We start from the raw sequence: 130,201 nt of genomic DNA, 5'->3' as shown, positions 1-130,201 counted from the left end.
AATAAAAAATATTTTATATAAATTATTAATTAAAATATATAAAACTAAATAAATTTAGTATTATTTCAAATAATAATAATCAATTTTAAAATGAATTCAAATAGTTTATAATAAATTTAAATTAATTTTTGAATAAATTTAAATATTACAAATATTAATCAGATTTAAATTTAAATGAGGTAATTTTTATTTTTTATTTTTATAATAATTAATTTATTTCTTAATTAATTGTTGTATTGGCAATAGAAATATTGAAATTCATCATTTTATTCCACAACAGCAATTTGTTTCTTGGAAATCCCTAGTTGAAGGTGTGGATAATCAACGGATACAATCTTATTTATATATAAAAAAAATAAAAATAAAAATCATGTGTAATGTTGTCCCACATAGGAAAAATATTTTACTGTATAATTATTCAATCAAACTAATTTTAATTTTATTACTAATTCTGCATGTGTTTTATTTTTAATAAAAAAATAATTATAATTTTAATTTAATTTAAGCTACAATAAAAATTAAGTTGAATTTTTAATTTTTGATTATTTAATATTAAATGGCTCTTTTTTCTACGCAGGCCTAATTATGATTATTTATAATAATTGGTTTTGAAATCATGATGGTGATATACCGGCCTGTTTCTTCGCGTCTTCTTAAGCGATAGAATCCTTTCTTTTTTTTCTTTTTTTTTTGTTTTATATATTTATCTTTTTGGCAAAAGAATCCATTATTTCTCTTTACAGTTATCAGCCACTTTCTTGATGTGATGATCCTAAGAACCAAAATCATAATTATATAAAATCCTTATTGACTCCTATAACCAAATAATAAAATAAAATCCTTATGGAGTCTCTCTATTATTTCTCTCTGCATATTTCTATCAAAAAATTTACTTTCATTTGGGTTTTAATTAAGGGTTCTATGTAACACCCCTACATGCATAGCCTGGTATATTTAACTGTTCCCGTGATTAGTGTCGGTCTAGACAATTAAAAAGATTAGAATCACATCTAAGACACCTAGATAAGCCCTAAATACAAATAATTAGTGATTGTCAGATAGTTAAGTATAAATAAGAAAAAACAGAACATAAAAGGTTAAATGAGCCGGGAGTCATAGCGATTGATGACCTTTCTGGAAAATTACTGCGAGGTCAGTCATAACCCTACTTTTGAGCCAGAAATTGTGACGTCGCGGTTCTAAGAACTATTGCGAACTTAGTGAAAAAGAGAAAACTGCAAAAAAGAATTAATAAGTAGGTCAAGTAATTAGGTCAGGGATCCGGAAGAAATATTGAATTACTTGCAAACCGGGTCAAACCGACGAAGGGCAAATTGGTCAATTCACCCTTAGAGGTGACTCCTGTTTAATAAAATCAGAGAAATGAAAATTTCAGAATAGAGAATTAAATTAGAAAACTATTGAAAAATTTAGAAAAAAGAAAAAGATTGAAAAATGGCTTTATTACATCATACAAATGACATCACATATGATGTGTCACAATTAAAATTAATTTCCCCAAATAATTGACCAAGTCAAAAAGCAATTTAATTACTCAAAATCAAAAAAAAATGTCATCTTCTTCATTTTTCCCAAGCCTTGCCGTCACCTCCTCTTCCTCTCTCTCAAATTTTTTCTTTTACCTCCATTAAAGCTTAAGTCTAAGCTTTTAAACTCCCAAATTTCTATAAATTTTCCCAAATTAGCTACTTAAACCTTACTTTGATGACTTGAGAAGAAGATTGAGCAAGAAAAGTAAAGAAGAAAAGGGAGGAATTGGAGAATTGGAAATCAAAGTTTGAGGTTAGTGATCAAACTTGAATTCTTTTGTTGAATTTCTATATTTTTAGTTCAATTAACTTAGAATTTAACTTAAATACAAACAAAACAATTATGGAGGATCAGTTGGGAATTTCGGCCAGCATTAAGGAGGATTGAAAATTCTTGAATTTGATGGAATTGAAAGATTAATTGAGGTGAATTAAGTAGGTAGATTAAGAATATACAATTTAATTGCATTAAATTACACAAGTTAAAAATTTAGGGTTCTTGAGCTTTAGAAATTAGGAGAAAAATTAGAGGAAATAGTCAATTGATGCAATTGACCTTAATTGAGGTTAAAAATGGTCAATTTGGACCATTTGTGATATGTTTGAATTGGTAGAAACAAATTGAAGGAGGATTGAAAATTCTTGAATTTGATGGAATTGAAGGATTAATTGAGGTGAATTAAGTAGGTAGATTAAGAATATACAATTTAATTGCATTAAATTACACAAGTAAAAAATTAAATTGGGAGAAAAATTAAAGGAAATAGTCAATTGATGCAATTGACCCTAATTGAGGTTAAAAATGGTTAATTGGGACCATTTGTGATGTGTTTGAATTGGTAGAAACAAATTGCAATTCGGATTGGTTAGGGTTCCCATTCTGGCAGCTTGACCTAGGTCCCTTTTAGGGACCAAAAATAAAATTTTACCAATCCAATTGGTATGAGGCTAATTGGGAATGAAAGTAGACTCATAATGACACATTTTTCATTTAGAAATTATGCCCAGAAAATGACATTTAGATAGTGAACAATTAGGTCAAACCTGGATATTGTGCACTGCCACTGTGCCAAAATGACCAAAGGAATAGTGTTTGTTCATTTGGCCATAACTTGGGCTAGACAGGTCCAAATGACCTGATTTTTGTGGCAAGAATACTGAGAAAGGAAATGAAACATCAAGTCAAGGCCTAGAGGCGACTTGCACGAGGTTTGTGCACAACATAGAATTTTTCTGTAAATTTTCTTTGGTAAATTATTTTGAATGAATAAATTATGACTTATTTGTATTGGAAATTGTGATTTAATGGAACAATATGCTTTTGAGCTAAATTGTTGGAAAATTTAGTGCTATGTAATGAATTTCAAATAAATGTTCAGAAAATTATTAAGATAGTTTTGAAACCACAGTATCATAACCATATATCTGAATGCCTCACTAGCATGAATAGTGGGAGGAAATAGTTTTGAATTCCCTCTCTAGTTGAAGTGTTGAGGTGTGTGCCAGTAGAGGAAGAAATTTGAATAGGTATCCATAGTTTGAGCTAGCTAGCCTTGATATGCCTCATAAGCTTCTGGCTATTGAGATGAACACTATATTAATGGCATGATATGACTGTGTGTTTTTATAAAGTTTGTTTTGTGACTTCTGAAATGAAAATACTTTGATTAAAATTTAAAATTGTGTTTTGCATCTATTTACTGACTTCATCATTATAATTGGATATTTGTGATTTAATTATGCATAAAGGAGTATTTTTAATATGTTGTGCACCACTGAGTCATTGTACTCAGCGATGGCTTTTTATTGTTGTCGCGGGTAGAGAGACTATTAAAGTAGTGGAGTGAGCTGCTGAGGATCATAGTACTACCTTTGGATCTTTTGTCAGGTATTACATTATACCCTTATTGTATATCTTTATTTTGATGTAAATGACTGTATGTACATTGTAAATTGATCTTGAGCAGTTTGTATAGAAACTGTAATAATATTATTTTTGGATTTTCTGCTGTAAATTTATACTGATGAATGAAATTATTTAGCATTATTTTTGAAGATATTTGAGTTGAAAATTGACTTGAATTGTGGAGTTTGGGAAAAATTGTGATGAATTGAGCTATGATGGTGGTTGATTTTAGTGAAGTGCATAAACTGGAAGTGTTTTCTACGGGTGAAAATTTTTGGTTTTCTTAAATACAGCTAGCACTCTGCCGAAATTTTTACAAAATTTGCATAAAAATAAAAATGGTCAAAAATTTTACCTAACTCTTAAACTTTGATTAAACGTTTTTAATACCTGCTAGAAATACTCACCACCTTCAAAAAAATAAGAAAATTGTTTTAAAATCTCTTGTAGTGTATTTAATGGGTTATCGGTAGATAAAGTTCGGTAATTTATTAGGTATACTACGGGATCATGTTATGCCTTACAGAGGGGTAAGGCGTAACATGTTTTAGTGGTATCAGAGCAAGTTTTTAAAGTATGTTTTGACTTGTGAATTTGTTTATTTTCTTTGATAAGTACAATTGCTCAATTTCCTTATTTAATACATGCAGTGCATTACATTATAAATATGAACTACCAGAGAGAAATCTCCTTGTGTTATTTGTCCAGGAGATATCCTACCCCCGATTTGAAATGGAAGAAGGGGACCGCTCAGTTGAGCAATCTGTAGAGGCTGAGGCACAGGAGGAAGCCCCCTCTCTTCGAAATGTTAGTGGTTCAGTGGCACCAGCCCCACAAATGCCGCAGTTTCCTGCACAATTTGCCCAGCAAATGGCTATGATGTTCCAACAGATGGCTGGAAGTGTGCCTGCTCAAGCTCCACTTCAGACATCGGTGGTGCAACCTCAGGCTCCAGCCAGACAATATGATAAACTACTGAAGTACAGGGCTACAGAGTTTAAGGGCACAATGGATCCTTTAGAGGCAGAGCAATGGTTGGAGAGAATAGATAGAGTTTTCAAGAAACTACACTGCACGGATGAATTGAAATTTGAGTATTCAGTGTCACTGTTGCAAGGGGATGCGTATGATTGATGGAAAACCATCCCCCATAGCTTGGTAGAACCCCCAGTATTGACATGGGATGACTTCCTCAGAGAGTTTAAACAAAAGTATGTCCCCGATGCCTATGTGGACCAGAAGCTGCAAGAGTTCTTAAGTCTGAAGCAAGGAAACAGAACAATGGCAGAATATGAAAGGGAGTTCTCCCGCTTAAGCCACTATGCAGGGAGTCTCCTATCTACCAGCAGAGAAAGATGTAAGAGATTTGAGACCAGTTTGAAGTCTAGTCTGAGGATGCAAGTGGTTGGATTCAGACATAATAACTTCTCTGAGCTCATCTCTCAAGCACTTAAGTTAGAAAGAATTGAGTCAGAAGGGGCACCAGTGAAAGAGAAAACAGAGAAGACAAAGAAATCAGAAAAAGAGAAAAGTGAAAAGTCAGCGGATCAAAGTTTCAGTGGCAATACTGAAAAAAGAAAGAAATTTTTGGGATCAAGCAGAGGTGGAAGGTCTAGCAGGGGTAGATTTTCTGGGAAAAGACCCCCTTGGTCTGGTCAGCAGATGACTAGGAGTTCTCACCCTCCCCGCCCTTGTGAGACATGTGGCAAAACCCATAGTGGGATATGTTACTGGGCTATAGGAGCCTATTTTAACTTCAGGGATACAGGGCATCTAGCTAAATATTGTACCAGTGCCCGTAGATTTGGGCCACCTCCTACTACTGCGGAAGGATCTATTCAGAGTTTTGCTACCAGAGCTTCACAACCAGTTAGCAGAGGTAGAGGCAGAGGTCGGGGTAGTACTTCAGACAGTCAGGGTATAGTAAACCAGTCAGAATAAGGCAGTGCTCTAGCCAGAGTCTACACGATGAGACAGAGGGAAGAAGCTGAAACTTCTGACATTGTGGCCGGCACATTCTCTATCTCTGATCAAGATATATTTGTGTTGTTTGATCTGGGTTCTACCCATTCATAGGTTAGTGCTAGCATCGTCAGTTCCCTTGCGGTTCCATGTGCTAAAATGGATTTTGAGGTGCTAGTAACAAGTTCATTGGGGCAAGAGGTCAGAGTCAACAAACTGTATAGAGATTGTCCTTTGGTGATCCAAGGACATGTTTTTCTGTCAAATTTGATTGAAATGCCCTTCAGAGATTATGATATCATCTTGGGCATGGATTGGTTAGCTAGGCATCATGCCATGATTGACTGTAGACTGAAGATAGCCACTTTTGGTCTCCCTCTGTACGGTGATGTGGTAATATACAGGGAGAGGTAGTTATTGCCATCAAACATCATTTCGACTGCACTAGCTAGAAAGATGATAAGAAAGGGGTGTGAAGCATACTTGGCACATGTGATAGACACCCAAGTGGGGAGTCCAGCATTGAGAGACATCCCCACAGTATGTGACTTTTCCGGACGTGTTCCCTGATGAGTTGCCAGGATTACCTCCGGAAAGAGAGGTGCAGTTTGAGATTGATGTAATGCCTAGTGTGGACCCAATTTCCATAACACCCTATAGAATGGCACCAGCAGAGCTGAAAGAGTTGAAGGTGCAGTTATAAGAGTTATTGGATAAGGGCTTCATTTGCCCTAGTGTGTCACCTTGGGGAGCGCCAGTACTGTTTGTTAGGAAGAAAGATGACACTCTCCGCTTATGTATTGACTACCAAAAATTAAATAAGGTGACAATAAAGAATAGATATCCATTGCCCCACATTGATGACCTGTTTGATCAGTTGAAGGATGTAGCTGTGTCCTCCAAAATTAACTTGAGATCGGGTTATTATCAGCTGAAAGTGTAAGAACAGAGTATCCCTAAAACTACCTTTAGAACTCGATATGGCCATTATGAGTTCCTGGTTATGCCATTCAGGTTAACTAATGCTCCAGCTGCTTTTATGGATCTGATGAACACTATCTTCAGACCATACCTTGATTAGTTTGTGGTGGTATTCATTAATGATATATTGGTCTACTCGAGGAGTGCAGAGAAGCATGATAGACATCTGCAGATTGTACTGTAGACTTTAAGGGACAAACAACTATACGCCAAACTGTTAAAGTGTGAATTTTGGCTGAAGAAAATATCCTTTTTGGGGCATATAGTATTGGCAGAAAGCATTAAGGTAGATCCTAGCAAGATAGAAGCTATTCTTAATTGGAAGCCACTTAGGAATGTCATAGAAATTCGCAGTTTTTTGGGTTTAGCTGGATACTACCGCCGATTTGTAAAGGGTTTCTCTATGTTGGCTTCTCCACTGACCAAGCTACTTTGGAAAGATGTGAAATTTCAATGGACGGATAAATGCCAGCAGAACTTTGATAAGTTGAAGAGGTGTTTGACAGAAGCTCCAATCCTGACTTTACCTACCCTGGGTAAAAAATACACAGCTTACAGTGATGCTTCTCATAATGGGTTAGGCTGTGTACTAATGCAAGATCAAAATGTGATTGCATATGCATTACGCCAGCTAAAACCGCATGAGAGGAATTATCCGACACATGACTTGGAGCTTGCAGCTATTGTATTTGCTCTTAAGATCTAAAGACACTACTTATATGGGAAGAAGTGTTACATCTACATAGATCATAAGAGTTTGAAGTATCTGGGCACCCAGAAAGAGTTGAATTTGAGACAGAGGAGATGGTTAGAACTGATTAAAGATTATGATTGTCTGATAGACTATCAGCCAGGAAAAGCTAATGTGGTGGTTGACGCCTTAAGTCGCAAGACGATGGCAAGTCTATAAGTTTCTCCTTTATCCATGGTACATGAGTTAAGAGCATTACATGCCAGCTTAGAAATTAATGATGAGGGGCAGACAGTAGTTGCATAGCATGTACAGCCAGTGTTGAGTGATCAGATTAGAATGGTTGCATAGAATGATGAGAAATATCAGAAGCTATTAGAAGAAGTCTGATAGGGAAAGAAACCATAATTCTCAGTGAGAGATGATGGTCTCCTACTACACCAGGGCAGAATGTGCATTCCTAATGACGTTGACTTGAGACAGATCATTATAAAGGAAGCACATGAGTCTCCTTTTGCTATGCACCCTGGTGGCACTAAAATGTACAGAGGTCTAAAGGAGCATTACTGGTGGATGGGTATAAAAAGGGTTTGTCTCTAAATGCCTAACTTGTCAGCAAGTGAAGGCAGAGCATCAAGTACCAGCTGGTTTGTTACATCCATTACCAGTGCTTGAATGGAAATGGGAACGGATAACTATGGATTTTGTGATTGGACTTCGGAGGACACAGAAGAGCCATGATACAGTATAGGTTATAGTTGACAGACTGACCAAGTCTGCTCACTTTCTGCCAGTCCGGATGGACTATAGCTTAGAAAGATTGGCCAGATTGTACATAGATGAGATTGTGAGACTACATGGAGTGCCAGTATCGATTGTATCTGACAGAGATCCTAGGTTCACTTTTAGATTCTGGGGTAGTCTTCAGAAAGCCCTAGGAACTAGATTGAACTTCAGCACGACATTCTATCCACAGACAGATAGCCAGTCTGAGAGGGTAATATAGATATTGGAGGATATGCTAAGTGCTTGTGTAATTGAGTTTGAAGGTCGTTGGGACACACACTTGCCTCTGATTGAGTTCGCTTATAACAACAGCTACCAATCAAGCATTGGGATGCCTCTATATGAAGCTTTGTATGGCAGAAAGTGCAGAACTCCTTTGTGTTGGGATGAAGTGGGCGAAAGATAGATGATTGGGCCTAAAATTGTTCAGCAAACAGAGGAGAAAATCAGATTAATTAGAGATTGACTCAAGGCTGCATCAGATCGTCAGAAGTCATATATTGATTTGAAGAGGCGAGACATTGAGTATGCAGTGGGTGAGAAAGTAATCCTCAAGGTTTCCCCTTGGAAGAAAATTATGAGATTTGGCACAAACAAGAAACTGAGTCCTCGTTTCATTAGGCCATATGAGGTTCTGGAAAGAGTGGGTCCTTTGGCATATCGTTTGGCACTACCTCCTGAGTTAGAGAAGATACATAACGTCTTCCATGTGTCCATATTGAAGAGGTATAGATCAGACCCATCTCATGTGTTACCAGTGGAAGAGATTGAAGTAAATCCAGACCTCACATACAAGGAAGAACCCATAGAGATTTTAGCTTATGAGGTGAAGCAGCTACGGAACAAGCAGGTACCATTGGTTAAAGTGTTGTGAAACCATCATTCAGGCTAAAAAGCTACTTGGAAACGAGAGGAGGACATGAGGAGACAGCACCCACAGTTGTTCAAATATTGATACCAGGTAAAATTTTGAGACGAAATTTATTTTAAGGGGGGAAGAATTGTAACACCCCTATATGCATAGCCTAATATATTTCACTGTTCCAGTGATCGATGTCAGTTCGGACAATTAAGGGGATTAGAACCACATCTAAAACACCTAAATAAGCCCTGAATGCAAATAATTAGTGATTTCCAGGTAGTTAAGTATAAATAAGAAAAAACAGAACATAAAAGGTTAAATGAGCTGAGAGTCACAGCGATTGGTGAACTTCTCGGGAAATGACTACGAGGTCAGTCCTAACCTTACTTTTGAACCAGAAATTGTGACGCCGCAGTGTTAAGGACTATTGCGAACCTAGTAGAAAAGAGAAAACCACAGAAAAGAACTGATAAGTAGGTCAAGTAATTAGGTCAGGGATCCAAAAGATATATGAAATTACTTACAAACCGGGTCAAACTGGGGAAGGGCAAATTGGTCAATTCACCCCTAGAGGTGACTCCTGACCTAACTGTCCAATAAAATTGGAGAAATAAAAATTTTAGAATAGAGAATTAAATTAAAAAACTATTGAAAAATATAGGGAAAAGAAAAAAGATTGAAAAATGGCTTTATTAAATCACACAAATGACATCACATATGATGTCACAATTAAAATTAATTTTCCCAAATAATTGACCAAGTCAAAAAGCAATTTAAATACACAAAATCAACAAAAAAATGTCATCTTCTTCATTTTTCCCAAGCCTTGCTGTCACCTCCTCTTCCTCTCTCACAAATTTTTCTTTTACCTCCATTAAAGCTTAAGTCTAAGTTTTTAAACCCCCAAATTTCTATCAATTTCCCCAAATTAGCTACTTAAACCTTACTTTGGTGACTTGAGAAGTAGATTGAGCAAGAAAAGTAAGGAAGAAAAGGGAGGAATTGGAGAATTGGAAATCAAAGTTTGAGGTTAGTGATCAAACTTGAATTCTTTTGTTGAATTTCTATGTTTTTAGTTCAATTAACTTAGAATTTAACTTAAATGCAAACAAAACAATTATGGAGGACCAATTGGGAATTTTAGCCAGCATTAAGGAGGATTGAAAATTCTTGAATTTGATGGAATTAAAGGATTAATTGAGGTGAATTAAGTAGGTAGATCAAGAATATACAATTTAATTGCATTAAATTACACAAGTAAAAAATTTAGGGTTTTTGAGCTTTAGAAATTGGGAGAAAAATTGGAGGAAATAGTCAATTGATGCAATTGACCCTAATTGAGGTTAAAAATGGTCAATTGGGACCATTTGTGATGTGTTTGAATTGGTAGAAACAAATTGCAATTTAGATTGGTTAGGGTTCCTATTCTGGCAGCTTGACCTAGGTCCCTTCCAAGGACCAAAACTGAACTTTTACCAATCCAATTGGTATGAGGCTACTTTTAAATGAAATTAGACACATAATGACACATTTTTCATTCAGAAACCATGCCTATAATATGACATTTAGATAGTGAACAATTAGGTTAAACCCGGATATTATGCACTGCCACTGTGCCAAAATGACCAAAGGAATAGTGTTTGTTCATTTGGCCATAACTTGAGATAGACAGGTCCAAATGACCTGATTTTTGTGGCATTGAAAAGGTATGACATAGTACTACAACTTTCATGAAGAACACCAACCCAAATTCTGTCCATAACCAAGTCATTTTGCCACCCAAAATTAGTTGTCCAAAACTGCCAGAACCTAAACAAGCCCAGAATTCTGGGTTAAGAACCAATCCGGCCAGCCTTATTCAAATGACCATATCTTGGGCTACAAAACTCAAAATGGAGTGATTCAAAAGGAAATTAAAAATAAGACAATAAGGAATAACTTTGATGAAGGACACTTAGTCAAATTCTCACAGTAACCAGACCAATGGAATAGTGCAAAACAGGGCACAAAAACTAAAAATTTGAAATTATCATTAGGAGACCTAAAAATTGAGGGGGCAACCAAAACCAAAAAATTAAGTACCCAAAATATGGTATGTGGCTGTCATTGGAATTCACATACCTATTAAGCATGAAAAAGTCAATATTTTGACTTGAAGAGTGCCATGAATAGTAACCCCGAAATGCAAATTTTTAAGAACCTAATTTTAAGCGTGTTAATATTAGAATTAAGCAGACATGAATTTATTTATTGGATTTATTATAAGTTGTGATACTGAAATACTGCAAATTGTGTGATTCAGTTGAGAAAAATATGGAGAAAGGAAATGAAATATCGAGTCAAGGCTTAGAGGCGACTTGCACAAGGTTTGTGCACAACATAGAATTTTTCTGTAAATTTTCTTTGGTAAATTGTTTTAAATGAATAAATTATGACTTATTTGTATTGGAAATTTTGATTTAATGGAACAATATGCTTTTGAGCTAAATTGTTAGAAAATTTAGTGCTATGTAATGAATTGCAAATAAATGTTTAGAAAATTGTTAAGATAGTTTTAAAACCACAGTGTCATGACCATATATTTGAATGCCTCACTAGCATGACTAGTAGGAAGAAATAGTTTTGAATTCCCTCTCTGGCTGAAGTGTTGAGGTGTGTGCCAGTAGATGAAGAAATTTGAATGGGTACCCATAGTTTGAGCTAGCTAGCCTTTATATGCCTCATAAGCCTCTGGCTATTGAGATGAACACTATATTAATGGCATGATATGACTGTGTGTTTTTATAAAATTTGTTTTGTGACTTCTGAAACGAAAATGCTTTGATTAAAATTTAAAATTGTGTTTTGCATCTATTTACTAACTTCATCATTATAATTGGATATTTGTGATTTAATTATGCATAAAGGAGTATTTTTAGTATGTTGTGCACCACTGACTCATTGTACTCAGCGATGGCTTTTTATTGCTGTCGCAAGTAGAGAGACTAATAAAGCAGTCGAGTGAGCTGCTGAGGATCATAGTATTACCTTTGGATCTTTTATCGGGTATTACATTATACCCTTATTGTATATCTTTATTTTGATGTAAATGACTGTATGTACATTGTAAATTGGTCTTGAGCAGTTTGTACAGAAACTGTAATAATATTATTTTTGGATTTTCTGCTGTAAATTTATACTGATGAATGAACTTATTTAGCATTATTTTTTAAGATATTTGAGTTGAAAATTGACTTGAATTGTGGAGTTTAGGAAAAATTATGATGAATTGAGCTATGATAGTGGTTGATTTTAATGAAGTGCATAAATTGGAAGTGTTTTCTATAGGTGAAAATTTTTTGTTTTATTAAATACAGCCGGTACTATGCTGAAATTTTTACAAAATTTGCCCAAAAATAAAAATGGTCAAAAACTTTACCTAACTCTTAAACTTCGATTAAACGTTTTTAATACCTACTAGAAATGCTCACCACCTTCAAAAAAGTAAGGAAATTATTTTAAAATCCCTTGTAGTGTATTTAATGGGTTATCGGTCGGTGAAGTTTGATAATTCATTAAGTATACTACGGGATCATGTTATGCCTTACAGAGGGGTAAGATGTGACATTCTAGCCGGTCTTCTTTGATCAGCAATGGTCTTCCTCTTACTTTCTTTTTTTTTTATATAATTTTTTTAATATATTTCTGAATTTTACGTTGTATTTCATTTCAATACTGTAACTTTAATTATTATTAAAAAAATCATTAAACTTTAATTTTATTTTGCAAAATAAAAGGTTTTCAAATTAAAAAAATTTAGGTTAATCATCTTTTTCAGAAAAGTAGATCATTATAATACATTAATATTTTTGTGATAGGCCTAAATGGTAGTTAAAATGGCCAATATTTTTTTAAGTGTCTAAGGTGTCTAAGGAAAAGAGGTAAAAATATATATTTTTTTTTCTTGGAAACTTGTTGTAGCACGTGAAATAGATTTTTGTAAAATAAAATTAAAATTTAGGAATTTTTTATTAACAAATTGATGTTAAATGATGAAAGTAAAATACGACATAAAATTCAGTGATGAACTATAAAAATTACCACTTACTTTTTTTTTATTTTCTTAAATAATGATATATATATATATATATATTAGATTCATGGATGTTTCTATTAATATAATTATCTTTTGCTCTTTTTGATGAAAATTTGGAACTAATATGACTTTTCTCTTAGTAGGATCTCTTTGCTTGGAAAATGAGTTCTCTCTACAGTTTCTTAAAGATCTTTATCTTAATCTACATAATAGACAAGATGATTTACAAGCAACTATAAATATTAAGTTGAGCTTTTGTGATGCCACTCATATGCAAATGATAGAGAACCTTTAGACTAATTGTTATAATAAGCACACAAATTTAAGGCACACATACAAATCTCACAATCACACAGTATAAAAAAGAGAAGAAGAATAACACATAATTTAACTTGGTTCAACCGTAACGTCTACGTCCATGAGCAAGACAAGAGAAAAAGTTTTATTATGATGAAAATAGCAAGATATAATCACTTAGAACTTTCAAACCCTAACCCCAGTATGTTTTTCGAATATCTCACAACTCTATCGTAAATGATAGAATATTATAATATTTATACTGATTCATATCGCGAGGGCATTGCCCCCGCACCCCTAAAGAGATTAGTGGTTGCTTCGGGCCCATGCCTTTTGCAACCATCACAGATCTCACTTTTTATCCTAATTGGATCGCAGCGCGGTACTTTCAGGTCAGGTCACAATTCAGGTCTATGAAGACATATCCAAAATTAAAGCCACATAAAAAAAAAAAAAAAAAAAAAAACAATTCTTCCCCTTTGCTTGAATTCCCTCAATCATCGATAAAATAACCACAAGCACTCTGTCTTGCCGTATGCCCTCGCAAGGGCATTACTGAGCACTACAAACACCAACCAAGTCTAGGCAATGCCTAAACTTGCTAACTGGGACTTCCTTGGTCATCATATCTGCTGGATTATCATGTGTAGAGACTTTCTATACAACTACAGTCTCCTGAGATATAATGTCCTGAATGAAGTGATATTTAATATCGATGTACTTAGTTCGCTCATGGTACACCTGATTCTTTGTGAGATGTATTCCACTCTGACTGTCACAAAATACTACTGGCTTATTCTTTATCAGCCCAAGATCACCCACCAGACCTTGCAAGCATAAAGCTTCTTTTACTACCTCTGCTAAGGCCATATATTCAGCCTCTGTGGTAGACAAAGCAACTATAGCTTATAATATTGCCTTCCAACTGATAGCACTTTCAAAAAGAGTAAACAAATAACTTGTCAAAGATCTCCTCTTGTCTATGTTCCCTGTAAAATCTGAATCCACATAGTCAATAACTGAATCACTCATCTTGGCCTTGTTAAATGTCAAACCAATATCTGTAGTACCCTAAAAATGCCTCAAAAATCCATTTCACTGCCTACTAATGCTCTTTCCTAGGACATGCCATATATCTACTTACAACACTAACTGCAAGTGAAATGTCAAGTCGAGTACATACTATAGCATACATGATGCTACCAACAGCACTCGAATAGGGAACACTGGACATGTGCTCTATCTCCTCATCTGTTTTTGGTGACATATCTACAGATAACTTGAAATGGGCTGCAAACAGAATAGTCACAGGCTTAGCATTATAAATGTTGAAATGCTTAAGCACTTTCTCAATATAGGCCTGTTGAAATAAGAAAAGCTTCTCAACACTTCTATCCCTGGTAATTTCCATTTCCAATATCTTCTTTGCAGCACCCAAATCCTTCATCTCAAACTCATCACTCAATTGCTTTTTCAAAATGTTAATTTGTGACATGCTTTTAGTAGCAATAAGCATGTCATCCACATACAATAATAAATAAACAAAGGAATCATCTGAAAGCTTTTTATGATATACACAACTGTCATATGAACTACAATTAAAGCCATTACGAACCATGAATGTATCAAATCTTTTGTACCACTGCCTAGGAGACTGTTTTAGACCATGTAAATATTTCTTAAGCAAGTAAACATGGTTTTCCATACCTAGAATGACAAATACCTCAAGCTAACTCATATAAATTTGCTCTTCTAACTCACCATGCAAAAATGATGTCTTCACATCTAGTTGCTCAAGCTCTAGATCATGAAGAGCAACTATAGTAAGTAAGACTCTGATAAAACTGTGCTTTACAACTAGAGAAAATACTTCATTAAAGTCAATCCCCTCCTTTTGAGTAAAGCCTTTTGCTACCAACTGTGCCTTATATCGAGGTGCTTCAACCCCTAGAGTGCCTTCCTTTTTCTTGAACACCCATTTACAACCTACCACTTTCTGTCCCTTAGGCAATGTTACAAGCACCCAACTTTGATTCTTGTGAAGAGATTCAATTTCTTCACTCATAGCTTCTGAACAAGAAATAGCTTCTCTATAATTGCTGGATTCATGCACATCAACTGTTTCAGCAACTGACAAGGCAAACGCAACTAAATCTGCATATGCATATCTCTACGGTGGTCTAATTTATCTTCTCTCTCTACCAGTTGCAATACTATATGGTTCCTGTTGCTGTTGCTCAGGTGCATCCTCTTGTTGATCAGGATCTTGCACCTCATCCTTCGAATCACTGGAATGAACTGCTAAAGTATCAATATCAAGCTCCACATGTTCTCTGACACCGTGCTCTGATTCTGCTAGTAACTTCTCTCTTTGATTATCCAATGAAGCAGACTCATTAAATGTCACATCCCTATTGATAATTGATCTTGGAGACTTTGGATCATTGCACCATAACTTGTAGCCTTTCACTTCAGATGCATACCTAGAAATATGCATTTTCTTGCCCTTGGCTCAAGCTTACCATCTCTCACATGAGCATAAGTAGGGCAACCAAACACTCTCAGCTGAGAGTAATCAGCAGGTGAAGCAGACCGGATCTCAAAAGGAGTTTTGCACTCAATAGTTGTAGATTAAGATCTATTGACCAAGAAACAAACTGTATTAATTACTTCAGCCCATAAATTCTTTCCAATCTTGAATGTGAGAGCATGCTTTGTGCTTTTTCACGAAGCATTCTGTTCATGCGTTCTGCAAAATCATTCTATTGTGGTGTCCTTGTTCAAGTGCGGTATCTCACTATACCTTCATTGCTGCAGAATGCATCGAACTAGCAATTGCAAAATTCCAACTCGTTATTAATTCTAAGACGCTTAACCTTCTTTTCTGTCTGCTTCTTAGTCATCGTTTTCCATTTTACAAATGTTGAAAATGCCTTATCTTTTGTTTTTAGAAAATACACCCACACCATCCTATCTGTTAGGACCCTATAGATCTGAGTGGTTATAATCCGTCGTTCCTCTAGTCTTGCACCTTGCCTTTTTATCGAACTTCACCCTGGTCTTTGTCAAACACATAGTTTTCACAAAAGTCCACAGATTTTGATTTCTGCGCGTTTAACAAATCTCGCTTGCTTAATACAGATAATCCTCTTTCACTCATATGACCAAGACGCAGATGCCATAGTTGAGTCTGATTCCAATTATTGCTTTTGGATGCTACTAAAGCTTCCCCTGAAACTGTACTACCCTAAAGAAAATACAATTCTAAAACCAAGCTGCTCTTTATGAGTACCATAGAGCCCTTGCACACTTTGAGAACTCTATTCTCTGCATGGTATCTGAATCCATGAGAGTCAAGTGTCCCAAGAGAAATCAAGTTCCTCTTTATTCCTGGAACATACCAACACTCTATAGTTCTGACAACGTCATCAAACATCCTTAATCTGATGTTACCAATTCCTTCCACAGATAATGCACGATCATTGCCTAGAAACACCTTGCCACTCATTTGTTTATAAGTGACAAACCAGTTTCTGTGTGGACACATTTTAAAAGTAGCACCAGTATTAAGAATCCAGAAATTTTGTCCATAATATGAACTCACGGATAAAATTTCCTCAGCACTGTCATCACTATCAGAATCGATAAAACTATTAACCACATTCGCAGAACTTTCTGGTTGCTTTTCTTTTTTATTTTTCAACTTGGGACAGTCTCTCCTGTAGTGACTCCGCACTCAAAACAGTTAGCCTTTTTCATTCTTGACTTAGATATGGCCTTAGATTTCTTTCTGCTAGAAGAACCCTCCCTTGTATGTATTCTTCCCTTGCTCACTAAATCTTCCCCCTCAAATCTTTCTTTATTATCTGAAAAATTCTTTTGCAACTCCTTTGATTTAGAGAATTACTAACATCATTGAGTGAAATACTATCTTTCTCATACAACAGTGTATCGATAAAAGTCTTATAGGAGGGTGGCAAAGAACATAACACAATAAGGGCCTGATCCTCACTATCAATCTCAATATCAATATTCTTTAGGTTCATAATGATTAAATTAAATTCATCCAGGTGTTTTTTAATGGGCGCACCTTCGCTCATTCTCAGATTATAAAGCCTTTTCTTCAGATACAGGCTATTGGTCAGTGATTTGGAAGAGTATAACTCATCTAATTTCTTTCATGCTGCAAACGTTCAGCTTTCACCAGCAATCTCACATAGGATATTTGTAACACCCTCCCGGTAACCACTCCGTACATTCTACTGTTCCGGTGACCGGTGTCGGTCCGGACAGCTAGAACGTCCGAAAAAATAATTAAACTTAAGTGAGGGACCAAAATTAACTCAAATATTAATAAGAAACACTTAGTAAAAATTTTAGAAATAAAATACAACCAAGTCAAACGAGTCGGTGCCCAAACGATGGGTAACCGGAGGGAAGTTGCGGTTCTCGCAACTAGGAGCCCTAGACCCGGGGGAAAAATTATAAAATAATTTTTGGGACTCCAGAAAAGGGTTATTTAGGTTCCCATGGCATTAGAATGCCAAGAAAATACCTAGAAAAATTTTTCAATCGCTACAGACAATTTTGACCCGTTAAGCCAAACGGAGGGCATTTTGGTCATTTCGCCTTCAGAGGTGATTTTTGGCCGACTTGTCCAGTTGAGTAAATAATTAATATGACATAAAATATGAATAAGTATTACTAGAAATTAAATTGAAATTGAGTAGTGATGAAAAGAAAAAGAAAATACACTAAAATGCCAAATATGACATCATTATGATGTCATGTGAAAGTCTCCACCATTTATAATTTAACAACCATTTAAATAAACAATAAAAGAGGCTAAATGAAGACCAAAATAACTAAAATTTCCAGCAGCCCTCACCTTCACAAAGCTCACTCGTAGCTCTCAAATTCCTTAGCCAAACCTCCATTGATTTTCAACCAAAGCTTACTTTCTCTCTTCTTTTCACCATAAACCCTAAACCCCTTTCATTAAAAGTTGTCCACTCATCTTGGGAGAGTGTTTGGCAGCCTAGAAAGTGAAGGAAAGTGAAGTTTTAAGTGGGGAAAAATCTGCCCTAATCAAGGTTAGTGCATTAGACACTTAAAACTTCTTAGTTTCATGAATTGTAACTTGTATTGAGTGAGAATTGCAACTAAAATAAACAAGAATTATGTGTATACATACTATGAATTTTTGGCAGCCCTTGTGAAGGAATTATTTTGATTGTTTTGATGGACTTAAAGTGGGCTATAGATCAAGTTTAAACCATGTGTGTATGTGATTATTGAAGGAGCTAGTAATTAAGGTGTTGTGAAAACCTATAATGGAACTAGGGTTTTGAAGAGTGAAAAATTGGCTTGGCTTGGGAAATTGTTAGAGCACATTTTAATGGTCAATTAGTGACCATTTTAGGTAAGTTGACCATAATTAGAACTGAAAAATAGTATGGTAAAGTGAAGGTGAAATCTGCCCTAGGGACAGCAGCAATGGACTGAGATTTCAGTCCAATTACACAGCCATAACTTTGGCTGTGTTAGTCCAATCAGTGTTTGGCCAATTGGACATGAAACTAGGCTTATAATGACACATTTTTGCTGAAGAAACCATGCCCAAAAGACCAAAGCAAGAGGACCAAAACTTGGCCCCAATCCGGATACCCTGAAACTGATTCTGCAGAATGACCAAATGAACAGTAAATGTTCATTTGGCCATAACTCACTGTAGATTTGGTCAATTGACCTGAAATTTTTACAGCACCAAGTTAAGACATAGAAAAACAACTTTCATGAAGGAACCTACCCCAAATTATGGCCAGAACCCATCCAACCAAGTGACTCTAGTTACTGTTCCTGTTACTGTAGATATGGTCATTTCTGCAGAATGCACATCCGGCCAGCTTGGGTTTTTAGACCATATCTAGAGCTACAAAACTCCAAATGGAGTGATTCAAAAAAGGAAATTCAACTAGACAAAATAAGGGACAACTTTCATGTTTTACATTTCTTCAAATTCCCACAGTAACAGTGTCCAATGGAACAGTGAATTTGACTCACCAAAACTGAAAATTCTGCTTGGGTTGGTTTACACTTTGAAATGGTATTAACACTTAATGCCAACAAGTTTTAAACACCAAATGTGGTATGTTGGGAGTGCCAAAGTCAATGTACATATTTTCTATCCAAAAGTCAACATTTTTGTTGACCAATAAGGTGAATAGTAACACCAAAACATGAAATTCACAAATTGAAGAATTTAAAAGTTTCAAATGCCCTAGTATACCTAACAAGATTGGTTTGGATAGTTTGGCATGCCAATAGGGTTCAGTTAGCGATCGCACATGGCAATATGCCATTCAGTGATTTCATGGCTTTTAGCCCTTCGACTTTGTATTGAGACTTGGCCTTGTGCACGATATTATTCTGACATTGTTAGCTTACATTTGCCTGGGAGATGCATATGTGACCGATGGTGTGTGGCGAGGTACTAGGTACCCAGTGCCAGTTTACCCGTTATCCAGTCCAGTCATCTAGTGTAGGTTACTTGGGGCAACCAAATGAATAAAAGTGAACAACGTTAATGAAACAATGAATATATCAATACGAAACAAAGAAAGCATACACATTCTATACACATTTATTTTCTTGCTATTTTCTTCAATTATATTATTGCACCACTAAGCATTATTGCTTATAGCGTTGCTTTTGCCACGCGTAGGTACTGGAGATCCCTATCGTGAGCCCAGTAGACCACAGACTGGGTGAGTCCATCCGATAGTTCTGCTCAGTGTCCGTGTCACCTCGTCACCTGCAGTGCATATGTAGGACACTAGATGTCATTTTGTCATTTTGTAATTAACTTTTTATTTTCTCATATGTATTTGGGATTTATGTAATGTATTTTGATGTTCATGTAAATAATAAAGATTTATGGTCATGTATGGTATTAATTTGAGTATTTAATTGTTATTTATATATATGAGAACCCTGAGAAATGGATGCTTGAGACATGAACAGGCTATTGAGAACTGAAATTGAGAAATATTGTTGAATTTTGATATTGAGACTCTGTTGATGAATTGAAGTTGGGTTTGTTTGAAAATTATTTGGAAGTGTTTTCCACGGGTTAGAAGAACGGTTTTCTCCATTTTTAGCCGGTACTCCGCCGGATTTTCTTTAAAATTTTCGGAACCTTAAATGAATAATACTTTTGATAAATGGCTTAAATAAATTGTATTTCATAAATTATATGCAAAATCATGATATAAATTAATTGAGGAATATTAGAGTGTGCCGGTACACCGTGTGGCATTACTTACTCGAGTATACTGTACACGGGTAAGGGGTGTCACATTTAGTGGTATCAGAGCACGGTTTAGGCGTTTCTGGGCCTAGATTGAGTCCATACCATGCATTGCATTTGTAAGAGTCGAGGTGACACTAACGCAGATCTGTTTATCTTTCTTATTTTGAATAGGATATGGACCCTTCATCTCAGAGAGCTGTTGAGGAGGAAGTGGAGAGTCATGCTCCACTGCAGCGGTGAGGCCCGGGGGCATGAGAGAATGCTCGCCCGGCTCAAGCGAGCACCTTTCGGCCTCCACGAGCCATGTTCCACTAACTGGCCGACTTCTTTAGACAGATGGCTGGGGTAATGCCAGCACCACCACCGCCACCACCAGCTCCACAGCAGAAATCACACCTGGAAAGGTTAAGAAAGTTTGGGGCAGTGGATTTCTATGGCAAGAGAGAAGATGACTCTGTTGCGGTAGAATTGGTTGAGCAGGCAGGCGAGTCCTAAAACAACTCCACCGCACTCCAGAGCAAAACTTGGAAGCTGCCATATCTTTCTTTGCAAGACGATGCATATGAGTGGTGGGACAACGTGTCGATGAAGTGCAGCCGAAGTCAGAACTTGGGATTTCTTTCTCTCCGAATTCAAGAAGAAATATGTAGTCTTGTATACGGAAGAGAGAAGAAGAGAGTTTATTAACTTTGGCGAGAGGCAGTTGTCAATGGTGAGTATGAGAAGGAATTTGTAAGATTGAGCGCTATGGAAGGGAGATAGTCCCTAATGAAGCCGAAAGGTGCAAGAGATTCAAGAGGACTAAATGACAACATCAAGATCCAGCTCAACGCCTTGGGAATCACGAAATTTACCAAGTTTGTGGAAGCTGCAATAAAGGTGGAAAAAGTAAGAATCGGTGAGCGGACTGGAAGGGATAGGCAGAGAAGAGGGCCCGGTCGGTCGAGTTTAGCTCTGCATTCGGGAAGAAGTTCAAGGGTCCTCTGCCTGAGTTCAGCTCGACCACGGTCGTGGTCGGTCTCGGGGCCCAGCCACGATTCACCCCTAGGAGAGTCGGTCCACACCATCGGTGGGCGCTCTCCGAGGATGGGGTTCAGGACCAGCCCAGCATCTTCTGCATGTCCACACTGTCAGAAATGGCATAAGGGGGAGTGTTGGAGAGTGACTGGTGCCTGCTTGAGGTGTGGGTCAACAGAGCATCAGTTAAGAAACTGTCCACGCAGAACTACTACAGCTGCTCCAACACAAGCAGACAGACCTGCTCCTGCACCACAGAGAGGTAGAAAATCTGGTAAATCTGAGGCTGTTGGACCATCACAAAGGCCTGCATCTGAGCCAGCAGAGAGGCCTGACAGTAGACCACCAGCAAGGGCTTATGCTATTAGAGCTCAGGAGGAGCAAGATGCCCCGGACGTCATCAGGGGTACGTTCTTCCTCTACACTACACCTGTGCATGCATTGGTGGATCCAGGATCCACTCATTCATACATCTGCATCAATCTACCCGTAGAAAGGGGATCTTGGTAGGGAGAGTGACCAAGACATTCTGGTCACTAATCCATTGGGCCACAGTGTGGTAGTGAACAAAGTGTACAAGGGTTGCCCGTTAAGGATTCAGGGGTATGAATTCTTGGCAGACTTAATTGAGTTGCCTTTTCATGAATTTGACATGATTTTGGGAATGGAATGGTTGTCACGTCATCAGGCAATAGTTGATTGCAAATTGAAGAGAATTTCTTTGAAAACCCCTGAGGGTAATGAGATCACAGTTGTGGGGGAAAGGACAGATTTCTTGTCCAATGTCATCTCAGCCGCTGTTGCAAGAAGAATGATGAGAAAAGGCTGTGAAGCCTACCTAGCACATGTGGTGGATACTAGGCAGGCTAAGCCAAACCTGAGTGACATACCCACAGTAAAGGACTTCCCAGAAGTATTTCCTGAAGAATTGCCTGATTTGCCACCAGAAAGAGAAGTCGAATTTGCTATTGAGACACTGCCGGGTACAGCACCCATTTCCATTGCTCCTTATAGGATGGCACCCACTGAACTGAGGGAGTTGAAAACTCAGTTGCAAGAGTTGCTTGATAAGGGGTTCATACGCCCCAGTGTGTCACCATGGGGAGCTCCAGTGCTGTTTGTGAAAAAGAAGGATGGGACTTTGAGGCTTTGCATTGATTACCGGCAGTTGAATAAAGTGACTGTGAAGAATAAATATCCGTTGCCTAGAATTGATGATCTGTTTGATCAGTTGAAGGGAGCAGGAGTATTTTCCAAGATTGATCTCAGATCAGGGTATCATCAGTTGAGGGTGAAGGATGCAGATGTGCCAAAGACTACATTCAGGACCCGATATGGGCATTATGAGTTTCTAGTGATGCCCTTTGGCCTAACAAATGCACCAGCGACATTCATGGACCTTATGAACCGTATCTTCCATCCACACTTAGATCGGTTCGTAGTGGTCTTTATTGATGATATTTTGGTGTATTCCAAGACCAGGGAAGAACATGATGAGCATTTGAGGATTGTTCTACAAACCCTGAGAGAAAAGAAGCTGTATGCTAAGTTGTCCAAGTGTGACTTTTGGCTGAATGAGATTGCATTCCTTGGACACATAGTGTCAGCTGATGGGATTAGGGTGGATCCCAAGAAAATAGAAGCAGTGATGGAATGGAAGCCTCCCAGGAATACAACTGAGGTCAGAAGTTTCTTGGGGCTAGCTGGGTATTACAGGAGATTTGTGAAGGGATTTTCCCTAATAGCTGCTCCAATGACCAAGTTGTTACACAAGAATGTTAGATTTGACTGGAATGACAAATGTCAGACCAGTTTTGAGAGGTTGAAGGCTATGTTGACAGAGGCACCAGTGTTAACACAGCCGGTGTCAGGAAAGGATTTCGTGGTCTACAGTGATGCCTCACATAATGGGTTAGGGTGTGTATTGATGCAAGAAGGGAAAGTGATCGCCTATGCTTCCAGGCAGCTAAGGCCACATGAGCAGAATTACCCTACCCATGATCTAGAGCTTGCAGCAATTATCTTCGCACTAAAGATATGGAGGCACTACTTGTATGGTGAAAAGTGTTATATTTACACTGACCACAAAAGCCTGAAATATTTGCCAACCCAGAAGGAGCTCAACCTTAGACAGAGGCGATGGATTGAGTTCCTGAAGGATTATAACTGTGTAATTGACTACCATCCTGGGAAGGCAAATGTAGTTGCTGATGCTTTGAGCAGAAAGTCCATCACAGCTTTGAGATCATTGAATGCCCATCTAACCTTGATTCGAGATGGAGCTATTTTGGCTGAGTTGCAAGTGAGGCCAAACACCTCTGTGAGAGATACTAGATGGGCGAAGGTAGATGAGAAGCTAATGGCTATTATGAGCAAAATCCCGAGGAGAAAAGCGGTGACTATGAGGTGAAAGCGACAGTGTCTGCACTACAAAGGAAGGCGTGTGTACCGGATAATGGGAAATTGAAAGCGAGATTCTAAAAGAGGCACACACTAGTGTATATGCTATGCACCAGAAGTACAAAGATGTATCATGATCTCAAGCTCCATTATTGGTGGACTGGTATGAAGTAGGACATAGGCGACTACGTGACTAAATGCTTGACATGTCGGCAAGTCAAGGCGAACATCAAGTTCCATCGGGTTTGCTACACCTATCGCATACCGAATGGAAATGGGATCGGGTCACCATGGATTTTGTAAGTGGGCTACCTCTCACCGGAAGAAACATGATGTAGCATGGGTGATAGTTGATAGATTGTGAAGTCGACACACTTCTGCCGATTAGGGGACTACTCACTGGAGAAGTTAGCAGAATTGTATATCAATGAGATAGTTAGACTGCATGGAATCCCACTTTCCATCATATCTGATCGAGACCCAAGGTTTACATCGAGATTTTGGAAGAAGTTGCATGAATCCTTGGGTACACAACTCCATTTCAGCACAGCTTTCCATCCTCAGACGGATGGGCAATCAGAAAGAGTAATCCAGGTAAACAATTGAAACCAATGAAATTGATACAAATATTGAATTAAAATGATAACAATAACATGAAATATATGTCAGGTCCTTGAGGATATGCTGAGGAGTTGTGTCATTGAGTTTAAGGGAAGTTGGGATAGATACCTCCCACTGGCAGAGTTTGCATACAACAATAGCTACCAAGCTAGTATTCAAATGGCCCCATATGAAGCACTGTATGGGAGAAAATGTAGAACTCCAGTGTGCTGGACTGAATTGGGCGAAGATAAATTGGTAGGGCCAGACCTGGTGAAACAGACTGAGGAGAAAGTGAAACTAATCAAAGCCAACCTGAAAGTTGCCTCAGACAGACAGAAATCTTATGCCGACCTGAAGAGAAAAGAAATAGAATATGTGGTTGGCGACAAAGTGTTCCTCAAGGTGTCACCGTGGAAAAAGGTATTGAGGTTTGGAAGAAAAGGTAAGTTGAGCCCTAGGTTCATTGGCCCATATGAAGTCATTGAACGTGTGGGTCCAGTGGCCTATAGGCTAGCTTTACCACCAGAGCTGGACAAGATACACAATGTGTTCCATGTGTCCATGCTCAGGAGATACCGCTCAGACCCTTCACATGTCATCTCCAGAGAAGAAATTGAAATACAACCGGATTTGACATATGAAGAAGAACCTCTACGAATCCTAGCTCGGGAAGTAAAAGAGTTGAGGAACAAGCAGATTCCATTGGTGAAAGTGCTTTGGAGGCACCACAACACCGAGGAGGCAACTTGGGAAAGTGAAGAAACGATGAGGCAACAGTTCCCTCAACTGTTTGCATCAGGTAAATTTCGAGGACGAAATTTAAATTAGAGGGGAAGAGTTGTAACACCCTCCCGATAACCACTCCGTACATTCTACTGTTCTGGTGACCGGTGTCGGTCCGGACAGCTAGAACGTCCGGAAAAATAATTAAACTTAAGTGAGGGACCAAAATTAACTCAAATATTAATAAGAAACACTTAGTAAAAATTTTAGAAATAAAATACAACCAAGTCAAACGAGCCGGTGCCCAAGCGATGGGTAACCGGAGGGAAGTTGCGGTTCTCGCAACTAGGAGCCCTAGACCCGGGGGAAAAATTATAAAATAATTTTTGGGACTCCAGAAAAGGGTTATTTAGGTTCCCATGGCATTAGAATGCCAAGAAAATACCTAGAAAAATTTTTCAATCGCTACAGACAATTTTGACCCGTTAAGCCAAACGGAGGGCATTTTGGTCATTTCGCCTTCAGAGGTGATTTTTGGCCGACTTGTCCAGTTGAGTAAATAATTAATATGACATAAAATATGAATAAATATTACTAGAAATTAAATTGAAATTGAGTAGTGATGAAAAGAAAAAGAAAATACACTAAAATGCCAAATATGACATCATTATGATGTCATGTGAAAGTCTCCACCAATTATAATTTAACAACCATTTAAATAAACAATAAAAGAGGCTAAATGAAGACCAAAATAACTAAAATTTCCAGCAGCCCTCACCTTCACAAAGCTCACCCGTAGCTCTCAAATTCCTTAGCCAAACCTCCATTGATTTTCAACCAAAGCTTACTTTCTCTCTTCTTTTCACCATAAACCCTAAACCCCTTTCATTAAAAGTTGTCCACTCATCTTGGGAGAGTGTTTGGCAGCCTAGAAAGTGAAGGAAAGTGAAGTTTTAAGTGGGGAAAAATCTGCCCTAATCAAGGTTAGTGCATTAGACACTTAAAACTTCTTAGTTTCATGAATTGTAACTTGTATTGAGTGAGAATTGCAACTAAAATAAACAAGAATTATTTGTATACATACTATGAATTTTTGGCAGCCCTTGTGAAGGAATTATTTTGATTGTTTTGATGGACTTATGAACTGTCATATGAACTACAATTAAAGCCATTACGAACCATGAATGTATCAAATCTTTTGTACCACTGCCTAGGAGACTGTTTTAGACCATGTAAATATTTCTTAAGCAAGTAAACATGGTTTTCCATACCTAGAATGACAAATACCTCAAGCTAACTCATATAAATTTGCTCTTCTAACTCACCATGCAAAAATGATGTCTTCACATCTAGTTGCTCAAGCTCTAGATCATGAAGAGCAACTATAGTAAGTAAGACTCTGATAAAACTGTGCTTTACAACTAGAGAAAATACTTCATTAAAGTCAATCCCCTCCTTTTGAGTAAAGCCTTTTGCTACCAACTGTGCCTTATATCGAGGTGCTTCAACCCCTAGAGTGCCTTCCTTTTTCTTGAACACCCATTTACAACCTACCACTTTCTGTCCCTTAGGCAATGTTACAAGCACCCAACTTTGATTCTTGTGAAGAGATTCAATTTCTTCACTCATAGCTTCTGAACAAGAAATAGCTTCTCTATAATTGCTGGATTCATGCACATCAACTGTTTCAGCAACTGACAAGGCAAACGCAACTAAATCTGCATATGCATATCTCTACGGTGGTCTAATTTATCTTCTCTCTCTACCAGTTGCAATACTATATGGTTCCTGTTGCTGTTGCTCAGGTGCATCCTCTTGTTAATCAGGATCTTGCACCTCATCCTTCGAATCACTGGAATGAACTGCTAAAGTATCAATATCAAGCTCCACATGTTCTCTGACACCGTGCTCTGATTCTGCTAGTAACTTCTCTCTTTGATTATCCAATGAAGCAGACTCATTAAATGTCACATCCCTATTGATAATTGATCTTGGAGACTTTGGATCATTGCACCATAACTTGTAGCCTTTCACTTCAGATGCATACCTGGAAATATGCATTTTCTTGCCCTTGGCTCAAGCTTACCATCTCTCACATGAGCATAAGTAGGGCAACCAAACACTCTCAGCTGAGAGTAATCAGCAGGTGAAGCAGACCGGATCTCAAAAGGAGTTTTGCACTCAATAGTTGTAGATTAAGATCTATTGACCAAGAAACAAAGCGTATTAATTACTTCACCCATAAATTCTTTCCAATCTTGAATGAGAGCATGCTTTGTGCTTTTCACGAAGCATTACATTCATGCGTTCTGCAAAATCATTCTATTGTGGTGTCCTTGTTCAAGTGCGGTATCTCACTATACCTTCATTCTTTGCAGAATGCATCGAACTAGCAATTGCAAAATTCCAACTCGTTATTAATTCTAAGACGCTTAACCTTCTTTTTCATGCGCTTCTTAGTCATCGTTTTCCATTTTACAAATGTTGAAAATGCCTTATCTTTTGTTTTTAGAAAATACACCCACACCATCCTATCTGTTAGGACCCTATAGATCTGAGTGGTTATAATCCGTCGTTCCTCTAGTCTTGCACCTTGCCTTTTTATCGAACTTCACCCTGGTCTTTGTCAAACACATAGTTTTCACAAAAGTCCACAGATTTTGATTTCTGCGCGTTTAACAAATCTCGCTTGCTTAATACAGATAATCCTCTTTCACTCATATGACCAAGACGCAGATGCCATAGTTGAGTCTGATTCCAATTATTGCTTTTGGATGCTACTAAAGCTTCCCCTGAAACTGTACTACCCTAAAGAAAATACAATTCTAAAACCAAGCTGCTCTTTATGAGTACCATAGAGCCCTTGCACACTTTGAGAACTCTATTCTCTGCATGGTATCTGAATCCATGAGAGTCAAGTGTCCCAAGAGAAATCAAGTTCCTCTTTATTCCTGGAACATACCAACACTCTATAGTTCTGACAACGTCATCAAACATCCTTAATCTGATGTTACCAATTCCTTCCACAGATAATGCACGATCATTGCCTAGAAACACCTTGCCACTCATTTGTTTATAAGTGACAAACCAGTTTCTGTGTGGACACATTTTAAAAGTAGCACCAGTATTAAGAATCCAGAAATTTTGTCCATAATATGAACTCACGGATAAAATTTCCTCAGCACTGTCATCACTATCAGAATCGATAAAACTATTAACCACATTCGCAGAACTTTCTGGTTGCTTTTCTTTTTTATTTTTCAACTTGGGACAGTCTCTCCTGTAGTGACTCCGCACTCAAAACAGTTAGCCTTTTTCATTCTTGACTTAGATATGGCCTTAGATTTCTTTCTGCTAGAAGAACCCTCCCTTGTATGTATTCTTCCCTTGCTCACTAAATCTTCCCCCTCAAATCTTTCTTTATTATCTGAAAAATTCTTTTGCAACTCCTTTGATTTAGAGAATTACTAACATCGTTGAGTGAAATACTATCTTTCTCATACAACAGTGTATCGATAAAAGTCTTATAGGAGGGTGGCAAAGAACATAACACAATAAGGGCCTGATCCTAACTATCAATCTCAATATCAATATTCTTTAGGTTCATAATGATTAAATTAAATTCATCCAGGTGTTTTTTAATGGGCGCACCTTCGCTCATTCTCAGATTATAAAGCCTTTTCTTCAGATACAGGCTATTGGTCAGTGATTTGGAAGAGTATAACTCATCTAATTTCTTTCATGCTGCAAACGTTCAGCTTTCACCAGCAATCTCACATAGGATATTTGTAACACCCTCCCGGTAACCACTCCGTACATTCTACTGTTCCGGTGACCGGTGTCGGTCCGGACAGCTAGAACGTCCGAAAAAATAATTAAACTTAAGTGAGGGACCAAAATTAACTCAAATATTAATAAGAAACACTTAGTAAAAATTTTAGAAATAAAATACAACCAAGTCAAACGAGTCGGTGCCCAAACGATGGGTAACCGGAGGGAAGTTGCGGTTCTCGCAACTAGGAGCCCTAGACCCGGGGGAAAAATTATAAAATAATTTTTGGGACTCCAGAAAAGGGTTATTTAGGTTCCCATGGCATTAGAATGCCAAGAAAATACCTAGAAAAAATTTTCAATCGCTACAGACAATTTTGACCCGTTAAGCCAAACGGAGGGCATTTTGGTCATTTCGCCTTCAGAGGTGATTTTTGGCCGACTTGTCCAGTTGAGTAAATAATTAATATGACATAAAATATGAATAAATATTACTAGAAATTAAATTGAAATTGAGTAGTGATGAAAAGAAAAAGAAAATACACTAAAATGCCAAATATGACATCATTATGATGTCATGTGAAAGTCTCCACCAATTATAATTTAACAACCATTTAAATAAACAATAAAAGAGGCTAAATGAAGACCAAAATAACTAAAATTTCCAGCAGCCCTCACCTTCACAAAGCTCACCCGTAGCTCTCAAATTCCTTAGCCAAACCTCCATTGATTTTCAACCAAAGCTTACTTTCTCTCTTCTTTTCACCATAAACCCTAAACCCCTTTCATTAAAAGTTGTCCACTCATCTTGGGAGAGTGTTTGGCAGCCTAGAAAGTGAAGGAAAGTGAAGTTTTAAGTGGGGAAAAATCTGCCCTAATCAAGGTTAGTGCATTAGACACTTAAAACTTCTTAGTTTCATGAATTGTAACTTGTATTGAGTGAGAATTGCAACTAAAATAAACAAGAATTATGTGTATACATACTATGAATTTTTGGCAGCCCTTGTGAAGGAATTATTTTGATTGTTTTGATGGACTTAAAGTGGGCTATAGATCAAGTTTAAACCATGTGTGTATGTGATTATTGAAGGAGCCAGTAATTAAGGTGTTGTGAAAACCTATAATGGAACTAGGGTTTTGAAGAGTGAAAAATTGGCTTGGCTTGGGAAATTGTTAGAGCACATTTTAATGGTCAATTAGTGACCATTTTAGGTAAGTTGACCATAATTAGAACTGAAAAATAGTATGGTAAAGTGAAGGTGAAATCTGCCCTAGGGACAGCAGCAATGGACTGAGATTTCAGTCCAATTACACAGCCATAACTTTGGCTGTGTTAGTCCAATCGGTGTTTGGCCAATTGGACATGAAACTAGGCTTATAATGACACATTTTTGCTGAAGAAACCATGCCCAAAAGACCAAAGCAAGAGGACCAAAACTTGGCCCCAATCCGGATACCCTGAAACTGATTCTGCAGAATGACCAAATGAACAGTAAATGTTCATTTGGCCATAACTCACTGTAGATTTGGTCAATTGACCTGAAAGTTTTACAGCAACAAGTTAAGACATAGACAAACAACTTTCATGAAGGAACCTACCCCAAATTATGGCCAGAACCCATCCAACCAAGTGACTCTAGTTACTGTTCCTGTTACTGTAGATATGGTCATTTCTGCAGAATGCACATCCGGCCAGCTTGGGTTTTTAGACCATATCTAGAGCTACAAAACTCCAAATGGAGTGATTCAAAAAAGGAAATTCAACTAGACAAAATAAGGGACAACTTTCATGTTTTACATTTCTTCAAATTCCCACAGTAACAGTGTCCAATGGAACAGTGAAGTTGACTCACCAAAACTGAAAATTCTGCTTGGGTTGGTTTACACTTTGAAATGGTATTAACACTTAATGCCAACAAGTTTTAAACACCAAATGTGGTATGTTGGGAGTGCCAAAGTCAATGTACATATTTTCTATCCAAAAGTCAACATTTTTGTTGACCAATAAGGTGAATAGTAACACCAAAACATGAAATTCACAAATTGAAGAATTTAAAAGTTTCAAATGCCCTAGTATACCTAACAAGATTGGTTTGGATAGTTTGGCATGCCAATAGGGTTCAGTTAGCAGTACTGCACATGGCAATATGCCATTCCGTGATTTCATGGCTTTTAGCCCTTCTGACTTTGTATTGAGACTTGGCCTTGTGCCTGATATTATTTACAGCTTGTTAGCATTGCCTGCACATCGAGATGCATATGTGACCGATGGTGTGACGGCCCGAGGTACTAGGTACCTAGTGCCAGTTTACCCGTTATCCAGTCCAGTCATCTAGTGTAGGTTACTTGGGGCAACCAAATGAATAAAAGTGAACAACGTTAATGAAACAATGAATATATCAATACGAAACAAAGAAAGCATACACATTCTATACACATTTATTTTCTTGCTATTTTCTTCTATTATATTATTGCACCACTAAGCATTATTGCTTAGCGCGTTGCTTTTGCCACGCGTAGGTACTGGAGATCCCGATCGTGAGCCCAGTAGACTACAGACTGGGTGAGTCCATCCGACAATTCTGCTCAGTGTCCGTGTCACCTCGTCACCTGCAGTGCATTGGTAGGACACTAGATGTCATTTTGTCATTTTGTAATTAACTTTTTATTTTCTCATATGTATTTGGGATTTATGTAATGTATTTTGAGGTTCATGTAAATAATAAAGATTTATGGTCATGTATGGTATTAATTTGAGTATTTAATTGTTATTTATATATATGAGAACCCTGAGAAATGGATGCTTGAGACATGAACAGGCTATTGAGAACTGAAATTGAGAAATATTGTTGAATTTTGATATTGAGACTCTGTTGATGAATTGAAGTTGGGTTTGTTTGAAAATTATTTGGAAGTGTTTTCACAGGTTCCGAAGAACGGTTTTCTCCATTTTTAGCCAGACTCACGGATTTTCTTTAAAATTTTCGGAACCTTAAATGAATAATACTTTTGATAAATGGCTTAAATAAATTGTATTTCATAAATTATATGCAAAAGCATGATATAAATTAATTGAGGAATATTAGAGTGTGCCGGTACACCGTGTGGCATTACTTACTCGGGTATACTGTACACGGGTAAGGGGTGTCACAATATTATCAGTTACGCTCATGAAAATCGCACTCAAAGCTCTCTTCTTCAGATCAGCTCTCTTCGCCTCTTTCATACCTTCTGAAAAGTTATCCTTCATTACCTTCCACAGGCCTTATAGGATCAAGGAAGATTTGATTTTAATCTTCCACAGACTAAAACTCGATCCACCATCAAACTTCTCCATCTCATACTTCGTTGAAGAAGACGCCATCTGTAAACCTTATGTTTTGCACACAAAGCTCTAATACCAGTTTGTTATAACAAGCACGTAAATCTAAGACACACACAAATCGCACAATCACACAGTATAGGAAAAAGAAAAAGAATAACACAAGATTTAATGTAGTTCAACCGTAAGGTCTACATCTATGGACAAGATAAGAGAAAAAGTTTCACTGTGATGAATAGAGCAAAATACAATCACTCAAAACTCTCAAACCCTAACCCCAGTATGTTTCCTAAATATCTCACAGCTCTACCATAAACGGCAGAATATTATAATATTTATACTGGTCCATACAGCGGGGGCATTGCCCATGCCCTTTGCTATCACCACAAATCTCACTTTTTATCCCAATCAGGTCGCAACGATACTTTCGAGTCGGGTCACAAATTGGGTCCATGAAGACATATCCAAAATTTAAGCCACATAAAAAAATAACACTAATCTACTCAGAGATCAACGTAATTCTCATCCATCTACAACATTTGTGTATGCAGAAATGGATGTAAAAAATTTGTATCTTTATTCCCTAAATCCTTATAAGATTTCAAATTTGTTGAGTAGTGTAAATATTTGAGTAAGTTAATGTTCTTTATTTTATGGATTTTATTTTCATTTCTGCTCTAATTATATGAATGATATCTTTTTATCCTATAAAAAAAAATAAAAATCATAGCATAGCGAACAAGTGTGTATATATATTTCTCCTCCCTTCCCTTTTTATCACCAAATGCTTAGCCAATAAAATTCCCAAACCAACAAAAATGGCCATTGTGCACCTTCCTTCTCAGAGGCAAAACTAGAAGTTTACGTTTAATGATTAAAATCCAAAAAAAAAATATACTATAAAGAAACTACATGACATTTTAATAAAAATATAGGGATTAAAATAAAAATAAAAGATATTAAGAGATAAAAAAAAATTAAATAATATAAAAATATGAATGGAATTTAAATAAAAATGCAGGGGTTGAAACAAATATAAAAATATTGGAGGGCCAAATAATAATTTTTGCAAAAAATATTTTAAAATTTATATTGGAGGGCCAAACAATAATTTTCTCAAAAAAATATATTAAAATTTATGGTAAAGTTTTAATTTTAAAAATTTTTAGGGGCAAACAATATTTTTTGAAAAAATATATTAAAATTTAATGGCTAAATTTTTAATTTTAAAAAACCTTGGCCCTGCTCCTTTTATGCAAACTTTTAGAATACAATGTGTATAATTGTTTTCTTTTGACTATTGATCATGTTGCATCTTATATGAATTTCATTATAATCCATATTGGAATATATCTATTGTACATAGTCAGTGAAAGATTTAGAAAAATAAATTTTCTAGGATCAATATATGAAAAATATATAATAAGTTTTCAAATTCATTTTCAAGTATTAAGACTTTAACATCTAAACTTTAGTATGGTAAAATTAAATCAATCTAACTAATATTTTCATGTGAAAAGAAAAGCTACTAGATTTAAGTAAGTCATGCAAATGATCAATCTATTTTAATATTTATGAAAAGAGGGTTTAATAATTAAATTTATAAGGGTTAATTTTATATATGTGTGTATGTAGAATTTTTTAATAAAAAGAGTGGACAATGGACTCTTTTTTTAAGGTGGATATGCCAATCTACATAGTATGGTTGAGCCACCATTGACACCAACAAACATATTGCTCCTCATCCATGTCCATGTGGCATAATTGTCCACATGGCACCAACATAAGCGGCTGCCATGAATGATTTGGATGCCCACATGAACTTACTTTTCAATGCCAAAAAAGTTTGTTTCAAGCCTTTAACTCTCTTTTATATTATATATTTATAATTTTATAGGATGGAACCTATCACACCCTACCCCCTAGTAAGATGTAACATGATCCCGTAGTACATCTAATGAATTATAGTATTTTGCCTACCGGTAACCCATTAAATATACTACAAGGGATTTTAAAACAATTTTCTTACTTTTTCAAAGTGGCGAGCACTTTTGGTAGAAATTAAAAACTTTTACTTGAAGTTTAAAGACTAATTAAAATTTTTATTGTTACACAAATTTTGAAAAATTTTCTGCAGAGTGCCGTCTAATTTTGGGAAAATAGTTCTTTAAAACCTAAAAAGAAACACACTATCAATATTTTCTCAATCACAACTTCAATACAAATCAATTTAATCTCTGTAACACCCTCATTGTAGCAATTCCGTACATTCTACTGTTCCGATGATCAGTGTCGGTCCGGACAGCTAGAACGTCTGGAAAAATAATTAGACTAGAGTGAGGAGTCATAAATAACTCAAATATTAATAAAAAAAATTTAGGAAAAATTTTAGAAACAAAATACAACCAAGTTACATGAGCCGGTGCCCTAACGATAGGTAACCTAGTGAGAAGTTGCGGTTCTCGCAACTAAGAGCCCTAAACCCGGGGGAAAAATTATAAAATAATTTTTGAGACTCCAGAGAAGGGTCATTGAGGTTCTTATGGCATTAGAATGCCAAGGAAATGCTTAGAAAAATTTTTCAATCGGTACAGACAATTTTGGCCCGTTAAGCCAAACGGAGGGCATTTTGGTCATTTCGTCTTCAGAGATGATTTTTGGCCGACTTGTCCAGTTAAGCAAATAATTATTATAATCTAAAATATGAATAAATATTGCTAAAATTTAAATTGGAAATGAGTAGAGAAGAGAAGAAAAGAAAATGAAAGAAAATGCTAATTATGACATCATATGATGTCATTTAAATTTCCTCCACCAATCACAATTTGTTAAACTCATTAAAAGAGATAAAAGAGACCAAACAATTGAAAAACAAATCTTCATCTTCAACCTTTGGGCAGCCAAAAACGTAGAGAGAGAGAGAGAAAGAAGAGATTCCACCATTTTTAAGCTTAAAAGCTTGAATTTCCTCTCCATTTGTTCACCAAAATTGCCAAGTCCCTTCACAAAAATTTGATCTTTCAGCTAGAAAAAGCTATTTGCAGCCAAAGAAGAAGAGATTAGGGAGGTTTAATCAAGGTTAAGTGAAGCTCAAAATGGTTAGTGCACTAAACAATTTCTTTTCTTTCTTTAATCTTATAAGCATGCTAAATCAAGTAGAAATTGTGTGAAATTAAAACAAAAAACATGAGTAAATGAAATCTCTAAATTTGGCAGCCATGAGAAAGTTTAAGGATTATTGGTTTTTGATGAAATTAAGTGGCATAATTATGTTATTGATGAGTATAGATGATGGATAAAGTGATTTGGTATGAGTTTGGTGTGTGTATGCCATGAATTGGAAATTGGAGTTAGGGTTTGAGCATGAAATTGAGACTTTGATCATGTGATGATGAAAATAGGTTTTAATGGTCAATTAGTGACCATTTAGTTCTGTTTAAATAAAAAATGAAGTGTGTTGAGTAGTGAAATTTAGGTTTGGTGTGGCTGCCCATAGTGACCTGCAGAATTGGACATGAGTCCAGCAGGTTTGGGCAGCAATAACATGAATTATAGAGGTCCAATTGGTGCAAGGACAATTGGACATGAAACTAGACACATAATGGCACAACTTTGGTGAAGAAACCATGCCCATAAAACCAAACCAAGTGGATCAAAAGCTTGCCCTAATCCGGGTGACCTGCAGTCTGTTTCTGCAGAATGACCAAATGAATAGTGTTTGGTCATTTTGCTATAACTCAGTGTAAAATGGTCTAATTGACCTGTAATTTTACCGACAACAAGCTGAGATATAGACCAACAAAATGGTCCAATTGACCTGAAATTTTACCCACAACAAGCTGAGATACAGACCAACAACTTTCATGAAGAAATCTAACCCAAATTATGACCAGAACCTATCCAACAAGTGAGTTGAAGTCACTGTTCACTGCACTGTAGATATGGTCAGTCCAGAAAAATTTCAATCCGGCCAGTTGTGGTTTTTAGACCATAACTTGAGCTACAAAACTCCAAATGGAGTGATTCAAAATAAGAAATTCAACTGGACAAAATAAGGAACAACTTTCATGTTGATTATTTTGCCAAATTCCCACTGAAAAATTGACCAATGGAACAGTAAACACAAGGCATGAAAACTGAAAATTCTGCCCAATTAACATTAAGCTTGGAAATGGTATTGGCAACCAATACCAACAAATTTTGAATGCAAAATGTGATATCTTTGAGAACTTAGGTTCAATAAATTTATTATGTAATAAAAAGTCAACAATTTGAGTGAATATTAATATGAATAGTAATACAAAGACACAAAGTATAATAACTAAATTAGTAGAGAAAATTGAGGTATGAAATTTGGAATCCATGAAACATTCATGGATTACTTGAAATAGAAATAGTAATTCACCTAAATGACTCAATGAACATTTAAGTTATGTGAGTATATAGTTAAGATTTATTCCCATCACTAGTAGGTCTAATAAAACATAAATAATACCACTTGAATATGAAATGACATTAACCTAGATGGATTGTTGAGTATAAATGGGATGAGGTTCACATTAGGATTTATGTTTCCATTACAAATAAGATAATAACACCTTGTATGAGTTATGAATTCATATAAATATTGTAATGAATAAATGAATCATATGAAAATATGAATGGAACATTAGTTTTCTTTATAAGAGAAAGGAAAAATGTTTTGAGTACAATGGTATATGAACACCATTGTTGTGAATTGTGATCAATAGGAATGATGTAAGGAATGTATGAATATTATGATGAATGTATAAATTATGAAATTTATCATGAAATAATAAAGTCATAAAACACAATATATTAATATTTAATGATATTATGTGCCCTTGTATTGCCTAGACATGTGTGTCAGATTGGATAGTTTGGCATGCCAATAGGGTATTGTTTTAGCAGTACTGCGAAAGGCTTTATGCCTGTATTCACGGCTTTATGCCTGTATTCACGGCTTTATGCCCGCATTCATGGCTTTATGCCCACACTCATGGCTTAATGCCCGATTATGTGTTATCATGGCTTTTTAGCCATACTAACTGCATACGTGATTGACGTTCTGCGTCCCATGGTATGACGGCCCGAGACATCACGGTGTCCAGTGCCAACGACCCATTATCCAGTTTAGTCAGCCTGTCATAGGTTACTTGGGCAGTGAAATTTATTGAAATAAGTTAAGAATATTCGTAATTAAAAATATTAGAAATTAAATAAATAAGTAAGATGACCTAAAATAAATTAGAATAGTTATTTATTAGAAAGAATCGAAATGAACTGGACCGGTATCAAAATTTACTTATCATGAAACAATCTAAGACAACCTAGAAAGTATTGAGAAAATGCTAAAAGATTAGCAAAGAAAATTATAACATACATAAATATTGCAAATGTGACTTATATGATAATATAAGTATAAATTTATTATTTTTAGATCATTTTTCTATGTACATTATTACTGTACATTGGCGAAATAAACACTTCCAAAAAAGACTAAATTAGGATAAAACATATTAAATTTTAGAAACCGCATGTGAAGTATAAATAAATCTTAATTATCTGAATTTTGTTTTTATCTTTATTTGTATATTATTTCCTTATTATATTATTGCACCACTAAGCAGCAATGCTTAGCGCGATGGAATTGTTTCCTCGTGCAAGTACTGAAGGTAAAGCCCAGATAAAAATATTAAACAGAGATTTTGGAGTTCTGATCTACAGAAGTATCTGAAGTATTTAAGGTTGTCACCTCCTCAGCAATGCATGTAGATAGAGCCCATATAGATTATATTTTATATTTTGTATAAAATACTTAGATATTGTATTGTAATGTATATTATGAACAGGTAATTAATAGGAATGCGATGTAAATTAATTAATTAGCTTTTTCATATGTAATTAATTTATATATCATGTAAATTTTGAAATTTTGTAATTATTTTATAAATTATGTAAATTAAGGAAATTTGAAAATTTTGCTTCTGTAATTTGAGAATGTTTACATATGAATTGAGTATGAATGGAAATGCATGGATGAGATTTGAAATATGAGAAAATTATGAGAATGATTGATGAGATAAGTATGATTAGCATGGATAAGATTTTATTTTAGAAATATTGTTGAATTTCAAACAGGTGAATATTGAAATACGCCAAACGATAATAAAATAGGAGAAACTCCGCTGGTTTCTCCATCGAAAAATAATTAATATTAAATTAAATAAATTCAAAATTATTAAAAAAAAATAAAGTAAGATAAGTTAGGGTGCTCCGGCACCGATTGTATCACGCCTTGCTCAGCTACACTATAGTCGGGTGAGGGGTGTTACATTTATTGGTACCAGAGCACGGTTTAGGCATTCCTAGGCATAGATAGATTGAATGAGATTGTGTGCATGACATACATTGCATTCACATGAGTCGAGGTGACACTAATGCAGATCTATTTTCTTGGTTATTTTAGGTTAAGGTATGGACTCAGAATCGCAGAGGGCAGTAGAAGAAGAAGTAGTAAGCCGTATCCCGACTGGGAGTGATATTGGAAATCAGGGAGATCCTGCTCCACCAGTGCAAGAGGTGCCTGTACAACCCCAACAGGCCTTGTTTGAGCAGATAACTGGATTCTTTCGATAGATGACCGGGGTTATTCCACCACTGTCTCAGCAGAAATCACCTCTAGGAAAAATTAGGAAGTATGGAGCTGTAGATTTCAATGGTAGAAAGGAAGACGATTCTTCAGCGGCTGAGTATTGGTTAGAAAAGACTACAAGAGTCCTGCAGCAGCTCCATTGCATACCAAAACAGAGTTTAGAGTGTGCAGTTTCATTGTTACAAGAAGCTGCATATCGGTGGTGGGATGTTGTAACCAAAGTAGTGCCACCAGACGACGTAACTTGGGAATTCTTTCTGATAGAGTTCAGAAAGAAATATATTAGCTATGTTCATGAAGAGGAACAGAAGAGGAGTGGTGATCAGCAAAAGAGGAAATTTGGACAGTCTAGTAATAAGAGGCCGAGAGAACAGTTAAGTCAAACATCTGATCAAAGTAGGAGATCCAGACCCAGGTCTATACCCAGAAGAGATCAACGAGAAACACTAGTAGTGAGTGCGCCAGGATTAGCAAGAAAATGTGGCCATTGTAACAAGTGGCATAAAGGTAAATGTAGGGAATTGACTGGAGCCTGTTATAGATGTGGGGCCATAGACCATCGTCTGAAAGATTGTCCTAAGAGGAATTTACCACGAACCCAGATGGAGGTCATGGAAAGACCAAGTATAACAGTAACACTACTTCCAAATGTCACCCAAACCGGAGAGGAGCAAGAAGCCCCAGATGTGAATTTGAGGTAAAGTATTTCCTTTATGATATGCCTAAGTGTATAATGATAGATTCGAAAAGACTAAATAGTACCATATATATAAAAGAAGTAGACAAAGGGAGCAATAGAAAGGCAAAAGAATTATCTTAGATACCTACACCCAGTAAATTTCGAGAACAAAATTTAAATTAGAGGGTAAGAATTGTAACACCCTCATTGTAGCAATTCCGTACATTCTACTGTTCCGATGATCGGTGTCGGTCCGGATAGCTAGAACGTCTGGAAAAATAATTAGACTAGAGTGAGGAGTCATAAATAACTCAAATATTAATAAAAAAAAATTTAGGAAAAATTTTAGAAATAAAATACAATCAAGTTAAATGAGCCGGTGCCCTAACGATGGGTAACCTAGTGAGAAGTTGCGGTTCTCGCAACTAAAAGCCCTAAACCTAGGGGAAAATTATAAAATAATTTTTGGGACTCCAGAGAAGGGTCATTGAGGTTCTTATGGCATTAGAATTCCAAGGATATGCTTAGAAAAATTTTTCAATCGGTACAGACAATTTTGGCCCGTTAAGCCAAATGGAGGGCATTTTGGTCATTTCGTCTTCAGAGATGAATTTTGGCTGACTTGTCCAGTTAAGCAAATAATTATTATGATCTAAAATATCAATAAATATTGCTAAAAATTAAATTGGAAATGAGTAGAGAAGAGAAGAAAAGAAAATGAAAGAAAATACTAATTATGACATCATATGATGTCATTTAAATTTCCTCCACCAATCACAATTTGTTAAACTCATTCAAAGAGATAAAAGAGACCAAAAAATTGAAAAACCAATCTTCATCTTCAACCTTTGGGCAGCCAAAAACGTTGAGAGAGAGAGAAAGAAGAGATTCCACCATTTTTAAGCTTAAAAGCTTGAATTTCCTCTCCATTTGTTCACCAAAATTGCCAAGTCCCTTCACAAAAATTTGATCTTTCAGCTAGAAAAAACTATTTGCAGCCAAAGAAGAAGAGATTAGGGAGGTTTAATCAAGGTTAAGTGAAGCTCAAAAAGGTTAGTGCACTAAACAATTTCTTTTCTTTCTTTAATCTTATAAGCATGCTAAATCAAGTAGAAATTGTGTGAAATGAAAACAAAAAAATGAGTAAATGAAATTTCTAAATTTGGCAGCCATGAGAAAGCTTAAGGATTTTTGGTTTTTGATGAAATTAAGTGGCATAATTATGTTATTGATGAGTATAGATGATGGATAAAGTGATTTAGTATGAGTTTGGTGTGTGTATGCCATGAATTGGAAATTGGAGTTAGGGTTTGAGCATGAAATTAAGACTTTGATCATATGATGATGAAAATAGGTTTTAATGGTCAATTAGTGACCATTTAGTTCTGTTTAAATAAAAAATGAAGTGTGTTGAGTAGTGAAATTTAGGTTTGGTGTGGCTGCCCATGGTGACCTGCAGAATTGGACATGAGTCCAGCAGGTTTGGGCAGCAATAACATGAATTATAGAGGTCCAATTGGTGCAAGGACAATTGTACATGAAACTAGACACATAATGTAAATTATGAAATTTTGTAATTATTTTATAAATTATGTAAATTAAGGAAATTTGAAAATTTTGCTTCTGTAATTTGAGAATGTTTACATATGAATTGAGTATGAATGGAAATGCATGGATGAGATTTGAAATATGAGAAAATTATGAGAATGATTGATGAGATAAGTATGATTAGAATGGATAAGATTTTATTTTGGAAATATTGTTGAATTTCAAACAGGTGAATATTGAAATATGCCAAACGATAATAAAATATGAGAAACTCCGCTGGTTTCTCCATCGAAAAATAATTAATATTAAATTAAACAAATTCAAAATTATTAAAAAAAAATAAAGTAAGATAAGTTAGGGTGCTCCGGCACCGATTGTATCACGCCTTGCTCGGCTACACTATAGTCGAGTGAGGGATGTTACAATCTCAATCCGATACAATATGCTCAACACAAAATCAACCGCAATTGGAACATCTCATTTCCGAAAAGGAAATAATTTATCATTCACAAAATACAAAAGAATTATTTACATTAATTATAAAACTTAGAAATAAATTTAAATATTACAATAATTTGCATTTTAATTACATACCCAAAATAATATTACAAGAGTTTTTGTACAACTGCTCAAATAATTTACACACATATATTTACATGCATAATCAAGATCTAATATATAAGGGTATAACTAAATACCCGTACAAAAACCTCAATGAAGTCCCAATAATTGACAACTCACTTTGCTATCTTTTTCCTTGTCTCTATCTGCTATAGCAAAGAAAGCTATCGCTGAGCATAAAAATACTCAGTGGTGCACAACAAAATATTTGTTATCAATTCACAGTTCAAATATTTCACAATCACATTTCAATTTTTAAATCACATTTATCACAAATCACAATTTGAATATTTCACAATTTTCAAAGCTTAATTTAATACAATTTGATCAAACAATTTAATAAACACAGTGTTGCCAATCACTAACACAACTTAGGCCATGACACAAAATTTCCGAACATGCCGTGTGTACATCACGACAAGGCAAACTGACCCCATTAATCGAAATCAATGAGAGAGGTGGCTAGCTAGCTAATGAGTACTCATCCAAACTCACCCCTCAGACTGGGAAGTCAGAGAGGGAAGAATATAGTCAAACTCACCCCATAAATGGAGGAGGAACATAGTGATTTTGCCATGCCAAGTGTGAATAAACAATAATTTAAATCAAGTTATTGAAATATTTCATGCAAAACATAATCAATTTCCAAAGTCAATTTTCTATTCACAAAGTGGCAACACAGTAGTTATCAAAACCCATAATTAACACAAAGAATACAAATCAATTTTTCAATGGGAAAATGATAATTTAAAGTTATTGTGCACAAACCTCTTTTGTCAACTCAACTTACTCAAACTTTCGTTTCTCCTTCGAAGATCCCTTTTCAACTGAAACACAAAAATTTAAAGTGCTTTAGCAATCCGTTCAATCCTTTTCTAATAAGTAATTCCAATAATTTTACTTTTGCAGTCTTATCCTACCCAATACAGTTCTTAAATTCGATCCTTTATATTTTTTTGTGTAGTGGCACTATTTATGATACTATTCAAGTCAAAATTTTGACTTTTCTATACTTAATAGGTTTATTAGTTCTAATTGTACTTATATACCATATTTTGGTGTCAATTTTGTTGGCATTAATTGCCAATTCAATTTCTAAGTCTCCTAAGAGAAATTACAATTTTTCTATTTTGGTCCCCTGTTTTCTACTGTTCCATTGGTCTGGTTACGGTAAGAATTTGGCTAAGTGTCCCTCATCAAAGTTGTTCCTTATTGTCTTAGCTTTATTTCCCTTTTTGAATCACTCCATTTGGAGTTTTGTAGCCCTAGTTATGGCCATTTGAACATGGCTGGCTAGACTTAGTGTTACCCAGAATTCTGGGCAAATTTTGGATTTTGGCAATTTTTGTGGATTGACAGCAGGTGATTTATCAAATAGGTTATGGTCAAAATTTGGGTTTGTTTTCTTCATGAAAGTTGTAGGGTTATGTCTCAACATTCTATCAGTATAAAATTCAGGTCATTTGGACCTTCCTAGATCAAGTTATGGTCATTTACGTAACTACTGTTCATTTGGTCATTTTGTACAGGGCAGTGTGCCCTAATCCGAATTTAGCATAATTGTTCACTAAGTTATAGTTACTTTCTGGGCATGATTCCCGAATGAAAAATGTGTCATTTTGTGTCTAGTTTAATTCCCAATTGGCCTCACACCAATTGGATTAGTAAATTTTCAGTTTTGGTCCCTAAAAGAAACCTAGGTTAAGCTGCCTGCAGATTGACCCTCACCAATCCGAATTGGAACTTGGTTCCGACAATTCATATACATCACAAATGGTCACAATTGACTATTTCTCAACTCAAATAAGGTTAACTATATCAATTGACTAATTCTCAACTTTTTCTCCAATTTTTCACAAGCTCCAAACCCTAGTTACATACATTTCATCTCTAATGAAAATTTAAAGTGTATCTTCATGATCTATACACCTAATTCACCTCAAATAACCATTCAAAATCATCAAATTCATTCATATCAAACCCTAACTCTAGCTGAATGAATTTCATGTTTGGTCCCTCAATAATTATTTTTGTTTGATTTTAAGTTAAGATCTAAGTTATTTACACTAAAAACATAAATATTAAACATAAATCTTCAATTCAAACCACTAACCTTAAACTTTGAAATTCAACTCTTCAATTTTTTTCCTCTTCTTCTTTTCTTTCCTTCCTCTAAAGCTTTCTCAAGTTGATCTAACAAGTTTTTATGGATTATTTTGGGGTTAAAGTAGGGTTAAGTGGTTGGAAGCAAGCTTAGTTTCAAACTTTCATGGAGTTTTCATGGTGGTGAGGAAGAGAGGAGGGCGGCACATTTGGGTGAGGGAAGAAGGAAATCTGATTTTCTTTTCTTTTTTATGTATTTTTAAGTCTTTAAAAATATTTTTGACTTGGTCAATTTAGGTAGGAAAATTAAAATGAGTTTTGACATGATGATGATGCCATAAGGGTGATGTAAGGTGATGTAATAAACTTTTTCCTTTGTATTTATTTTTTGATTAGTTCTTTAATTTAATTTCCAATTCCCAAAGATTCGTTTCTTCAATTTTATTAGACAGTTAGGTCAAGTGTCAGCTCTAGGAGGGAATTGACCAAATCGCCCCTCGCCGGTTCAATCCGGTTTGCAAGTTATTCGATATTTCTTTCAAATCCCTGACCTAATTATTTGACCTACTTCACAACTCTTTTTTGTGATTTTCTCTTTTTCAATATGTTCGCAATAGTCCTAAGGATCGCAACGTTACATTTTATGGTTTGAAATTTGAGTTTAGACTGGCCTCGCAGTCATTCCCAAAAAGGTCACCCATTGCTGTGACTCCCGGCTCATTTAACTTCTTGTGCTTTATTTTTCTTCTTTATACTTAACTATTTGGCAATTATTAATTATTTGCATTTAGGGCTTATCTAGGTGTCTTAGATGTGGTTCTAATTCTCTTAATTGTCCGAACCGACACCGGTCACCGGAACAGTAAAATATACCAGGCTATGCAAATAGAGGTGTTACAATTCTCTCTCTCCCCTCCCCCCCCCCCCCCTTAAATAAATTTTGTCCTCGAAATTGTGTCCACTATCTGTCCTCAAATAGTCATATGTGTTGTTTTCTCATGTTTTTCTCACATTTCTACGTAGCTTCATAGTCTAAATAATAGTCCATAGCACTTTAGCCAATGTTATTTACTCATCGATTGCTCACCTTGTATGCTAAGTTTCTTATGAGCTTCTGTTATAAGTTATATTCAAATTCATTTCAATTTTAGAGGTAAACAAATCTGTATGCTAGTGGATCCACTTTTTCTAGGACCTCATATGATCCTATGGGTGAGAACTTAGTTTTATTCTTTTCTTATCAAATCTCTTGATCATTTGATGCAACCTTCAGTTTGGTTTGGAATATTGTTGTTTTAGTAATTATTTTCCTTTGTAGTTTTTTTTTTTTTAAATGACATTGTTGGTCATATATGAACTGCTTATCACTTTGTTGGCCATAGATCCATAACCATTATCTTACCATCTCCATTTATGACCAAGGCCTATGTGATATTTTGCACTATCTTGTTTGCTTTTGTTTAACTTATTTCTTTCTTGATAACATAGTTCGGGATATTGTTACGCGTCTTAAGTAGGTTGTTTGCTCGGGTGGCAATTCCTCATCTAGTGTTTTTCTCATTTCTTACTGTTCTATTTGTTTCTTTTTTTTTTTTTCATTCCACAACTTAACTTTAATCATTTTATTCTTAATCTTATCTTCTTCCTTAACTTGACTGTCAAGTCATGATTTAGCACCTCTTATCCTTAACAAATCTGTTATACTTCAATATTACTTTGATTTGGTTCTCTGACTATTCTAGTCAATACTTTAACTAATATTCATAACATTTCTTTATTACATTTGTACCAACTATTCTAATTTTTACTTCTATATTTTCTTTTATCGACCGATATCCTATAGCTTATTTTCTGCTGGTTTGCGATCACTAACCTATTTTTTTATTGAACCATAAACAACTTTTTTTTTCAACCTTAAGTAGGGAGTCTACTGGACTCTCCTTTTTCCCATGCTATTCAAAAGTTTCGCATAAATCCTAATCTAATCCTTATGATCCGCACAATAAAATTGTGCTCTTCCTAAAGAATACCTGACCAACTAGTTCCTATCGAATTACTGTTATCAGTAGAACAACATTTCTTAACTGTTTTATAAGTTATAATTATCATCCATAGCATCCTGTCTCTTCCAGGGGAACAAAATCATATTTTGTGTCTTACTGCTACACAAATAGAATACCATTCCTTACTAAACTTTGAGCAAAAGATCCATTGCAATACCAGAACAACTAAAAACCCCATATCGGAGACTGGATGACTTAGCCCTATAAGTGTTATTTTTAAATTTTGACCATATTAAAATCTCCAGTCCCATAACAATTCTTGATGTACTGTAATTCGTGTTAGGGTAACGGGGTCGTTAACTCTCACTACCTTGCAACCATGATCTTTTGATATTCTAATTATAGAGTTTTAAATCCCAAATTAGGATTTTCAAACTCAGTTCTAGTAATAAAACTCTATTCTGGTCTATTTGTACCAGAGCGAAAACTATTTGTAACTATTCTTATCCTTGTGTACTATTGGGTAGTACGAAGCTCTACACAATAAATCCCAAGTCAGTACTGTAATCTGCAGCTTACAGCACAAACATCAAGAATATTGCATAGTTACTATGATACATCCCAATATATCAAACTTTCCTACATTTTATTCTTTTCGAATTCACTAATATCCAAAACTTATTCTAATTACCGTATCCATTGACAATTACTAACAGTGACATCTTTGCCAACGGTTCTCGATTGCTTCCACCCTGAAGATCCGCCTTTGTCATATCTATAAATTCGGGGTTCCTCAAATTCTTTTCTTTTCCCCAATTGCCTATTCGAGTTCTGACCCATAGATTTCTCACTCTTTTCTATTTCATATTGCCCTTGTGGGGGTTGAGTCTATACTTGAGCTTGAGCTTGGGCTGACAAACTATTAGCCATTTGTTAGAAGAAGGTGGCCCATTTGCAGTGCCACTTGTGCGGTGATTTGTACTGGTAGAATTTGTACAGTCGAGCCTTCGACACTCCGAGGAGCTGAGGCCACTTCTTGTGCCTCAATCGTATCTGATTGTTCTACTGGTTTATTCCCCTATTCCATTTCTATTCATAAAATTTTCTTTTCTCGGGGCAACCTACACAAGGAGATTTCTCTCCATTAATTCATATTTATGATGCCATTGTACTATATGTATCAAATATTTGAGCAGTTGCATGTACCGATAAAATATTTCAAATTCACAGTTCAAAATTTACTTTAAAACCTTTGCTCTCATACCACTAAACATGTCACACCCTACCCCCCAATAAGATGTAACATGATCCTGTAGTACATCTAATAAATTACCGTACTTCGCCTACCGGTAACCCATTAAATATACTACAAGGGATTTTTAAATAATTTTTTTACTTTTTGAATGTGGCGAGCACTTTTGGTAGGAATTAAAAACTTTTACTTGAAGTTTAAAGACTAATTAAAATTTTTATTGTTACGTAAATTTTGGAAAATTTTCAACAGAGTGCCATCTAATTTTGGAAAAAACAGTTCTTCAAAACCTAAAAAGAAACACACTACCAATATTTTCTCAATCACAACTTCAATACAAATCAATTTCATCTCAATCCCATACCATATGCTCAACACAAAATCAACCGCAATTGGAACATCTAATTTCTGAAAAGGAAATAATTTATCATTCATAAAATATAAAAGAATTATTTACATATAAAACTTAGAAATAAATTTAAATATTATAATAATTTGCATTTTAATTACATATCCAAAATAATATTACAAGATTTTTTGTACAACTGCTTAAATAATTTACACACATATATTTATATGCATAATCAAGATCTAATATACAAGGGTATAACTAAATACCCATACAAAAACCTTAGTGTAGTCCCAACAATCGACAGCTCACTCTACTACCTTTTTCCTTGTCTCTATCTACGACAGCAACGAAAGCTATCGCTGAGTATAAAAATACTCAATGCTGCACAATAAAATATTTGTTATCAATTCACAGTTCAAATATTTCACAATCACATTTCAATTTTCAAATCACATTTATCACAAATCACAATTTGAATATTTCACAATTTTCAAAGCTTAATTTAATACAATTTGATCAAACAATTTAATAAACATAGTGTTGCCAATCACTAACACAACTTAGGCCATGACACAAAATTTCTGAACATGCCGTGTGTACATCACGACAAGGCAAACTCACCCCACTAATCAAAATCAATGAGGGTAATGAGTATTCATCCAAACTCACCCCTCAAACTGGGAAGCTAGAGAGGGAGGAATATAGTCAAACTCATCCCATAAATGGAGGAGGAACATAGTGATATTGCCATGCCAAGTGTGAATCAAAAACAATTAAAATCATGTTATTCAAATATTTTATGCAAAACATAATCAATTTCCAAAGTCAATTTTCTATTCACAAAGTGGCAACACAGTAGTTATCGAAACCCATAATTAACACAATGCATACAAATCAAGTTTTCAATGGAAAAACGATAATTTAAAGTTATTTTGCACAAACCTCTTTTGTCAACTCAACTTACTCAAACTTTCGTTTCTCCTTCGAAGATCCCTTTCCAACTGAAACACAAAAATTTAAAGTGCTTCAGCAATCCATTCAATCCTTTTCTAATAACTAATTCCAATAATTTTACTTTTGCAGTCTTATCCTACCCAATACGGTTCTTAAATTCGATCCCTTACATTTTTGTGTAGTGGCACTATTTATGGCACTATTCATGTCAAAATTTTGAATTTTCTATACTTAATAGGTTTATTAGTTCTAATTGTACTTATATATCACATTTTGGGTGTCAATTTTCTTGGCATTGATTGCCAATTCAATTTCTAAATCTCCTAAGAGAAATTACAAATTTTCATTTTTGGTCCCGTATATTTTACTGTTCCATTGATCTAGTTACTGTGAGAATTTGGCTAAGTGTCCCTCATCAAAGTTGTTCCTTATTTTCTTTACTTTATTTTCCTTTTTGAATCACTCCATTTGGAGTTTTGTAGCCCTAGTTATGGCTATTTGAATATAGCTAGCCAGACTTGGTGTTAACCAAAATTCTGGGCAAATTCTGGATTTTGGCAATTTTTTTAGGTTGATTGCAAGTGGTTTTTCAAATAAGTTATGGTCAAAATTTGGGTTTGTTTTCTTCATGAAAGTTATAGGGCTATGTCTCATATTTCTATTGGTATAAAATTTAGGTCATTTGGACCTTCCTAGGCCAAGTTATAGTCATTTACGTAACTACTGTTTATTTGGTCATTTTGTACAGGGCAGTGTGCCCTAATCCGAATTTGGCCTAATTGTTCACTAAGTTATGGTCACTTTCTAGGTATGATTCCTAAATGAAAAATGTGTCATTTTGTGTTTGGTTTCATTCCCAATTGGCCTCACACCAATTGGATTGGTAAACTTTCAATTTTGATCCCTGAAAGGGACCTAGGTCAAGCTGCCTGCAGATTGACCCTCACCAATCCGAATTGGAACTTGGTTCCAACAATTCATACACACTACAAATGGTCACAATTGACCATTTCTCAATTGAAATAAGGTTAACTACATCCATTGACTAATTCTCAACTTTTTCTCTAATTTTTCACAAGCTCCAAACCCTAGTTACATACATTTCATCTCTAATACAAATTTAGAGTGTATGTTCATGATCTTACACCTAATTCACCTCAAATAACCATTCAAAACCATCAAACACATTCATATCAAACCCTAACTCTAACTGGACAAATTTCATATTTGGTCCCTCAACAATTGTTTTTGTTTGATTTTAAGTTAAGATCTAAGTTATTTACACTAAAAACATAAATATTAAACATAAATCTTCAATTCAAACCACTAACCTTAAACTTTGAAATTCAACTCTTCAATTTCTTCATTTTCTTCTTTTCTTTCCTTCCTCTAAAGCTTTCTCAAGTTGATCTAACAAGTTTTTTTGGATTATTTTGGGGTTAAAGTAGGGTTAAGTAGTTGGAAACAAGCTTAGTTTCAAGCTTTCATGGAGTTTTCATGGTGGTGAGGAAGAGAGGAGGGCGGCACATTTGGGTGAGGGAAGAAGGAAATCTGATTTTTTTTCTTTTTTATGTATTTTTAAGTCTTTAAAAATATTTTTGACTTGGTCAATTTAGGTAGAAAAATTAAAATGAGTTTTGACATCATGATGATGTCATAAGGGTGATCCAAGGTGATGTAATAAACTTTTTTCCTTTTTCTTTTTCCTTTGCATTTATTTTTTCATTAGTTCTTTAATTTAATTCCCAATTCCCAAAGATTCGTTTCTTCAATTTTATTGGACAGTTAGGTCAGGAGTCAACTCTAGTGGTGAATTGACCAAATTGCCCCTCGCCGATTCTATTCGATTCGCAAGTTATTCGATATTTCTTTCGGATCCCTAGCCTAATTATTTGACCTGCTTAACAACTCTTTTTCGTGATTTTCTCTTTTTCACTATGTTCGCAATACTCCTAAGGACCGCAACGTCACATCTTATGGTTCGAAATTTGAGTTTAGACTGACCTCGTGGTCATTCCCGAGAAGGTCACCCATCGCTGTGACTCCAAGCTCATTTAACTTCTTATGCTTTGTTTTTCTTCTTTATACTTAACTATTTGGCAATTACTAATTATTTGCGTTCAGGGCTTATCTAGGTGTCTTAGTTGTGGTTCTAATTCTCTTAATTGTTCGAATCGACACCAATCACCGGAATAGTAAAATATACCAGGCTATGCAAATAAGAGTGTTACAGAACCCCTTATACTATATACATATAATAATAATATTCTTTCAATTATCATTTCCCAATCTACTAACAGATTCCACTTTCATTTCATATAACTCATTTCACAGAGTCTAGACCATGGCTTGTCATCTCATTCATTCACATCATTTTCTTTAAGGCTAGAATCTGTGTGAATGGGTCTTTTCATTCTTTTGCCTTTGGTGACTACTTTGAAGATAATATAATTGCTTATATTATCATACATCTCTTTTAATAGGAACTTATCACAAAATACAATAGCAAGCATAATGCTAAAATAATCAAACTTATGAATGTCTCAAAATAGCTGCACAAAATGGTATGAAATATATTAATAAAATACATTTTAAGCACATAAATGTATCAATTCTCATGAAATAGTTCCACATCACAAACAATTCATAAAAAAACAGTTGTATCATCAAAGGTTCCCCATCCCATAGTCATATCATGTAACCAAAGTGCCTGACCCATTAAAAGAGCTCCTTAGGACTTCTCAAGACTTTCTCTTAACATTAATACATATAATAAATACCAGGAACTCAAAAGTCATGACTTACCTGAGGTGGATTATGAAATTCTCGGTACCTAAAGGTCAGAGATACAAAATTGCCTCACCCAACATCCTTTTCCTTTACTTTTCATAAATGAGCTCATTGCATATATGCCTTTCCGTTTCCTTTTTCCTTTACTTTCCCATTAGAAACTGTTAGGTCATCCATAGCTACCAACACATCACAATTATAAAATGCAACATCTTTGTGAATTAAACATATATATAATATTATTATATCTGCAATTCCTATATGCAGTATGTCTATTTAAAATAATTACATGATACAGGAGCGTATATGCATGGTAAAAGCATAGTTTAAGAAAGTATTTTGTAATTTCTACTCACTTTGACTATTGTCCCTTTTGTTATGTGGCACTTATTTTAAGTCATCCCCTATTTCCTTCCCCTCTCCCACTAGCTAGTTCTGCATAGCCTAGAAGAAGAACAAATAAACTATATTTAAAATATAGTTTGGTTGTATATATTTAATTGAATATTAAGTTATGGGCATAGTCCACTTCAGCAGCCGAATATTAGATATTTAGCGATTGAAGCTAGGAAACTTTTCTCATGTGCCTTCCTTCATCGATCAGCCATCGATCCTACATCTAATATAAAAGGTTTTAGAGCTTCATCCTTAATTCCTACCTAATACATGTTGTCACTATTCCTTAGCTCGTTCATATTGTTTCAACATTATTAAATACCCAATTTCCCTTTAAAACTTAGTTTGATAAATCTCATACTTCAAATAAAAATAGGCAATATACCTTTATCTTAATAGTTAATATAACACCCCAATATTCATCAGTTCTGTACAGTCTACTGTTCCAACAATTGATGTCTATCCGGATAGTCAGAATGTTTAGAACTATATTTAAGCCATCTAGAAAAGTCAAATAAAAATTAATACAAATTATATGAAGGTGAAATAAAAATAAGAAAAACAAAGCATAATCAGTTAAATGAGCCAAGGCCATAGTGATTGGTAACCGAACCAGAAAGTGACTGCGAGCTCAGTTGCTACCCTGATTTCGTGTGGAACCCTATGACACCGCAGGCTAAAGGATAATTGCGAAGTTAATAGTAGTGTGAAAATCACAGAAAAGAATAGAGAACCACTTAGAAAAATTGAATTAGAGTTCAGAAAGCAATCTAGTGCTATTGGAAAAATGGATCAGACTGATAAGGGGCAAAATGGTCAAGTCACCCTTAGAGGTGACTCTTGGCCTAAATTTTCATTAAAATGTAGGAAATTAAAATTATGAAAAATAATTAAAAACATGAAGAGGTATATTGAAGAAAAGAAAATAAAAGAAAAGAAATTCAAAAAAGTAAATGTTTTATGACATCACCCCCTGTGTAAGCATAACCTAATTAATATTATAATTTTATAATATGAAAATTTGAGGATAAATATTACAAAAAGAAGATAAAAATACAAAAGTAAAATTCGGTCTTCTTCCACCTTCACATGCCGCCCCACTCTCTCTCACCTCTCTCTCAAAATTCCACCATTTTCACACTATAAAAGCTTAATAAACCCACCTTTTCTCCCATGATTTTTCCAAATTATCATTTAAAACCTTCAAATTAAGCCTCAAGGTGAAGATTCAAGCAGAAAGAAAGAAGAAAAGTGAAGAGTTTAAGAAGATTGAAAAGCTTTACATAGGTAAGTCTCTTTCTCCTAAGTTGAAGTGATTATTACTTATGGAAATGATGTGAGCAAGTAGAAATTAACTTAAAAATTGAAAAATCATGCATGTTGAAGAGAGATGAAATTTCAGCCAGCCATGAAATTCTAGGGTCTTGAAGTGTTTTAATCTAATTAAACATGTTGTATGATGTATTATGAGGTGTGGACAAGAGTAGTGAAGTGAAATTGCATGAATTAGGCAATTGGAAAAACTAGGGTTCTTGGAGATTAGGGTTTTAGGGTAAAATTAGGGATTTTTGAGAATTGATGGCCAATTGGTCTTATTGATGTTCAAATTGGTCAATTGGTATGTTTATGAGTGTGATTGAATGCATGGAATTGAAATTGGGATTGGTCATAAAATTTGAATAGTTGGTTTAAATGTGATAAAGAGATATCACGAATATTGGAAGCATTGGTCAGAGTGGTCAGAGGACCAATCCAAAGTAATATTGCATTGTAGATAATTTATTGGGAATGGCAAAAAGGTACAAACTTTTGACATAACAGTTGGGTCAAGGAATGACACTAGAGGAATAATTATTATGGTATAGAATCCAGAAATGCGAAATTTAGAGTAAGTCAAAGTTGGGATGGTATGAGAAACCAAATCATGGAATTTAAAATTGTAAGAGTATTTTGAATTGTTCTATTAGGCAAAGGAATGAATTTATAAGTAATGAGTTAAATAAAAGTGAACATGATAGTGCAAAATGGCACATAAGCCTAGGTCATAAATAAAGATGAAAGATAATAGTTATAGACCTATGGCCAATGATGAGATAAACATTTCTCATATGATCGATGGAATTTCTTTATAAGGAAACATGAATCAAAATATTAGATAGAACAATAGTAAAAGAAGATTAGAATTATACAGACAAATTAAAAGTTGTATTAGATTGTTAGAAGTCTTACATAAACTCAAAGAAAAGAGATATTGGAGATAAAGTGAGTAGCAAGATGGTTTTAAAGATTTTTTCTAGAAATAAATCATAAGATTTGACAAGAAAAGGAAACTAAGTCCTTGTTTCAGAGGACCATATGAGATTCTAGAAAGAGTGGGTCCATTAGTACATAGACTTGCTCTACCTAGAGAATTGAAGCAATTCAAACTTAACTTATAATGAGAAACTCATAAGAATTTTAGCATATGGGGTGAAGCCATTAAAAAACAAACGCATATCGTTGGTTAAAGTATTATGGACCATCATTCAGACTATGAAGCCACATGGAAATGTGATAAGGACATGAAAAAAAAAAAAAAAAAACACGTACAACTATTTAAGGACTAATAGTGGACAAAAATTTTGAGGACGAAATTCCATTTTAAGGGGGGGAGAATTGTAACACCCCAATATTCATCAGTTCCGTACAGTCTACTGTTCCCGCGATCGATGTATGTCCGGACAGTCAAGATGTTTAGAACCATATTTAGGCCATCTAGAAAAGTCATAAATAAAAATTAATAGACATTATATGAAGGTGGAATGGAAATAAGAAAAATAAAGTATAATCAGTTAAACGAGCCAAGGCCACAGTGATGGGTGACTGAATCAGGAAGTGACTGCGAACTCAGTTGCTACCCTAATTTCGTGTGGGATCCTGTGACATCCTAGGCTTAAGGATAATTGCGAAGTTAATGGTAGTATGAAAATCACAGAAAAGAATAGAGAACCAGTTCAAAAAAATGAATCAGAATTCAGAAAGCAATCTAGTGCTATTGGAAAAACGGATCAGACCGATAAGGGGCAAAATGGTCAAGTCACCCTTAGAGGTGACTCTTGGCCTAAATGTCCATTAAAATGTAGGAAATTAAAATTATGAAAAATAATTAAAAACATGAAGAGGTATATTGAAGAAAAGAAAATAAAAGAAAAGAAATTCAAAAAAGTAAATGTTTTATGACATCACCCCCTATGTAAGCATAACCTAATTAATATTATAATTTTAAAATATGAAAATTTGAGGATAAATATTACAAAAATAAGACAAAAATTAAAAAGTAAAATTCGGTCTTCTTCCACCTTCACATACCGCCCCACTCTCTCTCACCTCTCTCTCAAAATTCCACCATTTTCACACCATAAAAGCTTGATAAACCCACCTTTTCTCCCATGATTTTTCCAAATTATCATTTAAAACCTTTAAATTATGCTTTAAGGTGAAGATTTAAGGAGAAAGAAAGAAGAAAATTGAAGAGTTTAAGAAGATTGAAAAGCTTTACATAGGTAAGTCTCTTTCTCCTAAGTTGAAGTGATTATTACTTATGGAAATAATGTGAGCAAGTAGAAATTAACTTAAAAATTGAAAAATCATGCATGTTGAAGAGAGATGAAATTTCGGCCAGCCATGAAATTCTAGGGTCTTGAAGTGTTTTAATATAATTAAACATGTTGTATGATGTGTTATGAGGTGTGGACAAGAGTAGTGAAGTGAAATTGCATGAATTAGGCAATTGGGAAAACTAGGGTTGTTGGAGATTAGGGTTTTAGGGTAAAATTAGGGATTTTTGAGAATTGATGGCCAATTGGTCTTATTGATGTTCAAATTGGTCAATTGGTATGTTTATGAGTGTGATTGAATGCACGAAATTGAAATTGGGATTGAATGTGTAATGGTCCAATTCTAGACAGCCTGACTATGGTCCACTTAAATGACCATAATTGAAATTCTGTTGCTCTAATTGGTATGAGGCCAATTGGAGATGAAAATTATGACCCAAAGCAACAATTTTCATGTAAAAACCTTGCCCTAAAACTAACCACAAGTTGGTGAAAAATTGGGTTGAATCTGGATTAGGTGCCCTGCCACTATGACCATATGAACAATACTTGTTCAATTGGTCATAACTTGGTGTAGGAAGGCCCAAATGACCTGATTTTTATACCAATGGAAAGTTTAGACATAGTACAACAACTTTCATAGAGAACACAAACCCAAATTCTGACTATAACCTAGTCAAATTGCCAACTAAACTTAGGTCACCAAAACTGCCAGAACCTTACATTGCCCAGAATTCTGGAATCTGACCAATCCGGCCAACTATAGTAAAAATGGCATAACTTGAGCTAAAAAAACACCAAATGGAGTGATTCAAAAGGGGAATTAAAGTGGACACATTAAGAAACAACTTTGGTGAAGAAAGTTTAGCCAAATTTCCATTGTAGATAGGTCCAATGGAATAGTAAACCCAAGTGATCAAAACTGAAATTTTGAAATTTCTCTTAGGGAGTTTGAATTTCAATTGGCAATCAATGCCAATACAATTGTAACCCAAAATATGATATGTGGGTGTAATTAGAACTAATATACCTATTGAATATGAGAAAGTCAACATTTTATCTAATTGGTCACATGAATAGTAACCACCCTAGCCATAAACACAAAAATGAGTAAAATTAAATATGCAAAGTTTAATTATTGGATTAATTATTAGAAATGGTTTGGATGGATGGTGAAAAACTTTAAAATTATGTGTTTCAGTTGGAAGAAACCATCCGAGAAAGAAGGAAAAATTGGATTAAATCAAGGCAAGCAAAAGAGGTTTGTGCACAACTAGCTTATTTTTTATGTTTTAAATTTATAATGGGTTTTGAATGAACTTGATAATTGTACTTTCTCTTGTGTGCAAGAACTTTAATTCATTGAATGACTTTGTATGATTTAATTATATTTTCTCCTATACATTTAAGGATTTATTACATGGTTTTGAGAATTATAAATTGTGAATTGTACATTTGAGGTATTGTCAACCTTGTGCATAAATTTACAATGAATAAACATGTTTAGTGATTTGTAAATACTTTTTGTGAATAGAAACTGTTTTGAATACGTTTTGAAATCACAGTCGGTATGGTAATATGATTGAATTCCTCGTTGGCTTGTCTAATAGAATGAATTGAATTCCCTCTCTAGCTGAAGTGTTGAGGTGTGTGCCAGTTGAGGAAGAATTGAATGAGTACTCATATTTGCTAGCTAGCCCGTGTATACCCCTTTAGCCTTTGGTTATTGGGAGAATTGGCTTTGTCGTTGTGTACAACCCGACATTATTTTAGTGTCATGCTCTAAGCTATGTGAATGTTTTCAACATCCTTAAATCATGCATATTTTGATAAAATGTGATTGAAACAAATATTTGTTAATGGTTGGAAAATGATTTATTGTTTCATGGTTCAAGAAAAATATAAATATTTCAATTGCTTTATTGTGAATTGGATAAATTGTTATTACTAACTCAAACGCTATTCATCAAATAATTTGTGTGATTGATATTATCGATTTTGATCTTATGAATTTTGAAGAATAAAATATTTTGAGCCTTTTTGCTATGATTTATCAAAGTATATTTTGTATTAAATTTTAATATATTTGTTGTGCAATTCTGAGTTCACCGCTCAACGATAACTTTGTATGATATCGCAGGTGAAAGAAATGATAGAGTAGTTGACTGAGATCACTCAAAGCTGTGACTTGAAGACGTATTGGGAATATTTTTGAGTGCATTGTAGGTATACTCATATACTTTAGATTTTGATGTAATCATGTAACATTTGTATGTAAGAACGTTCGAGCAGTTGTACAAAAACATTTATAATATTATTTTTAGAATGTAATCAGATACAAATTATTGTAATATTAGCCTCAGATTTTATTTACTTGTATATTTTTGTAAAATTAATTTTACCACTCCAATGGATCTAATATTGAAATTTCTTTCTGAGTCTTGTAGATAATGAATCATTTTCTTGATGATGAGTTGATTGCTTGAAATAAAATTAGAAATGAATTGTGAAATGTTGAGATTGAACTGGGAACATTTTTGTAAATTGCTTTTTCAGGTGATTTGAATAACTGTTTTTCTAAATTTCTAGCCTGCACTCTGCTGAAATTTTTTTAAAATTTTTAAATATTAAATTAATTTCAAATAAAGTTTATGGCATCACCGCAAAATTTTAAAAATGCTTAATTATTCCCAAAAGGTTTTATGACAGATATTGAATTTAAAAATACTTAGTTTAAATTTTTGTCATCATGCTAAATTGTTAAATGAAATTATTTTGCCAAAATCCCTTGTATTATATTTAATAGATTATCGGTAGGCGAAGTATGGTAATTTCTAGCCGGCACTATTTTTCAAGTGATTTGAAAAACTGTTTTTCTAAATTTCTAGCCGGCACTCTGCCGAAATTTTTGTAAAATTTTTAAATGTTAAATTAATTTCAAATAAAGTTTATGGCATCACAGCAAAATTTAAAAAATGCTTAATTATTCCTAAAAAGTTTTATGACAGATATTGAATTTGAAAGCACTTAGTTTAAATTTTTGTCACCACGCCAGATTATTAAATGGAATTGTTTTGCCAAAATTCCTTGTAGTATATTTAATAGATTATCGATAAGCGAAGTGCGGTAATTTATTAAGTATACTACGGGATCATGTTACATCTTACAGAGGGGTAGGGTATGACAGTTAAGGTTGAGAGTAATATTCTCATTTACTTTAAATCTCTCTCCTAAACAAATGAACCTAGCTAGCTTGTTCCCTAAAACTTCCTTTACAATTTTTCGAAAGATAAAGATTAAAAGCTACTTACTAGCTAGGGGTGTGCGGTTCCGGTTTAGTTCGGAGTTTGCCTAGGAATTGAAATCAAACCAAATTTTCAGTGCAGTTTCAATTTAATTCTTCATTGTTTCAATTTGGTTTGCTATGTTTTTTATTCTGTTCTCGGTTTTTGAAATAATTTTATGTAATTATTTCCTTAAAAAGTCATATTTAATTAGTATTTAAGTTTTGAATTGAGTTATTAATACATAATATATCATATAATATATCTTTTAGCTATTTATAAATATATAATCCTTAGTTATAAAGCGCATATAGGATTAAGTATACTATATAATATAATAGTATAAATATATCATACAATATACATTTTAACTATTTATTAATTATGTAATATTTAACTATAAGATAACCAATATAATTATGAATTAGAATATATATAGTATAATAGTACATTTATAATTAAGAATTATAAGATAATTTAATTTATTTATAACTAAAATTATTAAGAAAATATAGAGAAATAAAATATAATATTAGCTTGTATTTAGTTCATATATATGTAAATATAAATATATAATACATCTAAAAAAAAAAAAGAAAAACACATGTATAAATTCAATTTTCAATTCCGTTCCGGTTTGGTACGATTCCTATTAGTTTGGTATGATTCTTCGGTTCGTGTCACGACCTAACCTATGGGCCGGACCGGCACTAAGACCTGGGCCAGCTTAAAGCCCCCGAGGCCCGTAGTAAGTCTAACTATTCCTCAGCTTATGACTAGGCCCACAATTTAGGCCCAATATGCATATAAAATAATTTAAATTAAACTGTTATAATTTTATTTTGGGCCAACTTAGCCTAGTAATTATCAGAAACTAAAATTAGGGGAACCCAGCTCAATCCTGTTGCATCATTTATTTAAAACTCATAAAAAAATTTCATTTGTTAATACAAAAACTTAAATGCATGCAGTCCCTGACAGGATTAATGCTACTACTAGTACATGCGGAGTTCTAAATTACAAATTTATACAATAATAATACAATTAAGTAATTTTCTCCATAACCTACGAGGAAAGGAACAGGTTATTCTGAAAAATGTCTCCTCCTGTAGCCTAGAAAAATAGGTGAACAGGAGTGAGCATTTGACTCAGAGAGTAAAATATCAATTTTAACCATAATCTCTATAGCTATCTAAAGCTAATGTACCCTGTGGAGTGAAATGCAACATCATCATAAATTTCATACAAATCACATCAAAAAGGCAATTTGGAGCACTCACACACCCGATAAGGTCAAACAATACATATATGGGAGCTAATCCCCTATACAACCCTCTTAATCTAACCTATGCCAGCGAAGAACTCAAGCCAGACTTTTGCTTAATAAACCAAATCGGGGTCCCAGTGAAGAACTCAAGCCGTGTCTACCCCAAGGACTGGGTCCCAGCGAAGATCTTAAGCCGTGTCTACTCGTCCTGTCCATATCCAACACTATACCACACGCACGCCAATGCACGCACACTGCTCCAAATTACCACAAACAACATCCATGGCACTTCAACATTTATGAATGCAATGTAAAATGTGCCTAGTGTTTAACTACATAGATACATATACATAAGTGATGCATGGGCATGCTTGAACATATAATAATATCAAAATTATAATTAAAATTAATATTTTACTCACAGTACACTAAGGACTATTGTGGCTGCTGAATGGAGGAAAATAGCTGACATCGATCATCTAATAATTAAATTATAAATTTATTAGTATTAAGTCAAAATAAAACTCTAAAGAGGTAACAAACAGCCTAATTCATACCGGAAATTCAGCAGAGTTTTCTCTATACCTAGGACCTACCCAATCTGCACAAAGATTTAAATAACACTTCTAAATTCTCAATTTCCACAATCACATCTCATCAACATCACATGGCCCCTCCTGGGCCCTCCAAATCAGGCAATAGTCATAAACTTAAAAAATTACGTTTTAGTCCCTATAACTAGCCCTTTTGCAAAAACTACCCAAACGAGCTCTAAAAATTCTAAAGTTTTGCCTCTCGGTCCTTAATAATATTATAAGGTATTGAAAAAGGAATTATAATTTTTTGATCATCCACGAATATTTTATCAATTTTATTCTAAATCGGTATTAGCCGAAAATGAGCAACTTGGAGTTCGGGTTTACCTATGCCAATTCTGACACCTGGGAAGCGTCAAGAACATCTAAAAATGCTAGGATTGACTGTAATATTGACCACGTTCTGAGACGGGCTGCTGGGCTGCTGGATCTGACTGAAAACGCAGTCCCGGCGGCTGTGAGCTATCTTCCATCCGATTGCACCTAAATTAAGTCCAAATTGTGTTAATAATTATTATAAAATTATTTTTAAATTTTGAAAATCGAAAAAGTTCGAAAATCTCATCAAGCGATTTGGACCGTCCGATTGTCACCTTTTTCAAACAATGTCCGATCGGAGCGGGACTAGTCCTATCTCGAAGATCTCGTCGTCCTGAGTCCATTGGTGGCCTCGGATTTTCAATCCAAAGGTCGGATCGCTGGAAAAGTGGCCGAAAAGTTATTGCTGTCACTTTCGCTCTCCACTTTCTCTCTCTTCGAAACTCGCCGGAAACTCCACAATTCCGGGCATGACTGGTCGAAAAATGGAGCTGGGTTCGTGGGGGGTTGGTGGCACCTTGGATAGCCGGCGTTGGTGGCCGGAATCGATCAAAAAACGACCCACTTCTCTCTCTCTTTCTCTCTCTCTTCTTTTTCCTTCCCTTTCTTCTCTCTCTTTCTCTTCCTCCCTACCGCCTGCTGCCGTGGCTGTCGCCACCTAACGCCGTCCTGAGGTGGGGGAGTGCCACCGGTGCCTCGCCGGCGCTGGCGTTGGTCGGAAGCGAGAGGGAGAAGAGGGAGAGAGGGTGACACGGGAGAGAGGGGAGAGGGGCTGCTGTGTTTTTTAATTTTCTGTCTGTTTTTTTTTTAACTTCTAATTACACTATTAGTCCTCCAACTTTTTAAGGGTTTACAATTAGGTCCAAAATTATTTTATTATGTTAAAATTTAATAAAATTCTAGTAATGATAAAAATAAATATAGTCTAGGAAAATTTAATTATTTTATTCTCATTTACTAAATTAACTTTAATTAATTTATTTATTATTACTTTATTTATTATTATTATCTTCCTTTATTTTAAAATTAGTTCAAATAAATCCTATGATATTAATAACATAATATTTCCTTTTTATTTTATTTATGATTTAAAAATTTTTGGGTTGTTACAGTTCGGTTTGAGTCCCCCGAGATCACGCACAACCCTATTACTTGCCATTTATGAAAAGAATATAGATCCATACTTCCTCCTTGCCCCTTTTCTTATTATCACTCACAAGCTTACTAAATCTCTATTGGATTGATGCTAGAGAGTTGATTATGGTTAGGATAGCTGAGAAGAAATAGGAAAAGAAAAAGGAAAAGGAGGAGAAGAATAGAAGAAGGCTCTAGAAAGTTGGGTTAAGAAAAATATCCCTCAACTACCCTCCCTTTTCCTTTTTTATAGACCCTCGATTATTTAGCGGCCAAAGTTGAGTATTTCGATGGCCAAATGGCCGTTTTACACCTATTTTAAACAAGTTGAGAACTTGAAATTTCCTATCACCTTACCCTATACTTAGTTTTAAGTAGTTACATCCTCTTCCTTGGAGGGACATCACAAAAATAATTTTATTTTTTAAACTATATGCAACCTTGTTTTAAGTTTATGACACATGGCATTTTTTTGAAGTACCTTTATTAAACTAGGTAGCTTAATTTTAAAAGGTATATATATTATAATTTTTAAAAAATAATTCAACCCTATTTCTAATATAATCGAAATTTAATTAAATATTATGAATAGAGTTTTATAATGTCTGAAATGGTAAATTTTAAAATTTTAAAATTTTAAAATTCTTAAAAGATGTAATAAAAAAGCTTTTAAGATAATTAATATTTTTTGCATGAAATAAGATTCTAACTGTTAAAATTTGAAAATATTTAAATAAAAATTTATTATTAATATTATAAGTTAATTTTTAATATAAGAAATATAAAAATAAAGATAAAAAAAAGTAAAGTTATACCACATATCAATTTTTTAAGCAATTTTATAAAGCTAAGTGACATACTCTCGTAAAGCCCCTTTTAAGGCTCAGCATATACAGCATATATATATATATATATATATATATATATATATATATATATATATATATATATATATATATATATATATATATATATATATATGTTCTTTATTTTTATATATATATGTTCTTTATTTTTATTTTATTTAATTAGTATATAATTTTATGAACAAATGAACAGTATTTGTTCAATTGGCCATAACTTTGTGTAGGAATGTCCAAATGACCTGATTTTTGAACCAATGGAAAGCTTAGACATATTAGAACAATTTTCATGGAGAACACAAACTCAAATTCTAACCTTAACCAATTCAAATTGCTAGCCAAAATTAGATCACAAAAACTGCCAAAACCAAATTCTACTCAGAAAATCTGAGAATGAACTAATTCAGCCAGTTATAGTAAAAAGACCATAACTTGAGTTACAAAACTCCAAATGAAGTAATTTAAAAAGAGAATTAAATAAGACACATTAAGGAACAACTTTGATAAAGGAAATTTAACCAAAATCCCATTGTTGATTGATCTAATGGAACAATAAACATTAGCCATGAAATCTGACAATTTAAAATAGCTTTTAATAAACTTTGAATTGAGATTGGCAATCAATGCCAATAAGTGTAAAATCTAAAATATGGGATTTTGGTGTAATTAGAATTAACATATCTATTATGTATGAAAAATTCAATAATTATGCATGAATAGTAAGTTGAATAGCAACCACGAAACATTAAGTGCAAAGAATTAAATAATTAATTTTGTAATATGCTTTAGTATGCCTAAAATGATTGGTTTGGATAGGTGGGTATGCCAATAAGGTTCCGATAGCAGTACTGCATATGGCTATATGCCATTCCGTGATTTGTGGTATTTTATGTCATTTTATGATATTATGGCCTATGGCCATTTTGCTATGCTTGACACACTTGGCCTTATGCCTGATGCTTGTTATGGCTTGTTAGCCATTCTGTTGCACACCTGGTAGACCATTTGTGACCGATGGTGTTACGACCCAAGGTACTTGGTACGCAGTGCCAGTTTACCCATTTATCCAATCCAGTCACTGGTATAAGTTACTTGGGCAACAAAAAATAAGTCTTAATAAATTATAACCAAATAATGAACATAAAAAGTACTAAATGAATAATGTTACAATTAATTACTAAGAATTCAGTCTGCATAAAATAATACCACAATCTCTACATATTCAATTATTTTAGTTTATTTTTATTTTATATTAACACGACTAAACTGTATTACTTAGCGTATCGCTTTTTGCCATGCGTAGGTACTAGAGACATCTAGCGGGAGCCCAGCAGACCTTAGACTGGGTGAGCATTTAGATCTGCATTGAGTTTAGAGTCACCTCCACTACTATGCATCTTGGTAGGGCCACTAGGCTTCATTAGATATTTTGTATTTTAGATTTTGTAATTAAATTATCATTTTGCTATATACATTATAAACTCATGTACTTATAGACTGGTGCAATTAGTTGTAAATTATGTTAATAAATAACATTTTGAGTATTTCTCCATGAAATTGAGTTTGATTATGATATGAATGGGATGTATGTAATTGTGTTGAACCATTGAGAATTGTTGAATTTTATTGAAGGTTATTGGAGTTGAGAATATGATAAACATATTTGGAGTGTTTTTAACAGGTTTCGAAGAACTGTTTTTTCAATTTATAGCCTGCATTCTATCGGATTTTTTGTAAAATTTTCGTAATTTCTAAATTAATTAATATTTCAACAAATAATATAAATGTTATGAGTTTCTTATGGGTGTCGAATCCACCAGAAATTAAATTAACTGAAATTACCAACTATGAAATATTTTCTGTAGCAAATGATAAATCCAGGTCGAACCCTAGAGACTGAATTATTAGATTTTCACGCACTTGTATAATGGGAAATGGAAGAGACAAAGATTGAGGGGGTTTTGTAACACAAAATCAGAAGAAAGCAGAAATTCAAAAACTAAATATGAAAATCTCAACTTAAACAAACTTCAGTCCAAGGTAATTCTCATTCCAATGCATTGATTTGATCATAGACAAAAGAAATACAATTATCTCTTATTGAATACTTAACGTAGATTTATCAAACAGCGAGGTAAACCCTTGACTTCCCTATACTCATTAATTCGAGCCCAGCATTCTTATTGACTCTAATTATTAACTGAGTTGGTATTAAGCAATCCTCATCAAATTAATAACTGCTTTAAGAAAATGAAGTAGTTAAGCTGAACAACAATTTATGAAGTATAAATCATTTAATCTATCCTATTGTTTCCTTAGGTTATTATCGAAAACTGAGATCATAATCAATAAAACCTAATTGCTACTTATATTCAATCTTACACAACAATTACGAATTATGAAGATGAACTAGTAATTGATCTTATCAAATAATCAACTAATAGGCCTTTTTAGCAAATTATTCAATAGATCAAAGACAAATAAATCAGAAAATAATAGATATTTAAAAAGACATAAATTAAATTAAGAACCTGATCTCACAAATCAAGCAAAAGAACTTGAATCCCTTGAACTAAATTATAAACTTAGCCACTCATGGTTTACAGAAAAATAAAGAAGAATTCTAAAAGATGAATGGAGAGGCTGCTGAATGATTTTGGAGGCGTCTGAATATATCCTCTGAGTCGGCTACTATCTCTTCTATTTATAATAAATGGTCTAGGGTTAGAGTCTCTGTTAAAAACTGCAACTGGAGCAAAATTAGGAATCTGATTGTCGATGAATACACGACCCGTGTATCACTACACAGCCCAGGGCCGTGTAACCTACTGGAGCTAAATGGGCATGTTTCGCATGGGCACAGAAAGTTACACGGGTCTCCAGGATTTACACGGGTCAAGTTTACATGGCCCGTGTACTTTGTTTCTTTCTCGGTTCTCTGGATTTCTTCTGGCAGAATGTTACATGGGTCTCCAAGATTTACACAGGTCAAGTTACATGGCCCGTGTACTTCGTATCAACCACGCTTCTCAATCCTTCGACCTTTCCAAGTTTCCTTCCACACTTCTATATTCTGGGACTTCACCAAAACCCTGAAAAATACAAAAAGAGTCAGATTAATGCAAATGCTAACAATTTCTCCATTTAACACAATTATTCCAACAACTCTCTAAACATATGCCTAATAGATAACTATACTTAACCAAATGAATTAAACATAAAAACATATTAAAAGCACTAAATGTGATGGGAGTAAAATTAATAAATTATGCACTTATTAGTTTCACTCAAAAGCCTTTTAATCAACAAATTAAGTGATGTCCCAAAATATGTCCAAGAGGGGGGTGAATTGGACTTTAAAAACAATTTTCGGTTCTTGCTCAAAACCTTTGAAAATTGCAGCTAGGTTCAACTAAATTATCTAATGTGAAAAATGAACAATATAGCTCTATTGACAAGTTGACTCAAGGTTAAATTTGTATGCAATCGATATCGATATAACGGACTATATAAGCATTCAAGAAATATATCGATGGCGAATACGTTTTATCACAAAGAACTAGAGCGATATACGGATATCCTATCGGCAAGACAACAGATAACCAACAGAATATATCGGATATCGCCAGATTTTGCGAGAAACTATTTTTCTCGGATAGCGGCAAGATCAACGGATATGATATCAATTTTCATATCAGCAAAAGTATATCATTCATAAAGCTAAATTGCAAAAATGTAAAGAGCAAGGGTTGAGAAAATGAACACTGGAATTTTTATAGTGGTTCGGTTTTAACTAGCCTACATCCACTCTCTCAAAGATCACACTTTGAGTCTTCACTCCACTATTCTTCTCTTTTCAAGGCAAGAGACAAAGCCCTTTACAAATCTTCTTAACAAAGCTTTTACAAGTAGCTTCACACTTCTACCAAGTGTTATCCCAAACACTTATCACAACCAAGCTTCAATAGGTGCTTGAATGACCTCTCACAAATGATAATAATGTGTTGAAAAACTCACTCTCACTCAATTACAACAGAATCTATAAAGAAGAGTTGAGTAAATAAGCCAATAATGAGCAATAAATCACTTTGAGCACTTTGAATGAAAGCTTTAAAGATTTTGAACAGTAGAGGGACTTTCATTAAGTGCAAAATGGCCAAAGGAAGGTGTATTTATAGCTTTGGAACGTTTTTTACCGTTGCAGAACTCATTTGAACGTTACAGATACGAATTTCAAGAAAATAGCCGTTATTTTATCGTTTTCTGCGATGTTGTGCAGAGTTGAAACAGTTAGCGTACTTGAGAAAATAGCAAACCAGTTAGCATACTAATTTAAGTAGCAAACCAGTTAGCATACCAGGAAAACTTTTTCTGCATAACTTTCAAAACTATAAAACTTTACACCAAATCATAGTCAAATACTTTTAGGCCAGTAATAATATTTAAAAAGAAAACCTTTTGAGGGATTAAAAATAAGTATCATTGACTTTTACTCCTCAATTCTTTTCACAAGAAATCCTAAGAAATAAAACTAACTTCTATACTAGATGTACCTTCAAATCTGATTTTCAATGCAGCCTTGGAAGGTAACCTTTTCTTCTTTTATCTCTTTTGCTTCGTCTTGTGTTATCCTTAGAATGTCATCTTTTCTTCATAAGGACCAATCCATCATAAAATCCTTTTGTCCTTCTTCTTTGAGATACACAACACTTAAAACAATGTTAGTTTGATTCTAGTTGAGTTTTGGTATCATCAAAATCTATGCTCCTTTGAGCTTGTGGGGTCAACAATCTCCCCCTTTTTGATGATGACAAAACTCAATTGAATCACCAAGTAAATGTAAATAAGTGTGAGTATGTGTATGAATGTGTATGTGAGAATAACTCCCCCTATGTATGTGCTTATATCAACAATTAATCACAAATAACTCCCCCTTAATAATTTCAATAAAACATCCATAAGCTTTTTCTTAAGGAGTCAAGTGTGACTAAAGATACTAACTAATTATACACAAGTATGCACACTAATCACAAACTGTATACCATTCACAAGTGATATCAACAATATACACAACCATAAAACTATATCAACCATATGCACAAACTATGTTATCCACAAGTAATCACAAACTATATCAAGTATCAAGATTACCATTCATTACTTTTCTCCCCCTTTTTGTCAGCATCAAAAGAATATGGGAGAAATCATGCATGTCAAAATTCAGTCTAAGTGCAGTGAATAAACAATTAAAATAGTAACTGATATAGCAAACTAGAAAAACCAAAAGTAGCAGACTAAGTAGCAAACTAACAGACAGACTGTTAGACAAAATTCAATCAAAGTTCAGTTTATCCTTTCAGCCTGGAACTTCTCCTGATTGGTTTTGGAGCACCCATTTTCAGCTTTTTGGGCTTGACAGGTTTGTCACTCAAAGTTTGAAGAATTGCGTGACCAATTCAGTTCCGGGTGTCAAAGGAACAATAGGCCCAGCTGCTAACTCAGTAGTACCAGACTCAGCTGCAGACTTTTTGCCAGTTTTAGTCTTTTTGCCAGTGGGTTTACCAGTTTCCTCTTTCTGTTTGCGTCTTTGTTCTTGTTGAGCTGTTTTGCCCTTTCCTTTTGCAGGAGCAGCAGAAGCAGGTGTCTCTGGTTCTGCTTCAGACTCTGAGTCACTCTTATCTTTTCCACTTCCCTCTTTGCTGCCTCCAGTACCATTCTCATCATCAGATTCATCTTCATCTTTTTCTGCTTTAGCTTCTTCCTCTTCTTCCTTTTCTTCCTCTTTCTCTTCTTCTTCTTCAGTTTCTTTCTCTTCCTCTTCTTCTGTTTCTTCTTCCTCTTCCTCTTCTTTTTCTTCTTCTTCTTCTGTTTCTTTCTCTTTCTCCTTTTCTTTCACTTTCTCGGCTAGAGGAACAGATCCAGTAGCAACCTTACTGGTTTCTCCAGCCTCAGTGGTTGAAATACCCAAATGGACTTTGATTTTAAACAACTCTTCAACAATCTTGTACATCAACATCAAAGATCCATCAACTTTGGAGTCTAGAGCATTCATAAGAATAGTTTGAAAACTTTTAAATTTTTGTAGCTCTCCAAGTTCCATCTCAACAAATTCTCTCAAATTGTTTACTTCCTCCAAAATACCTTCAACATTTAAAGTGCCACTTGCACTATCTTTGGAGCTAGCACCTTGCTCAAATCTAAGCTTTCTACCATCATCATCTTTTTGCAAGCTAGTGATTGGAATCATATTGGTTCTAAGTTTCTCAGATTCCAAAGGTATCCCAAAGTCTCTAAATAGACCATTTAGAAGATGAGCATAGGGTAGCTTATAAGGTGGCTTCCATTTCATGATTTGTTTCAGCATAAAATAGGCAAGATTAAACTCAATTTGGTTCACTATATGCCAAATTATGCAGAGGTCAAGGGTACTCAAATAATTGGGACTGCCGGTTCTAGGATTCAACACATAAATAATAAAACTATGCAGAATTTTAATGTGTTGATGAGCATGAGTAATGCTTGTCTTATCCTTCACTTCTCCTTTAAACACTTCACCCTCAAAATCCCTTTTGTTGAACCCACCAACAGCAAAAACATCTTTGTGGGAGCAGATTTTGTTTCCACTATTTGGAATTTCTAGGGCTTTAGCTAATCTAGCTACTGTCACTTCATAAATTGTCCCTTTCATTTTCACCTTAAAGGACTCATCTTTGTCAGAATCATCAACCCTCAAATTTTTATAGAATTCTTGCACTAAGTCCACATACACTCCTTCAGTATCAGAACACAGTTTATCCCATTTTTGATACTCAAATAAAGATTGCAAAGGAATGGAAACTTCAACAAAAGCAGGCCAGTGAATATACCTTGGCTCATGAATAGCCCTCTCCATATGCACAACTGGAGCTTTTAAAATCTTTTTCTTTTTAGTTCCCCTTTCTTGAACTGGCTCGCTTGTTCTTTTCTTGGTCTTTGCTTGTGGTTTACCAATTATCAGAGGAGCATCCTTTTGTGGAGGTGGTGACGCAGGGACACTGGCGTCAGTTGAGTCTGAGGATGAATATGTGGTGATTTTGGCTTTCCCTTTTCCTTTGTCTCGTGCCATAACCAATCTTAGAAATAAATTAGGCCGAAATGACAGAGAGAACTGAGATTGTAAAATAAGTGATGTGAGCAGCCAATATATATATATATATTTATATATATAATCAATTTAAGCATATTAACATTCATTTTTCACAACAGAGCGCAATGACAAAATAGAACAGATGACAAAAAAAATATTAGAGTTCTTATAAATCCATAAATTTCGAGTTAATATTATGTATCATATTTTACTAAACGTTAATGCCCAAAAATTAACAACAGAGCGCTAGAAACGGAACAAACGATCGAGAGCAATAAAAAAATTATCAGCATATTACAAAAGCAGAGTAAACAGACAAGAGCAAATCAAAATATCAACCTATTACGAAGGCAGAACACACAGGCATAGACGAATATGAAACACGATTCCATTAAAGGTTTAGACTTTATACCTGAAATATACTGAAACAGAGAGTGCGAATCGTCAAAGAAAAATAACCAAAGCCAAATGATTTCTTTCCGCAGATTTAACGGAAACGAAAAACTTTGGGGATTTTCTTTCTGTAAATAATCGATTTAATCGATTCACTGTCAAAGGTTTTGAGTATTTACGAGCGATGAAGGAGACGAGCGCTTGAAGTGGTGCGGCAAAGCGGGTTAGCGGTGAAAAGAAAAAAAAAAAAGCGTTCGGGTTAGGAAAGCGAGGCGACGGAAAGAAGGTTTTTGAATTTTAAAAATTGAAAGGACACAATCTGTAGGTTTTGCAGGAATAGGTAGCGTGTAGCGAGGAGGACGGCGAGAAGGCGATGGTTCGTAAGAAAAATTAAATCCCGCGCAAATCAAAGTGTTAAAAAGTCCATTTTGCCCTTAAATACATAATGATGCAATACTTTAAGTAGAGGGGTATTTAAGTAAAATGAGCTTTAAACATGCAGAATAGGCGCTCGAGAGAAAAAAAATTTTAGAGTTTTAGAGCAATCAGACCTGATTCCCAGTTTGCCAATGAAAAAGTAGGAGCAGTGGTAAAGCGTTTAGCAAACAAGAAAATTAGCAAACGGATTAGTATGCCACTGAGAGCAAATTCTGCAGATTACTGTTCATATCTGATATAATCCAGAATTTTTCAAATTACACCAAAAATATCAGAATGCATTTTCAACACTGCAAATCAACATATATCACTTCATTTTCATATGGAAACATGAGAATACATCAAAATTTAATCAAAAGCGTCAATCATACCAAGTTCTCTTCTTATTTTGCAAAAAGTTTCCTCACTAAGTGGCTTTGTGAAAATGTCAGCAAGCTGTTTTTCAGAAGGGACAAATTCGATTTGAATATCACCATTTTGAACATGATCCCTAATGAAATGATGTCTAATTTCAATATGCTTGCTTCTAGAGTGTTGAACAGGATTTTTTGATAGGTTTATAGCACTAGTATTGTCACATCTTATGGGAATGTGATCAAATTTAATTTCAAAGTCTTCAAGCTGTTGTTTCATCCACAAAATTTGTGCAACACAACTTCCAGCTGCAATATATTCAACCTGCGCATGAAAGTGCAACAGAAGTTTGCTTTTTACTGTGCCATGAAACTAATGCATGACCTAAAAATTGACAAGTTCCAGAAGTGCTTTTTCTATCCAATCTACTACCAGCAAAATCTGAATCACTATAACCAATAAGATCAAATGATTCACATTTTGGATACCACAAGCCAATATTGTGAGTGCCAATGAGGTATTTAAAAATTCTCTTAACTGCTACAAAATGAGATTCTTTTGGACATGACTGAAATCTTGCACATAAACATACACTAAAATGAATATCTGGTCTAGATGCTGTCAAGTAGAGTAAAGAACCAATCATACCTCTATAAAATTTGTTATCTACCTCTTTACCTTTTTCATCTTTCTCCAATTTAATTGTTGAGCTCATGGGAGTTCCAACACTCTTCATATCCTCCATTTTGAACTTCTTTAGCATATCCTTTATATACTTGGACTGATTTATAAAAATTCCATCTTTCATTTGCTTAATTTGCAATCCAAGAAAGAAAGTAAGTTCACCCATCATACTCATTTCAAATTCACTTTTCATCATGTTGGAAAATTTCTTACAAAGAGAATGGTTAGTAGCACCAAAAATAATATCATCTACATAAATTTGCACAATAAGCATGTCTTTTCCCATTTTCTTAATGAAGAGAGTAGTGTCTACTTTTCCTCTTTTAAAATCATTTTGAAGCAAGAATTTACTAAGTCTCTCATACCATGCTCTAGGAGCTTGCTTTAAACCATAGAGAGCTTTAGTAAGCTTATAAACATGATTTGGAAAGTGAGGGTCTTCAAAACCAGGAGGTTGAGCTACATAAACTTCTTCATCAATATATCCATTTAAAAATGCACTTTTAACATCCATTTGATAAAGCATGAAATTCTTAAAATAAGCAAATGCACACAACATTCTAATAGCTTCAATTCTAGCAACCGGAGCAAAGGTTTCATCAAAATCAATACCTTCCTCTTGGTTGTATCCTTGAGCTACTAGTCTAGCTTTATTTCTAACTACATGTCCTTTTTCATCCATCTTATTCCTAAATACCCATTTAGTTCCAATAACAGTGTGCTTTTTAGGTTTAGGAACAAGTTTCCAAACTTTGTTTCTTTCAAACTGATTTAATTCCTCTTGCATAGCAAAAAGCCAATTTTCATCATTTTGAGCATCATCATATGTTTTGGGTTCAAATTGAGAAACAAAAGCAACATTACCAAAATATCTTCTAAGTTGAGCTCTTGTCATCATTCTTTGTGATGGATTATCAAGAATGTCATCTTTGGAATGATTTCTATGATACCTCCATTCTTGTGGAATATCTTGATGTTGAGGTTCCTCAATTTGTAGTTCTTCCACATTTGGTTGGGAGTCATCTTGAATTTCAATATTTGTGGAGCAAGGGAGTTCATCTTCTTTGTCATTTTGATCATCCTCCACTTGTTCTTTTGATTCAAGCTCATCATTATTTGAATTCTTTGAATTTAGAATCTGCTCAAATTCATCATCACAAGAATTTCTCCTTTGCAAGGAAGTGTTAGCATCATCAAAAAGTATATGCATTGATTCTTCCATGGTCAATGTTTTTCTATTGAAGATCCTATATGCTTTGCTATTTGTTGAATACCCTAGAAATATTCCTTCACAAGATTTAGCATCAAATTTATTGAGATTCTTTGTCTTTGTTATTCAAAATGTAACATTTGCAACCAAACACATGAAAATATGCAATATTGGGTTTTCTTCCTTTCCAAAGTTCATAAGGAGTTTTCTTTAAAATAGCTCTAATGGAAACTGTTTAAAATGTAGCATCTTTGTATTCTGACTTACGCCCAAAAATATTTTGGTAAACTGTTTTCATTCAAAGATTGTTCTTGCCATTTCTTGCAAAGATCTATTTTTCCTTTCAACAACTCCATTTTGTTGTGGAGTTCTAGGAGCTGAAAATGTATGATAAATACCATTTTGAGAGCAGAAATTTTCAAACAAATTATTTTCAAATTCTTTTCCATGATCACTCCTCAAAGATGTAATGCAATATCCTTTTTCATTTTGAGTTCTTTTGCAAAAAGCTTCAAATATATCAAAGGTTTCATCTTTATGAGCAAGAAAGAAAGTCCATGTGAATCTTGAAAAATCATCAACAATTACAAATGCATATGCCTTGCCTCCTAGACTTCTAGGTGTGATTGGACCAAAAAGATCAAGATGCAACAATTCCAATGGTCTAGACGTAGTTACAACATTTTTTGATTTAAAAGATGATTTTGTATGCTTACCAAGTGCACAAGCTTTACATTGAAATTCTTTTTCAAATCTTAGCTTTGGAAGTCCTCTAACAAGGTTCTTTCTAGAGAGTTTAGCAAGAGTACTCATGCTAGCATGTCCTAATTTTCTATGCCATAACCATGCATTATCATCTGATGTCATAAAACATGTTTCACAATTTTCTTCAAGGCTTGTTAAATCAAGTAGGTAAATATTATCTATTCTAGCACCAGCAAACATAACATTATTTCCATGAATCTCACAATGTGTAGAAGTAAAAACCACTTTAAAACCATTATCACATAGTTGACTAACACTTAAAAGATTATACTTTAATCCTTGAACTAATGCAACATTCTCAATGCAAGGATTTTTACCAATAGTTCCACATCCAACAATTTTAGCTTTGCTTTTATCACCAAATTTCACATAACCTTCTTCTTTCAAGGTAAGAGAGGAAAACTTGCCTTTATTTCCTGTCATGTGCCTAGAGCAGCCACTATCAATGTACCAATGTTCTGTTTCCAGCATACTCCTTAGCGGACACTGAAATCGATTAAGCGTTCTTAGGTACCCAAGCAACTTTGGGTCCTTGAATGTTAGTAGCATTAGGTACGGTTCCTTTAGGCACCCATACTTTCTTTGCCTTAAAGATTCCTTTCCTAATAGGACAAGCATTAATCATATGACCTTTATGATTACAATAAAAGCATGTAATATTTGGTTGAGAAAAGGATGTAGCTCTAACAAAGAATTGTTTGTATTTTCCATACTTCATAAATCCATCATATCCAATTCCAGATTTTTCATTTGTGAATCTTTGATTCCCAAGAAGTATGTCAAGTGTTTCTTTACCTTTTGTAAATTTAGATAAATCTCTTGTCAACGATTCAACTTTTTCTTCAAGAATTCTGTTTTTCTCAAGAAGTTGTTCACACACTTCTTTTGATCTTTGAAGCTCATCATTAACTTCCTTAAATAATTTCATTTGAGATTTATAAAATTCATTTTCCTTTGAAACCATACTTAATGAAATATTTTCAGATCTTAAAGCACAATTTTCATGAACTAAAATTTTGCATTTCTTTTTAAAGGTTCTATATTTATCATATGTCTTCACAAATGCAAGTTCTAATTCATCAACATTAGAAAGTTCAAGATTTACCTCATTTTCACTATCTTCGATGTGTGAGCTTTCACCTTTTTCTTCAATTGCCATCATACAAGTGTTTGCAGCCTCTTTGTCACTTGTTTCATCATTTGATGAAGAATCACTGTCACTCCAAGTTGCTGCCATTGCCTTTTTGCTTTTGTCCTTTCTGAACTTATTTTTCTTCTTCAAAGTAGGACATTTTGGCTTAATGTGGCCTGGTTTGTTACACTCATAACAAACTATTTCACTTGAATGATTTGGAGTCTTTGGAGCATATTTCTTTGTGAACTTCTTGTATTTGCTTCCACCTTTTCTAAATGCTCTTTTGAATCTTTTGACTATCATAGCCATATCTTCATCATCATCACTTGAAGCACTTGAATCATCACTTGAATTAGCTTTAAGAGCAACATTTTTCTTTTTCTCATCTACTTTTTCGGATATGAAAGCTATGCCTTTCTTTTTCTTTTGATCACCTTCATTCTCATCTTTCTTGTAAATAATCTCATGTGCAATGAGAGAACCAATCAGCTCATCATAGGTGTATTTTCTGAAATCCTTGGTGTCTTGAATAACAGTAGTTTTTGCTTCCCACGTCTTTGGAAGAGACCTCAGAATTTTCTTTACAAGTTCTTGTTCTTCGAATCTCTTTCCAAGAGCTTTAAGTAGATTTACAAGGTCAGTAAATCTGGTACTCATTTCAGCAATGGTTTCACCAGATTTCATCTCAAATAATTCATAATCACGGATGAGGAGGTTTGCCTTTGACTCTTTTACCACATCAGTTCCTTCATATGTGACTTCTAGTTTGTCCCATATTTCTTTTGCAGTTTGACATCCTGAAACACGGTTATACTCATTAATATCAAGAGCACAATGAAGAATATTAATAGCCTTAGCATTTGTAGAAATTTTCTTCCAATCATTATCATCAAATTCAACTTGACTTTAGGAATTTGTGCAGTTCCTTCATCGGTTTTATAAGGAATATAAGGACCATCTTTAACTATTCTCCAAGCATCAATGTCAGCATTGTATGAAGTTTCTCATTCTAGTTTTCCAAAAGGAGTAATTTGTGCCATTAAAAAGTGGTGGTCTAGTGATGGAATAACCTTCAGCTAAGGGGGCAGGTATACCAGCAGAATTTCTAGATGAACTAGCCATGTGTGTGGATCACTCGAAGGGGTTTAATCCTCAAGCAAGAGAGACAAGCTCTGATACCAAATTGATGTCCCAAAATATGTCCAAGAGGGGGGTGAATTGGACTTTAAAAACAATTTTCGGTTCTTGCTCAAAACCTTTGAAAATTGCAGCTAGGTTCAACTAAATTATCTAATGTGAAAAATGAACAATATAGCTCTATTGACAAGTTGACTCAAGGTTAAACTGTATGCAATCAGTATACTGATATAACAGACTATATAAGCATTCAGTAAATATATCGATGAACCGAATACGTTTTTATCACAAAGAACTAGAGCGTTATACGGATATCCTATCCGATGACAATGAGATAACCAACGAGAATATATCGGATATCGTGATTTTGCGATAAACTATTTTTCTCGGATAGCGGCAAGATCAACGAGATATGATATCAATTTTCATATCAGCAAAAGTATATCATTCATAAAGCTAAATTGCAAAAATGTAAAGAGCAAGGGTTGAGAAAATGAACACTGGAATTTTTATAGTGGTTCGGTTTTAACTAGCCTACATCCACTCTCTCAAAGATCACACTTTGAGTCTTCACTCCACTATTCTTCTCTTTTCAAGGCAAGAGACAAAGCCCTTTACAAATCTTCTCAACAAAGCTTTTACAAGTAGCTTCACACTTCTACCAAGTGTTATCCCAAACACTTATCACAACCAAGCTTCAATAGGTGCTTGAATGACCTCTCACAAATGATAATAATGTGTTGAAAAACTCACTCTCACTCAATTACAACAGCAACTATAAAGAAGAGTTGAGTAAATAAGCCAATGATGAGCAATAAATCACTTTGAGCACTTTGAATGAAAGCTTTAAAGATTTTGAACAGTAGAGGAACTTTCATTAAGTGCAAAATGGCCAAAGGAAGGTGTATTTATAGCTTTGGAACGTTTTTTACCGTTCGAGAACTCATTTGAACGTTACTGAATCAATTTCAAGAAAATAGCCGTTATTTTGTCATTTTCTGCGATGTTGTGCGAGTTGAAACGATTAGCGTACTTGAGAAAATAGCAAACCGGTTAGCATACTAAAATCGATAGCAAACCAGTTAGCATACCAGGAAAACTTTTCTGCATAACTTTCAAAACTATAAAACTTTACACCAAATCATAGTCAAACACTTTTTAGGCCAGTAATGATATTTAAAAAGAAAATCTTTTGAGGGATTAAAAATAAGTATCATTGACTTTTACTCCTCAATTCTTTTCACAAGAAATCCTAAGAAATAAAACTAACTTCTATACTAGATGTACCTTCAAATCTGATTTTCAATGCAGCCTTGGAAGGTAACCTTTTCTTCTTTTATCTCTTTTGCTTCGTCTTGTGTTATCCTTAGAATGTCATCTTTTCTTCATAAGGACCAATCCATCATAAAATCCTTTTGTCCTTCTTCTTTGAGATACACAACACTTAAAACAATGTTAGTTTGATTCTAGTTGAGTTTTGGTATCATCAAAATCTATGCTCCTTTGAGCTTGTGGGGTCAACATTAAGAACTTAAATTGAAATAAGATAAGATAGGGTGCTCTGGCACACTGTATGGCATGCCTTACTCGGCTATACTATAGACGAGTAAAGGGTGTCACATATAAATATATAAATTTAACTGTTTGTTATTTTGTTGGTTCATATATTTTCGTGTTAAATTCTTTTAATAATAAAGTATTGATCTTATCAAGACTAATTAGCTTTTAATATTTCATAATTTTTATAAAACATATATACTCAGCATGAAAATTTTAAACTTTTTTCAATTCTATTTAATAATTTATAGATATAATAGTAAAATAAATTCAATTTGATATAGTTTCATATAATATTGATATTTTTCTAGTTATTTTTTATTCAATTTTTAATTTTATTTACTAAAATTAATTGTGAACACTCATATTAATAAATATCAATATTATTAATTTTTATTAGATATATAATATTTATATAATTTCATATTTAAGAAAAACTTTAAAATAAAATTGATAAATATATTAACGCTAATAAATTAATAACTAAAATTTTCTTTTTATTTAAAAAATAAAAAAATCTATATATGATAATAGAATAAAAAAAATACTAATGTTAGTATATTATTATTATTTTTAATTGGAATGATTATAGTAAAAAAAATAAATAATTATTTGATTTACAGTAAATACTTTGTTAAACAAATTTATAACCTTATTTTAAATTAAATTTTTTATAATTATTTTTCTAAAAATAAATATCAAATTTTAATAAGGTTATTAAATCCAAAAAATAAAAATTCTATTAAATAATATAATATTTGTATTCATATAAAAATTAGGACTCTTTTTATATCAAATATCAATTTGTATTTATATTTAAATATAAATTTATTAAATTAAAATAACAATTCAATATTTTAAGTATGATTCTTAATTTTTTTATATGTATTTACTATTTGTTAAGTTAGAATAAGATTATAGTATTAAAAAATTATTATAATTTTTTATATGTACACACATTAATATTTTTGAATTTTTAATAATGTACTATTCTAAAATAAAAAATTAGTATTATAAATTCTTGTCATCCTATTAATTATATTAATTTTATAATTAAACTCAATTTTTTAAATAATATATATTTATCTATTTAATTTTTTTCTCATATATATATATATATATATATAAAGCTTATCAATAAATGTACTAACATATATATTAATGCAATAACTAAAAATTTTTAATGAACTTATAATAAATTAAAGTAAAAAGTAAAAGAAAATTTAAAAAAATTAATAAAAGAATTCATATGTTTGGCTAACAAAATTTTTTTTATTATTTTATGTAAATTTAAATATTATTGTACTAAAATACTTTTTTTTATAAATAATTATAATTAAGATAAAGATAAAAATCCATTAAGATTCATTAAAAGAAAAATTGTTCACATAAATAAAACACTTTCTATTTTTGTAAACAATATAAATTAAGAAAGTATTTTTACAAAATTTTATTTTAAATTATATAATAATAAAAATTTAATTAAGTATAATTTAAATACAAGAAGAATTAAGAACTTTATATCTATATAAACTCTAAAATTGTATAGGTAATTAAATTTTAAATTATAAGAATTTTAATTTTATAAAAACTCTAAAATTAAATTAAAATAACAAAAAAATATAATTATAATTACTATAAATAATAAAGGCAATTTGGGTCAAGTCAATGTTTTCTCCCTCCTTTCACACATTTATATATTATATAGACTAAATAAAAAAAAAATTGTCTTAATCAAATATGTAAAAGTGAGATTAAAATTTGAGCACACACTTGAATTAAAATTTGTCCTCCTTCAATATTTGAAAGCAAATTAATAAAAAAAATTTTACTAATAGATTCAAAAATATAAAAATATTGAAAAAATGCGACAAGTAACAAAAGAATATTATTTTAAACTTGCATTTATCTCTGAACATAAAATAATTATGAACATTTACAATTATATAAAATGAATATACAAATATGTGTGTGTGTGCACACACATATGAGCATTCATATATATTGCCCCATTAATATAAATTTCTAAATCCGTCCTTGCATTCACGAGAATAAGAAATAAGAGGTACAATCAAGAAGAGACACAGAGATTTTACGTTGTTTTACCATTAGAAAATCCCGCGCAAAGGCTATAGCTTGCTTGCCTGTAAAATTATACTAGAGATGCCCCTTTATATAGCTAGGGTTTCAAAGATCCTAAAATACAAGCCCATTTCCCATCAATATAAAATGGCCCTGACCCAATAGAATTCCTAATCAAATCGGAATAAATCAATAACTAGATAAAATCAGGTCTCTATGTCAATGCGACATGGGATGATATACTGCCAAACTATGTAACCTTTTGGACAGTAATGCTTTGTATCAATCTACATCAACACGACTAGGGGAGAGCAGTTTTCGGTTTAAATCGAAAAATCGAACCGAACCGATTAATTCGATTTAATCGGTTCGATTTTAAAATTTAATCGGTTTGGTTCGATTTATAATTTTGATAATTTCAGTTAATCGGTTCGGTTCGGTTATTTTCATAAAAAATAAAAAAAAAACCGAACCGAACCGAAATTATTAATATATATAGGAAATCAAAAAAAAAATCGAATCAAATTGAATCGAACCGAATTGAACTGAACCGAAATCAAAGAAAACCGAACCGAACCTTAAGATTTTTGAGTTTTGATTTCTAATTTTTTTGGTTTTTATTATTTAGATTTAATGTTAAAAATATGAAATTTTATAAATTTCGGTTTGATCGGTTTAAAATCGAACCGAACCGATAGTTATCGGTTCGATTCGGTTCGGTTTTCTCTTATCAATCGGTTCGGTTCGGTTTTTAAAAATTTTGATTTTCGATTTTCGGTTTTGTCGGTTTGGTTCGGTTTGGAACCGAACCGATCATTTGCACACCCCTAAACACGACCGTGGGGTTTTATGTGCTCAGGCCATGTGATTTACTGGACAGCAACTTACATAGCACACCATCGAGCGAATACACAATTATTAGTCAAATTGTGTGTCATTTTTATATCACACGATCAAGCTGTGTAGCACACTACCTCTACTTGTTCTGATACCTCCATCTTGCTGTACTATACCTTGGGCGATTGCCCCTGCACCCCAGCTAACTTCTGATAGAAACAAACAATAATTCTTCATGACGGGGGATGTTGTGAATCTAAATGCAAATCTCTAAACATGTGGCACTCTACTTAACATCTATATACAAGTTTTTTTTATAAATATAGTACTTTTTAATAGGTTCACAAGTTGGGCTTCATTTTTATGTGTGTGTATTATTCATATCTTTACCACCTCATCAAATGTGCATAGCAGTTTGGTGTGGAAGAGGGGTCAGTGCAAGAGGGAATTCAATTTCTAAACACAAGCCAGTACTAATTCAATTAAACCAACTTTTCACCGGCTGTCCTTAAGTTTATTTTTTTTTTACAATTAGATTCTACTGAAATTTAAATTTGAGATCTTACAGTTTTATAGACCATATTAAAGTTCATTAGTGCATCGCATTAAGCTTTAATATAAGAAAATGAATTTCCTTTAATAAAAGGTCAAAGTAGGTTTCAATTGGTTGGTCCATATATATATAAATTTCACCTAACCATTTAGGTGAAATCAGTACAGTATCATTATGGGGTGATAAATATGCAAGACCTAAGCATGGCCCAGGCGTTAACGATCACAACCGTCATATTAAACCACATCACCAATGCCCCTTACCTGTAGCTGTCCTTGATCCACATCCAAAGCTGTCCTCATGAGATTCAGTAGATTCCTTAAGATGTGAGATGCCTGTCATTCCATGGTGAGATGCCTGTCACTCCATGGACTAGACACTGTCTGCTGTCTGGATAAGTTTGTTCTTTATGGAAGGGCCTGCCTACGTTACTTTCAATTCATCCACCTCCCCCATTATTCTATAATGATTCTATGAAAAATGCCAACTTTTCTTTGAAATATAGGTATTAATTTTTTTATTTTTTTAAAATAAATGATTTTTTTAACTATGATCTCTTATATAAAATAAATACTCAATCATTTAATAAATAAGTTTCAACTTTTATCTTTCATCAATACAAAAATAAAAATTTCTCTACTCAAAATAGAAATATATGGATTTTATTTATTTTATACATATATTTCATTATATATATAATGTTTTGAGTTTACAATTATGCAGGTATAAATAAAAATTTCTTAAAATAAATTTGTGAATATAAAACTGATAAATTATTGTATGCTCTCGATGGATGCATGTACATTATGACTCATAAAAAGTATGAACTAATCTCCTAAATGAAATGAATAACTGATTGTGAGTATATGATGCATTTAGTGCACATACATCCTCTCTCTAAATACATTAACTCCACATCTCTAAAATTATATATATATATATAGATAACTGATGTCACTATTTTATTGCTGTCGGGTGTATACAATAATTAGCAGTGGGTGGTTAGTTCGGCTCACATCACTGAGTACATAAATACTCCATTTCCATCCAATCTTTATATGTTTATAGCTATTTCCCACATAACCCATTGCCTCCCGCGGCACTGATGCAATGGAATTCTATGGAAAGAGAACTCTGTATAGCTTCATGTCTGAACAGGGAAATGCAATGCAACCACCTAAAATTACCCTCCCTTCCTTTAGAACTTTTCAAGAAATGAACGACCAAGATCATGTCCAGTTCAGCCCTCCAAGGCATTCTACTACCCGCTCCACCAATAAGCTTAACTTAATCCCGCCAGCTAGCCCAGAATCACCGTGGACGCTCTCTCCTCTGCACACCCCATCACCTTCTCTTCTCTACCATTGCATAGCCTCGATTCATCGCAACGAAGGGAACATCTTCTCCATTGCTGTTTCAAAAGGAGTAGTCTTCACTGGCTCTGAAAGTAAACGTATACGTGCATGGAGGCAGCCCGATTGCATCGAACGGGGCTATCTCAAAGCGAGTTCCGGAGAAGTTCGAGCCATTTTAGCTCATGGTAACATACTATTCTCTGCTCATAAAGATCATAAAATTCGAATTTGGAACTTCACAGTTTCAGAGTGTTATCGAATAAGAAAGGTCTCCAAATTACCTAAAAGAAGTTCATTTCGTTTATTCTCTAGATCAAACGCACAACAACATAGGGATTGTGTTTCTTGCATGGCTTATTACCACGCAGAAGGGCTCCTATACACTGGTTCATATGACAGAACAGTTAAAGTTTGGAAAGTTTCAGATAAAAAATGTGTAGACTCATTTGTAGCTCATGAAGATAATGTAAATGCTATAGTGGTGAATCAAGATGATGGGTGTGTCTTTACTTGCTCATTAGATGGGTCAGTTAAAATATGGAGGAGAGTGTATAGAGAAAATTCTCACACTCTCACTATGACACTAAAATTCCAGCAATCTCCAGTCAATGCATTGGCCTTAAGCTCCACCTTCAGCAATTGCTTTCTCTATTCAGGGTCCTCAGATGGTACCATAAACTTTTGGGAGAAGGAGAAATTTTCTGGCAGATTTAACCATGGTGGATTCTTGCAAGGGCATCGTTTTTCAGTTCTTTGCCTAGTGGCTGTGGAGAAGTTGATATTTAGCGGATCAGAGGATACGACAATCAGGGTATGGAGGAGAGAAGAAGGAAGCTATTTCCATGAATGTTTAGCAGTGTTAGATGGGCATAGAGGGCCAGTGAGATGTCTGGCTGCTTGTATGGAATTGGAGAAAGTTGTGATGGGGTTTTTGGTATATAGTGCAAGTTTGGACCACTCCTTCAAAATATGGAGGGTTAAGGTTTTGCCTGAAGAGAAAATGTGCATGGATTATACAGATCAGAGCGAATCCAAGGCTAGGTTGATGGAATATGAGATGAGTCCTGTCCTGTCTCCTTCATGGGTAGAAAGAAAACTTAGAGTTAACCCTTTTCAGTAGACAAAAACTAATGACAGAAAGGAAAAAAGAATGTTACTCTATGGAACTTTTATCTTCAATAAACAGTGTGGCCACAGATATAAATATAATCTTTGTCATTTCAAGAATTTGCAATTGCATCCACAGATCCGAAATTTCAAGAATTTGCAATTGCATCCACAGATCCGAAACACAAAATGTATACTGGATCTTACTTATTAAATAAATGAATTCCATATATTCATATATTAAATCTGAGTGTTAAACAAAAATGATCGAATATGTCAAATCCAATGGGCAACCAAAAAGTCCAAAATTAAATGCTAACTATGTTCCTTTCATATTCCTTCCCAAAATTCCCAGAGGTGTTTTTTTTTCTTCCTAATGCTACCGGTGGTCTTTGTGGTCTTGACCTTGATGACACGTAGGTGTTTTTTTTTCTTCCTAATGCTACCGGTGGTCTTTGTGGTCTTGACCTTGATAAGGTCTTGACCTTGATGACACATAGACCTGCAATAAGAAAAAAGGATAAGGTGGATGGCCTTTTGTTAGGCCACTCTAACGCTCTAAGTCAGATATCTTAATCCTTTAGAGAGAGATTAGAAAATTCTTTAGTAATAGAGAATAATAGAGATAGTAAGCGTACTTATTCCTTGTACTTTGATTGATATTTATATGCTTTTTTAGGAAATAGTCGTTACTTTGTTTATGGCGGTGATCTTTACTAAATCTCCAAAGTGATTTCCATAAAATTTGCGCTTTATTGAATTGCATGTGTGATTATTGCTCAGTCTGTAAAAATCGATCTCATTTACTGGTACTGTTTATTCAGTATGGCTTCTGTTTGCCACTTTAGGCGAATAAAGCTTTTGTTTGGTCTTTGTCTTTGCTCATTTCTTTTGATCCATACTTCTATTCAACTTTCTTTTCTATCAAGTTGGAAGTATTTCTATTTTTACTTTTTATACTGAATATGAGTTTAACTATTTGACTTCGATTTTGAGTGGGTATAGTATCACCTTCTATCAAAACTAAAGGGAAAGAACCCATAAGCTTTAATTTAGTAGTACACTGAATTCTAAAATTTGTGTTTCAATGAGAACTAAATTAAACCAAGCAAACAAAATTTGAAGTTGATGTTTTTCTATAAAGTGTCCTAGTTTTTGTCATGTTCGAAAAATATTAGTCAAATTAATTAAGACACCTCATGTGTAAATGGATAAATTATTTGTAAGTCCTTAAATTATATTAAAATTAATATATATGTCCCTCAATTTTTAAAAGTCACCCGTTTAATTAATTCTTATTTTTTATTTCATCAAAATAATATCCCTCTATTAAAATTGTCGTTAATGAAATATGAAATGACCGTAATGTCCTTAATTAACTTGAGAAATCCCTAAAAACATACCACACTCTCATTTGAGAAGAAAATGCTTGAGAGAGAGAGAGAGAGAGAGAGAGAGAGAGAGATGAAAATAGCCGGCAAATTGACAAATGGTATGGTGTCAGGCGGCGGAGGAAAGGAACCAAACGGAAAGAGAGAGAAAAAAAAAAGGGGTATAGAAGGAAAAGAGAGAAACTAAGGGTATTTTAGAGATTTAAAATATTTCTACTCATTTGATAACTTATATCTTTTCGACTTAACTAAAAAAATGTATAAAATTTGACAGACAGACTTGAGTATATGATAAAATTAAATATAAGGATTAAACCGTTAATTTTTAAAAATTAATGGACATGTGTATTAATTTTGTCATAATTGAAAGACTTAAAAGTAATTTACTATACATAAAACGCACCGACTACCATACTGTTTGGAGAAGAAAACTCCACAGTGATTGTTAATAACAGCCTGCAAATGCCAACAACTCAAATGAATTCAAACCTAAATTAAACAAATGTATATCTTTATCATCAGACCAACCAACCTCCATTCAGATCATTAAAATTGTAGTTGAGTATTGTTATTTCAGTAGATAGATTAATTTGACAGTTGATAACGATGGTTGCTTTCATGTTCACTTGCATTTACACTGCAGGCCCCAACAATTGTAAGCAGACAACCCATAATAAAACTAGTGTATTAATCTGGCTTTCAATTATTTTGACCTAAGTGGCTGTAGTAGGCGTGATTTGTTTGCTGCTCTCCATTATGTCATCCCAACTACTGCTGAGCTGTGATGTTCCACTCTTTTTTTTTTTTTTTTTTTTGAGGTTGGAACTTTTTTTTTATATATATATTAAAGTGAAACACACTCTGTCCTGAGCACGCCCCCACATGGGCACGCCCTACATGGGACCTCAACCAGATGACAACAAAGTCTTAATTTATGAAGTTGGAACTTGATAAATTCTTTGACATAAATTATATAATACATCCAGTGTATTAAAAAAATAGTATATTAGATACTTATATAAAAATTGTTAAATCTTAAATTTAAGAAAATGAAACTTACACTTTTATGAGTGAGGGTGCACATAAATTAAAAGCACTTAATAATTTACTAATTCTCGAATATATCTCATGTATAATGTATTTCTATTTATATATAAAAGGAATATTCATTCTTGTAAATAGTTTACTGTTAAATTCGGGAAGAATACGGGCAAATTATATATTAGTTTATTTTTATATTTGGATTTATATATGAGTTATTGGATTGTTTTACGTATCAAAATGATTAGTCAAATTAATATTACAACCCATCTACTCATATTCACCGTTTAATTTTTCCATTTTCCTTACATGGGACAAGTAATCCCAACACTTATGTTACCTGTTGCCATGGGGTTTCATGCTAATATCTTATGATGATAATAAGAAGCAGGGAGTTTAAATCAACTAATATGAAAAGGTGAAAAATTGTTGAAAAATGATTCAGATAAAACTAATAACAAAGAGTGGCATATCAATCAAAGTACCATATGCATGATATTGAATAACAGGGAAACACACAGGAATTTAATACAATGAAAAGGAGTGGCTAAATTAAAGGACTACATTACATGATGCAATTGCTAATTAGTACTTAAGTAAGTTTCTTCATCATTGGGAAGAGGAAGATGAGATCTTGTGATGAAGAAATTTTCATAGATGAACCCAGCCAACCCACCACCAATTAGGGGTCCAACCCAGTAAACCCAATGGTGAGTCCAGTCCCAGCTCACCAAAGCGGGCCCAAAGGCTCGTGCAGGGTTCATGGCCGCACCAGAAAATGATCCACCAGCTAAGATGTTTGCCCCAACTACGAGCCCAGTGAGCAATGGGCCCAGCCCATCAATTGATCCCTTCTTGGGGTCCACAATAGTGCCATAGACGGTAAACAGCAAGGAGAAGGTCAGTACGATCTCCCACACTACCCCTGGAACGTAGCCTACCCCACTTGCCAGTGTAATCACAGGAGTGGCCTGCAGAATACAAAGACACCCACATGACATGTACTATGACCTTAATTAAGAACAAGACACCAAAATAAATGCAGGGAAGATCAAAAGATTTGATTAAAATAAGAGATTCTGTGGTCAAAGAGAGTAACAAATAAGTAGACTTACCATTCCTCCTGTAAGATAGCATAGGAGGAGACAAGCAGCAGAAGATGCAACCAATTGGTCAATCCAGTAAAGCATGGATCGGAAGACGGTGATGTGACCGCCGGCGAGGAGGCCCAAAGTGACTGCTGGGTTGAGATGACCACCGGAGATGTGACCGGCGGATATCATTACAGCCACAACAAGTGCATGTGCTAAAGCCACGAAAAGCAAGCCCGCTAGAGATCCTCCCACTAGTTTATCTGTTCATGTGCACAACATCACATCTCTCTTAAATAATACGATCGAGCTTTAATGTCACATAAATAATTGCAAACAAAATGCTTAAAAAGAAAGAAATGATGCACCAGCGGCCATGGCTGCTCCGACTCCGACGAAGACGAAGAAAAAGGTGGTAATAAACTCGACGATAAGGGCCTTGATGCAGTCGGGCTGGGTGGCCTCTCGCTGAGATCCTAAGGCAATTTTGGCCATTCTGGGTGATTTTGGTAAGGAATAATCACACCAAATTCCACTAGTAAAAGCTTGGGTTTGCAGAGCAAAAGGACAACGATATATATAAGCATTACGAGGGATTCATTAGGATATGGGGTTAGCTGGTCATCATGCCATACGAGAGATTATTACAAGGATACCCCTTGGCCGTTGACTTCTTCTGGCTTGCAAGCCTTTAGCTTCCACAGGATGATCATTAAAGTTATGGTTCTTGGAGAAAAACAAATCAATTACTGCTTTGCATTTTACACTTGCACTTAGGCGTCAGTCAGTGTCTGTCTACCCATAATTGAGCAATTGGCCTAACAAGGTCAAGGATTTTTACACACATCAGTCGACAATGGAATCTTTTCTATATATATATATATATATATATATACACATAGGAAGTGTTTGATAAAAATTAATAAACAGTAATTATTATTTTTATAATTTTTAATTAATTTATTTTAATTTTTAAAAAGATTTATGTTAATTTTTAATTTATTTAATATTTATCTCTCTTTAAAAATTAAATATGTGACTTACGATCAATTTATAAGAGAACACTTAACTCTTAATTTATTAATTTTGTATTAAATTTATCATTTTGTATTAAATACATCCTTATGATTAACATTTACGTTATGTTTGGATTTATAGATTTGGATCTATGGATTTAAATTTGGATCAAATATCTTGTTTGAGAAGTTCAAAAAATATGAATTTAGATTTTGATCAAATCCAAAATAGTTATGGATACTCAGAAAAAGTAAAGATTTGAAATAACAATATTATCTATGTTGTTTCATTCAAAATCAACTTAAAAAATTTTTTGATACTCACTTCTATTTTAAATGCAAAATTTTTTTTATCCTAATAAGATATTTTTAAATTTCTAAATTTTAAATTTCAAATCTAATATTTAATATCAAAATTTTAAATTTAATTACATGACCCAAAACATAATATTAGCATTTAACAATACTAATGACTTTTATAAGACTGTAATGTCTTAAATTTAAATCCCAATCAAAATCAATTATACTTAAAAAATTTTAATTAAACTCACCTCGATCCCCTACTCTCCTAAAAAAAATTTAGCATGCGAGGTGAACAGATGAAGCATATAAAATTTAATTTTATATATATATAATATAGATTTTTTTTCCAAAATCAACATATAAAATTTAAATAATAAAATATTATTAAAAATTTAAATTAAAAATTTTTTTATCAATGTACCATACACATAATTATATCATTGAAGCCAAGTTAGGCTTAATTTGATATATATTTGCAACATATTTGAAAGGGGGAAAAATGGGCAGAAACCTTAAAGAGGCAGCTAAAGGCGTGAGCACATGTTGGCTTTCGTTTTCACGTGAATTCAAACCCCACTTTCTATGATTAATTATAGCGAAGGGACCCAACTATGGCGCATAATTAAATATCCACCACCAAACACTAAAGAACAAATCCTCAATCCTTCAGAGTGCTTGAATGAGTCATCTGCTGTTGGTCAATAGCAACATTTACCCAAATATATTACAAAAGTAGTTTAGCATGTAACCTATGTAAATATAATATACTACTTTACAAAAGAGGAGCAGAAGCTTGCATTATTGATAGGAAGAAGGTTTTCACAAATTTGTCATATAGCTCATCATGACTGCACCAAGTGGTCCCATTTTCTTAATAATTTACAAGAATATAAAAGTACAGTTTGGTTTTGTGAGCGCAGATACTTATATTTATTGTATGATAACACGGCGCCTAGCACAGGGAGCGAGCAGATTTCGGTTTGTATTTAAAAATCAAAACGAATCCATTTAATTAATTTAATTTTAAAATTTAATTAATTTAATTTAACTTATAAATTTTGATAATTTTAATTAATTAGTTAAAATTTTTAAATTTTAATTTTTAAGTTTTTTTATATTTTTATTATTAAAATTTAATATTAAAAAAATAAAATCTTATACAATTTAATTTAATCGATTTAAAATTTAACTAAATTAATATTTATCAATTTAATTCGATTCATCGATTTAATTTAATTTTTAAAATTTTTAATTTTTATTTTTTAATTTTATTAATTCAATTAAATTCAAAATTAAGTTGACCTTTTGCACACCCCTAACGCCTGCTAAGTCCTATTTATATTAAATATAAAAAATAAAATAGAAAATAATTATAAAAAAAGAAAAGGAAATTGCTTCCGTTATCGTGTTTGGGATAGTTCTTCCTATTGAGGGTAGTATCTGTTGATTCCATTAAAAAATAAAAAAATTAAATAATTTAAAATTTTTAATTAATTAAATTGAATTAAAAAATTAAATATTAATTCTATTTTTATTTTAATTTATATTAATTCTATATCAATTTAGATTAAATTATTATGTTTATAAAAATAATTCTTTTATTAATTTTCATTATTATATTTAGGTAAATATAGCATTAAAAATGAAGTTTTATTGTGCAAAGTAAATTAACTTCTTAATTATTTTTATTTATTGTATTAATTACGCAATAATTTAGAATTTTTTTTTTATTTTTATTATGTATTTTGGAATAATTTTAATTGTGCTTTATGTAACCAAAGAACTATTTATATTTTTTGTTGTTAATTTCCCCTTTTTCGGCAGTGCTTAATTTGTCCATTTTATTTTTATGATTGTGGATGTAAAGTAACATTATATTATATAATTTCTTTATCAAATAATTATAATATTAATATTTCTATAAGTTATATTATAATTATTTTAATATTTTATTTTTAAAAATAGTCCCTTTATTTTTAGTCTATTAAATTATTTAATTACTTCGCTAATTTTTCTATTAGTTGGTACAAATTAAGTTTTTATTTTAGTAAAATTAATTAATTAATTTATATATTTTAAAAACACATTAGTTAATTTATGTATTTTGATTAAATTAACTTTTTAGTTTCTCCGGTTATTTTTTTATACCCAAATTACTTGTTTCTCTCCCCCTTATTTCTCTCTTACTCTCTCTTATTTTTCTTCTCATATGTTCTTCCCTTTTGCACCCTCTCATTCTCTCTTTATTTTTCATCTTTTAATAGAAAATGGTATGCATTTTTTTGTGCAAAAAAGTTAATCAGTTCCCCTAAATCTCCAAATAATCAAAGTGATAATTTAGAAAAATTGTTTCCTAGTAAAGAAAATATAAAATTGATGTCCAAGGGAAAATTTTGCTAAAAAAATTTTTGCACAATTTTGCTAAAAAAAAGCTTGCACAATTTTGCTAAAAAAAATACAAAATCATATTTACTACACATAGCAAAATTTTTATTTTTATTTAAGAATGTATTTTTAAAAATATAGTGTTTTTCAAAATATAGGGCAATTTCTTTAAAAATAATTTGGCTAACTAACAACTTAGGAATGTGAGCATGTCAAATACTGAGTGTATCAGCTGTGCGCTCTTCTGACTTCTTTCAAACATTATGAGAATCAGACTAGATTTAATACAATTTTGTCAAAATCTCATTTCAAACTGAACAATTAAAGTAATTGAAAATTATATTGATTATTGAAAATTTAAGGACAAGGCTTGAAAAAAAATGCAAGGCTGAAAAAATAAAAAGACAGATAAAATTAATGATAAATAGACTAGAATCTGTTGTTGATTAATTGATTGAGTGGGCTTTGAACGTTGCACAGTTGAACATATTTATAGCAGCACCTAATGTCCCTGGAAGCAGCTAGAACCAGCACACCTTCATGTTCTGTACGTCTAGCAATTCCCGTAACTTCTCTTGCAACTGCTTTGTTACGACCCAATCCCACGGGCTGGACCTACAATAGGACTTGGGTCAGCATAAGGGCCTCAAAGCCTGTACTAAGCCTAACTATTCATTAGCCCAACCTTGAAGCCTATATACAATCCAATTTTCAAGAAATCAACCAGGCAGAGTCCAACCATAAACTGGACCATCCAACGGGGAGTTTTTAGCTTACCCGACCTGTGATCACAATATACATATATATGGGGAGCTCAGCTCTTCCTCACAATCATCAATAACTCAATATAAGATCAAATGGGAGTTCAACTCCCTTCTCCAACATGATCATCTATCCACTCATTCCAAATACATAGATTAATAAGTTTACAATTCCAAAATAATTAATCTTACAATCCCAAGCTAAGTAAAATTGTTCTACATATGCAGAGGTCTAGAATTCAAATTTAACAATACAAAATATGAAAATAATAGCTAGTAGACCTGCGAGGTAGGAAGCAGATTAAACACAAGGATAAGCTCTCCTATATCCTGGAAAAATGGATGAACAGGACTGAGCATTCGACTCATAGAGTAAGATATTAATTTTACATACAATTTCTATAACTATCTAGTACTAATGCATCCCTAAAGATGAAATGCAGTATATATCAGCAATTTCAAATAATTTCAATAATACTCACACAAAGAATAATTTAGAGTACTCATACATCTGTGTGTCATAGCAGTATAAATACAATATGGGAGCTAATCCTCTATACAGCTCTCTTAATTCAAGGCCTACCAATGAGATCAACTTGAGCCGGATTTTCTCTTACAATCCCAGTATGGGGGATCAGCGAGATCAACTCAAAGCCGTACTCACCCTAACTTATCACAAAATGACCGGGCCCCAACTGAGACTAGCTCAAGCCGATTTGCCCGTCCTACCCATATCCACCACCAATACACCACACGTACGCTAACACATGCACACAGCTCCAAATTACACTAGGCGACACCCACATCAAACCATCAAGTAAAAATACAACACAAAGCTTACCTATAGTAGCTAATACATATATCTATAAATAATGCATGGGCATGCCGTGGCATATAATAACAATAATATTGAAATTGTAAATAAAATCAATATATACTCACAGATTAACCGAAAATTGCTGAGATAGCTGGTCTGAGGAGAAGAGTTAACCCGAATTACCTAAATAATTACATTGCAAACTGATCAATATTTACTTAAAACAAAATTTTGAATAATCAAAGGACATTCTAAGTTTTGCCGAAAATCCAGCAAAATTTCCCCTATACCTAAGATCTATCCAACATGCAAAATGATCCAAATAACACTTCTAAAACACATCTCCCATATTCACATCTCATCAATATCATATGACCCTTCCTGGGCTCACCAAACCAGTCAAAAATCATAAAATTATATATAAAATAATTATTTAAAAATTTGGAGTGTTACATACTTGTAACTTCTCCACGACTTAATAACTTCCTTGCAGTAGTTAACTTCTCTTTTTCACTACTTAATTAACTTTTAGTAAGCACCAAAATAGTATCTAGATATTTATTTTAGGCCTCCTAATTAAATTAATATAACATAATTAATTAAATTAATTTTATCAAAAAAATAATTTAATTAATCATGGACTTGAACATAAAAAATTACATTTTTAGTGTAAGCAATGAATAACTAATTAATTTCACTAAAATAGAAGAAATAAATAGTAATTTGTTTAAAATACAGTCAATTAGTTTATTAAAATAAAGTGACCAAATAGTATTCTAACTAACTATAAAATCCATTAACTAAAAGAAAATTTAATAAAAGGACTAAATAGTTTAACAAAAATAAAATATAAAAACTAAATAGTATATTTTTTTAATGTAAGATCAAATACGTAATTTTTTTAAAATGTAGAAATTAAATAGTAATTTTTCCATACTATTGTATAATGGATAACAACTTATTATTAGTTAATTTATAAAATTCATTAAAATATTAAAAAAATATTATTTATGAAAATAATTTAATATTATCATTTAAAATAAAAATAATTTAAATTTATTACTTAAAAAAAATTATAAAACATGAACATAATATCAAATCTAAATATTCATTCATTTTTAATAAATTCACTACATAATTATCAAAATATTTATAAGCATTTAAAGCTATATTAAAAAGTAAAATTAATATATGATATAAAATTATTATAAAATATTTATAAATTATATAAATTATAAATTTGTTATAAATTATATAAAATTATGTTACATGTGGAAGCGCGTCACAAAAGCTAGTTAAAATAAAATAGCTGAGATGTGTTTTTTTTTTTTTTTTTTTTTTTTTAAATAAGTCTTGATGAATTATTTAAAAATGTCAAATTAATGCAATTAAAATTTTTTATATTTTCATGTATACTTATGCTACTAAGTCCTAAAAACTAGACATCACAGCATAAATTTTTTTTCCCCAGAAATATGAAACTATCATTCATGAAAAAGAGAATACAAATTGTCCTGAGTTAACAGATACACAAGATAAAGAAGGGATTTGAGGTTCACCTATTACAACATTACTAATCAAGATATTATATGGTATAACTGTGATTCCACATCAATATTTAACATTGAACGGCAAACCAATTATACAGTAATAATTAAGTATAAAATAATATATAATTATCATTTGAAAAAAAATATATATATTTTTAACACATTGATAAAACTAAATTTTATGAGACTTATTATAATTTAATTATTACTCTATGATTGGTTTGTCATTCTATGTAGGCCATCCCACATGAAATCACCATTGTATAATATAATTTTGCTTACTAATCCTGGCATTAACTGCTAACCAATCAGCACATTTGTTTGCTGATCTAGGAACAGATTTGACGGATAAACCTTGAGTAGCTCTTAGCAAGTTCTTAACATCATGAATGGTAGCCTCTAAAGTCCAAGTAATGGGCGCTAGAGGATGGTCTATTACAATAATGCAGGGTAAGAAGCCTCTGTTAATAACAAAATAAACAGTTACTCTTAACATAATACCTTCAGCCACTAATGGGGAAATACATTTACAGGCTACTGAACATCCATCTATTAAGACACCTTCAACATTTCTGACTAAGCAGCGACATCAGACTTACTATCATAAGAGGCATCCACATTAACCTTGTAGTTATTATTTAAAATATTTGTATTTGCATGATTTTAATGTCACTGAATTGAATTAAAGCTTATGATATAATTATCTTTTAATTATATATAAATTAAAAACTAGTTCTAATTTAAATGATTAAAAACTCAAACCCATACACAAACTTATACACAAAATCTAGGTTATATTCGAATTAAAATTAAATTAAAATTTATCTTTTAATGAATTTAATGGTATGTATATATATAATTTGTAATTATTTATATTTAAATGGAGTTCAAATATTTTAAAATATTAAATACAATAATTATAATAATTTTTAAAAAAATAAAAAAAATAGAACTTTTCATTAAATGAAGGTTATATATAAATTTAAAATATAAAATTTCATACTACTATAATTTTATAAAAAAAATAAAATAAAATAAATCACCTATACAAAATATAATGACAATTATCATCAAATCTAATCGTGTTGATAAAGAATTTGAGTTGGCTATTAGATGAGAAATGTGTTTTACCCAATGATAATATGTCACTGTTTGATTTCACGTTCTTTTTACAAATTCGATATGGAAACCATCAAATTTTGATATAAGAAAATCTATATTTGATATCATTACATTTCTATCAAAATAATAAAGTAAAACACTTAATAATTCTATAATTGTTGACCCCGTGTAGCTCAAAATGAGCATTGATTTTGATGATAACAAAACTCAAAGAGAATCTATCTAACCTAACCTTAAAGTGATGTGTAGATTCTTTGTCTTATGCATAAAGAACCTTTGAAGTTGCATATAAGAAGAAAAGATACTCAAACGCATTCCAAGACAAATCCAAAATGAGAAAAAGGCTATGGAAATCAAGACTCAAAGCAAAGGTATGAAAAGCATAGTGTTAGAGTCTTAGGTCTTTTTGTAAAAAAAAAAAGAATAGATGAGAATTTAGTCATATGGAGCTCAAAAATGAAAATTTATTTTCTGATTACTTTTTCTCATCATGACCTTGAACACAATTATTGAAACATTTTTTAAAGGTCTAAATCATTTTGCATTGCAAGTTGAGACATGCAGCTGTTGACTTAGTTTGCTAACTGGTTTGCTAAATTTTTTAATTTGCTAATGAGTTTGCTAAAAACGTTAGTTTACTAACCAGTTTACTGACTGCTCCTAAAATTTTATTAGTTTGCTAATTTATCGAAAGGACAAAATAACGGCTATTTTGTCTTGGGCAGTGTGTGTAACGTTCCAAAAGGGTTTCAAACGGTCTAAAATAATTTGGGACTATAAATACACATTCTCTACTTCATTTACACTTGATGAAAGCTAACATTTGAACTCCAACATTGATTTTTCATTTATTGCTTTCATTCAAGAGCTTTAAAGATTTTGAGCTTCCATTGGCAAATCAACTCATCTATTCTTTATAGTTTGATTTGTATTGAGTAAGAGTGAGTGTTGAAATATTGAATTGCATTCAAGAGAGGTTGTGCAAGCACCTATTGAAGCTTGGGAGAGTTAGTGCTTGTGATTGCACTTGAGAAGGTTTCAAGCTACCTTGGTGTAAAAGCTTGGTGTTGAGAAATTGTAAAGGGCTTTTGGTCTCTTGCCTTCAAAAGAGCAAATAGTGGAGACAAGACTCAAAGAGGGTTCTTTGAGAGAGTGGATGTAGGCTAGTTAAGTCGAACCACTATAAAAATCCTTGTGTTTGATCTCTCTATCCTTTACCCTTTTACTTATGTGCAATTTTAAATTTTTCTTCATATACATGATACTGAATGTTGGTTAAATAGATTGAGTGGGTAAATTTGTGGACATATTAAGTGACTTGAGAAATCAATTATATATTGTATTGTGCATGCCTTGTTAGATATTGCCATATACATTGATTGAGGGTTAAATTGCATCTTAGGAATACATTGTTGAAGCTCACATTGTTTTCATTACATATAGAGAAACACTTAATTGAACATAGCCACAATTTTTCATTAGGCTACAAGCAAGGGCCGAAAAATTATTAAAGTCCAATTCACCCCCCTCTTGGACTATTTTTGGGACAACAATAATAATAATAAAAAAAAGAAAACAGATCCTCGCAATGGAGAAAATAACAAATCCTTTTCAAGAGAAAATACTAAATCCTTATAAGATTAGCACACATATGTTTCAAAAGGATACCAAAAATTATTAAACAAAATAAAATAAATATAAAAAAGATAAAAAAAGGAGCAATTACTTATAAAAATATTCACCGATAGCCACTAAATAATTAAGAGAAGAACGAGAGAGATGAGAGAGAGAATTTAGAGAGATAGTTAGGATTAAAATAATTATAATAGTTTAAATATATTATAAAAGAATAATTTAATATAAATTGTAATTAATTATAAATGAATGGAGTACAAAGATTACCATTAAAATTATTTATCAATTTGAGCTCAAAAGCAATAATTGACTGCTTAAGATAACATTTGTTGATTGTTACATTACATACATAAATGGAGATGGCCGCATACAAATAAAAAAAAAAAGTCAATCAATTGACTTTATTTATTGATAAAAAAATATATATCTATACAACTGATCATGTTTAATTTAAATTTTTACCCTTTTCATTTAATTCTTATTAATTTGAAAATATGTATTATTGGTAATTTTTTTATATGATATGTTTATATGACAAGATAAGCAATTAAATTAATTTAAATTAAAAATAAATAAATGTTTATATTATAAATTCCAACTATCCATCTAAAATGAATAAAAATATTAAAAAATAAATGGATTGGTCAATATAACTTGAAATCATGATACAATATAATTAATAAATAAATTGTAAAATATATATTTAACATATTTTGAAACTTAAAATATTGTATATGATATTTTATAAGTTGATATTTCATGTATGCACTCATAGATATTTTATATTATTATACTAATATATAGTTTGATGTATTTATATTATATTATATTATATTATATTCAATATATTATTGTCTTTACATTGATAATAAATAAATAATTATATTTTTTTATTAATATTTATTTTAATTTATATATTTATATAAATGAAACGTATGTAATTTTATTCTTTTAAAACTCAATTAAAATTGCTTTTATTTTAAAGAATTAAATTCTTCAGTTCTTCTGCTAGGTTTTTATTAAAGAAAATTTTAGTTAAATTGTTTTAGCGATATCAGAAAAATTAAATAATATAAATAATTAAAATTATAATAATTAAAAAATTAAACAAAATAAATATTCAATGCTCAAATAAATTAATTTTTTCAAAAGATTAAATAGCATAAAAAATGAAAATATAAGAATATCTTAATTGAATTTTAAAAAAATAAAGATTAAATGGTTAATTTAATAATTTATGGGAACTTGATGGTAATTTACCATCATCATCATCATCATCATCATCATCATCATCATCATCATCACCAAGGCTTCTTTTCACACGCATCATCATGAAGAATGGAAACAATTGCGGTGATAGTAATGTAGCCTCTTTCAATCCAAAACCATATCGAAGACTTCCTCTCCTTTAACTCGGTGATGGTTAACACATTTAAAGCCTGGCCTCTCTCTCATGCTATAATATTATAGTCTGTAACCTACTAAATGATTTGTATCTGTTTTATTCCTGAGAAAAGCAAAGAAAAGAAATGTTGAGGATGTTTCTTGATTTTTATCTACTGGGTTGTTTTGTTTGGGGCTTTTAGTGTCTTGTATTTTAACTAAGTAGGATGGTTCTTTTAATCTTGGTGGGGTCTTTCCTCACAGTTCAATCATGATTGGAATTCATAGAACATGCACAATGCTATTGAGTTGATTGCGAACTACATCTAGAATCTAGAAAGGAATTAGACTTTTTGGTGGCCCTGATATTCTTCTGATAAAATTGAGATAGAGAAAAAGAATAGAAATTGAATATGAATTTATTATTCTTGGGCTTTATGTTGAATTTCTTCTAATAACTTTTGATGACTTCAATTTGACTCTACAACAATAAAAACAAGCAACTAAGCCTTAATCTCAAGCTAGTTGAAGTCGACAATAAGGATCCTTTTTCTTCATTTAGCTCTATTAGACACCAAGCTAACAACTTTGACTCTGAAGTTTATGCATTCAATCCAGCTTTAGATACTTATTTGAGGTTGATTTTTTGTCTGTGCTAATGGACTTGTAGCATTTATCCAACTATCCCAGAGTCTCATTTGTTGGGTGTAAGAGCATCTAGATTATTAATCGCGGATGGAAATTTGGTGGAACCTAGCACATCTCCAAAAATGGGACCAGTGAGTACTGCAGTTTCTGGGCAAAATGTATTAGAGTGGGTTAACAATGACAAAAGAAGAATTCTTCATGTTGTTTATCGTGTTGATGACTTGGAGAAGACAATAAAGTATGTCTTTTGTTTCTTCATGTATTCCACAACTGATACTTTTACTCCAGTTATATAGGCTCTGTTCATGATTCTAATTTGACTTCAGAAATCTTCAGATTTTAAACTGAATGCTTGGAGATGAAGCTGTTGGAAAACGTGACATACTAGAGGAGAGATATTCAAATGCTTTTCTTGGATATGGACCTGAAGATCCTCATTTTACTGTTGAACTTACTTACAGTAAGTCATTAGCCTTCATTAATTTCTTTGTATCATATGTTCTATTTGTATGGTAATAGTTAATGTACTCCTGTATTTTATGGTTATCACTACTATGATTTTGGATTTTCTCATTTTACAGATTATGGAGTTGACTAGTATAACATTGGAACTAGATTTGACCATCATGTCATTGCAGTAGAGGATGTGAGTTTTCTTTCTTGAAGCTTTTAAGTAGAAGTGGTTGTGCATTATATGTGGCTTGACATCTAATTTGAACAATTTTTCAAAGAGACCGAAAATAATTGCAATGTGTAAATGATTGCTCCCTTAAACAATTTGGTAGACATTAAAAAGAATTAAAGAGCGTAAATGATTGCTTCCTTAATTTAATTACTTTTTGAGCTGGACATTTTTTACTGTCTATTACAATACATTCTTGCTTTGAGTGGCTAAGAGTTCAAACTTTCCAATGAAAGTAATGTTCTGAAAATAGCTATGCGTCCAGCATTACTCTATTCAGCTAACGTTTGGCATTTCACCTCATATAGTAAAATTATTTATATATATTGTGTTTGCACTTGATTCATTTCAACTTAGGTTGCCAAGACAATAAATCTTGTGAAGGCAAAGGGGGACAGAGTTACTAGAGAACCTGGCCTTGTCAAAGGAGGAAGTATAATAACTGCTTTTGTTGAAGATCCAGATGTTTATAAATTTAAGCTTTGGAGAGGAAATTTGAGCTTTCGAGAGGTGGCTTGCACCGGAGCCCTATGCCAAGCGATGCTTAGAGTGGGTGATCTTGTTCACTCTGTGAATTTTACAAGAAAGCAATTAAACAGTAATACATGTAGTCAGAAGCAGTTATTTGAAATTAGAGCTATGGTGCTTGCTTCTTCAACTGTCAGCAACATAAACTACCTGCAGTTCTGATTGTTGTCTTTCCTAAATTTGAAGGCTTTTGGCATGCAGCTTCTCCACATAAGGGAGAACCCAGAATCAAAGGTAATTTGACGCCTGCCTGGCAACAAATTCAATGACTTTTTTTTTCCTAATTTTTTTCTGATTATTATTTTATGTCTGGAATAAATTTCCATGTTAATCTAAGTTATGAAGCAATCTCTGGTTTTTCTTTCCAAACGTTCATGGTTTTTAACAATTATGCCATTGATTCACCATCAATTGGTGTAACAAATTCTTCTCTACAAAAGTCTTTCTCTTTGCCCTCCTCTCTATTTGTGGACATATGATATGCCACTCTAATTGAATTTTTGTTTTTCTGATCTTTTCAGTATGCAGTAACCATAATAGGTATGGTCCAGAAGTTAAAAATCCTGTGCTGGAACTGAGATATAATTATGGGGTCACAGAATACGACAAAGGAAATGGTTATGCACAAGTGAATTCTTTACCTTGCTACCCAGTTCGATAATTTGAAAGTTTATATGGCATCTATGTCATTCTTGCTGATTATGCATGTTGTGGCAACACATTTGTCTTCTTCCAAGGATGTTTTTATATTATTATTTTCTACTCTAAATTTTATAGTTTTACTTTTGCCAGATTGCATTAGGCACAGATGATATCTTTAAGAGTGCCAAAGCAATTAAACCGTGTGGAGGAAGCATTATTGATGAACCTGGACCTCTACCAAGGATTAATCCAAGATTACTACATGCTTGGACCCCGATGGTTGGAAATCAGAATGACGTCTATTTTTGGAGACTTTTTCTTGAACTTCCACAATCCTCTTCCCATTGGGTGTTTCATAAATATTACTTTGGATGAATTCGTGTTTTCCAGATTAAATTTTTTTATAGATGACCCGCAACTATAGGAGGAAAGGCATCTGTAAGATGATCATCACTTACTTTAGTCAGTAAAATAAGAATAGGTTTCAAAAATCTTATAAGCTTGAGCTTTTTGTGGAATTCTAGATATCAATTCTTTATACGGCCTTGATAGAGTCAATACAACTCAACTCAACTCAACTCAACTAAACCTTTATCCCAAAAATTTGGAGTCGGCTATATGGATTCTCTTTCTCCACTCTAAACGATTTTAGGTTAAATCCTCGGAAATGTGTAATGCTTTTAGGTCATGTTGTACTACTCTCTTCCAAGTCAGTTTAAGTCTACCTCTTCTTTTTTTTTCTATCTTCTAACCTAATGTGCTCTACTTGTCTAACCAGAGCCTTCGCATGTCTACGCTTCACATGACCAAACCACCTCAATCTCCCTTCTCTCAACTTATCCTCAATTGGCACTACTCTTACCTTTTCTCTAATACTCTCATTACGGACTTTATCTAGTCTAGTATGGCCACTCATCCACCTTAACATTCTCATCTTCGAAACTCTTATCTTAGACACATACGACTCCTTCAGTGTCCAATGCTCACTACTATATAACATGGCCGGTCGTATGGCTGTACAGTAAAATTTTCCTCTCAACTTATTGGGAATCTTGCGATCACATAAAACTCCCATGGCACGTCTCCACTTCAACCATCCGGCTTTAATCCTATGACTAACATCCTTCTCACATCCCCTATCTACTTGAAGGATTGAGCCGAGATATTTAAAGTGATTACTTTGGAGCAGTATCACTCCATCAAAACTAACACCTTCCCTATCACCAGTTCGGCCTTCACTGAACCTGCAATGTATGTATTTTATCTTCGTTCTACTTAACTTAAAGCCCTTTAACTCTAGAGTACTTCTTCAAAGCTCTAGCTTTCTATTGACTCCTTCTCGCGTCTCATCTATTAGAACTATATCATCCGCAAACATCACGCACCAAGGGATACTCTCTTGTATATGTTTCATCAATTCATCTAAAACTAATATAAAAAGATAAGGGCTTACAGCTGAACCTTGGTACAATCCAACTGAGATAGGAAAATCTCTTGTGTCCCCTCCCACTGTACGCATAATAGTAGTTGTTTCTTCATACATATCTTTCAACACTTGTATATACTTAATAGATACCCTCTTTTGTTCTAACACTCTCATAAGACATCTCTTGGAATACCATCATAAGCCTTCTCTAAATCGATAAAAACTATGTGTAGATATTTCTTTACATCTCTATATTTCTCCACCAAGCTTCTAATGAGAAAGATCGCTTTCATAGTTGAATGACCTGGCATAAAGCCAAATTGATTGAGAGAGATAGAAGTGTCATGACGTAGTCGATGTTCCACAACTCTCTCCCACAACTTCATAGTATGGCTCATGAGTTTAATTCTCCTATAGTTTGAGCAACTGTGTATGTCTCCCTTATTTTTAAAAATAGGTACTAAAATACTCATCCTACATTCATTAGGCATTTTCTTTGAGTTTAAAATCTTATTAAATAATTTAGTTAACCATGCTACTCCCATATCTCCCAAATATTTTCACACTTCAATTGGTATTCCATCGGGTCCACAGGCTTTACCTACTTTCATTCTCTTAAGTGCTTCTTTTACTTCTAAAGATCTAATCCATCCAGTATAATTCACATTCTTTTTTATTGCTCTGTAGTCTATATTCACGCTATTACCACTTTGACTATTATTAAAGAGATCATCAAAATAATTTCTCTATTTTTCTTTAATGTCCTCATCTTTCACCAACACTTTTCCTTCTTTATCCTTAATGCACCTAACTTGATTGAGATCTTGACATTTCTTTTCTCTCGTCTTTGCTAATCTATAAATATCTTTCTCCACTTCTTTAGTTTCAAGTTTCTCATATAACTTTTCAAAGGCTTGTGCTCTTGCTTGACTAACTGCCTTTTTTGCCTCTTTCTTTGCTATCTTGTACTGTTCATATGCCTCATTATTATCACACTTAGGTAATTTTTTATACCATTCTCTCTTTCTCTTCACTGCCTTTTGTACTTCCTCATTCCACCACCATCTCTCTTTTGAGGGTGGTCCATGTCCTCTAGACTCTCCAAGTACTTTTTTAGCTACTTCTTTACTATTTGATGCTATTTGTATCCAAATACCATTGGCCTCCACATCCAGCTTCCATGCTTCAGACTCGAGAAGCTTATTTTTGAACTTCACTTGCTTTACTCCTTTGAACTTCCACCACTTTGTTCGAGCTACACTATTTTTTCTAGCCTTGCTTGAATTGTTCATAAACTTGACATCAAGACCACTAACCGATGTTGACTTGTTAAAGCCTCTCCCGGAATGACCTTGCAATCCTTGCATAGTGCTCTATTTGTCTTCCTGATTAAAAGGAAGTCAATTTGGCTTACTTTTGAAAGTCACTAAATGTGACTCTCTTTTTATAAAGTAGGTATTTGCTGGTATTAAGTCATATGCCATAGCAAAATCCAAGATGCTTTTTCCCTCCTCATTTCCGCTACCAAAGCCAAAACCTCCATGAACATTCTCATAACTTTGCCTATCACTTCCTACATGTCCATTCAAATCTCCATCGATAAAAATATTCTCTTCATTCTGTATGCTTTGCATTAGATCATCCATATCTTCCCAAAACCTTTGTTTACTCTCGTTATCTAGTTCTATTTGTAAGGTATAAGCACTAATTACATTTATTATTTCTCCTTCTAGTACTAGTTTTACTAGTATAATTCTATATCTTACTCTTTTCACTGCTATTACAGCATCTTTCAATGTCTTGTCTATGATTATACCCACTTCGTTCTTGTTCCTCTCTTTTTCGGTAAACCACAGTTTGTACCCTGAATTACCTAGTTCCTTGCTTTTCTTTCTTACCCATTTAGTCTCCTGAATGCAAGCAATATTCACCCTTCTCCTTTCTAAGGTATCCACAAGCTCCATTAATTTTTTTGTAAGTAATCCAACATTCTAAGTACCAACCCTGATTCTCCTCCTATCATGTTCCTTCCTAATTGATCTCCTTCTATGATATCTTCTATTGTTCTCTATGCCACTTGGAAGATGTTGCTATATTGCTGACTTTGGCATTCTGTAACCGACTATATATGCCTACATATAGTAAAGCGGTCTCCATTTTATGAGTAGTCAATGAGGTTCAAAATTTATTTGTGAGTTTTGGGTGTATTTGGGTTATAGGGTTTAAGTGATTATTTTTTTTGTACTTGTACTACTTTCAGTTTATTAATGAATTTTCTGCTCGTCTTCGCTCATGGACGTAAGCATTACACCGAACCATATAAATTCTATGTTTCTCAATTTTTATTTTCTTTTATAGTTTTGTTGTCGCACTTATTAGCCAAAATAAATATTTATTTCACTGCGATTTATCCTAACAAATTGATATCAGAGTTGGTTTGATATTTATTTTGGGATTAGTTATGGCAACTACAAAATTTGATTTTGAGAAGTATAATTGCAATGTTAGTTTTGCCCTTTGGCAAGTCAAGATGAAAGCGATTCTGACACAGAACAGGTTGCAAAATGCATTATTAGCAAAGGATAAATTACTTGCCGCAATAACAGGGATAAATTTCAACAATTGTCCTGAAACTTATATAGTTGTAACACTACAATCCTTTAACTTTAAACTATAACATAAAACCCTCTAAACTTTTATATTTTGTACAGTAAAATCCCTCTGACTTTCAATTACTGATTTTTCAGTTAGAAACTGATGTGAATAGATTCCGCATGGCACTTAGTCAACATTTCTCTCTCCTCTCTTACGCAAAGTATAAAATTATTCTCTTTATGCATGAAAATTTATTCTGTCTATAGAGAGAAAAATGATTCAATTTACACATGGCTTGAGAGAGAAAAGAGAAATACTAACTAAGCTCTATGCTTGAACTGTCCATATCAGCGTCTAACTGAAAAACTGGTAATTGGAGATTACAGATATTTTACTATGCAAAATTTGAAAGTTGATTGGGTTTTATGTTATATTTTTAAGTTAAGGGACTGTAATATTACAACTAGATAAGTTCAGGGACAGTTGTCAAAATTTATCTCAATAAGAGAGGAACAAAAGTAAGAATTAGAAGAAAATTCATTAGCTACCATTCAGTTATGCTTGTCAAATGAGGTTTTGCATGAAGTCATCCATGAGAAGACTGCTAAAGACTTGTGGGAGAAACTCGAGTCTCTGTATATGACGAAAAACCTCACCAGCAAATTGGTTGTGAAATATCGCCTGCACATGCTTAATATGGTAGAAGGTACATCCCTAAAATCACACCTTGATGAATTTAATTATATCCTTATGGATTTGGAAAATTTGGATATTAAGTATGAAGAAGAAAACAAAGCTCTTATATTGTTACGATCTTTACTTCCTTCTTTTAAGAATTTCAAAGAGACTTTAATCTACAGTAGAAAAACTCTAACTGTAGAGGAGGTTAAAGAATCATTATTTTCAAAAGACCTCATTGATAAAGAGCTTTCTGGTGATAAGAATAGTCCAACTAAGTGTCAAGGGGTAGGAAGTTTAGGTAGAATGATGTGTAACATAATCTCTTTAAGGGGCAAAAGAGACAATTTGTATTTTATTTTTATTTATGTAATTTTAGGAGTGTGATCACTCAAGCATATTGATGTATCCTCCTACCACACCTCATTATGTCCCAAATGCTCTTTAGGGGGGAGTGACTGGTTGGCCTTGGGTGGGCAACTGGCCTAGCTAGTCACTTTGCTTACCGTGTCCCGTTGTGTGCTCCTTATAGGTTTCTCCCCTGCCTATAATGGACTAGTTGTAATTATGTTTCATGAATGAATGAAGTAGCCTTTTCATGAAATGCTTGTGCCTTTCTTTGTTGTGCCTTTCATGCTTGTGATGCTTGCTTATGTGTTGCCCCATTTATATAAAATGCTTGTGATACCTCCCAAATTAGCCTAACTTGGCCTAAAGCTAATTATGTCTTTGATTTATCACAGTTGTTGTGAGATTCTTGTGGGCTGACTTGTTTTAAAGAGTTCAAGCCAAGTGTCACACGGTCCCAACTGAGTGTTGAAGCTAGGCCCGTGACACTAAGGGCCTAACTGTTAGAGGAAGGTCCATTTCAAAAGATTCTAGCAGCGATGGTTGATCCAGATCTAAATCAAAGTCCAGACACAATAATCTAACTTATAATTACTACAAGAAGAAAGAGCACATCAAGGCTGATTGCTTTAAGTTTCAGAACAAGAATAAAGAAAGAAATTAGAAAGATGAGAATCTTATCGAAGCCAGTGTTATAAATAATGTGGAAGAGTGTGATGTTTATGCCATGACTGATGATGGTACTAGTTCTAAACAAGGGTGGATCTTAGATTCTGCTTGCTCATATCATATATATCTCTACAAAGATTGTTTTTCTTTTTATGAACTTGCAGATAGAGGAGTTGTATTGATGGGTAATGATCATCCTTATAAAGTTACTAGTCAAACTTAAAATGCAATGATGGCGTTGTCAGAACTTTGATTGAGGTACGACATGTTCCAAATTTGAAAAAGAACCTCATCTCTTTATCTACTTTAGAAGCCAATGGTTGCAGATTTTCTGGTGAAGGTAGAGTTTTGAAGGTTTTGAAAGGTCCTATGAAAGGCAAACAAATTGGTAGTTATATGTGCTATAAAGTTTTGCAGTCATTGGCACAACATCAATTACCACTTCTATGTTAGGTTCAGATGTGATCTAGTTGTGGCACATGAGGCTAGGGCAAATGAGTGAGAAAGGCTTGACTATGTTAAGCAAGAGGGCTTTTCTATGTGGCCAAAGTACATCAAGTTTGGAGTTTTGTGAGCATTGTATTTTTGGTAAACAAAAGAGAGTCGACTTCAATACAGGAGTTCACAAAACTAAAGGTACTTTGGATTATATCCATTTAGATCTTTGGGGGATTGCACGTGTTCCTTCAAAAGGTGGTGCTCGATACATGCTTACCTTCATTGATGACTACTCTAGGAAGATATGGGTTTATTTTTTGAAGCACAAAAATGATGGCTTTGCTACTTTTAAGCAATGGAAAGCGTTGGTAGAAAGGCAGGCAAGCAGGCAGGAAGATTAAGCATCTACGCACTGATAATGGATTAGAATTCTGTGATAGTGAGTTAATAAATTTTGCAAAGATAAGGGCATTGTAAAACATCTTACAGTTAGAAGAACTCCAGAAAAGAATGGTGTAGCCGAGCGTATGAACATAACTCTATTGAAAAAGGTTCGGTGTCTGCTGTCACAGTCTAGTTTATCTCAGGATTTCTAGGCAGAGGCAGCTTCTACAGCTTGCTATTTGGTGAATCTTTCTCTATCTGCATCAATTGACTGTAAAACTTGAGAAGAAGTATGGTCTAGAAACCCTACTGATTACTCTGGTTTAAGGATATTTGGTTGTCTTGTTTATGTCTATGTCAATGATGGAAAATTGAAACCTAGATCTAAAAAGGAAATATTTATTGGTTATCTCCCTAGTGTAAAAGGATATAAAAGTCGATATCCTGATCCTAAGTCACCTAAGTCTGTTATTAGTAGGGACATTATGTTTAATGAATCGTCCATGTTTCACTCGAGGAAGGAGTCTTTTGGTTCTTTTCACGCAGGAGTGCAAAATTCAGACAAGCAGGTGGAGGTTGAGATTGAGGTGGAGAATATATCTTCTTCACAAAAAAATACTTCAGAGCAGAGCCCAATTCAATTACCCATTTCTATAGAATTAGAAGAACCAATAGAAGAGGTGGAGGAGGAGCACTCAATTGAAGTCAGAGAGGGAGAAAATGAGGCCTTCAAGATTAGCAGATTATGCCACTTTTGCCTATGTTGCTGCACAAGAAATAGAAAGAGATGGTGATCCTTTCACATATTCAGAAGCCATTTTTTGTGTTGATTCTACTAAGTGATTGATTGCTATACAGAAGGAGGTGGAGTCTCTTCATAAGAACAAAACTTGGGAATTTGTAAAACCATTTAAAGATAAAAAGATTGTTAGCTGCAAATGGATCTTCAAGAAAGAAAGATGGCATTCCATGTGTTGAAGATGTAGATACAAGGACGATTGGTGGCTAAGGGCTATAGTCAGGTACAAGGAGTTGACTTTAATGATGTTTTCTTACCCATTGTTAAAAATAACTCTATTCGTGCCTTGCTTGCTCTGGTTGCTATGTATGATTTAGAGCTAGAATAATTGAATGTTAAGACCACCTTCTTGCATGGTGAACTTGAAGAGAAATTTTATATGCAACCACCCGAGGGTTTTGAGATTGAGGGTAAAGAAAATCATGTTTGCTTATTGAAGAAATCATTATATGGTTTGAAGCAGTCTCTTCGACAGTGGTACAAGCAGTTTGATTCCTTCATGGTTGGGCATGGTTATGCCAGGAGCCAATATGATAGCTGTGTGTATTTTAGAAAAAATTGCTAATGGCTCATTTATTTATTTGTTGCTTTATGTTGATGATATGCTTGTTGCTGCCAAAGATATGTTTGATATCAACACGTTGAAAGAAGAGTTAAGTGGGTGAATTGGGGATGAAAGATTTGGGAGCAGTTAAGGAAATTCTTGGTAGACTTTATCTGACTCAGAAGAATTTTATCAAGAAAGTTTTGGAGCATTTTGACATGAAAAATGCTAAACCTGTAAGTACTCTACTTGCTGCTTATTTTAGACTTTTTGCTGCTTTGTCACCACAGTTTGAAAAGGAAATAGAGTACATGTCACATGTTCCTTACTCTAATGTTGTTGGTAGTATTATGTATGCCATAGTTTGCACTCGCTTTGACATTTCACATGCAATTAGTGTTGTCAGTAGATATATGTCTAATCCTGGTAAAGAGCATTGGTAGGCTGTGAAATGGATTTTGAGATATTTGCAAGGTACTGCTAATGCTTGTTTGGAATTTGGAAGAAGAAGGGCAATGCGGTTGGCTATGTTGATTCAGATTATGCAGGTGATCTTGATAAAAGAAGATCCATCGCAGGTTATGTATTTACCATTGGCGACTGTGTTATCAGTTGAAAAGCTACCTTATAGCCTACAGTTGTATGATCTACTATAGAGCATAATACATGGCAATGGTTGAAACTATAAAGGAAGCTATGGTTAAGAGTTTTGTTTGGTGAGCTCAGTTCGAAATCACAGGTGACTGTCGCCCATTGTGATAGCCAGATTGCTATTCAGTTAATCAAGGATCAAATGTTCCATGAAAGGACAAAGCACATTGATATGAAGTACTATTTTGTTCGAGACATTATTTCACAAGGTAACATTATTGATAAAAAAATTGGTACCGTAGAGAATCCAGCCGATATGTTGACTAAACCTCTTTCAGTGAGCAAGTCCAAGTATTGCTTGGACTTGATTGAAATTTCTAATAACTGAGCTTGCCCATAAGGGCTTATGTGGAGAAGGTGGAAAGAAAACTTCTAATCAAAAACAAGAAAATTTCAAGTCAAGGTGGAGATTTGTAAGTCGGTGCCTTGAATTTTCCATAAAGGTTAAGAATTCTATAGTAAACTTACTTAGCCTTGAAGAAGTGAAGCTGTAAAGTTAAAGTCAAGTGGTCTTCTTTTTAGTCAAATAATTATCTTTTGGAAATCAAAATAATAATAAAATAAAAGCCACTTAGAAGATGTTGCTGTATTGTTGACTTTGGCATTGCCTAACCGACTATATGTGCCTATATATAGTAAAAAGGTCTACATTTTGTGAGTAGTTAGTGAGGTTCAAAATTTATTTGTGAGTTTTTGATGTATTTGGGTCATAGGGCTTGAGTGATTATTTTTCTTATACTTGTATCACTTTTAGTTTATTAGTGGATTTTCTATTCATTTTCACTCGTGGACATAGGCATTACGCCAAACCACGTAAATTCTGTGTTTCTCAATTGCTATTTTCTTTTATAATTTTATTGTTACACCTATTAGTCAAAATAAATATTTATTCCGCTACGATTTTTCCTAACAGAAAATACCATCTTAATCTATATAGCCTGTTTTCTTTTTCTTTTTTTTTTTTTGTGTGTGGTAGTAACTCTCTTGATTCTTTTTAAAATCTTTTTATTATTGTTGTTAATTAGGATTATGCTTAACCAAATAAATTTGCTTTCTCCCTCTTTGTAGTCTTGGTTGATAATGGTGATTTTCTCGAGGAACTGGAGTGATCAAAGCATTTGGAGGCTTTACTCAGTCGATGGGAATATTCTTAACAATTATGTCCATTGGAATGTTGCCTTTTATGAAATAGCCATTTTCTCACAAGAAATAGCCCGTGCTAGAATGGGCGTGCCAATGGCCATTCGCATTCACAAGCCCGCCCGCTCCGCCACCCCGCTTCCTCCTTTCTGCAGCTTTTTATGTGAGTGGAACAATTGTCATAAGTGCATTTACATTTTCAAGGAAGTCTAAGATATACATTTCTTGTTAGTCACTTTGCGAAGTCAAAAGCTAGTTTTGCAGCAATTGAAATTTGCCTCTGATTTTATATTGGTACGGCAACTGAGCATATGCTGAATCCCGTCAGTCCACATCTGTTTGTCATCTTTACTTCTGCACTCAAACTCTATCACTCTTTCAGCTGTTTTTATCCCAAAGTAAGATCTTTGCTCGTTGCAGTCTTCTTTCTCCCTTCCAGGCCACGCTGGTATGTCTCTGTATACTCCAGACACTACGCCTGTGATAAAAGCAAGGCTCGACTCAGTGGACGGGAAGAGAAAGAGGTATTTATCACTTTGGGTTTGAGTGTTTGCTTACACTTCTTCTTTTTTGTGAATGTTCCCGCCATGTGCTTGCTTTTCATTTTAGCTACCACCTGTTTGTTTACAAATTTTAGTCGGTGCTTGATTTTTCTGAGAGAATAAAAATAGAAAGAAAAAGAAGTATTGCATCTATTTAATTATGTGGCTGAACTTCCTGGAGGTATTTTTCATTTAAAGATTGCTTTTATTTTCTTTTAAACTTGACCATTTCTGAAATTTATCACTTCTAGTTGTATGATGTAGTTTTGTGGTTTATATGTCTCCTGCTTTACCTGCCAATTTGAATTGATGTTAAAAGAAACTTGCTTCCAGTGGAGAGCTCCTGCCATCAACATTTACATGACGGTCAGTGCCAGTTGCTTCTCATTTATGGATTTTGTCAATGTGACTTTACCACTACATACAAATCCTTCGATTATCAATGTGTAATATGTACCTTTCCTTGTAAGTTTGAGAAGTTCTCCCCCTCTTGTCACAAAGTTCAGCGCTGCCAAGATGTTAGATTCTTTGCCTTCTTCACCCTTTTCCTCCACCAGAGCAAAGGCTGTACTTCCATGTCCCTTTTGCAGTCTTGCCCTTAGAGCGTTAGCTCCTCGTAAGGCTGCTCATGTAAATTTCAAATAATCTTAGACAATACTTGATCATATTGGAAACATCTCAGCAAAAATCATTTATTCATTGCATTCATTTTCTTCCTGCCATTCTTATTTTAATTTGAGCAGTTTAATTTGTATTCTATCCTGGCTTTATTCAGACTGGGTGATTGGTCTACCTAGAAGGATGACTGATATTTTTGTCCAACATTTCAGCTGAATTTAGCAAATTTGTTGGGTTTACTGGTTGAGATTGAATTAATTGACATACAAATCATAGAACCACCTAATTTTAGAGCAATTGAATAAGTTTTCTGATACCTGTAGCCGCTCCAGCTGTTAGGGTCATGATATCTCCACTAGTCCTTGCATTTACAGCAGAGTTGACAACTGTTAAGATTTGGTCGTGTTCAGCACCCATTTCCTCTGCAATCTCGATGCAGTGAGATGCTACTAGAGCTGCTGCTGAAGCCATTGCAGCTGGTGTTTTGGAATGTGCCTTCTGGCAGGTTGAAGCCATTTCCACTGACATCGCATTTGAGGCAGCTAGAGCTGCAACAGCAGCAGCGACCCCTACAACAGATACAGCTGCATGTAGTTGTGCATTATGAGCTCTGATCTCCTGTTTCTTCCTCTCTTTTTGATCCTTCAACCATCTTCCCATTGTTCTCCCTTTAATTATGCTCTTGTATAGCTGCACAGCAATAAGGTCAATGAGAATGACACTAATACTATTAATTATTTTGACAACATTGAATAATAAGATACCCCAGTTTTGAGCAGTTGTTGACTTGAAAGGAATTCTGGGTTGAGTGCTTGATGAAGTAAAATTAGTTCCTGCATAGATTACATTATTATTAGAAGTAATATTTTGTTAAACAGTTTATTCTTTTGAATGCTTGATTCCAATAGATGCAGGCTTGAGTTCAGCTAGAAATTATGATTTATGCAATTTACTTATCCATGTGGATCAATAAGCTGACTCATTTCCTGCCGCAGGGTGTAGGGGCATAATGCCTGTTCCAAGTCAGTGAAAACAGAGAGGGAACAAGAAATACCTTCATTTCTTCACTATCCCTTGAAGATATTGGAGGGCTGCCATTACCACCACTAGTTAACTGTTGAAAATGCTGTGAAATAAGAAAAAAATTTATTTTAAAGAATGGGATTCCATTTAATAGTGAAATTTCTGAAATATGACAAAAAATAAAGTCAGGATTTTAACTATTCCTGTGAATAGTTGGATTTTGTGTGTTTGTTCTCATAAAATATCCTCAGTTTGATATTTAAGGACTAAGTTACTGATTCTTGTGTCAGAGTTAAAGGATCTTACAGATTCTGTGGGAGCTGTAGCACTTGCATCTTGCCCTTCAGCTTGAGCAGAAAACCAAGGAGGCTTCTCAACGTTTTCAGAAGCTACATGTGTTTTGGAAAGAACTTTAGAGAGTTCCATGGCTGAAAGGCTCCATGATCTAGCAAGAAACTCCATGGACTCGGTAGGAGTTTCAGGTGCGTCACATGAGACTGCTTGCCAAAGAACAGGACCATTTTCATCTATATTCTCCAGCTTTTGTGATAAGCTCTTTGTGCTGCTAGAGCTCACTGAATCACACAAACCCATGAAAAGAACACATATAATTAGTGTTCCATTAACACTAAAAAAAAAGATAGCTTTATAATCATTAAAAAGAAGCTTACTTCTGAGCATGCTATCTCCACTAGGTTCTGACTCTTCTGCAATTTGGCCTTTGGTGCAAGTTCTCATGCTAAGAAATAAAGAGAAAGCTAACGAAGAGAAGTAGAATAGTTGGATATTTAACTTGGGAAATGAAGTGAAATTGCCTTTTTTTTTTAATGAAGAAAACGAAAGTGGAGAAAAAATTAAAGATTTAATATTATATAATAGAGAAAGGGCCCTCTATCAAAGAGCAGTTCATCTTTGTCCTCAACTTCAGGTATATGCTTTAGACCTCCACTCCTTTGTGTTCTACACATAAAGAGCTAAAGATCATTTTTTCTTGAGCGGCGAGATCATCATTGCTAGGGTTCTTTGTCGTATCTATCACTATCGATTGCCTTTTCAAATACCCTTTGATGTGGCCAAAATATTACATGAATTAAATAATGCCCTCCTAACTTAAGTTTAAATTTATAATTTTACAATTTTAAAAGCGATTCTTATATCACTAAATCATAGTTAATTTAGTGTCTTCTCTCTTTTTCTCTCGCTCTATTTTTCTCTTAAAACACTCTTTTATTTTGAAAGATTGTTGCAGCCTTCTTTATTTGGCAGTAGCCCTTTCCCTTCTTTTTTTTAACTATTTTAATTTTTTTTCTTAGCAAATAAAGCTAGTTCTTTCAAATTTATGGATTTCTTTCATTTTATGGATTTTCTCATTATTTACTCTGTTTGATGGAGATTATAGTTTCAAATGGTTTTTATTATTCCTCAACTCGGAAAAATAAACTCTACAATTTCTTGAAGATTTTTACCTCGATTTACTTAATGTATAAAATAATTTTCAAGCAGCTATAAATATCAATGTGAGGTTATGTGATTTCATCAATTTCTAGTAGGGTGAGCATTCGGTTCAAATCGAACCGAATCAAACCGAACTGAATTAAATTATAAAAACTGAACCGTAAATTTTAGAAATCGAACCGAACCTAAATGGTGAAAAACCGAATCGAACCGAACCGTTCTATTTCGGTTTGGTTCGATTTAAACTGATCGGTTTGATTTTTATTGATTTTTGAATTTAGACTTGATTTTCAAGTTATTTGATCTAATTTTAACTTTGGTTTGAACCTAATAACCATTAATCAATGAAATTAAACAATTAATATATATAAAATTAAATATAATTCATAAATTTTTCATAAAAATAAATCAATTCAAAAATCGATTCGGTTCGATTTAGTTTGATTTGACTATATAAATTACTATTCAGTTCGATTCAGTTTAACCGATTTTTTTCTCTTCAAAACTGAACCGAACTGAAATAATCGAAATTTTTATAATTTAAAACCGAACCGAATCGATTTAATTTTAAAACTGAACCGATTAAACCGAATTGACTCAGTTCGGTTCAATTTTTCGGTTTGAACCGAATTCTGCTCAGCCCTAATTTCTAGATAGTAAAGAACTTTTAGACTGATTTATTCGGAGATCAATACGATTCTCAACCGTCTACAACATTATGCATATAAAGGTAAATGAAAAATTTTGCTTTTTTATTTTCCAAATCTTTGTAAGGGTTATCTCTTTTCTTTTTCAAAATTTGTGATGAATATAGATAAATGAGTATGTTTATGTTCCTTAATTTATGAATTTTATCTTCATCTGTAACATATGAATGAAATCTTTCTATCTTGAAAAAAAAATCATAGCTAATTCGTTATTGGCTGCTTCTAATCTATTATATGTGAATGGCTATGGTAAGACAAAAGGGAGGGTCTTTAAGCTGCTACTCCTTTCAATTCTCTCAATTGCATCCATTGATTACAGGATTTTCTACAGGGTAGGATGGCTATTTGTTGTCCACAAGAATGGCTAAAAAGAAACTACTAGAGCATACCTGCATGTCTCTGAGACAAAGGAAAAATCCCTGTTTGCTAGAAAGATTCTCAATAATACACCCAAGAAAAATGAGTTAAAAGAAAAGGGGGGGCATTTCAAAGCAATTAAGGCACACAGCTTTGAAGCTTTTCTTATTTTAACCTTTCATATTTTCCCACTTTTCATCTTGTCAAGGAACCTTTTTGACTAGAAAAGAAGGAAAAATTTGGCAGTATTTTCTGTTGCAACCAGAAAAGGAAAAAAAAGAAAAAAAGAAAAAAAGAAAGACAGAAGTTGGAACATTTCTGAATTTGAGGTTTAGACTAGAACTTAAAAATGGGAAACAATGTCAGGAATCAATGTCCATTTCCTGTCTATATTTCTACTTTAAATTAATATTTTTTTTTTATCTTTTCTTTTACCTTTTATTATTTTTTCTAATATTGAGAGATAATTGTGTTTAGTGAGATTTCAACCCTCATATTCTTTATGTTTGAGATACAAATTAATTTATCAATTAAAAAAAATAAAATTTTAATGTTTAAATTAGACTTTTTTCTTTTTAAGGAAAAGCAATTAAACCTGTTATTTATTTTTAAGTTTGATGAACCTCATAAGGGTATAAGGGGAAAAAAGAAAAGAAATAACATATTATTATTCATAAATTAAAAAAAAATTGTCAAAATATAGTTTCCCACATATATATAGAGCTGTTAATAATTTTAATTTTTATATTTATTTTTAATTTTAATATATAAAAATAAAATAATATTTTAAATTTTTTATTTTTTATTTAATATTTTTTATTATTTATTAAATAAATTATACTTTTTATCTTAAATGGTATTTATTTCTTTTCCATTAGATGGGTTTCAAAACAATTTGGATTTTTAATCTTTTTATTTCTAATTTTTCATGATAAAAATATAATAATATAATAGAAATATTGATTAAAAATATAAAATATATTATTTTCTCTATGAGAAATATTACGTAGTAATATTAGTTAACTCTTTAAAATAAATATATATATATATATATATATGTGTGTGTGCACGCGAGCGAGCGTGTAAAAATATGAAAGACTTAGAATTACCTTCTTCTTCCCCGCATATGGAACAAAAAAAATTATTATGTCATTAAAATAGACTAAACATAGTATTAAAGGGCCGCCAAGGAAGTTCTAAAAAGAATGATTAGTATTGTACGGTGGTGGTTTAGTGAAAATGGGCCTGGAGGAGTTGTGTGAATTGTAGGCAGAGCCACCAGAAGGCAGCAATCCCTGCAAATGCTTTTCATCATTACTTGAATTCTCATCATGTCTACCACATTACCCACATTCCTCCATTACCCTACAATTAACCCATCTCCTCCCATTCAAATCAATTCAACATCCATTAAGGCTACAAGTTGGGTAGGTTTACAATGGTTTTATGCATAAAAACAATATCAAATATATTATACAATTCCCCTTATTTTAGATCCTCTTTTTCACCCATAATGCTCATTATTAGGATAAACTTCTCAGCACATAATACAAATAATAATGATTTATGTCCATTTATCCATAAACAATTCCCAATTTAGTGATTAGGATTTCATTCCCACCATGCTCCCATGTTTTCTGGACCATTTTTTAACACATCAATCTCCAACAACTAACAACAAATCTTTGTTATTTATTATAGACAAGAAAAGTAGAAAACCCATTACTGCTGCTCAGCATTATCAAACCTCCACTGGAGCCTTCATGTTATCCAAGAATATGCAGACATCTCTCCACAAAGCCTGACAATTATTGTGAGGATAATAATACTATCAAATGTACAAATAAAAATCATTAGCAAAGGGAGAAGACTCAGCTGGGTTCGAACCAGCAGCCTCTTGATCTGGCACATGAAATATTCATCCATTGAGCAATGGATCCAACCATAAAATAGATCACTCCAGCAATTGGTACATGTTCCTTTCCAATCAGCAGCTTCCTCTGTAAGAAGAAACACAAGCTTAAGCCTCAATGCAGTAATTTGCGTATTTTCCTTTCGCTCATTTGTGGCTTTTTTAACACTGTAATCCTATAGCTACAAACTCGTGAACAAAATAATGAAGCGTGCTTCATTGATAAAGAAAATGGTAAGCATCAGATATAGCACGAAACACCCCCAAACACACTTCGCGGCCGCCCCCCGCCACCCCACCCCCCCAAAAAAAAAAAAAAAAACAAACCAAAAAAAAAAAAAAAGGGGAGAGAGAGTTTTTAAATGGCTTACAGAGTAACAGATAATAATCTGCCAATGTTCCATAATCCATGAGGAATTTTCCAAGTATTGATTTGAACTGTGAGAGCCATTCCATTCGAGTAATGGCTTCCGAAAATAGTAAAAATCACCTTGCAGTAGACAGCTGAATATGGAAAAACAAAATCAGCATTCAAAGAAAAGAGTAAAAAAAAAGGCTTGGCATACATTAAATACCTCAGCAAGGACTCAAGGATTCCAGAATCCACTACACCAATTGGAAGAATGTTTTAGCAAGTCATCCTTATTTTGCATCAATACTCCCAATGACTTAGCATTCATCAATTAACCAATCTCATATCATAATAATATAGTGTAGAGTATCTGGCAAAGGAAAATATATATATGGTCAAGCACAAAAAGCTTCATAAAGTTATGTTACATGGAGAAAAGGTAATTGCAACTGATAAAAGCCCAATCACTAGCTTACTCTACTTTTTTCAGACGCAAGCACCTAGATTCAAACTGATTCAGGTAAAAAATCCAAAGCTTGATTCAGAAATACAAAAGCAAAAAGAACAGAAAGCACCATAATCATTACTTAGATGAGAAACATATTCAAAATACTTGTACATTCTTCAAGCTTCAAGGAACCTCATGATCAATTAATAGAATAATGGGAGAAACGCTTTACATATCATCCAACAAAACAATTAAACATATACAGGCTTAATCACTTTCAATCCATGCAAGCAGGAAAAAAAAAAAACACTTCGATGGACTAGGACCCAGCACCATCCAATGTCTGTACTTTGTAGTCACCTTGTGAATGATATATTGACCAAACCAAATTTCTTGGGTTCAAGGCATTCAAACTCTGATATTAACTTCATATCTGGATTCTGTCCCTGAAATATGTAGCCAAAAGTAACCCCCCCAAAAAAAAAAGAAAATCTTAGTAGTTGATCAATAAAACACAGTTTACAGCATTTACAGTCATAAATGCATCCATGGATTCCATATTAAGAATTTAACCATAAAATATTACCAAAAAGAAAGAAAAAAAATGGATGTAGAGTTAGCACACAAATTACTTAGCTGAAGATATTCTCATCAAGCTGCTGGCACCAGTTTTGTTCCCAAACCCACGACCAATATTCAAAGCTTCATTTGAACCCCCTAGTTTCTTAATATTTCTTCCAAGGGAACTGGGTAGAGAAAATGACGTTGATGGCATTGGCGCATTGGTTACTGTCTGCAAAAAAAAAAAAAAAAAAAAAAAAACAAATTGCACATCAATTAATCGTCCAAATATCATTCCTGGATAAAAACCAGTGAGGAACAAAGCTCCCTTTCAAATAAAAAGAGTAGGCAGGGTTGCATCACATGCAACAATGTGTATGCAAACTAGGCCGCAGGCCATTCCATAAGAGATAGAGAGGACATAGACAACTCACATGTTTGTCATTTGGATTATCAGTGCCTAAATTCTGGGGTGATCTTAACTGTGTATGAACACCAGGAAGAACAAGATTATTTGATCCTTCGTGCTCTGTAACTTCAGCTGAACAAGATTTGCAATTGACACCTGAAATTGCAATATGCGTTATTCATTTATTTTATAATAATATGATTAATTTTTTTATCTTTGTAAATAAATATTTTCTTAAATAATTATTCAATTTTAGTTATGAAAAAGTAATAGTATAATTTAATTATAGAAAAATCATTATTTTTCATTTGGAAAATAGAGAACTTTGTTATAAAGGAAAAACAGTAGAAAACAATTTAAAACTGTTTTCCAAATCTTTGTTAAATTATGGAAACCGGAAAGTTCTTCATTTGGGAAACAGGCACATTTGAACATAAAATTCTGTTTTCCAATTCTTTTAGAAAAATTGTTCAGAAAACTACTCTAGTTTTCCACAAGTGAAAAGGCCCTTAGAGTCTCCAAAGAATTAAATTTTTTCATCCTTTTTCATTAGCACATCTCTACCAAAGAACTTCATCCCCGCTTTTTTGAATTGGCATCTGCATTTTAAGCCCCACACTAAAAGTGCCAATTGTAATCCAAACCCCCCAAAAGGGGGATTGCAGAAAACTTAAACAAGTATCTATATTCATTCTCAAATAAGCAAAATATAGATGTCTCAAAAGAAAAAAAGGTTTGGTTCAGACAATGTGCTAGCAGCGTTCAATATTATTATATCATATTATCTAAAAGAGTCCATTTTATCATTATTCAATCTATCAGAGTAAAATTGTTAAACATGTGGAAAGTGACCACCATTTGACAATTTTATAGATGAATCTATCATTATAATTAAAATATCTAATGAAGCAACTGCAGAGAACAAGATCACACTGAAATTCAACCTCTCATTCCTATTTTGCTATTCCTTTCTTGGAACTAATGGTTACAACAAATTCACTTGTATCTGGCTTAAGCATTACCATGCAATGTAAAAATTATAGACTACACCATTGTACTGGAGATAAATAATGTACCCTTAACATCCTTCAACTCCCACCAACCATAACTAAATTATTCTTCCCTCCACAAATTTTTGCACAAAAAAAAAAGATTTCCTCATAATTCAAAGTAGCAAAATTCAATCATAATTAGTTGTGTCTAAAAAGAATCACCACTGACAGTAATGGCAATCCTGTAGCTTAGCTATATGTTTCTCCAAATCCACAGCCACAGCTCCACTGCTTGTAACTCCAGAAACTGGCTGCAGGCCATGAAGAAATTTTCATGAAACAAATAAATCAATATTGACTTAAAGAAACCCTGGATTTAATGAAAATTATGTAGTTTAATTACACATATAAGGTTATTTATGCATCTACTATAGTACTATTTAAATAAGCACATAAAAAAAATAGATACATATTAATGTCTGAGGAAAACCAAAAACTAATAGTTGGGAGAAGACAAATTAAAATGTCAACATATAAATATTTGTTAACTCACTGGAAATAACTTAAAAGAAAGAAGAGGAAAAGAATAGGGGTGGAGGATACAACACTAACCGATGATTGAGGTTGTTTCTTTGCAAGTGTCTGCTGATACTCTAGAATGGTCCAGTCGAAAATGTAATCAAACTCGTATGCTGGCAGATATTAGAAAAAAGTGGGATAAAACACCAATTGGAAGACAGTCAATTAAGCTACGAAAACCAAGATAGGAACCAATGGGCAAATTATTGTTCAATTATCAGCTTTCCAGTTTTTGTACTCACTAGTCCAATCCCAAGAAGGGCAAATAAAGTACGAAACAAGGTAAGAATAGTCTATAGTCTAGACCCTAACACTGAACTCCAGGGTTAAAACTGAGGTGTTGTCATGCATTTATTAATTCAAACTTCCATTTTTGGCCAGGAAAAATTAACTCCTCTAGCACACAAGGCTTCCTAGTTCCAACACAACAATCTATGGAAAAGTTAGATGTGTGCAATCTTAGAGGCCATTTCCAGGATTTGAACTTATGATCTTCCAGGTCACAAATGATACTATAATAATGACAATATAGAAAATCCATGTCAACCCAGGTTATGATATTGATTGCTAAATGCTTGTCTAGAGGCAACTTGATTTGTCCTCTACACTGTCACTCTGATATAAAATTTTAAACATGTTTCTTCCCAAACATACAAAATACATACAAGAGAGTATCCCTGGTACATGATATTTGTGGATGATATGGTTCTGATAGATGAGATGCGAGAAGGAGTCAATAGAAAACTAGAGTTTTGGAGAAGTACTCTATAGTCAAAGGGTTTTAAATTAAGTAAAACGAAGACAGAATATATGCATTGCAAGTTCAGTGAAAGTCGAACTGGTGATAGGGAATGAGTTAGTTTGGATGGAGTGGTACAGTCCCAAAGTAATCATTTTAAATATCTCGACTCAGTCCTTCAAGTAGATGGGGGATGTGAGGAGGATATTAGTCATAGGATTAAAGCCAGATGGTTGAAGTGGAGACGTGCCATGGGAGTTTTATGTGATCGCAAGATTCCCAATAAGTTGAAAGGAAAATTTTATCGTACAGTCGTACGACCGGCCATGTTATATGTTAGTGAGTGTTGGGCACTGAAGGAGTCGTATGTATCTAAGATAAGAGTTACAGAGATGAAAATGTTAAGGTGAATGAGTGGCCATACTAGACTAGATAAAGTCCGTAATAAGAGTATTAGAGAAAAGGTAGGAGCACCGACAATTGAGGATAAATTGAGAGAAGTGAGAGTAAACAAACGGAGGCTCCAATTAGACAAGTAGAGTAGATTAGGTTAGTGGATAAAAAGAAAGGAAGAAGTAGACCTAAACTGACTTGGAGGAGAGTAATACAACATAATCTAGAAGAATTACACAGTTTCAAGGATTTAACCCAAGAACGTCTAGACTGGAGAAACATAATCCATGTAGTCACCCTAAAGTTTTTTGATAAAGGCTTAGTTGAATTGAGTTTCTTCCCAAACATAAATAAGATCCAAGATGAAAAGAATAAAGGTTTACACCTCACACCATATTTACAGAAATCTGAAAACTATTAAAGTACATCCTGAACTTAACAATATATAAGATCACCATAAAATTTTAGATAAGTAGGCAGTATTCACTAAATGAACCAATAGAACTTCTTTTTCATAATTATCAAACTTCAGCAGAAAAGGTTTTTATTTCTTAAAAAAAAAAAAGGTAATTGATCAATGTATAAATATTATTTTAGACTGCCAATGACATGGGTCTCTGAAAAGGAACTTTCCTCTTTTAGTTATTATCATTTCGTGAAAACGCAATCAGTTAATTTTTTGATTTTTAAAGAGATATAAAAGCGTTAACATTCAAATTGAGAAATTCTTCAAGTTGTAAGTTTGGTGATCATTTAACCATAGAATCTACACTTGGCTTGACAATTGCTAATTGATTGTTTTAATTAATCTACAGTGGCAAGCAACAATCTAATTGCTTTCATCCTGTGAAAGTAAAACCTCCGCTCTGTAATGTTTGAAAATCTAAACCATCACACAATAAGAGATGTTCAAATTAAGCTTAGAACAACTTCGGATTGAATCAATGAAAGAATTCCATAACAATCTCAGTAGTAAGACTGCTGATTTGTACAAGTAAGAATGTTAAGGTGGAAACCCAACAGCAGAATCAAGAATCAATACTTAACAAGGGTCTCGAAAAAGTTGAGCCCATCAAGCTCCGGTGCAAACCTTGGGGCCCTGCTTGGTGGTTGCTCCTGTTTTCCGTCGGCAGTCGACGGTAAAGACGAGCTTTGCTGCGGCTTCTTGATCAAGTTATCCGTAGATGCAGAAGCAAAAGAGGACCTGATAGTTTGGCCCAAGATTTCAGCGCAGAGTGCATCGAAGGAGCTAAAGATGGAATTCATGATTGGTATTGAAAAGTTGAAACAAGTTGATTCCTCAGAACTCAAAGATAGGAATTTGGGATTTGCTTGTGTTGGGGGGAAAAAGGCGTAATATTTATAGGAACAACCAACCAGGACCCTTGAATGCGGAGGAGAAGTTGGCTTCCATATTGCTTCAAGTCTTCCTTCGTCAAAAAGAATGGGCTAAAGAGCGCGTCAAGACAGATTCTACCGGTGGAAATTTCTGGTGTATACCTTTATTTATAGACCCAATTAATAAATATTAATTTTAAGTAAATTATATTAATTTTTTTAATAAAATATTTTATTATAATTTTAAATAATATATATATTTTATATAAATTTATAAAGAGAAATATTAACTTTTCTCAATTTTTTAAATTAATTATAATTATATTTTTATTATTTAAATTAATTTTAATATTTAAATTTTAAAATTTTTAATTTTAAACTTCATATAAATTTAAATGATTATTTCTAATTATAGTATGATTTTAATTAAATATAAAATTTTATGAAAAAATAATTAATAAGTGAAAAATAAAAAATAAAATTAATTTATAATATGCATATATGAAGAGAAAATATTAAGATTTTTAAAAACACTTTTTATTATTTTTAATTATTTATAAAAATATCAAAAACTTACTCATAGAGATAGATAAATAATTTATCGTCAATCATGTGTATTAACTATAATAACCTATCACTAATCTATATAATTTCATCGTTAATATCATTTAAGAATAAAAAAATATGTCGCTAACAATTTTAATAAATAAAGGCTTTATATACATTAACGCCACTAAAAATTTTTAGTGACACAAAATTTGTTATTAAATCCCTAATAATGTCAATTTTCAAAATTTGTTATTAAATCCCTAATAATGTCAATTTTTACTATGTCGTTGTTAATAACTTTTAGCGGTGAATTATCTGCCACTAAATATGCAAAATTTTAATTTTTATTATTATGATAATTAATATAAATTAAATTTTTAATATTATTTTAATAGCAATTCTACTTATACTAGAAGAGCATATTATAATTCTTGATATGGTAATTCTATAACTTTAATCTTTTAAGTATTATTAATTTATTAAAAATTATTTAATTTATTTTAATGAAATTAATAAAAAAATCGAACATGAATATTACTCTTACAATTTTTTTTAATTATTTTAAATATTTAAAAATTTATAATATTAAATTTTATTTTAATTTTTCATTAACAATATATATATATATATATATATATATATATATATATATATATATATATATATATATATATATATATATATATATTTCAAAGTGGAAAGGAGGAGAATAATAGGAGAAACAAAAATATCCTTCACATAATTATAAAATTATTATTAAAAATTAAATATTTCATTAAATAAAAATTCACATTTATATCAATAGATATATAATTATAATCTTATTCAATTATCTATTTTATTTGTTACAAATTTTTAGCCATTTTAAAAATATAAATATCAATGGATAAGTTTTAGCTCATTATTAAAATTAACAATTTGAATTTTTTTAATCCAATTCAAGTAGAATAACCACTTTATTAGTCACAAATATATAGTCAAAATTATTTTAAATTAGCTGTTAATTTCTCTTTCAATCAATTGAAATATCATAATTTTGATCAACAATTTATTTTAATTTTAACTGCTCACTAAAAATAATAAATATTTACAATTAGGCTAAAATTTTGAAAATTAAAGAATTGACTATAATGGCAAAAAATTTAAAAAATGAAAAGGGGGAACATTGAGATTTTCAAAAACACCCTTTATTATTTTTATTATTTATAAAAATATAAATTAAAACGTATCTATAAAAATCTATTAGTTGTAATTAAGATAAAGTCAAGTAGTAAAACATATATTTTTTGCTTTATAAAATATATTCTAAATGGATTATAATAATTTTATTAAAAAAATTTTTAAAAAATAAAACTATTTTGAAAATAACTTTTAGTAAATAATAAATATTAATTTATAAAATTAAAATATTCATATTTTTATACCATATTCATGGTATTTGATTTATAAGATTTTAATCACTAAAGTACTATATATATGAAAATTTTTATTTTATGTGTTTTATTTATAATACTTTAATTGACTAAAGTAATATAAATTTTATTTTATGTGTTTTATTTATAATATTTTAATTGACTAAAGTAATATAACTTATTAATTTTATTTTATTATAATATTTTTGAACTAATTTTAATTAGAAGTAAAATATAGTCATATTAATAAATAATTAAATTTAATTAACTATTATTATATATAAAGAAATTTAAATCACGAGTATATATAATGAGTAGATCAACATGTAATTAAGATAAAAACTAGTATTTAATAAAAATATATACTCGAATTAATGTAGCACACGAAAAAATAATATAATGACTATTATTTTCTTATAAAAAATATACATGAAAAATTTTTGTTAAAAATAATTTAAATAAAGAAAATTAATCTTATAGGTAATAATAGATTATTTTTCATTTTAAAAGACAAAAAAAAATTTCTGCAATTAATTTAAAAAGAACTATATATATTACTCTAAATTTAAGAGATGTCTAGTATAATATTAACAAAAAATAATTATTACTCTTATAATTTTTTACTCGTATGCTAGTGGATGTCGAAAAAAAGTGGGATAAAACATCAATCAGAAGACAGTCAATTAAGCCATGAAATCAAGATAGAAACCAATGGACAAATTATTGTTTAATTATCAGCTTTACAGTTTTTGCACTCAATAGTTCAACCCCAAGAAGGGCAAATAAAGTAAGAAACAAGTTAAGTATAGTCTACAGTCTATACCTTAATAACACTAAACTCTAGGGTTAAAACTGAGGTGTTGTCATGCATTTATTAATTCAAACTTCCATTTTTGGCCAGGAAAAATTAAGTGCTCTAGCACACAAGGCTTCCTAGTTCCTACACAACAATCTATGGAAAAGTTAGATGTGTGCAATCTTAGAGGCCATTCCCAGGATTTGAACTTGTGATCTTCCAGGTCACAAATGATACTATAATAATGACAATATAGAAAATCCATGTCAACCCAGGTTATGATATTGATTGCTAAATGCTTGTCTAGAGGCAACTTGATTTGTTCTCTGCACTGTCACTCTGGTATAAAATTTTAAACATGTTTCTTCCCAAACATAAATAAGATCCAAGATGAAAAGAATCAAGGTTTACACCACACACCATATTTACAGAAATCTGAAAACTTATCAAGTACATCCTGAACTTAACAATTTTTAAGATCACCATAAAATTTTAGATAAGTTGGAAGTATTCAGTAAATGAACCAATAGAACTTTTTCACAATTATCAAACTTCAGCAGAAAAGGTTTTTATTTCTTAAAAAAAAAAAAAGTAATTGATCAATGTATAAAAATCATTTTAGACTGCCAATGATAAGGGTCTCAGAAAAGGAACTTTCCTCTGTTGGTTATTATTATTTCGTGGAAACGCAATCAGTTAATTTTCTGTTTTCTAAGGAGAGATAAAAGCGTTAACATTCAAATTGAGAAATCCTTCAAGTTTTAAGTTTCGTGATCTTTTAACCATAGAATCTACACTTGGCTTGACAATTGCTAATTGCTGGTTTTAATTAATCTACAGTGGCAAGCAACAATCTAATTGCTTTCATCCTGTGAAAGCAAAACCTCCGCTCTGTATTGTTTGAAAATCTAAACCATCACACAATAAGAGATGTTCAAATTAAGCTTAGAACAACTTCGGATTGAATCAATGAAAGAATTCCATAACAATCTCAGCAGTAAGTTTGCTGATTTGTACAAGTAAGAATGTTAAGATGGACGCCCAACAGCAGAATCAAGAATCAATACTTAACAAGGGTCTCGAAAAAGTTGAGCCCATCAAGCTCCGGTGCAAACCTCGGGGCCTTGCTTGTTGGTTGCTCCTGTTTTCGGTCGGCAGTCGACCGTAAAGACGAGCTTTGCTGCGGCTTCTTGATCAAGTTATCCGTAGATGCAGAAGCAAAAGAGGATCTAATAGTTTGGCCCAAGAATTCAGCGCAGAGTGCATCGAAGGAGCTAAAGATGGAATTCATGATTGGTATTGAAAAGATGAAACAAGTTGATTCCTCAGAACTCAAAGATAGGAATTTGGGATTTGCGTGTGTTGAGGCAAAAAAGGCGTAATATTTATAGGAACAACCAACCAGGAACCTTGAACGCGGAGGAGAAGTTGGCTTCCATGTTGCTTCAACTCTTCCTTCGTCAAAAAGATTCGGCTAAAAAGCGCGTCAAGACAGATCCTACTGCTGGAAATTTCTGTAATAAATATTAATTTTAAATTATATTAATTTTTTAAATAAAATATTTTATTATAATTTTAAATAATATTTATAGCATATATATAAATATGCAAGGAGAAGTGTTAACTTTATTAAGAATGTCCTCTATTCTTTAAATTAATTTTAATTATATTTTTATAATTTAAATTAATTTTAATATTTAAATATATTTAAAATTCTTAATTTTAAACTTAATATAAATTTAACATTATTACTTTAATTATGTTAAGACTTTAATTAAATATAAAATTTTATAAAAAATAATTAATTAAAATAAAAAATTAAATAAAATTAATTTATAATATGTATGTTTAAAGGGAAAACATTATGAATTTTAAAAATATCCTTCATTATTTTTATTATTTATAAAAATATCAAAAACTTAATCATAGTGATAAATAAATAATTTATTGCCAATCATGTATATTAACTATAATAACCTGTCACTAATCTATATAATTTCATTGTTAATATCATTTAGAAACAAAATGATGTGGCTGATAATTTTGGTAAATAAAGGCTTTATATACTTTAACGCTACTAATAATTTTTAGTGATACAAAATTTATTATTAAATCCCTAATAATGTCAATTTTTACTACATCGTTATTAATAATATTTAGAAACGAATTATCTTTCACTAAATATACAATAATTTAAATTTTTATTATTACAATAATTAATATAAATTAAATTTTTAATATTATTTTAATAATAATTCTACTTATACTAGAAAAAGTATATTATAATTCTTGATACGGTAATTCTATAACTTTAATTTTATAAGTATTATTAATTTATTGAAAATTATTTAATTTATTTTAATGAAATTAATAAAAAACTGAACACGAATATTACTTTTACAATTTTTTTTAATTATTTTAAATATTTAAAAACTTATAATATTAAATTTTATTTTAATTTTTCAATAAAAATATTTTAATTATATATATATATTTCAAAGTGGAAAGGAGGAGAATAATAGGAGAAACAAAAATATCCTTCACATAATTATAAAATTATTATTAAAAATTAAAATTTTAATTAAATAAAAACTCACTTTTATATCAATAGATATATAATTATAACCTTATTCAATTTATAACTTTTAATAAATAATAAATATTAATTTATAAAATGTAACACCCCTAATTTTTAAATTTATTATTTTTGAGTAAATATTGATATTTTATTTTATTTGAATTTTAGGAAATTATTTGAAATTTTTAGGATTTTAGAAATTGGGTTCGATTTTTTGAAAATAAAAATTTTGATGATTTTTAAAAGTTAATTTAAAGACCACGTGGCAAAACTAAAAATATATTTGGAGTCTATAAATTTTTCTGAGTTTTTTGAAATTTTTTCGAAATTTTTGGACCTCGTTTTCGGTCCCAAGGCAGAGTAAAAATTTAAAATTTCGTATCCTGAATCGAACCGATCGAATCGAACCGGACCGGACCGGATTAGACCGATTGAATTGGACCGGCTCTTTTCTTTTTCTTCCTTCTTCTCCCTCGCGCACCTGACCTCTCCCCCTTCCCCTCCCGTTTTCTCTCTCCTCCCTCACCCCCAGGCCGCGCCGCCGCCTCCCCAGCCACTCCACCTCGCCGGCGCGCCGCCCCACCACCTCCCCACGGCCGGCCGATGCTCCAGGCTGCAGGAAAACGCGCGCGAAGAACACCCAACGCGCGCGTGCCGTTTCGTCTTTCCGACCGAAATTCGATCGATCCGGCCACCAATTAGGCCGAGTCTTGTGTTAAACACCATCTATACCTCGAGAGCTTTCCATAGACACCAAGAATACCAAAATCCATAGAGCAGTTTGTCTAATTTTTGTCCGAGAAGTTTTAGCCTATTTTGACTTTTGGGCTAGATTTCTCGCAAACCGTGAACCTCACGAGAAAACCGAGAGTACCAGAGCGCTCCACTCGTCGAGAGCTTCGCGGCAATATAAATTTCGAAATTTTTCGACACCGTTTTTCGGTGGGTCCCACGGAACTTCGTAGTGTTTTTCCAAGCATTAAATGAGCTTAGAAAATTCCGTAAAAATTTTATACTAACCCCCGTGTTGTGGGCTTCGTGTAGGTACCTTCAATTCGTGGAAATTCGACAGTTGTCTGGGTCTGTGAATTTCCGGCCAGATAGACCGGCTACCCAAAAAGTTTTCGAATTGGATCGAGATTTTTAGCTACCCTACCATTGTCAGACGTCCCGAGCGCATCCCTGGAGTCGAAATCGGCATCGGTAAACCCGAACCTAGCTCTTTCGTAATTTTCTAGTTCTTAAATGAGATTAAAAATCCATAAAATATTCGTGGTAGCTCAGAAAATTATAATTCTTTTTGCAATAGCCTAGTAATATTGCTAAGGATTGTGGGGCAAAGTTTTAGAATTTTTAGAGTTTATTTGGGTAGTTTTTACAAAAAGGGTCAATTATAAGGACTAAACTGTAATTTTATATATTGTGATTGATGACTATTTGGATGGGCCCAGGAGGGGCTATGTGATATGATTGAATTGTGGGTGTATGATTGATGGATATAGAAGTGTGTTTTAGACCCATTTGCAGGTTGGGTAGGTCATAGGTATAGGGGAGACTCTGCCGGATTTTCGGCACGACTTAGGACGTCTTTGATCTTTTTCTTAGTTTGTATGGATTCAAATTTATTAAATGATTGTAATAAAATTGTCAGGTGAGCCGGGACAGCCTTCTTCCTCCGCCCAGCCGCCATAGTGACTGCTGTCAAGTCTGTGAGTAAAATATTAATTTTAATTGTAATTTCGATATTATATATGTTCAAGCATGCCCATGCATCACTTGTATGTATATATCTATGTAGTTAAACTCTAGGCACGTTTTATGTTGCATTCACAACTGTTAAAGTACCATGGATGTTGTTGTGGTAATTTGGAGCAGTGTGCGTGATTTAGCGTGCGTGTGATGTGGTGTTGGCTATGGATAGGACGGGTAGACACGGCTTGAGATCTTCGCTGGGACCTGGTCCTTCGGGGTAGACACGGCTTGAGATCTTCGCTGCGACCCGGTCCTTCGGGGTAGACACGGCTTGAGTTCTTTGCTAGGACCCCAATTTGGTTTATTAAGTGGAAGTCCGAGCTGAGTTCTTCGCTAGCACAGGTTGGAATAAGAGAGTTGTATAGGGGATCAGCTCCCATATATGTATTGTTTGACATTATCGGGTGTGTGAGTGCTCCAAATTACCTTTTTACTGTTATGATGTGAAAATATTGCTGATGTTGTAGTTCACTCTACAGGGTGCATTAGCTTTAGATAGTTATAGAGATTATGGTTAAAATTGATATTTTACTCTCTGAGTCAAATGCTCACTCCTGTTCATTATTTTTCCAGTCCACAGGAGGATATTTTTAAGGTTA

At 33.1% G+C, this 130,201-nt stretch overlaps 5 protein-coding genes, 1 long non-coding RNA gene and 1 pseudogene across 8 annotated transcripts; 2 read left to right on the top strand and 5 right to left on the bottom strand.

Moving 5' to 3' along the window:
• Positions 1 to 81,934: 81,934 nt before the first annotated feature.
• On the top strand, positions 81,935 to 83,570 carry LOC110639765 (protein JINGUBANG-like). 2 transcript variants are annotated; one of them, XM_021790842.2, is made up of 2 exons: positions 81,935 to 82,501; positions 82,973 to 83,570. In XM_021790842.2, the coding sequence occupies exons 1-2, from the start codon at positions 82,072 to 82,074 to the stop codon at positions 83,434 to 83,436; spliced, it is 894 nt and encodes a 297-aa protein (XP_021646534.2). In that variant the 5' UTR covers positions 81,935 to 82,071; the 3' UTR covers positions 83,437 to 83,570. The 2 variants fall into 2 exon arrangements, with proteins under 2 accessions (XP_021646534.2, XP_021646532.2); XM_021790840.2 differs by having other exon boundaries at positions 81,935 to 83,570.
• Positions 83,571 to 86,327: 2,757 nt separating this feature from the next.
• Positions 86,328 to 87,635, bottom strand: LOC110639763 (aquaporin TIP4-1). The gene is made up of 3 exons (XM_021790838.2): positions 87,315 to 87,635; positions 86,971 to 87,209; positions 86,328 to 86,826 (listed from the first exon to the last, which is right to left on the bottom strand). The coding sequence occupies exons 1-3, from the start codon at positions 87,439 to 87,441 to the stop codon at positions 86,437 to 86,439; spliced, it is 756 nt and encodes a 251-aa protein (XP_021646530.2). The 5' UTR covers positions 87,442 to 87,635; the 3' UTR covers positions 86,328 to 86,436.
• A 10,231-nt stretch (positions 87,636 to 97,866) lies between these two features.
• Positions 97,867 to 110,251, top strand: LOC131179482 (probable lactoylglutathione lyase, chloroplastic; annotated as a pseudogene).
• A 15-nt stretch (positions 110,252 to 110,266) lies between these two features.
• LOC110639766 (VAN3-binding protein) lies at positions 110,267 to 113,087 on the bottom strand. The gene is made up of 9 exons (XM_021790843.2): positions 112,945 to 113,087; positions 112,580 to 112,848; positions 112,305 to 112,376; positions 112,015 to 112,083; positions 111,568 to 111,940; positions 111,090 to 111,254; positions 110,926 to 110,975; positions 110,649 to 110,706; positions 110,267 to 110,568 (listed from the first exon to the last, which is right to left on the bottom strand). Exons 1-9 carry the CDS (start codon positions 113,009 to 113,011, stop codon positions 110,336 to 110,338), a joined length of 1,356 nt encoding a protein of 451 aa, XP_021646535.2. The 5' UTR covers positions 113,012 to 113,087; the 3' UTR covers positions 110,267 to 110,335.
• Positions 113,088 to 117,659: 4,572 nt separating this feature from the next.
• Positions 117,660 to 121,197, bottom strand: LOC110639775 (uncharacterized). Of its 2 annotated transcripts, none has more exons than XR_009148288.1 (4): positions 120,079 to 121,197; positions 119,689 to 119,777; positions 118,500 to 118,630; positions 117,660 to 118,297 (listed from the first exon to the last, which is right to left on the bottom strand). It is a non-coding gene; the product is annotated as an uncharacterized LOC110639775 (long non-coding RNA). The 2 variants fall into 2 exon arrangements; XR_009148289.1 differs by having other exon boundaries at positions 119,696 to 119,777.
• Positions 121,198 to 122,085: 888 nt separating this feature from the next.
• On the bottom strand, positions 122,086 to 122,604 carry LOC110639774 (uncharacterized). Its single transcript, XM_021790853.2, has one exon. It carries the CDS (start codon positions 122,441 to 122,443, stop codon positions 122,213 to 122,215), a length of 231 nt encoding a protein of 76 aa, XP_021646545.1. The 5' UTR covers positions 122,444 to 122,604; the 3' UTR covers positions 122,086 to 122,212.
• A 3,601-nt stretch (positions 122,605 to 126,205) lies between these two features.
• On the bottom strand, positions 126,206 to 126,738 carry LOC131179293 (uncharacterized). Its single transcript, XM_058145804.1, has one exon. The coding sequence runs from the start codon at positions 126,561 to 126,563 to the stop codon at positions 126,333 to 126,335; it is 231 nt and encodes a 76-aa protein (XP_058001787.1). The 5' UTR covers positions 126,564 to 126,738; the 3' UTR covers positions 126,206 to 126,332.
• Between the last annotated feature and the right edge of the window lie 3,463 nt (positions 126,739 to 130,201).

Source organism: Hevea brasiliensis, chromosome 4 (assembly GCF_030052815.1).
Source record: "Hevea brasiliensis isolate MT/VB/25A 57/8 chromosome 4, ASM3005281v1, whole genome shotgun sequence".
NCBI lineage: Eukaryota > Viridiplantae > Streptophyta > Magnoliopsida > Malpighiales > Euphorbiaceae > Hevea > Hevea brasiliensis.
The sequence above is the reverse complement of the archived record's forward strand: the minus strand, read 5'-3'. Positions and strand labels throughout refer to the sequence as shown.

Coding starts and splice junctions, on each gene's coding strand:
- LOC110639766 (XM_021790843.2), bottom strand. CDS start 113,011: ATGAGAACTTGCACCAAAGGCCAAATTGCAGAAGAGTCAGAACCTAGT. Junction 111,941..112,014: donor AACAACTGCTCAAAACTGGG/GTATCTTATTAT, acceptor ATTGCTGTGCAG/CTATACAAGAGCATAATTAA. Junction 110,569..110,648: donor ATTCACAAAAAAGAAGAAGT/GTAAGCAAACAC, acceptor CTTTTATCACAG/GCGTAGTGTCTGGAGTATAC.
- LOC131179293 (XM_058145804.1), bottom strand. CDS start 126,563: ATGAATTCCATCTTTAGCTCCTTCGATGCACTCTGCGCTGAATTCTTG.
- LOC110639774 (XM_021790853.2), bottom strand. CDS start 122,443: ATGAATTCCATCTTTAGCTCCTTCGATGCACTCTGCGCTGAAATCTTG.
- LOC110639763 (XM_021790838.2), bottom strand. CDS start 87,441: ATGGCCAAAATTGCCTTAGGATCTCAGCGAGAGGCCACCCAGCCCGAC. Junction 87,210..87,314: donor CGGAGCAGCCATGGCCGCTG/GTGCATCATTTC, acceptor GCACATGAACAG/ATAAACTAGTGGGAGGATCT. Junction 86,827..86,970: donor GCTATCTTACAGGAGGAATG/GTAAGTCTACTT, acceptor TGTATTCTGCAG/GCCACTCCTGTGATTACACT.
- LOC110639765 (XM_021790840.2), top strand. CDS start 82,072: ATGGAATTCTATGGAAAGAGAACTCTGTATAGCTTCATGTCTGAACAG.